Raw genomic sequence first — 141,929 nt, 5'->3', positions numbered from 1 at the left:
GATAGATAGATAGATAGATAGATAGATAGATAGATAGATAGATAGATGAATGAATAGATAGATAGATAAGGTAAAATTAAGGTAGGTAGGTAGGCAGGTAGGTAGGCAGGTAGGTAGGTAGGTAGGCAGGCAGGTAGGTAGGTAGGTAGGCAGGCAGGCAGGTGGAAAGATTGGGCAGGTAGGTGCTGGAGTAGGTGGAAGGCAGGTAGGCAGGTGGGCAGGCAGGTGGGTAGGTGCAGGCAGGCAGGTGGGTAGGTGAGTACTTGGAGGTGCAGGTAGGTAGGTAGGTAGGTAGGTAGGTGGTAGATAGATAGATAGATAGATAGATAGATAGATAGATAGATAGATAGATAAGATAGATAGATAGATGAATGGAGAAGTAGATAGATAGATAGATATTGTGATGAATGAATGAATGGAATGAATGAATATAGATAAGATAAGATAGATAGATAGATATGGATAGATGGATAGATATGGATGGATGGATAGATATGGATGGATATGGATGGATGGATGGATGGAGATGGATGGATGGATGGATGGATGGATGGATATGGATGGATGGATGGATGGATGGATATGGATGGATGGATGGATGGATGGATGGATGGATGGATGGATGGATAGATATGGATGGATGGATGGAGATGGATGGATGGAGATGGATGGATGGATGGATGGATGGATGGATGGATGGATGGATGGATGATAGCTAGAAGATTATGACGATTATGTGATGACGATGATCATATGGACGATGATAGCGGTATGATAGCGATAGCCTTGATGACTTGATGGCGATAGCTGACAGTATGATAGCGATGACGATGACGATGAAAGATGATGAATATGATGGATAGGCAGGACTAAGACGGCTTACGACGAATAGATATGGATCTGAATAGCGCAAAAGTGCATTATTCCTCATGTGCAGAAGGGGTCAAATGTCAGAACACTAAACAAACTACCATTCCCCTCAGCCCCAGAAGCACAGTAAGTTCTAAATATGTGGTAGCAGCTGCTACCAATCAGCTGCCTATATAACAATGAATGTTGCCAACTGGGCAACTGAACTCTGGCTCATTCCGCACATGCAGAATAATGCACTTTCAAACTGCTTTCAGTGCTCTTTGAAGCTGTGTGGAATAGCAAAATCCACTTGCAAACAGTTGTGAAAGTGGTTTGAAAACGCATGATTCTGTGTGTGCGGAAGGGGCCTCTGAGAACAGGATAAACCTGTTCTGAAACCTTATTGCAAGGATCACAATATCACCAATTCATTACCACAGTGCTACTTGTAAAACTGACTTTCTTTCTTGGGCTGAACACAAGCAAGACTTTAGGAATATGAGGTTTTTGAAAAGTGATTCCCAAAGGGCTCATTCAGTCATCCCAGTTCCAAATGTGGTTGGGGGGAGAAGGGGCTGAAGATAGCACATGTTTCTGGAAGAAGGTAGTTTGGAATAGTCATATTGCCTCCGTGCAGGTCAGCTGGATTGTACTGTGCGGAATAGCAAAATCCACTTGCAAACAATTGTGAAAGTGGATTGAAAGTGCATTATTCTGCATGTGTGGAAGGGGCCCTGGAATGAAGCTTAGGTATGTTGGGAGCACAGATAGGCTTTAAACTGTCCCACACAAGTGACAGTGCTGTCTTCTGGGACAAACTTGGGGAAAAAAAAACAGCTACCTTGATAGATGAGTTGAGTCTCTTTTCCCACTTCGCCTTAAGTTCCCTACTCGAGGAGAGTAGCGCGGGGTCCCTCGGCACTTCCCACTGAGAGGGGTGGCAACAGCGCAGCCGCCCCGACGCTGCTGCTGTTGCGCCCCTCAGCGCGAGGCATTCCTGGTGCTCTTTCAAAGGGCACCTTTTGATGATACCAGCGCCAGAGAGGCGGAGTCGTCGAGGATGCATGAAAGAGCGTCGCATCCAGCGATGCCGCGCGCTGGGAATTGCCCTTGGAAAAGGGTAAGTGGGGAAAGGGCCATTATCTTGGGTATAAAGTGCTATCAAGTCACAGCTGACTTGATCCAGTAGGGAGCCAAGACATTAACAGAGGTGGTTTGCCATTGCCTCACCCTGCACAACAACCCTGTTATTCCTCGGTGGTCTCCCAAACAAGTACTAACCAGGGTCAAACTTGCTTAGCTTCTGAGATCTGATCAGATCAGGCTAGCCCAGGCCGTCCAGAACAGGGCATTGCTACCTTTAATGTATTTCAAACAATCTGCCAACATATATGCACAAAACATTTTAATACCTCATTCATTGTTTGAGAACACTACTTGCAATTGTGGATATTGTGCATTCTAATTGCAGTTTGAGCAGATGTGTAAACCCCATTGATTTGAGTGGGTTGTATTGCCATAAAGTTATGGAATATCCATTATCCAGTCATATGACCTGTGGTTGACTGGAATATGCCCCAGTTTGACTTGTAATGGAAGTTGTCATGGAATACTTCCAACTGCTGATGAATTAAAAAGAAGACTCTGAAAAGTTTCACCTTGTGAGAAGGATCAGTTGCTTTATGTAACAGGCTTGCCATCCATACTGAGATCCAAAGAGAATCAGTGTTGTGTGCTGGTTAAGGCAGCAGACTAGAACTGGGGAATTCATGTTCAGACCCCTCACTTGTGCCACGGAAGCTTCCTGCGTAACTGTGGCTCATTCCGCACATGCAGAATAATGTACTTTCAAACTGCTTTCAGTGCTCTTTGAAGCTGTGCGGAATAGCAAAATCCATTTGCAAACAGTTGTGAAAGTGGTTTGAAAATGCATTATTTTGCATGTGCGGAAGGGGCCAATGGGTCAATAACACAGATTCAGCCCTGACCCTGGGTAGCGTTTGGATGGAAGATCTCCAAGGAATACCATGATCATAAATGTCAGATTTTACTGCACACAGAACTGGCCAACACGCTGATTGAAAGGGTAAAAGGTAAATGCTTATTAGGAACTACATTTAGGGTTAGGGAAAGATAGCATGCTGCTATCTTGCTAGCTAGGAAGAGTCTCTGCAACTAAGGTCCCTTCCACACACGCAAAATAATGCATTTTCAAACCACTTTCACAACTGTTTGCAAGTGGATTTTGCTATTCCGCACAGCTTCAAAGAGCACTGAAAGCAATTTGAAAGTGCATTATTCTGCAAGTGCGGAATGAACCTAACTGTTGAGAAGAAGCAGGATATTAGACTTGAGAGTATCAGTCTAAGGACAGACAAGAGGTGATACAAAAGGACAGAGAGGTCACTAGTTTTACAGCCCTCTCTAGCTGACCACTTGCCTGCCCCCTGCTGGGTTGTCTTCTACGTTCCTTTGCACATTAGGCATTCCAATTTGGAAGCAGGCATAGGGAAACCACCTCCAAAAGTCTTTGCCTTGAAAACTCTATGAGGTCACCATAAGTCAGATGTGACTTGTTGACAAAAAAAATGAGATCCAACCTGATAATGTCAAATTTGCACATGAATTCCAGGTCAACAGCAGGTTGCTGGTATCTCACTGTATTGCATTATGGAGTGGTGGCTTTAGTAAAAGATGTTTTTTTATGATGATAAAGATGTCCATCTCAAAAAGTCAAGATATCTCTAAATATTAAGGCCCCTTCCGCACATGCAAAATAATGCACTTTCAATCCACTTTCACAATTGGTTGCGAGTGGATTTTGCTATTCTGCACAGCGGCAAAGTGCATTGAAAGTGGATTGAGAGTGCATTGTTCTGCATGTGCGGAAGGGGCCTAAGATTTGGATCAAAAAGTTCCTTTATAGCATGTGAGAGATGGGGAGGGGGCAGATAAAGGCATTCGTTCTGATGTGGCAGGACCCAACTGGAAATTTTTTAAATCAGTCCATAATTTGGTATTTGACACAAGAAGTCTGGTGTTTCAATGCTCAGAAATTAATACACATAATTTTAATATATTCAAGCATATGAATGAAAGCCATTAAACCAGTTTTATGAACATCCCATACATTTACAATGTCCAGACCTTTTCTTTAAAAAGCAGCTTCCAGTTATAACACAGTTAATAGGGTCTTTTGGAAAACATTCCCGCCAACAAATTGTTTGGTCACTGACCACTTTTTAATTTTTGTATTTAAAAAAATGTCTCCCAGACATTATTAATTTTATTCACAGTCTGAAAAATTCACAAATGTCTTGGATTTTCACTGCATTCTCTTTTCATATGAACCTCCCCCTTTGCCAAAACTTCAGTCTTCTCTCCTTGAAAATATTGTGGCTCAACACCATCAGCCCCTCTAAAACATATATGGTCCAGCTGTCCTGGGTTTGTTTTTTTTACGAGGGAACCTATAATTATTGATGTGGTACAACACAGAACCCTAAATTGGAACCCAGACCTTGCCCAATCTATACAGCTCCTAGCACACACCCAACAGAACACATTATCAATATAAAACTGACAGTATGATCCACCTAACCTGTTATTGGTTTCATGTAGTGATAGTCGCAGTCAAGATTCCAAAATGCACAAAACACTGAATGTCACCAGCACTGAACAAGTTTGCCCAGAGGCATAGCAAGGGGGGGAAGCGCCTGGTGCACCAGTGCATTCTTCACTCCCGTCCCACCCCAGAACACCCCCACCACACCCCCGCCAGGCCCCGGAACACCCTCACCACACCCCACAGGGGCATGCACCCGGTGCTTTGCACACACTCCTGTCCCCCTGGAGCTACGCCTCTGTGTTAGTCCCATTTATTTCCAGAAAAAAACAAACAGTACCAGCCCAAATAGTCCAGGTCTCCTGAAATTGAAAGGATTTGGGAGCCAGGCAGAGTCAGCCGTGGTCAGTACATGGGTGGGATGAACCAGATAAACCTGTAGTCACTAGGTGGAGGAAGGCAACAGCAAACCATCTCTGCTCATCTCTTGACCATGGTTGGGTAGCCCTGAGTTGGTTGCGGCTCAACCCCACATTCTTCTTTGACACTTGAAAGGCCAACAAGGTAGTGGTAGGAGCAGTTTTCATTGACTTCATCAGACTTATGGGACAAAAGTCTCAATGGGAGGATAGATATAAAGTCTAAACACAGAGAGAAAAGGGAGATGCTTTTTTTTAAAGTACCCCAGCCTTTCCTAGTCAAAGTCTGGGCTCAGGGTGGCTAACACAGATTATTAAATGAACAATAAGCCAACATCAAACAAATGATGGCAATACTAAGCAATACAACACTAAAACAACAATTTCCACAATGATAGTGACTAATAGAACATTAATAGGGCATCAATAAGGACCCAGATATGAACATTCACTAAGAAAGGCCCCAAGGAAGGAAGGAAGGAAGGAAGGAAGGAAGGAAGGAAGGAAGGAAGGAAGGAAGGAAGGAAGGAAGGAAGGAAGGAAGGAAGGAAGGAAGGAAGGAAGGAAGGAAGGAAGGAAGGAAGGAAGGAAGGAAGGAAGGAAGGAAGGAAGGAAGGAAGGAAGGAAGGAAGGAAGGAAGGAAGGAAGGAAGGAAGGAAGGAAGGAAGGAAGCTGAGTCAGTGAAGGCCTCTTGGCCTTCTAGAAGAGGTTTGGAGTCTCCCAGCAGGGAGGCCAAATATCTGAGGGTCTGCTTGCTGCTCAGGATATTTGTGGCTGCACAGCCCTGCTGGAAAACCCAATGGTAAAATGAGTGATACCATTGAAGCCAGTGCGGGAAAGGAGCCATTCACATCTGGGTGTGTCAAGATTTGATTCAAAGAAGGGAATACCTTGCAGGTTGAAGGGAGCAGTATGGAAAACTGGTTTTTGCGGCATATCAGTCACAGTCCATGGAAATCCACATGCTGAGGCAGTTGGTTTTCGAAGAAGAAGAGGAGTTTGGATTTATATCCCCCCTTTCTCTCCTGTAAGGAGACTCAAAGGGGCTTACAATCTCCTCCCCATCCCCCAACAAACACCTGTGAGGTGGGTGGGGCTGAGAGAGCTTCAAAGAACTGTGGCTAGCCCAAGGTCACCCAGCTGGCATGTGTTGGAGTGCACAAGTAAATCTGGTTCACCAGCCAAGCCTCCACAGCTTAAGTGGCAGAGTGGGGAATCAAACCCTGTTCTCCAGATTAGAGCGCACACGCTCTTAACCACTACACCACGCTGGCTCACATTATTTCAATTTGGAGTGACTTTAGGGTGAAGAAGGGTTAAATAGGCAGCCCTATTGATGCCATCCACTGTTTACCAGGCTGGGGTGAATGACTGACTTTCTCCCCACCTGCAACCCTTGCAGAACAGATTTCCATGAAACAAACCATCCCAGCTCACCAGGACTTGCTTTTTAGCGTCCTTAACGGGGGGGGGGGGGGGGGTTTGGGGATGAAGCACTTTGAATTAGATGGGATCGGATCCCTTCTGATCCCAGGGTGGCTCATTTTAAGAGTGAGAAAGCAAATAACGACAACAATAAAGATGGCTGAAGTGGATGCAGCAAAGGCCCCTTTGGGCATGCTTATGGAAGCCGCTGCCTCCTGGCTTGATGAGATGCAGGACCAAACTGGGACAGGTTGGGAACTCAGACGTAGCCCCCGGCCTTCTGTGTCCAGCAATCTGTGGTTTAAACCGGACTTTCGTCCAAACAAACGGCTGTTGATGTTGAAAGCTCTGGGGAGCGCTGCAGGACACTCCGGAGGGTCTTCTGCCGGTATGTTGGGGCCGGATAAAGCCAGACAGGAGGCGACAGTTCGTGGCTGAAGTCCTCAAGTCAATTTCAAGTGGCTGTTTCCTCTTGGGTCTGGGTGTGTTGCCTGTCCTTCATTTGTAAGTTTCCGGGCAAAGCTGCGGGTGCGGGTGGGGGTGGGGGAGGGGGAAGGGGAGGACCTAAATTAAATCTCTATGTAATGATTATTCCTTAATAGGGAGATATTTTTCAGCAGTATCTGTTCTTATTAGTTTAACCACGAGCCGGACTCAGCAGATTCTAAACTTTGCTCGGAATTGTTAAATGTCGCATTTGCAGTGTATTTGCACTTTGTGCAACCCAGTGACTTTTATATATATATAAAAGGCTTTCACTGCAACTCTGATCACACCCGCCCCCCCCCCCCCAAAAAAAACCTTCTCGTGTTCCCCATCCCAAAAGCAACTCGGCAGTTTGAAACTAGAAATAGGTTTACATCGGTTGCGTCTGGGAGTCTGGGAGCAATTCAGACCAGCTTGTTTGACCAAACAAGCCTTCGACAATTCGCTGTTTGACAAAAGTTTCCAGCGCTCCGTTTCTCCAAACGACTCGGAAATAAGCCCCCTTTCTTCTCCGTGGGTCTTTATTTCAAGTTAATAAGTGTAAGGTTGCATCGGCGGACGGACTGGGAAGAAACTATGTAGCTAGCAAAGCGAACGAACTCTTTCTCCTTGGGAGAGAATCGGTGAACGCCTTACTTTGAAGTAAGTCCTCGTTTCTTTATTCAGTGTAAAGGAAAAGCCGATATTTTCATAAGTTCGTTGGATGGTAAACTCACATGATTTTTGCTAGCCGTGGATCGGGGCCCCAATATTTATTCAACCAACTTTTATTTCCCGTTAATTTCAAAGGGAGAGTTAAGCGCACGTTTCTCGTCCCCCCTCTGAAATTACAAAATGCTTAATTTGGGGCGGATCGTACCCAGGAATACTTCATCCGAAACCCCTCTACACGGTTTTAAATCCCCCTGAAATCTATTGCCTTCCAGTTTGACTTTCTCCTGTTAGAGGAGGATACGTTTGACGAGAGCCATTGATTTTAAACCAAGTCCACAGTGCAATCCTAAAGAGAGTGACTCCAGATTCATCCCATTCATTCCAAATGGGTTTAGACTGGAGTAACTTTGTATAAGATTTCACTGGTAGTTTACTAAACTGTCGCTGATGTTAAAAGCCCCCAGACTTTGGATTTCCGGTGGCTTCCACGGGTCTCTCTGGGCAACCAACTTCCGTGGGATGTGGGTTTTGCACCCATCGCTATTAAGGAGTCGGTTTCCTCAAATGCTATACACATATATATGCCCATAAACCAAGTTAGCCCAAATACTCCTGTGTGGACTTTTTTTTGGTTGCAAATAAAGTCACACCCAAATTTTAACCACATGTATAAATGTGTTTACTTCAGCAGAACTGGCCTCCAGGGAAGTAGGTGCGGATCGGTGCCTTTGGCTGCAATCCATCGTTTATTACTTTATGAAACTCAGGAAAAGAGGAGGGTCCAGATCCCAGATATTTGTGCCATTTCATTTTCAATGTAAGCATACCTATCGTGGATTCTTGAGAAAGAGAGAAAGAAAGAAAGAAAGAAAGAAAGAAAGAAAGAAAGAAAGAAAGAAAGAAAGAAAGAAAGAAAGAAAGAAAGAAAGAAAGATTTCTAAGTAAAACTGCCTAGCATGGTCCCATGCCTCTTATAGGAAAATGTCTTGCGGTTGGCTCTCTCTCTCCCTCTCTCTCCATTTATTTTAAAAATTTGAAAGCTACATTTCGTCCTCATTATCAATCTTCTGCCAATTCTCCCCGAAGACCCAACCACTCCAACCACAAACCTTTCTGCATCTTACAGTCAAAGCAACAATTTTGTCATTATTTTCTGTCTTCTTCTATCTCCTTTTTACCGCAAACGCTCACACACCAGGGGGGTTCCGAGCTTCCATTTCTTTACACAGAAATGTATTTTTCAAACTATTTTAATCTAGACAGTGCCCTGCAATAAAATAGAAAAAGAACTGGCTATCTTCTTAGCAGGCATCATCTAGCCAACGTTAAGCAGTTGATTCAATGTTTGAAATCGACGACTATCTGACATTTCTCCCATTTCATTAAACGAGACAGGCGCTTCGAGGCGTTTTTCCGAGCATACAAACAAACACACAAAATCACAGCGCAATCTTCAGCACATTTACTCAGGAGGGAAACTCCTCTGAGTTGCCTGGGATTGACTCTCAAGCAAGCCTAGATAAGAACTGCCGTCTAAAGGGTTAACATTTTGCATTGGTCCTGCTGCTGTAATTGCTGTACTCCTTTCCAAACTCCTGCACTTTAAAAAAGATATTTAAATGTTGAAAACGAACAGACTCTCATATATATGCATCCATTATCCTTTTGATCCAAAGTCACCCGGCCTTCTTCGAGAGGGGGCCGCTCCTTTCTCCAGCCCTTAGTCCAGCCCTCTAACCACTGCACGACAAGGCTACAACGCTGAAATCCTATTGCTTTCAGTGGGAACTTTAAAGGGCCGCTGGAATCTCTTTGGAGCTTAAATGTACCTTTTAGCTAGAATCTAGCTGCTAGATTAATTATCGTTCAGCAGCTAGAGCTTGCCTGAAAATGAGGATGAGGAGGATGAAGAGCAACAGCAACAACCCACAGTATAGGAGCCCTTTCCCCGGCCCCTTCCTATCCTCCAAAGAGTATTTTATCCTGCAATAGTCCTGGCCGAGTTCCATCCCGTTGTTGATCCTGGACTTGCCGTCGGGAATGTGGCACAGCAGCGCCAGCTTTACGTTCCTCCATAATTCAGAGCTCCATAAAAAGCAGGAAAAGAGACCCTGCCGAGCGATCAGAGCCAGCGAGACCCTCTGAAATGTTCAAGGGTGTCTCAGCCGATGTGGGCCGGAAAGGGGTCGGCCAGGGTCCCCTGAATGTTGGTGGGTGGGAGGGGGATTGTGGGGAAAGTCCGGTTTTATGGCCGCCTAAATGTAGAGCGAGGGGCTGACCAGAAGCCAACTTGGGGAGCAAGACTGTCCAGGCAAAGAAGACTACAAGGGAGAACTGGGTTTTGCGTCTCCCCAGCTCCCCCCTCTGCCCAGCCCCACACCCTCTCAGCCTGAGTGAGAAGGAAGGAAAATTCTGCCTGGCTGCAAAGACTAGTGGTTGCATCTTGGGGCCAAAAGGGAAACAGTGGGGTGAGTTTCCTTCAAGGGTCCTGCCAGGTCTCCTTTGGAGGTGAAGCCCCCTCGACTGGAGCAAAGCTAACTTCCAAGGCAGTAGGGCATGGTTGGGAACACTAGCCACACCAGCAAAGGAGCTTACAATCCACCTGGATACAACAAACCTGGCAAAGAGGAAAACAAATATTACTAGCAGTCTAAACACATCACTGTGACCCCTTCCGCACATGCAAAATAATGCACTTTCAATCCACTTTCAATGCATTTGTCAGCTGGATTTCACTGTGCAAAATAGCAAAATCCACTTGCAAACAATTATGAACGTGGATTGAAAGTGCGTTATTCTGCATGTGCGGAAGGGGCCACATGTCTTACTAATCCATTCAGCCATCTGATGTCCAAGGGTGGCAGGACAGACTCCTTTGAGATGGCCCCAAGGAAGGCAAGATGAAGACAGCAGCCCATTTCTTTTCCATTGTAACTGTGCTGAATGGACTTCTTGAGGGGTGGGGGGTATTGCTGTCCTTGGAAATTCCTCCCAGGAGCTGCAAGGCCATTGTATTCCCCAGGACTTGTAATGGGGTATAAACTTCAGGCATCACTTGGGGCAGTGGGGAGGGGGAGGGGAGTTTTGTTCCATCGATTTTAAATGGTAATGTTTTAAATTTTGATGTGGAGGCTGTTTTGAGACACAAGGAATGGTGGGATACACATATTTAACTAAATAAACAATCCAACCCCTATGTGCAGAAAGCTTTTCTTCCAAAAATCAGAGGAGGTCTTCTTCCGGAAAGTTCGTTCTCCTTTTTTTCTCATGGGGGACAATTGCGTCAGATGAGATCCAACCAGCAATGATCCTGTCAAAGGAACACGTTGACCATCTCCACGAGAGAAAAAAGGCCGTGGCAGGAATGCAATCATAGTTGAAAACACACACTGGAAGCATAGACAGATTCTGACGGTCTCTTAGTAATTTTGCATTGGCTACAAAATTAATTCCCAACCACTGCATGCAATCTCTTGCAACACAAACACAGAGGAGTCTTTTAGAACCTTAAGGCTACCGTCCTATGCCTTCGTACACGAGTGTAAGTCCCACCAAACCCCATGAAACCAGCAGTAATGTCCTGCTACAGGCCTTTATCAGATTGATGGACTGCGAACATGATGGACACACACATGGACACGCAAGCGCATGCTGGGCCCAGTTGTAATGTTTTCCCCTCGCTTAGATGCTTTCTACCAAAACTCGGGTGAGGACGGGTGAGGACACGTTCAATCCTTTGAGAAGCGGAAGGAAAGAAGCACAACAGAAATGTGACTTCCTGTCAAAGAAACTAGCCAAAGAAACTACCCATCTGCAGAGGGAGCTGGCTCAGGTTAAAGGCCACCATGTTGGGGGCGGGGGAGGGGGGATGTAAAGGGAATTTCAGAAAGAACAGCAAAAGAGATTTTTGAGTTTGCAACAAACAGCCTGCCTTTCATGCATTTTCATCTTCAGATGTTTGCTTCTTCCCTTCCCCCCTCATCAATAATTATCTTTCCAATAGCCACCAACTCTTCCTAGAAGTCTGTCAGGCAATTTAGCCACCAGTGAAGCTATCCAAGAAATTCAGTGCTACTCATTATAAAGGCTTTCTTGAGGTGGAACAGATTGCCTCAGTAGCTCTCCCTCCCTCCCTCTCAAAATGGAATTTCTTTTCCTGGCAGTCTCTATTTTTAAAACTGAGAGTATCCTTATGCATTTAACATTGATTTTAAAAACAAATGAAAAAGGAACTTGTTGGCCATCTCCGTAAGAAAAAAGAAGCCGCCCAAAGAAACTGAAAGTCAATCATAGTTGGAAACACAAAGAAGAAAATAAAAGAAAATCAACATTTTGGGAAAACCAACAGATATTGTTTCCAACATTTACTGAATAATAACCTGTTTAAATGCCGGTAAACAGACATATTAAAAGGAAAGGAAGTGACAGGGAATAAATGACATGGAAGGCAAAAAAATAAAAATAAAAGAATAGGATCACATAGTTTTCTCTTTTGCTCATAGTGAGGGGAAGAACATTTCTGATCCACGCATCAAAAAACCAAGGGCCCCTTCCGCACACACAAAATAATGCATTTTCAAACCACTTTCACAACTGTTTGCAAGTGGATTTTGCTATTCCGCACAGCTTCAAAGAGCACTGAAAGCAGTTTGAAAGTGCATTATTCTGCATGTGCGGAATGAGCCAAGCAGTCCCATCCTAAAGTAGAGTTACACTCTTCTAAGTCCATTGACTTAATGGATACATTATTCAAGAAAGGGGAGATGGAATGAATAGCCAGATACTGGACCACTGTGTAAGTCTGGGTGTCTAATGATTTCAAGCCCCTCTGAGCATGGGTAGAGAACAAAGCCAAATGTGTTCCTCATACTGCTGGATTTGCTAGTTGGAAACTTTGAGGCCTTCTGCCTTTCATGAGGAAAAAGCAATTCTTATTAGCCATGAAGAACACATTATTATTTGCATAGTGTTTTTGGTGCTTGGGTCATGTGTATTATCATGCTGCAAATCTTACAAGAGTCCCTAGAGTAACCCAGTATGACCATCAACACATTGGCTGACTTAAGAGGAAGAAGAGTTGGATTTTATACTTTGCTTTTTCTCTACTTTTAAGGAATCTCAAAGTAGCTTACAATCACTTTCCTCTCCCCACAACAGACACCTTGGCCCCTTCCGCACACACAAAATAATGTGTTTTCAAACCACTTTCCCAACTGTTTGCAAGTGGATTTTGCTATTCCGCACAGCTTCAAAGAGCACTGAAAGCAGTTTGAAAGTGCATTATTCTGCATGCGCGGAATGAGCCCTTGTGAGGTAGGTGCGGCTGTGAGAATTCTGAAAAGAACTATGACTAGCCCAAGGTTGCAGAACAGGGTTCATGTGTAGGGATGAAGAAATAAAGCAGGTTCACAAGGTTAGAGCTCATGTGGAGGAGTGGGGTATCAAATCTGGTTCTCAATATTAAAGTCTGTCACTGTTATCCGCTACTACACTATCCTGGCTGGAGAAGAAGTTACCAAAGGCTATTTACGAAATTCATGACACAAGAGAGATTAGAACTAGCAACCTCTTGATCTGATGATACTATCTAGTAATAGCCCTCCCTGCAAACTCAACAATTCTTCTTTCTTGAGAAGAATCAAAGGGGCAGGTGCAAAAAAGCCAAACAGACAAATTTATGAAAGAGCTACGCTTGCACAGTTTTGCTCTCCTGGCAAAGTACGAATGGATTAGTCAGTGTAGTATTTAAGACCCCGATCCAATCCACCCAAACTGCCCGTGACAGACTGAACAGGGCTGCTAAGGTCATTAAAATGCTCCCTGCCACCCCACCTGTAAAATTGGACTTAAACACAACCACCTATGTTAGAATGATACACCAGGATTTTTACAAAGTGTAGATTGTCTCCTTCTAAGTGTTTGGTGTGGAAAGGTCTTGTAGACTATTTCCAGCTATATGGGATGTGTCCCTCTCTTCACGGAATTCAACCAGTATACACTGAGAACATCCCTGCCAAGCCCAGGACTTCCATCCTAGAAGATAAATTTGTGGAAGGGCATCATAGAATCATAGAGTTGGAAGAGACTTCAAGGGCCATCAAGTCCTACCACCTGCAATGCAGGAACACACAGTCAAAGCACTCCTGACAGATGGCCATCCAGCCTCTCTTTAAAAACCTCCAAAGAAGGAGATTCCACCACACTCCCAGTTAGTGCAATGGCCTATCTCCAAACCAAGGAACAGAACTGAGCAACTACTTCTTCCAGTAACCTCTGTGGAAAGCTATCTACACAACCACAAAGATGCCATAAGCGAAACCGGAAGAGGCAGAGCACATGGTTTCAGATGAGCCCAGGGGGACTCAGCTCGTGAGTGAAAGTACACATACAAACCCTCTTTATGACTAGGCTGCTTTGGGATAAAATTCCTTTATTTCCCTGTTACAGCAATCCCTAGGAGGATAGCTCACACATGCAAGCAGATCATGAGATCTCTCTGTATTTGAGCTTTATGACAATTCAAGAGGAGGAAACACATTCCAAATGTGACAAAGAGGGGTTTTGGGGGGGGGGGAGGGAATAAAAAACCTTGCATATTTAGTGTGCAGAATTGTTCACTAGCCAGAGGCCACTTCCAGTAATACACAAAGCATCACTTTCAGTAGTATAAATACACACATGGGTACAAGGAACTGCTGGGCTGCAATTATTCACGTTTGACTCTTTCTGGTCAGGTCTGAAGAGAGACTAGGAGTAAGCTACCTTCTGCAGAAAATCATCGTCCCTCATTAGAAGTTTAGATACATTAATCTTGCTTTGAAGTGGTCTCTGGCTCACACAAGAGTCTGCCACAATAAATATGGTTGTTTTTAAAGGGCACTGAACCTTTGCACTGTGATTCCGACGGGTCTTCCTTTATAACTCACCTTTTGATGTAGTCCTAAAGGCTGATGAATCTTCATTCCTATTTTCATCTAACAAAAAGTGAGCTTTGACTCATCGTGAAAGCGTACGGCCTGAAAGTAACATCCTTGCTTTAAAACAGGTCAGTGGATGGGCTATTGTAGGGCAAAGAATACACATTTATGAACTTTCAAGAATATGCAGCCGTGGCGTGTGCATTAATGGTGTAGGAATGGTGCAGTACAAATACAAAAGATTGTCCCTGTTTTCACTGGAGAATTGGTGCATAAATACAGATAAATACAACGAACATTTGTGTAGGCACAGCTTCAAACAAAACTGCCACTAATAATTATAAATAATGTCATCACAGCTAGCTTCTATGTCCCGCTACAAATAGCTCATATTGTTTATTGTTTGTATTATAAAAATTAAAAAAAAATACACACACACCCTCCAAAGGAAACACAGTGCAAGACTAGATGGACCTTTCATTTAATGCAGCAAGAAAATCCTTGCGGTGCTCCTAAGTGTGGTGCATAAGCCGAGCTTCATCTGTGTTGCGTGACGTTGTGTAGATGCAACATCACATGGCAAGAAAAGAACAAGGGCGGAAAACATAAATGGGTCTAATAGTCTGGCAGGCCCTTGGCCTCCATAGGGGGAGTTTGATAATTCTACACATAATACATTGCTTACTCTTACTCAGATAAAATAAATAAATAGCCCTCCCCACTTCCTGACCCATAAATTCCACAAGTGGCATTTTTTTTCTAACTGAAAGAGAGGAAAAATAGAGAACAGGAGAGAAAATCACGAGGGAAATATTCGTTCTTCATTCTTTTTCCAACCTCTTTTTTCTTACCTATAAGTCAGCCAAGCTCCCTATCAGTTCCCATACGCCTTAACTACACAAAATTTTTGTCGCTACTGTGTATGTTTTTGTTATTGCACAAAATGTATCCAGGTGCGTGCTAAAAAAATACATCAGCTGTTAATCTGTTCATTTAGGGGGAAATTTGCAACCTCCTTGCAAATTATGTTCTTACGTAGGTTTTTATGCCATCTTGTTGGTGACTGGTTTTAATGTTTATATTTTTATACTGTTTTTACATGATTGTATTGTTTTATTATGTATATGGGTAAGCTGCCTCGAGCCCCTTAGGGAGATTGGCAGGGTAAAAATGCAAAATACAAACAAACAAAATCTGCGTAAAACCATGCTTAAGAAACAATGGCAATGGACTTCCACGATATATGACATCACTTCCAGGTAAAGGTGTCCATCCGCGTTCAAATAGCAAAATGTAGCCTTGTGGTTTCCTTTCATTTTGGAAATGAAGCTCCATTCTTAGCCACTGCCCTTCCCATAAGAAACCGCACCTTCACAGGCCTGATCTGGTCCACAAGTCAAGGGAACATATTTAGAATTAATTCAGTGCACAAATTCAGCCATGGAAACATGAGGCCTAGCCCCAATATAGTCAAGGGAGCCTGCATGTTCCATTGCATAACACTAACATTTGACAAATAGTGGGGTTTCAAATCCTTTTGGGAACATTTACCTGGCCACTTTGAATATAGGATGGTGCACAAGATAGGTATGGGCTGAGTTCTGTGGGGTGCTTCGAGCAATTTCTAAATGGTGGCATATGAATGCACCACAAAAATAAATATTTTTATTCAACATGATTGACCGCCCTTTTGTCGATTCACCCCTTTCGCCTGTAGATGCCTCTACTGCCCCTACTCCCCTCTGATTCTCTTTATATATACATAAAGATATATATAAAAAGAACCCGCTGCTTCTTTTAAAATGTTCTAACCTGAAGGAAGATTTTGATCTGGACTTGAAACATCTTTTATATCCTAAAGTCTGAGTGTGTGTATATATATATATATATACACCGTGTTTCTCCGAAAATAAGACAGTGTCTTATATTAATTTTTGCTCCCAAAGATGCGTTATGTCTTATTTTCAGGGGATGTCTTATTTTTCCACTCCTCAGCTGCATGTTCTGGTGTTCTGTTCGACGGGCATGCTTCCAAACAAAACCTTTGCTACGTCTTACTTTCGGGGGATGTTTTATATTTAGCACTTCAGCAAAACCTCTACTATGTCTTATTCTCAGGTGATATCTTATTTTCAGAGAAACAGGATACACACACATCCATCCATCCATCCATACACACATGCACAGACACAGACACAGACACAGACACAGACACAGACACAGACACAGACACAGACACAGACAGACAGACAGACAGACAGACAGACAGGAATCTCACCCATATATATGTATGGGTGAAGGAATCTGATAGATTTCTCCGGAAATGTACAACAATAGCTAACACCCCCACCCATCCCCCTTAGCCATTAGCTCTGGTAAGCAGTTAGGCAGATGCTAGGGAGAGATAACCCAAACAACCCGTCTCCTTTTATTTTAATCCGATTTACTGAAATCAGGAGCACTTTGATGGAGACCTAATGAGACAAATCCATGTGATCTGTGTACTAACCATTTGGACTGTTGACTTTCGAGGGTCTCGTGGGTCAGCTAAGTTCAAAGCGTCACTTGCTTTCATCCTGTTGCAGTCAAACTCTGCTTCTCCCGCTGCTTCTTTTTAAAATGCTCTAACCTGAAGGAAGATTTTGATCTGGACTTGAAACATCTTTTATATCCTAAAGCCTGGGTAGTCCTGGAAGTGACAGTCGGTAGATAACATTGGGCTTACTTCTGAGTAGATCTGCTTGAGCCCTTTTTGCCATCAAAAGTGTTTCAGGAATAAAATAACCAAGATTTTGATGCAAATTTGATGGAATGCATAATAAATCCAAAGGACAGCCCCCCCTCCCATTTTCTCTTTTGTTAAAGTCTGAATTTCTGCAATTGATAGTTTCCCAGAGCTTTGTTTTCATGCTGAAAAATGAAGATGGAAGCCTTCACATCCAACTTTTGAAAGATATTTGACAAAACATGTCAATAGCTGCTACAACAATCACAGCTGCTACTACTGATACATAATACTATCTTTTAGTCAATTTTATTCCAGTTTTTTAACTTGAACTTACATTAAGGTTTGGACAAACAGTCTTTGGAAACTGGTTACCTCAATTTTATTTTGTATCTGGTCTGGAAATGTATTATCTGGATTTTATGTTTTATATCTGATATTTTCTGGTCTTTGACCGAAATAAAATATTGATTGATTGAGTGATACATAATACTAGTTACAACTCTCATTGATATGCAGACTCAACAAGTTATTATATTTATTGCCATCAAGATTGACAATGAAAAATTAATGAGGATCCATGTCTTGTAGTGTAGGTGTGAGAGTGAATCAAATCCATAATAATCTGAATGTTTTTAATAAATAGAGCTTAGCAATTGACATGTAAAGTAGATTTCATCCTGACTGTCCAAACCCTGTTTCTTCTAGAGCACTCCAATTGGACTGTCCCCTAAACTCTATTTTGGGGGGCAAAACTAAGCTCTGGAAGAAGTAAAGAAAATACTTTGCTTCTAGCATGTGTTATGTCCAACTTGGATCCTCCCTTGAGGGATATGAATGGTCAGGAATGGGAAGAGGACAGTGATTTCTTTCAGTGAAGGGAGTAAGAGAGATACATAGGTACTGAGAGTTTCCCCACACCATTTGAAGACCCATGATTTAAGGCCTATTTCTATTTTTTCAGTGTCCCCTTGGCTTGTTTTCTGCCTGGGTTAATCTGCAATCCAATCCTTGGGGACAAACACTAGACAATTTGACTGATGGGAGAGACAGGCAGTTTGTATGAATTGAGAGATGAATATCACCCCTTTAGATGGATTTAGAAGAGGAATAAACCAATTCATGGAGGACCAGTCCATTGAATGGTTTTGTTAAGAGCAAGAAAACCTTCAAACGTCAATGTTCAACAGTAGCAAGCATCTTTGGGTTCTGTTTGTCGGCCTTGTGGGAGCATGTGGTTGGTCCCTCTGGGAAACAGAATACAAGACTAGATAGACTGTTGATCTAGTCTAGTCTAGTCTAGTCTAGTCTAGTCCAGCAGAGCTTGTCTCATGTCCTCATCATGGTGGGAAGGCAGAGGGGGAAAATGGCAAAGGAAGTAAAGACAGGAAGAAGGAAGAGGATTGCTGAAAAAGCAAAAGACAAATGTTTCAGTCAAGGAGTATCAGTTATACATACCTGTAACGCAGAAGTTGCAGTTGATTGAAAATAGGAATCTTCTATTAAGTTATATTGCCTATAGCATTGTGGGCATGAAAGACTTCTAGTTCTAAGGGAAATTCACCACTATAGTGAAAAGTGACATATCTATTTCAGGTTGGACTGAGAGTAAAATGATATGTCTATTTAAAAGAACAAGTCAGATTATTTAATTTTATATGTGTTTGAGAGTTGATTTCAGTATTCAGTACTGGGCCTTGTTTTTTCCATTTCAATATTTAATATAATGCAATTTTTGACAGTTAGCATGTAAGCCATTGCACATTTGGTGCCTCTGCATGAAATAGTAATTGGGATTTGATAGCATTTGAACAACTGATGAGATGCCCATGTCTGGTGATTGCCAAAACAATCAAGAGATGTCCACACATCTATAGCACCTGCTTTCAGGTGAAAGTTGATGACACTTAAAAATTATTTGAAATGACAGCCTCTCTTATTTGTGACAATGCAAATGTACATGTGTAACCCCCATGCTCAGAATGGGTTGACCCAGAAAGGGGTGGAGACTCAAAGCAGCAAGAGGCTGCAGAGCTCCTGTAGTTTGGAGGAGACAAGGCTACCAGACTCGGACCTTGATTTGTATAAGCCCTTAACACCTTGTTAAGGGTTTTTTGTGTTTGTAATGGGTGAGAGTTCTCCTGGAAACCTTCCTCATGTTGAATCCTGTTCACCAAGCCCTTGGAGTCTTCAGGAGCCAACCCACTTGCAAAGAAGAATTGGACTTGGCAGTATCAGTAGACTGTAAATATAAGGACTTGAAAATGCAACCTGAACAGGACCTTGAAGTGTGATGTTATATGTTATATGTTAAGAAAATAAACCATTTTGTTTTTTTAAAAATTTGTTGTTGCAAACTCGTTCCAAGTTCTGCCCCACAGAACCCACAGATAGAGGTTACACATGCAGGCAGTGGGCTGGTTGGTATAGGCCAGGAGTAGGGAACCTGCGGCTCTCCAGATGTTCAGGAACTACAATTCCCATCAGCCTCTGTCAGCATGGCCAATTGGCCATGCTGGTAGGGGCTGGTGGGAATTGTAGTTCCTGAGCATCTGGAGAGCCGCAGGTTCCCTACCCCTGGTATAGGCCCACCACAAATCAGGTCTCGTAGACACAGATCTATGAATACAGGTTAATCTGAAACCAGATGAGAAGAAAGTTGTTTATACCTTGCTTTTCTCTGCTGTGAGGAGCCTCAAAGCAGCTTGCCACCCCCACCCCAGGCACCAAGATCACCAAGCAGACTGCACATGGAGAAGTGGGGAACCTCATTTGGTTCTTCAGATTGGGGTGGGGCTGAGAGAGCTCTGAAGAACTGTGACTAGCCCAAGGTCACCCATCTGGCGTGTGTGGGAGTGCACAAGCTAATCTGGTTCACCAGATAAGCCTTCACAGCTCAGGTGGCAGAGCAGGGAATCAAACCCGGTTCCTCCAGATTAGAGTGCACCTGCTCTTAACCACTACACCGCACTTGCACATGTGCAAGGGAAAAATTCAGAAAACTCACAGAAAACTCACAGGTGTGGAAGTTCCATTGCGTGTGGAAGTACATCGCTGTGCATCTGCAGAGGTGATGAAGGCAATACAAAGAGTCCTTCTCATCATGTGGAACCCGCTATAGTCAGAGTAAACAATGGACCAGTTCTTTGACTTATATAAGGCAGTTGCATATTTGTAATTTGTAATGGCAGCACATCCATATTAAATGCACGCATAAATAAATAACACCCAACGTTACAGTTATTATACCTATGCAGAAAGAACCCCCTCCTTAGGGGAGCAAACATTTTGGAGCAAGAATTAACCTACTAGCTCAGGGACTGTTTAACTTTGGTTTCTGACAGCACTTTTCACTCAGTCTAATTGGTTCTGTCCACATGTCAACCATTCACTGTAGCAACAGCCTGGAGCACAGAAGATGCTGAACCAAACAGCTCTGGTTGTGAAGATCAGGCCTGTGGAAGCATCCCAAGGTCATCACCAAGGGACACATGTTGATTTGGAAACATCTAAACTGAGCTACTCGGATGAGCCAATTTCAGCTGCATGTGAGCAGCCTTCTGTAAAATGGTGTGTCTGACTGTCCATCACAAGATGTTGCCGGTGAGCCTGGACGAACTGTCAAAAGTGGACAGGAGTGAAGGATGTTCTTTTTCACACCCATCAGTGCCTCTGTCTATAAGGACAGTGTCCTAAGCAGCTGTCACTGCACAGATCCAGTGTGGCGTAGCAGACCAAGCTTTGGACTTTGACAAACTCATGTTCCACCATTAAGAGTGATGTTACCCACTTTAACCCATCACACAGAGTTTTTGTGATGGGAGGCCCCCTCTCATGTATGGTGCCTTGCTTTCCAAGTTCTCCTCAGTACCGGTAAATGTATATGGGGATGAACTGATTTCCCTTATTCTGTTCCTTAACCGAACACATGAAGCTGTCTTGTACCAAATTAGATTACTAACTTATCAGTGTTTGTGACTGCTCTGACTGGTGGTAGGACAGGTCTACCAGTGGCTACTAGCCATGGTAAATAAAGAGAACCTTCATGTTCAGAGGCAATAAACTTCTGAATATCAGTGTCAGGAGGCAACATCAAGGGAAGGCTTTAGCCTCTATGCCAATTGGCCATGCTGGCAGGGGCTGATGGGAATTGTAGTCCATAACATCTGGAGTGCCAAAGGTTCGCCACCACGGCTCTATGCCCTGTTGTTGGCCCTCAATAATAATTGGTTAGCCATGGTGGGAGATCAGATTCTGGACTAGATGGCAGCCTATTCACATTGACCCACAGAACTCAGAGCAGGTACCAAGCACGAAGCCATCTACACAATTCTGCCTTTCTCAGTTGCATACCTCCACCCTTGGTTGTGTTTCATTTCAGAGATAACTATGTCCAGTGTTTGATAACAGTAAATATATGTCACATTTCTCATCCATAATAGCTATGTGCCATTTTTTGCCATCAAGTTGCAAACAACTTACGGCGACCTTAAAGGTTTTTCAAGAGGCGTTCAGAGGTGGTTTGTCATTGTCTACCTCTGCATAGCAGACATGGACTTCTTGATGGGCTTCCAGCCAAGTACTAAGCAGAGCAGCCCCTGCTTAGCTTCCAAGTTCTGACAAGATTGGTCTAGTCTGGGCTATTCGCATCAGATCCACATGCATGCTTGAGATTTAACAGGGAACTAGTTTAATAATGTTGGAGCCCACTACCACAGAGTGACAAGCTGCAGTACTGCAGTCCAAGCTCTGCTCAAAACCTGAGTTTGATCCGAATTGAAGTCAGTTTCAGGCAGCCGGCTCAAGATTTCACTTACTGCAGGTCTGGTCAAACTAGAGGCTTCGTACTGCTTGCCAGCAGCCAGACCTGATGTTATACACCCCTATTCCCTTGTGTTTCTCTAAGTTCTAAATACACCCAGTAGATCAGTGATTCCCAACCAGGGTTCCATGGTACTCTGGGGTGCCGCGGCAATGCTACCAGCCCCCCTCACTTTTGTGGTGTCTTCCGCTGGCGCCAGCAAGGACATGGAGCTGACCCAGGGGGCAGGACACCGCCAAAGGTCAGCAGCCACTCACGCCCACCCTGTGCTTCCGCTTCAGGAGGGTGGGAGGGGTGGCAAGGGACACTAGAGGAGAGATAATGGGGAGTGGCAGGGGTACCATGAGATATGAAGAGTGAGGTCAAGGGTACCGTGACGTCGAAAACATTGGGAAACACTGCAGTAGACAGTAGCATCCACAGCTAAGTCCCAGTGTCGCTCTCGTCTAAGGTTCCTAGTCTAAGCTCTGGCTTTTCCAGCATTTGTTCTTCTGTACCAGTTTCCTTTGCTCAGCCGTTAATCTGCCAAATGCAATATAAGGCGATAACTGTATATTCTCTTAGAGAAATCCTAAGAACATCTATACAAGATTCCCACTATGAATTCTCAAGAAAGCACGCAAGAAAGAGCTCATAAAGTTTCATCTCGTTTGCAACGTTGGTGTCTGTTGTTTTCTTATTGGAACATACTCATTAGGAACACACTGAGAACCAACCACAATTGTTATGTTGGTAGTTCCGTACGAGGCCATTTGGAATTATTTAATCCCAGAACCTTGCAGGCTCTGGTTACAAGGCCTCCTTCTCAGATTGCCAGTTCCTCCAGTGAACCTGCCCTATTAGCTCCATTTGTCCGTAATAGTAACCAAATGTCTTCAAATACTCTGGCACAGTTCTTTCTTTTCTTTCTTTTTCTTTTTTAAGCACTTGCAATAAGCCTTTTACATGTTAACTTTTGGCCTCTCTAAGTAACCTCTTATTTAAAATCAGCTTAATTGACTTTACCAGACTTTGGCTATTTTTCATTTCTTCCTAGAGGGCTCATTACCAGAGATGGATGTGTATAAACGGCATCCCTTGTTCTCCCTCTGTTTGCTGGCTGGCTCGTACACCGCTAACGGCATGGGAGCCAACATGCGTACTTCTGAGTAGGCAGTCATTACTTTCTAGCATTAAGTTGCCCGCATTATAAAGTTAAAAAAACCAGAACTGGGCCTGCTATTATTTATGGGCTAACTAAGCACATAAATGACATCTGGAGTTGAAATGAATTTGTCTCCAAAACCTCTTCTCCAAATTCATGTCTGCAAATGCGGATAGCAGCAATTTTCTGAATGCTCTGGGAACGTGCAGCTATTTTGTTTTACACCAGTGTTTAACATCCAGTTATTTTAAAACTGCAGTCAATATTTAACAGTACTGAACATGAAACATGTCAGAGCATCCGGCAGCTCGCATGTAAGAAGGCATTAGTGAAGTTCCTACTAAAAAAAACTAAAATGGGATATATATTTTTAAGCATTTAGATAGTCACATTCTGTTGTCAATCTTGGTGCTTAAATCTGAATTTTGAAAACTTGCAGAATTATGATACCCCCAAATAAAAACAAATAAACTCTAATGACAGTATCATCTACAGGAAATGTTGATTGTCTGTAATCGATAAATGGGACACACCTAAGTAGATCTCCTGAGAAGTAAGTCCCATGTTATTCAGACAGGCTTACGCTCAAGAATGTATTCTTAGGAATGCTACTAGAAACTCTTTAGATACTGCATATGCTTCCAGCTTCTGTATTTCCTCATCCCTTTTATAAATCTAGAGTCACTATGGCCCCTTCCGCACTTGCAGAATAATGCACTTTCAATCCACTTTTAATTCACTTTGCAGCTGGGTTTTACTGTGCGGAATAGCGAAATCCACTTGCAAACATTTGTGAAAGTGGATTGAAAGTCACACATTCATCTCGTACACGTGCAGAAGGGGCCTATCTGAAGATTGCTTTTCAGCTGCTTGGAATCTTAAACTTCACTCCAAATGGCCTGGCAAGGGAGACTATTAAAATCCTCACACATCAAGATCACTTATTGAGATCCGACTGTGCTTTCCTTCTTTGAAGATCTCAGATAAAAGTCCTGTTCACATGTTATAGTGAATGCACATACAACCTGCATATGTGTGTACACCAATATGCAAGAAAGAGCCAATGTGTGCATACAAGTTACAAATGACTCCGGGGACAAGAACTTGGCTAACTTGGGCTTTAAATCACATGTTCAGCCATGATGCATTGAATGTAACATAAGAACTGCTCAACACATGTGTCAAGAATAATCAACTGTATGCTCTATATAGATTGTATTTATTATACCTTGTGAACAGCACTAGAGGGTTATTTATGACATTCTGTAGGACACTGCAGCGTGTGTGTGTGTGTGTGTGTGTCAAGCTGTCAAAGGCGGGGGGCGCAAGTGTGCACCAGGAGGGCACCCCGTGGAGGCGTTCTGGGGGGTATGGCGAGGAGCGTTCCAGGTCATTCTGGGGGTGTTCTGGGGCCGGGACAGGAAAGTTCTGGAGCTCTAGAGGGCATGGCCTTAAGCTGGCATGCACAGAGCGACTACCCCTGGCTTTGTCACTGACAACTTCACATTTTATGAAAACTCCCCTCACTGGCATCTCTTCCATAAAGTATTCAATTAGAAAGGTAGGTTTAATCTGGACATGAATCAGTATAACCAGAGAAAGGTGGAGGTAAGTGAAGAGGAGATCCACAGAAGTAATGGAAGGGTGGGAATTTGACAAGTTTATCCAAAAATCACTCACAAAACTGTAATGCTGAAAACTTAGTCTTGTGGGTCATAAGAATTATTGGTGCACAGTAAACACAGCTCTGGCACACTTTTGGGACATGTGCCAGAGGCATACCACCCAGGGGGACGTATGGGGACCAATGTCATTGGGCTGTGGCCATTTAGTCATGTGGAGGTGGAAAATCAAGGAAAACCACACACACACACACACACACACACACACACACACACACACACACCTCTCCCTCCCTCCTTCCCCACCGGGGTCACACACACACACTGGCTTCAAGCAAGACCTGGGTACAATTTGGCAAAATGTTGTTTTTGAGGTCATGAGTACTGGGGAGGAGTGAAAGCCACCTTACAGAGAGAGAGACTCTGATTTTGCACCGGTGTGCCCTTGTGTAATATACAACAAACCCCAAACATCAACAAGGATGACTTCATAGCATCATTCAAAGGGATTTCAAATGATTAGAAAAGAAGAAAAATTGGGTTTTATACACCGCCTTTCTCTACCTTTAAGGAGGCTCAACATGGTTTACAATCACCTTCCTATCCCTACAACAGACACTTTGTGAGATATGGGGCTGAGAAAGGTTAAAGAGAACTTTGGCTCATTCCGCACATGCAGAATAATGCACTTTCAAACTGCTTTCAATTGCTCTCTTTGAAGCTGTCTTGGAATATACTTGATCGCGCAAACAGTTGTGCCAAAGTGAATTGTGAAAATGCATTATTATTTTAGATGGCGAGGAAGGGGCCTTTGACTAGCCCAGGGGTCTGCAACCTGCGGCTCTCCAGGTGTTCATGGACTACAATTCCCATCAGCCCCTGCACCAGCGCCCGATAGCCGGTGTGGCAGGGGACTGATAAGAGGTAATCCCATGAATTCCAAGGCTGCCAGGTTCAGATTAACAACAATGATCATCAACGAGCTCATGTGGAACAGTGGGGAATCAAACCTGTTTCTCCAGATTGGAGTCAACCGTTCTTAACCATACTACACAACTCTGAATAAGAAATGAGAAATGCTGTGATAGTGGCAGCAATTCACAGTAGACATACTTTCCAAATTTAAACCATTTCCTGTGCAAGACATAACTCAAGAAACTCTAGGACTAGTACTTTTGGGAAAGTGGGCTGTCTGGGTTTCTCAATCAAACTGTGATTCCAAGGGTGCTTGACAAAAGGAGAAGCAATGGTGATTTAATCAGTCCGAAGCGTTGCCATGGCCACCCTTAGATAGAGACTTGCCACTGACATTTGGAGAAGGGAAAAGATGATTTTTGACATTTGGATTAAATTATGGTTTCATCAATGCCAAATTCTATTTCAAAAAAAAAAAATGATCTGGGAGCAATCTGAAATCTGATGGATGTGCAATTAACCTGTCACTCATTAACCCTTGCCTGGAACGCTTTCATTTTATCGCATTCTTGCACAAATAAGTATTGTGAGGGTTTTCTGATTTTTCCATCTTACAGAATTGTAAACTTTCCCCCCCAAAAAAACTTGTTTTTGTGAGATTGTTTGAATGATCACATGAAACCTTATTTTCTGTAACATCATCCAATCATGCAGTGCCAACCAAACCCTACAATATCAATAGAATAGCCTATTAAGAGATTCTGCAGCAGCAATGACAGTACGGTTGCATAAGGTTTAAAATGCACATAACAAAACATACCCAGAAGTACTGCAGGGATGCCGAAAGTAGGAAAATAATTCCGAAATTCAAGATTTGGTAGGAGAGAAGTGAGTACACAAGGTAGAAAATGGAAATTTGCTTTGTGACCACATCTGAATACATCCCTTAAAGCTGGTGACAGGAAACAGTCAATGAAGTTCTTCATGCAAGTCTTAGGCCCCTTCCGCACATGCAGAATAATGCCCTTTCAATCCACTTTTGATTCACTTTGCAGCCAGATTTTACTGTGCAAAATAGCAAAATCCACTCGCAAACAATTGTGAAAGTGGATTGAAAGTGCATTCTTCTGCATGTGCACACAACTTGTTTTCAACCTCTGTTAAGTCAGTCTTGGCTTGTTCCAGTCTATATGCTTTCTATGCTGATGTTAGAAAAGTAATGTAATTGACCCTCATAATATTAAAGATGGACCTATCTCTTGTATGTCATCTTTCCCCCCTCAAGGAGGTGATACCTAAGGAAGATAGAATTAAACCCATATTAGCTACTTTGGCATAATTTGACTGCCTTAATGAAAAGCCTCCAATTAGTTCAGCCTTAATCATTAAGTGAAAATGGAGCTTCTGGTGTTTTCAGGTTGCAACACTAACCAGTTACTTCACAATGAAAATTAGGAAGGTTTGCTTCCATATAAATGTGTATAGGATGTGGGTGTTGGGTGCCTATGCAAACATTTTATTACATGGTGGAAAATAAACCACAGATATTTTGCATCCAAGTGGCTTGCATATTGTGTGTTTTTAAAACCCAGACTATAAAACCTTTCTGGAGAAAATACATGTACATGGTTATGAAGAGAAAGGGATTAAATCTAACAATTTTACATGGTAAATAGTAATGTGGTTATCATAACTGAATTTCAGTCAGTATTCTTGATACTGGTTGTCACTTAAGACTAAAGGCTTTATTTGATCACTATTCAATTATGAGCATGACCCTGCCTTTTGACTTTTATAGGGCCATCATGGAAAGATATGTTTGACTTTTAGCTTTACGTAGGATTTTAATTGACTATTTCTACAGTGATTGGAGTTTAGATCAGAATATGGCATTCCATTGTCATCTTTACCCTTTAATGGAGATTGTGTCCTCAATGTGTGACTGTTCTCTGTGTGTGTTTATGTGTCCATCTGAAGGTGTCAAGTTGTTTCCATTTTCAAAGACCTTCAGACCATTAAAAAAAACTATTTCAGCCAAACCACTTTTTGTCTTTCCCACCTGCAGCAAAACTGGTTCCAGACTCAAACCATTCTGGTCCTACAGAGACCTCCATGGGAAAGATCTTGCCAAGTCAAACCTGTAGTATGTGCATCTCTCAAAGGCTAACAAAAAAGAAGCAACTGCCAAAGTGAGGTACAAGACAGCTTGTAGGAGGGTGGCAATAATGGAAAGAAAGAAAGAAAGAAAGAAAGAAAGAAAGAAAGAAAGAAAGAAAGAAAAAGAAAGAAAGAAAGAAAGAAAGAAAGAAAGAAAGAAAGAAAGAAAGAAAGAAAGAAAGAAAGAAAGAAAGAAAGATTAGTGCTTTCCTAGAGGTATTAAGGGGGACAGTGGAGGAAGAAACTCTGAGAGGCATCATACCACACAGTGGAACGTATAAAGAGATTTCCTCCTTTCTACATCTAAATTGTTCTTTTAGTGAAGGAAAAGACAGTGTCCCAAGAAACACAGAAAGAAAGAAATAACTATTTTAGTGAGGAAAAAGACAGTGTCCCAAGAAAGAAAGAAAGAAAGAAAGAAAGAAAGAAAGAAAGAAAGAAAGAAAGAAAGAAAGAAAGAAAGAAAGAAAGAAAGAAAGAAAGAAAGAAAGAAAGAAAGAAAATTTCTGGCAACACATTTTTATTGGCCTAGTGGACCTTTCCAGAACTCGATTAACAAGCAGCAGCTTGTCCCTACCGCCCAGCCCGAAACAATCCAGTAGAAGGTGTGACTTCAAACTTGGTGGTAGGGAATAAAGCGAAAGGGAGCTGGAATGCAGCAGGGCCTCGTGTGAAGTGATTGTTACCAGAAATACCTCGACATCTCCCTGCTGTCCCGGAGTCGCTGCGAGAGGTCCCGCCGAGCTCAGAGCTGAGGTGCCGACCGCGGGGCCAGAGTGACTCAGCGATACCTTATCTGGACCGCTCTGCGGGCTCCCCAGCAGCTACAACCGGAAACAGGGCCAGTGGCCAAAAGACGGCGAGGGAGACTGCCTTGGCTGTCGGGGGGAGCGTCGCGCTGTTTCTCCATGGTGCTTTACGCTGCTTTCTGGTCTCCGAGGTAATGCTGGCCCTCTTGGGGCTGGGGCGGTAGGGAATGGTTACCTGAGTCGCTGCTGGATAGGCGCAATCCCCAGGTTCCGTCGAGAAGGAAAGGGGAGGGCATTGATCGGAATGGCCGTTCGCAGAAGGCTGCGGACCGGAGAGCTTAGCCCGCCGCTGTTAGTTGCTTCCCATATTTGGTGCGCACGTCTAGGCTGCTGACTGCTGTTGTAGCCCTTGCGCAGGATGGAAGGGCTCTGGGGGAATCTATTTTTAACTCCACAGTGTTTCGTGGTCGATGGATGATGAGCTCGGTAAGGGTCGCTACGAGCGACAGTGTCGCAAACACGGCCACCCTAGGCACCAATGCAGAGGGTGCCCAGCCAGCAGAAGCTATAGCAGTGATGGCGAACCTATGGCACGGGTGCCAGAGGTGGCACTCGGAGCCCTTTCTGTGGGCACACACACAGAGTTCGTCATGTGGGGGGTGGAAAATCACCCCACACACACACACATCAAGGCTGGCCTGGGTCACTGAGCACGACGTGTGTGCACCGCAGTGAGCAGGGATGACTCGGCTGGCAGGCCTGGTGCCTGTGCTCCGGGTGGCTGCTGCCCGAGGTGTGGGGCGCAGAGGAGGCAGAGATCTAGAGAGGCACAGAGCGATGCACCCAGGACTTGCTGGAGGCAAGAGCATGCTGGCCCCTGTTCGAGTGGGTGGGGCGGAGGAAGAGAGAGCCAGCTGTTTTTTCTAAACTAAAACCTCAGTATTCAGGTTAAATTGCCGTGTTGGCACTTTGCGACAAATAACTGGGGTTTGGGTTGCAATTTGGGCACTCGGTCTTAAAAAGGTTCGCCATCACTGAGCTATAGGGTTCATACTGTCCCAGGTTTCCGACGGCCGGCTGTTCGGGACTGAAAGAAAGTAGTTGTCTTCCTTGCAATTAGAACATTATTAATAAAGGGTCCAGCTTGGGCTGATTAATGGATTCCGCACAGCCTATTTATAACGAGTGGCAATAGTTATAAATGAACTCGTTTTCCCTAAAGGAATCCACTAGTTTGTCTCGCGGCATTTGTAAGCTGATGATTCGGGAAACTATTCCCAGTGTAGACTTGGCTCTTATGGGTTTCCCGGGCCGCGTGGTCAGTCTCTAGAAGGGTTCGCCCGCATTATAAGAATGCCAGCCGCCTATGTGTCTCTGAAGATGCCAGCTGCATGTGCTGGGGGGGGGGGGCATATAAAGAGACTGGAAAACCCACATCAGCGCCTTTATTCTGGCCGCGAAAGCCTTCGGCAATACTTTGTGCTACAGTCATTCCTATAAGCCCGGAGAAGTGGGCGAGGTTGTTTTGCACAGCAGGTTTTAAGGGCTGAGTGTGTTGTCTGAGTCTCTATATATGTTTCGGTTCAGGGTGGCCTCGACGAGATTCTCTTCCCCGCCCGCAAAGGCCCCCTACTCTGGAGAAGTCGGTCGGACAATGTCCTTGTTGCCATCCGTACGAACATGGAGGGCAGCGCTATTGTTATACTGGAAGCCAGCGTGAGTGTGGTGGCGAGGAGCAGGTGGATTCTAATCTGGAGAACCGGGTTTGATTCCCCACTCCTCTACATAAGTGGTGGACTCTTATCTGGCAAACCACATTTGATTCCCAGCTTCTCCACAAGAAGCCGGCCGGGTGACCTTGGGCTAGTCACAGTTCTCTCGGAACTCTCTCAGCCCCACCGACCTCACCAGGTGTCTGTTGTGGGGAGCAGAAGGGAGAGGAGCATGTAAGCCACCTTGAGTCTCCTTACAGGAGAGAAAGGTGGGGTATAAATCCAAACTCTTCTACTACTACTATTGAGCAGTTTCTCACCATCAGTGCTGGAAGAGCCGGCCGCCTACATGATGTTCTGATAGGAAGGTGCCCTCTCGGATTGCCGTTCGGCACCTCTCTGGTCTTTCCCCAGAACTGATACGAGCATGATTTTAAAACGTCCCACCCTTTCTACAAGACGCTCCAGTTAGCAATTTCCGGGTCAGACAATAGATGGGTTTGCAATCTGTCTTCTGCTTCTAGCCGCGAAATCGTTCAGTGGTTGGCGCCACTAATGTTACCCGCACCCACATGTGTGGGTGTCCTTGCAGAGTCGGCCCTGTGTCAACGGCATTTTCATCCCACCCCTTCTACAAGACGCTCCAGTTTGCAATTTCTTCACAGGAACCCTGTGAGGTAGGCTGAGCTGGGAAATAGGGAGCCTAGGTGAGCTTAATTACGACGTGAATCCAGGTATCTTGCATTCGGCATTGTGATGATGGCGACAGCGCTCCGGCTCTTCTACCTGCCCGTTTGAAGCTGAAATGGTTTTTCTATCTGTCTCTGTGTTGTAGACAAAGGAGGCGGATTTACTTGCATGTTGGTACTGTTAAATGTTTTTGCTGCAAAGCAGACCCGAAGAGGACAGTCAAGTGTTGGGGTTCTGGAGAACTTTTATTCCTGTAGAGGCAAATCAGACCTGCTCCCAACGTTGCAAACTAGGAGATTATGGAGTTATTTACCTGTTCGTTGCTGTGAATGATTCAGGCAATCTGAATGGACCCACAATAGAGGGGCTTCCTCTTCATACCCCATAAGTCATCCAGTGTTTTTGGCAGGGGAGGGGGGACGGGGTCGAGGGCAAAGGTGATTGGGATTTTGTTACAGCACATTTTCCACACCCACTTGCGGAGGCAATGAAGTTAGATGATGGTGCACAGGGATATTCTGGGTGAGAGACCCAGTCTTATTTTCAACAATTAGTACAAATAAAATTGTCCCATGAAACTTGCAGAAATTTTGAAAGAATCAGAAAGACTTTGGTGGGAATTTTAGAATTACCAGGGTGAAGTGATGTGGGGTTCAGGTGTGGCATGCAATCCTGGTACTGTACCTGAGCTAATGAAGATAACAAGATTTTCTATCAAAATCTTATTGGCAGAAACTTGCAAAAAAATGGGGACCTACGTAAATCGCCCAAGTAGTAGTAACCAATAATAGCAGCATGACCTCAACAAAGAAATATCTGTAAAGACCAGTCCCTTTCAGAAATTGGGTAGATACTTCAGTTTTACTATTAGTAGTAAGGGTAGTGGTTAAGTGGTACTTGTTGCAAACACTACTGTATATGGAAATAAGTATCACCCTCCTAAGCAGGCAGTAGATCATTCCTGGGATATGAAGAAGGTGGTGGTGGTAGTAGTAGTAATAGTAGTAAGTAAGTAAATAAATACATATAGTAGTAATTGTCATCACTGTTTAATATCCTCTACAATATTAACCAGGAACAATAACAACAAAAAAGCTGCCCCTAGGAACTTACAGTGTAGGAAACAACTCAGGAGGGTAAGGCAGGTGAATGAGACAGAAGGGAGATGGGTGTGTGTAAATCCAGTTACAAGTGACTGAATGAATGACATTGTTTCAAAAAGCATAATTGCAGGTTGCATTTTATTCAACAGATGCACTACTAGCTAGTGTCTGCAACCTTGTTAAACAACAAAAAAGTTAGCTTTCCTATTGACTTCAGTAGGAAGAGGACTGCACCCCATGCAGGTGGAGGGTGTTTTAACTATCAGTTTTCAAGTAAATATTTCAAAAGGTATTTTCAACGTGTATGTGGATTGTTCTTCTTGTGTGTAAAAATAGCCCCAAATATTCTGACTTCTCATCTCCCAATTGATACAAGGCAGGCAGAGGTCAGAAGATGGGAAACTGGAATCCAGAAGTGCCTCTTGTTAGTTTTGAATAAGTACTGCTCAGCATTTGATTAGAGATTTTTTAATTAAGTTCTGTTTTTATGATCACAGTGGAAGCTATCGTTGTTTCTACTGTGGCCATGAAAGTTCATGCTGAAATAAATGTTGCCTTTAAAGTGCCAGAGGATTTTTGTTTTATTTCGACTCTGACCTGTAACCTATTGACTCTGGAGTCTACAACATTCTCCAAACAGGAGCATACAAAGGTCTCAAATACCTTGCCCTGAAATATATTTTCCTTCCATTCCCCCCTCCTCTTCTGGAAAAGAAGCTTATACGTTATATTGTTGAAGGCTTTCACGTTATATTGTCGAAGGCTTTCACGGCTGGAATCACTGGGGTGCTGTGTGGTTTCTGGGCTGTATGACTGTGTTCTAGCAGCATTCTCTCCTGACGTTTCACCTGCATCTGTGGCTGGCATCTTCAGAGGATCTGATAGTTGGTTTCCTTTCCAACTATCAGATCCTCTGAAGATGCCAACTCCTAATGCTGAAACAAAACGTCAGTGAAAGAATCACTGCTAGAACAAGGCTTCAATACGGAAACCAACCAGGCCCCAACTTTCTTTCTCCCCATTGTTTTTTGTATCATTTATGGTCAATCCCCTTCATCTTCACAACTCACTGAGGCAGGAAAAACCACTCTCTGACCTGGCTTGTCAGATTTTCGCTCCTTTTTCCCTTCAGAGACTGAGCTGCTTCAGATGATAGTGTATGATGATATAAAACACCCCGCCCTGTAACTCTCCCAGAAGGTGAAGGAAGCCTGTTAGTTTTTCTTTCTGGCAAACCCCTTCTCATAGGCACACTAAATAATATTGAGACAGATTTGAAACAAAACAGAATAAAAGTTTATTTAACAAAGGGAATGGGAAAGGATAGAAAGAAAAGATAAATATATATACAAGAGTTTTATTTCAAAATCAGTCCTTGGTTTTGGGCACTGCCACGGATTTATTAATGCTTATTCTGTTTCAATTTCAAACGCTTAGATGTTCTTTAGATATTGCTTAGCTGGTACAGTTTCTTAGATGGTACTGGCTAATGGATATCACAGGGCTCTAACAGGCTTGGTACTTATTCCAAAGCATCTTCCCTCAGACACCCAACATTTAATCATAAATCTCTCTCTCTTGAGGAAAACAAAGCAAAACCCAATACTCCAGACTAACTGATCCCCAGGAATTCTTCTTCCCACTCTGGAAGATCTATTCCTATATGGTTATCTATGACCCTCTTGTAGACAGATTCTCCACCTTCAATTTGGACTTCTCAGTAACCCTGCACCAGTTCTTGGGTATAATATTGCTTTCAGTTCAGCACAGTCTGTCACAGTATAACCAGTCAGGTTTTCCACACACATTGACTGAAATACTCCTCAGAGATCTTATGTCAAGCACAGTCAAGACAGATAGCTCTTAACTCACGGGAATCCAGATCCAAAAGCCCCTTAAATTCTTCTCAGAGAGATGTCCTCCTCTGTGTGTGTGTCATCAAGTTGTTACACCAATCAGAGTGCAGGTGCCTTGTCCAATCACTTTGCTTCCCTGTTCCGAAGGCCTTTATGCCTCACTCTGACAGGAAACAGCAATGGCTACTGATGGGCACCTTTAAACCATCTTTTCTTGTGCAATCTGTCATAGTATCCAACATGTTTCCCATAGGACATTTATTGCTTTGGGAAAACTGATTTGTTTCTCCTCAGCTGTGAAAGCTAATGAGTAACTTGAGGCCGTTTCCTGTCTCTCAGTCTAAGCATTTTATTTTACGTAGATGCTAAGAGGCCATTCTCTGTCTTCCTATCTACCTGATGATAAACCTCATTTAACACAGTGGAACTTACTTCTGAGAAACCAGGGATGGGATTGCCCTGGTTTGGTTTGATTAATCTAGAGGATTAAATGAAAAGTTGTCCTACCTTCTACATTATCTTCACAGCCACCTTAGGGAGTAGCTAAGGCTCAGAGAAGATGGCTGGCCCAATATCACCTTGGCAGCTCATGACTGAGAGGGAATGTGAATCTGGGTGTCCCTAATCCAACATCTAAACCACACAAGGCCTCTTCCTCATCTATTGTAGTGTCAAAAAGCAGTGGTGTAGTGGTTAAGAGCAGGCACACTCTAATCTGGAGAACAAGGTTTGATTCCCCCGCTCTGCCACTTGAGCTGCAGAGACTTATCTAGTGAACTTGATTAGCTTGTGCACTCCAACTCATGCCAGCTGTGTGACCATGGGCTAGTCACAGTTTCTCAGAGCTCTCTCAGCCCCACTCACCTCACATGGTGTTTGTTATGAGGGAGGAAGGGGAAAGAGATTGTAAGCCCCTTTGAGTCCCCTTACAGGAGAGAAAGGAGGATATAAATCCAAACTCTTCTTCTTTTATCATTCTTCTATGATAGGTAAGTGAGAATCAGCTCTAGAACTCCGCTCCCTCCCCCCGCCCCTGCCCCCGTCAACAATTATCTTGGTGGATTTTAAAATGGCCATCACTCCACCAGCTCATCCAAAAGGAAGTTTTAAAGTCTGAAGTGCAAGAACCACATCTTAGACTGGGGACCCTCTTTGGGTGGAAATGAAGCATGTAAATGTTTTAAATAAATAAATACCAATAGCACAGGAATGCAGGAAATGTATCACAATGTAATGCCCTAAATGAAAAAAAAATCTCTACATAAATAGCGGGAAACCATGGTGGTATTTTTTTTAGAGAAAATTCTGAATGCAGAGTAAAACAAGGACAGTGTGCTTTGATTTTTGAAGTTATAGTTTTCTGTGCATAGATGCTGGAAAAAATATGCAAAACATTGACAAAGCAACAGTTTAACTAAATAATTTTTAACAAGCAACTCCAACTGCTTTTCACAGTTTTAGATCAGTCTGTAGGGACAGAAAATCAGAGAAAGGGACAGTTGTGTGCTGGAGGAGGGAAGGGAGAATTCAGTAGCGACTCCAAAGAGCCAGGCATAAAATCAAGTACCCCAGTATACCCTCAGCCAGTGTAGCCTCGGTCCTCTGAAAGATAAGTCTATAGAATATAGGGGTGTGTAGAAGGATCGGTGTCACCAGTAACGGATCCTGATTTTCTTCTCTTCTGTTTTGTGGGGAATCACTTCGAATGAGGGTGACCTGACTTCCGTGGGGTTTATATTCTGGGACAATATTTTGGATGGAGGCCTAAAAATGATAACAATGTTTTGCAACCATATTTTGACCCATATTCTTAGATCCCCCACATAAGGGTGCAGCAACAAGGGTGACTCTTGGCCGTCCACTGCATCTTGTGGGAAGAACAGAACCAGTTTTCTTACCTTTACCTTTCACTTCCAAGGGGCTTGCGCCACAGAGTTTGCTGCTTGCCACTGCGCTTTGCTGCAATGCTTTGGAATAAGTCCTCTTGAACTCATTAGGGGTACCTAGCAAACCACATCTGAGAATATAATAAATTGAGGAGGAAGTTCCTTTCCTTCACCTTGTATTCTCCCCTCCCCGCTAAAAAAAAAACCCTCCTCGTAACAGGTATTCCAGACAAAGCTAATCACATTTGAGGAGCTAATCCTATGTTCGCTTAACTAGAAGTCCCCTTAAATTCAATGGTAGTTCCATTAAATTCAATGGGCCTCCGTTCGACCAAATACAATCTGCTGGCAGTACATTTCCTCTAGAGCAGAGAATAATTAAGGACCGAGCTACCTTTCTGCCTCCTTAAAATCAGTGCATCCGAGTAATGTTTAACTTTGGCTGGATGCTGCTCCCCCGCCCCTTTTTCTGGAAAGCCATTTTGTAATTTATTGTTTTAAATATTTATTTATGGCTTTATTTGCTTCTTGCCGGCCTCCATCTAGTTTGCGGTTTGACAGAAACTGGGAAACATCTGAGCGACATGTTGGAGGGAAGCAATAAAGTTCTCTGGTCCGGACGCGGCGACTTTAAGCACCTTCACTCCCAAGTCAGTCTCAGGGCGCGCAAAGAAGTCCCGCTTAGTCGCACGTAAATATGCATCAGATCATAGCGCTAAATTATGTGCGGCACGATGCGCTTTCAGTTTACGCGGAAGTAAATCCGCGATGTGACGCAACTCAGTCGAGAGTTATTGGAAAGGGATCGAAGGGGTGTGTATGTGTGAATAAAAACAAGGATTCTGGTTTTATAATTTAATCAGTATTGGGGGGCACATTTGCACTGCCTGAATTGTGTAAATTCTGGTGCACACAGGTAGCCACAGACAAGAAAACGCGACAAAGATCCTTCAAAGATGAAATTTCACTGAAGGAAAAAATCAGAGTGGCTGAGATTTGGATTCCCTTCTCTAAACGCGCCCCACAAACACTCTGTGCGGCACAATCGTTAAAAAGGAGAAAGATCCTCTTAAAACTGAGCGCAGTTAAGAGAGTTCGCAAGAACAAGTGAGGAAGGGGGCGGAGGGTAAACTTTCAGCCAGAGACCTTCTAGCTTTGGGCCCAATCCACCTAGAAGTCAACCAAATGCAAGCTGTATTGAACTGAATGTTAGCCGAGCCGAAAGTATGGGGCGCAATCCTTTATCCTAACGGGGGTTGCGCGAGAGAAGGTGCAGGCAAATCGGGATCCCAGTACTTAAGATGTGCTCTGGATACTATGATGATATTTTCATTTTCTCAGGGAAGTGCAAAAACACCTCGCTCAGCTTACGCCCTGGCAACTAGATCGGATGTCATTTCAGCTCTAGGATCCTTAACACGTTTACTTTGGAGTAAGTTCCGCTGAATTCAACAGAACTTACTTGGAGTAAGCCTGCACAGGAGGAGCCAGAGGCGCGGTCTGGGTTTTCACCCCCGTGCAAACCGATCCCGGTCACGTTTATGGCGAGAAAAGATCCAGTTATTCAATGGGATTCACTCTCGAGAAAGCTCATAGAACTGAACCTGAGAAAGCAGGCTGTAGGCTGAATCCAAACCTCGAGAGGCGGGGAGTAAATGGAAGCTTGTGTAGCTCTGCTGCCAGCCCGAGGCTTATTTACTTTTGAGTAAACTCTGTTGAGTACAGTAGTACTCACCTGGGAAGGACCGCTGTTCTAAATTCTACCAAGCTCCTGGACAAAGGATTTAGGAGGCAATTGAATATTGAAAACAGAAAAGGGTTCACTCAAACACAGGTCAGATACAAAGTTTTAATCACACCACACACACTTGGATTATGTTCTGACGACCCTCCCGCTACAGTGTATTTTCCGTGTCTTTAGGTTTATGTGTGAAGCACAGGTATCTTTGGGCTGGCCGGTGTCTAACCTATCTCACTGTATCAAACTAAAGAGGGGTGAACTTTGAAAGCCGCCTTCAGGCTCCTCAGAAGAAGTCGGGTGTAAGTCAGGTTTACTCAGAAGTAAGTCCCGCAAACCCTGCCCCCCTATTCGCTCCCTTTTAAAAATTAATTTCACCACAAATTTCAGGGGACTTCCACAGCCACCAGTCGCAATTTCCAGACCTCTTCTGTCTAAAATGTGAGCAATCGATTACCTCTTGTCAAATATTCTATAGGCACACATTTGTGCCATCAAGTCACAGCTGATTTAGGACGACCCCTTGGGATTTCCAAGGCAAGAGTGGTTCGGAGGTGTTTGCCTTTTGCCTGCCTCTACATGGGCTGAGAGAGTTCTAAGAGAACTGTCACTTGCCCAAGGTCACCCATCAGGATTCATGTGGAGGAGTGGGGAATCGAACTCAGAGCCTTCAGATTAAAGTCAGCCGCTCTTAACTGCTATACCACACCAGCCCTTTCTTAGGAAAGTTGATGTTGATTTTCCGGCTGATTCTCTTCATCCCCACACAGATGCAAGTCAGGGCCACTATTATTACTTCATCACCATCGTATTAACCATAGAGTTGATGATGTTGCTGGATTTTGCAGCTGGATTTCAGCTGATGGACGCCGGAGAAACGGGTTCCAATTTCCCATCGAAAGTGAAGTTCTCTGAGTCTTAGCGCAGTCACTCTTCTCTAGGCCAAGCCCACCTCAAAAGGTTGCTGTGAAGATAAAACAAAGGAAGGGGGAATTAGGTGAGCAACTTTGAGCTCCCTGGAAGAAGGACGGGATAAACAATATTTAACAATTGGTTCAGGTGGGTTTTCCAGGCTGTGTGGCCATCGTCTGGTGGATCTTGTTCCTAACATTTCGCCTGCATCTGTGGCTGGCATCTTCAGAGGTGTATCACAGAGAAAAGTCTGTAGAAGAAAGGATAAAGAGCCTAGCAGGTGTACTTTCTTGACGTGGAGTGTTTTCTGGGTCTGTTGGAACACTTCCTCCCCGTAGAGGTATTGTTGCAGGCGAAACGTTAGGAACAAGATCCACCAGACCACGGCCACACAGCCCAGAAAACCCACCAGAACCAGTTGAACCTGGCCGTGAAAGCCTTCGACAATACTTAACAATATTCTTGGGAGGAAACCTCACCTGCTTGGATTCAGCCACGTCTCTCCCCATTATGCCCGCTGCCCAATCCTCCTCCTTAGTACACTTAGTACACTAAGTAGTACTTATTACTAGTACACTAGTAATCTGGAGAACAGGGCTATCTCCTTCTGGGCTGGGAAGCAGAACCAGGCAGCCCTACTTAGTATTTGAGTGGGAGGCCGCCAAGGGATGCCAGGGTCCTCATTCAGAGTCAGGAAAGGGCAAACCACCTCTGATAGTCAATTGCCTCATAAGCGGGCGTCATAAGTGGGCAGCGACTAGACTGCACTTTACACACAGCACACCACTCCTCCCACGCGGCCTCTTCTGTTCATACAAGTCGCCGGATCCCCAGGATGGACTTTCGGGTGTCCAGTGGGAATACCCTATTTTCCCGAATATAAGACATCCCCTGAAAATAAGACGTAGTAGAGGTTTTGCTGAAGTGCGAAATATAAGGCATCCCCCGAAAGTAAGACGTAGCAAAGTTTTTGTTTGGAAGCATGCCTGACAAACAGAACACAGAAAAATAAGACATCCCCTGAAAATAAGACATAGCGCATCTTTGGGAGCAAAAATTAATATAAGACAATGTCTTATTTTCGGGGAAACACGGTACTTATATCTCCCTTTTCCATCACTGAAACAGTCGATTGGATTCATTCCTCAGAGGCCCATCAGGGGCAGCGGCTCAGGGGGAGGCCATCTGCTTGGCATACAGAAGGTCCCAGCCAGGTTCGATCCTGGGCAGATCCAGTTCACAGGGCCAGGCAGTGGGTGATGAGAAGGACGTTGGCCTGACATCTTTCAGAGCCCTGCCAGTCCGAGTAGACAGTACTGATTGTGGTGAACCAAGGGTCTGATTTAGCAGAAGGCAGTTTCATGTTTCCATGTGCTGGTAGCAGACAATTCTAGTCACATCAGCCTGGTGCAGTGGTGAAGAGCAGGTGCACACTAATCTGGAGAACAGGGTTTGATTCCCCCGCTCTGCCACTTGAGCTGTGGAGGCTTATCTAGTGAACTTGATTAGCTTGTGCGCTCCCAACACAGGCCAGCTGGGTGACCTTGGGCTAGTCACAGTTCTTCGGCGCTCTCTCAGCCCCACCTACCTCACAGGGTATTTGTTGTGAGGAGGGAAGGGAAAGGAGATTTGAGTCTCCTTACAGGAGAGAAAGGGGGATATAAATCCAAACTCCTGCTCCTGCCCTTCTTCTTCGACCATGTTAGCTCTAAGAGAATACTGCAAAGGAACGAGGCCCAGGAGAAAATAAATTGTTCCTGGATCAGAAACTGTTTGGCCCAAGCAACTGGAATGGAGGCCTTTTGCAACATGAAAAGGAGGGGATTAGTTTCCAACCCCCTCGCTTTAGTGCTTCACCAGGAGGACTTTAACCCGTGTAAGATTTTCCAGTTAGAAGGGAACAGTTGTAGCAGGAATGACTTGATTATTTATGTCCAAATCCCCCACAGCCCCAGTGCATCTTTGGGGGGAGTGTATCCCCTCCCCCCGAATTCCCCATAACCTTTTCCTTGACCTTGAATTCTTGTGCCAAAATAAAACGGATAGAAAACCTTCTCTTTTGTACCCAGATTGAAAGCAGAACTTGTTCTATGAACTCGGTTTGGAAAAGAAAATAATGTCGCCTGTGGGGATTGTTGTATGATTTTTATTAAGCCATAAATACTTGAATGCCCGCATACATGACCAGAACTTTGGGATTACGTGTGTGTAGGGAAATTTGGCTGGTGGTTGATTTTTTTTGAAGTGGGCGGGGAGGGGGCTCAAACTCGGCCGTCCTCTGCAGGCTGTTACTGCAACCTGATCCGGGCAAGTTGCAGCGGCCGGGTTAAGTTCTCATCAAAGGGCGCAACAGAGTACAGTTAAGCCCTCTAGGAAACTAGACCAGGGGTCTGCAACCTGCGGCTCTCCAGATGTTCAGCTGATGGGATTTGTAGTCCATGAACATCTGGAGAGCCACAGGGTGCAGACCCCTGAACTAGACGGATCTGGGCAAGAATGCATGTGAGGTCTCTTTGCTTATTTTGTTTGTTTAGATCCCACTTTTCTCCCTTAATGGGGACTCAAAGAGGCTTATACTATTTTCCTCTCCACCATTTTCTTCTCACAACAGCCCTGTGAGGTAGATTAGGCTGAGGGCATGTGACGGGCCCAAAGTCATCCAGTGAGCTTTTATGGCACCAGTAGGGATTCAAACTCAGGTCTTCCATGTACCAGTCCAACAGCCTTACTCTTAGGTCCCTTCCACACGTGCTGAATAATGCACTTTCAACCCACTTTCAGTGCACTTTGCAGCTGGATTTTACTGTGCGGAATAGCAAAATCCACTTGCAAACAATGGTGAAAGTGGGTTGAAAGTGCATTATTCTGCATGTGCGGAAGTAGCCTTAGCCACTACACCTCACTGGCTCTTAAATAAAGATCAGATAATTTACTAAATGGATTCTGAATCCGGATAGCTAAATATGAGGGGGCGGGGGACCCTGTCGTGTAACTGTCACAATCACAGCACCTGGGGAAAATAAAGGTTAAGCTGCAAAAAGTTGTGAATGACTCCCTAACAGCGCTAAACCCACTTCTTTTTCTCCGTCATGCCAACCTTCTGGTCTACAATTGCGACAGTTATAATCCCTGCAGTTAGAAAACTTCCCTGCAGGGAATAGGCTGGGCTGGAGTCTCCCTAATGCGCTAGCTGTTTCCCTGCGGGGAGATTTTCCAAAGCGAAGAGGTGTTCGAAAACGGCTTCTGCCACCTGCAGTCTAAAGCCTCCATACGGTTGAGCAAAGCGGGGTATAAATCCAAACTCTTCTCTTCTTCTAGAACCCAACATGGAGGGCCAGCGGTTCAATTATGTTCCCCCCCTCCAAATAAAAATAAAATAGTGCATCAAGCCCCCAGTTGGGGGTCATGTTGCTCTTTTCACCCTTTGCCCTTCCTTATCTGCTGGGTTTGGAAGACGGAAAGTTAAAATCTAATTTCTTTCGAACGGTCAGATTCAGAAGAGAGCAAAACAGCAGCAGATAAACCTATCCTACGGTCCCAGTTCGGAGACAAGGGCGATAAACTCTCTTGAAACGGCCCTGACTTTACTTGCTACCCTTGGGAGTCAATATTCCTGGTCCTCAAACCCATTCGGTCCCATTCTTTTGTATCGGAATGTGCCTCCCCACGTCGTAATTTTCTTCTTTAACCCCCCACCCCACCCCACCCCACCCCATCAATGGCCTTTCTTCTATTTTCCCCTCTTCCCCTTGCCTTGGCTGGACTTCTCTAACTGTTTCCTTTGGACTGATTTCAACCGCGACGTGGTTGTTTTGTTTGGTTACTGAAATCTCTTGTTAAACTCTTTCTTCGCAATCCGCGCTGAAAACGTCTCCGTGTGTTTGACGCCCACAAAGGAGCGGCGGTCTCCGCAGACCTCTCGGAGCGGAGCCTCGCTTGCTCCTGCCGGCTGCCGATCACCAGCACTTAGCTAATGTTTTCGTTTCGACCGATTTCGCGGCGGATTAATTGCTCCCTTCTACTCGGCCCCTTAGCAGCTAGCCCTTTATCTGAAATTTACAAGAGGACAAGAGACCCCCACCCACTCCAGTGACATGTCTGCGAGCGCCAGGGGGTCTGCAACCTGCGGCTCTCCAAATGTTCATGGACTACAAATCCCATCAGCCCCTGCCAGCATGGCCAATTGGGAATGTATTTCACTGTAGTTGACTCTTGCCCTATATTATATACCCAGGGGCAGGGGCTGATGGGAATTGTAGTCCATTAACATCTGGAGAGCTGCAGGTTGCAGACCCCTGGCCCAGAAGATCTCTACAATCCACCCAGAACCTCCCTGGGAGCTACACAAACCAGGCACCCTTGAGTATATTAAGAGCTGGAATAAATAGATTCTTGGTGTTGTGGGTTTTCTGGGCTGTATGGCCATGTTCTAGTTGCATTTTCTCCTGACGTTTTGCCTGCATCTGTGGCTGGCATCTTCAGAGGATCTGAAGATTCTTGGTTGTTTCTGCATTTTTAAAGAGAAGCCCCTCCGGGAGAGGGGTTGCCCAAGCTCGAACCCGACCTGAAAATGGGGTCCCCAGATGGTCTCAACACAGCCTCCTCCGAGCCTGCACTGAATTTAGAACTAGCCGAGTTGCAGCTGGGAGACAGAAGCATTTGGAGCAGGCAGCCTGCCAAAGGGAGAAAGGGGGAAATGGCATCCTTTCTTCTAGTGTGCTGTTTCACCAAGAATAAAGTCCGACTGCAACTTCGGGGTTCAAGCGGTGGCCAAGCTGCACCTGTGGACTCACTCCGGCCCTTTCCGCACATGCAGAATAATGCACTTTCAGTGCACTTTGCAGCTGGATTTTACTGTGCGAACAGCAAAATCCACTTTGAAACAATTGTGAAAGTGGATTGAAAGTGCATTATTCTGCATGTGTGGAAGTGGCCTCCATTGCATTGTGCTTAAAATTTCAAGGGATGTAGGCAATATCTGATCAGGTGTGCAGCCTAGCAAATGTGTTGGTGGAATGAGAACTCCTCTCCTCTCTGGCTGTAGGGTGTGGAATAGAACAATATAGTCCCCTTTCCAATATAGATCTTAATATAGACAATATAGATCTTGGAATTTGAGCAGGGCTGGTCATTGGATGGGAGACCACCAAGGAAAGCTTTGTAGAGGCAAGCAAGGACAAACCTCCTCTGCCTAATCCCTGGCTTTGAACCCTTTGACTGGATGTGTGATTTTTGCGGTGAGGATATCTGGATGGGCCTGGGAGAGAGTCAACCACAGGCTATGAATTACTGAAAAGCACAAGGCTTTGGCTTCTACGCTTATGACTGGGAGCCTCTGAAATATTTGACTGGCCACTGGGAGAAAAATGATGTGAGACCAGAACAGGAGTTTCCAAGCCTGTTGAGTTTGGAGACATTTTCAGAATTTTAAGGAAAGAAGAAGAGTTGAATTTATATCCCCCCTTTCTCTCCTGTAGGAGACTCAAAGGGTCTTACAAATTCCTTTCCCTTCTCCCCTCACAACAAACACCCTATGAGGTAGGTGGGGCTGAGAGAGCTCTGTAGAGCTGTGACTATCCCAAAGTCACCCAGCTGGCTTGTGTTGGAGTGTACAGGCTAATCTGAATTCCCCAGATAAGCCTCCACAGCTCAAGCAGCAGAGTGGGGAATCAAACCTGGTTCCTCCACATTAGAGTACACCTGCTCTTAACCACTACGCCACTGCTGGAAGAGGGCACTACTACAAAATGACCATTGTAGACTCTGGGGCCAGTCATGGACAATTAGGATGTTCCTATGATGGAGATAGCACTTTCTGAAAGGGCACTTATTGGTGGATTGTGACAGACCTTAGAAAAATGGCCTATAAAACCTCATTCTGTATAATCCTCCTTCAAAGCTAGTAGCATGCAGAGGCAGAAATACCTGCTTATGAAGTGTTCATTCCTCATAGCGCCTGTTTGTGTAATATCCTGGGAGTGGAGCAGCTGACAGAAATGTAGAACTCTTGGCATCAGAGGGTTCAGGTGTGCTCAGAGTCTGCATAGACCTGATCAGTTATTGTCCCTGATGTGCTGTTTTCGATATGGGGTTGGGGGGGGGGGGTTGAAGGAGAGGCATTTTGTAGCAATCTGCAGTAAAGATATTTGACTATCTTAATGTTCTGACGTTGATCAGAGCCACAGAACTGCAAATCGACATCCCCCCTGCTGTAAACTACCATTTCACACCTGAACTAAGCATTAGCTTGTTCTATGGCAGAACTAATGGTGTGCACTCCTCAAACACAAATGCAATATGCTCAGAGACACAAGAGGCCCATGGCTGCAATTAACCACAGATGATCTTGGCACATGGCTGGAAGGCCTTTGGTCCATCCATGCACCTTTGATCCCCCTTCAGAAATCAGATCCCTCAAGCACGGCTTCCTTTGTACTTGGGAACAAAAGCAAAAAAAAGAGCAAAAATAAATATATGCCCATCTCTCTCCCCTTTGATTGTAAAGTGTGTGCCAGCTGTTACTGGGCACATGAAAAATCGGCACTTTACTGAACACACAAAAACCCTCACCTAAATTCCCACTAGCAGTTGTGTGATTTGAAAGGAGCCGTGCCACAATATGACATGTGTCAGTTTCTTGGCTTCAACTCCAATGGTTTTTGCCTTGTCTTTTCTCTACCCATCTTCTACACTTGTGGAGGGAGGGGGATTGCTGGGGGCTGTGTTGTAAATGGCAGGGCATCAAAGCGAGATGTTTATTTTCTTATAATCTCAACTGGCCGGTTTCCTTGACGGCTGCTTCTATCTGATGACCTCCTTCCCACAAAATTATGGGTTGATTAGACAGGAGAATGGCTTGAGGTTTTACCAGTGTCAAGGACAAGTGAGATATTTAGTCATTTTAGATAGTGACATCCCAAGGCCGTTCTGCCCAGGGGAACATATGGGTCAAATGTTCCTGGGCTGTGACCATTTAGTCACATGGGGGGGGGGGAGAAATGCCCTTCCTCCATTGCTGTGTTCTTTTTTGCTGTGTTCAGAGTTGTGAGTTGGGGCATGTTCTTATAGAAAAGGTGGTATATAAATCCCTCTAATAAATAGTTTCTTTAACTTTGCTTATAACTCACTCTTGTCTCCAATAGGGTCTCAAAGTGGCTGAAGTATTCCTCTTTCTCCTTTAAAACCAATAGAATAATTGACTAGTAAACATGCATGGGGTTGGTCCCACCTTTCTTTGTCATTCTGAGATCCCAGTGTCAGCCCCACCCCCCACAGACATGCTCTATATTCTTCTATCCCCCAACCAGGCAGAGAAGGAAACCACCGGGAGGTGTGATTTTAAACCAAACAGATCGCTGTTCTAGTTGGGCTTCATTAGAAGCCCATTACATGCCTGAGCATTTGCAGGGGCAACAGGGTGGGGGGGAAGGGTGCACCGCCCGGTAGGAAGGGTCAGGTTAACCTTTCCACCATCTCTTTGAATCTCTTTGATTCATGTCTGCTTGGCAGGGGCAGGTCAGAAAATCGATCAATCCCCCCTTCTCCCAGAAGGAACAAAATGGGGGAAGAGGAAGCTAGAGGAGGCTGGAACAGAGTTAGAGGTGGTTGGGGTCAGCCTCTGCTAGCCCCTTCGAATGCTCTACAGGAAGTCCTGGCCATTGCCAAAGAGTGAAATGGTTTCTCTGTTGAAATGACCCAGCGCTAGGTTGATTTTTTTTTCTCCCCTAAGCCAAAGAGTTTTCCATATGAGAAAAGTCTCAGTCGTTTAGATCTTCTCAGGTTGATTTTTATTTTTTAAATCTCCAGGGAGCAAAGATCATGAAGAAGAAGAGCTTGGATTTATAACCTCCTTTTCTCTCCTGTAAGGAGACTTAAAGGGACTTAGAAACTCCTTTCCCTTCCTCGCCCCTTAATAGATCTCTTGTGAGATCGGTGGGACTGAGAGAGTTCTGAGAGAACTGTGACTAACCCAAGGTCACCCAGCAGGAATGTAGGAGCGGGGAAACAACTCTGGTCCACCAGATAAGATTCTAATGTTCAAGTGGAGGAGTGGGAAGTCAAACCCGGTTCTCCAGATTAGAGTCCACCTGCTGTTAACCACTACACCACGCTGGGTCTCATGTTAGGTTTTTAAAAAGCATTAATCATGTGAAGAAAGGAGATAGAACTTATCAAATTACTTTAGACAAGCCTTCTTCTCCCCCTCCCCCCCATTTGCAACACTAATTTGCAGCAGAGAAGGGCAGTGAGGTGTAGTAATTACAATTAAGACCCAAAAGGCCCAAGTTGGTTTATTGATTGTTTTATTTATACCCCACTTTCCTCCTCAATGGGGACTCAAGGCAGACTTCATTCTCCTCTCCTGCATTTTATCCTCAAAACAACAGTTATGTTAGGCTGAAAGTGTCTGATGGGCCCCAGGCCTTCCAAGCTATCATGTTGGAATGGGAGCTCAGACCTGGTTCTCTCAAATCTGATTCTGACACTGTAACCACTATGCCACCCTGGTTCTGACCAAGTTTAAATGCACACTTTGCTATGAAACTCAACCGGCAGCTTTGGACAGCTCATTTTTACCTACATCGCAGGCTTGTTGTGATGATGAATTGGAACAAAAGGACCACGTAAGTCACCAGGAAGAGGAGTAGTAGTTTGAATTTATATTTCCCCTTTCTCTCAAAGGGACTTACAATCTCCTTTCCCTGCCTTCCCCCCCCCACCCCCACAAACACCCTGTGAGGTGAGTGGAGCTGAGAGAGCTCTGAAGGAGGGTGATTAGCCCAAGGTCACCCAGCTGGCATGTGTTCACCAGATAAGCTTCCACAGCCCAAGTGGCAGAGTGGGGAATCATACCCAGTTCTCCAGATTAGAGTGCACCTGCTCTTAACCACTGCACCACACCGGAACCCCTTGGGAAGGGGCAGGAAAAAAATTCTAATGAATAATTATAAGGTTGCTAGTGTATATTGTATTAAAAACACGTTGAATATTCCATGATTGTGGTATGGGGGAAAGTTAGTTCAAATTAGTTCTAGTTCAAATGTTACTTTTGACTGCTCTTTTCAGGACAGTAACATTCAATTAAAACAAATCCTATTACTACAGTGTACTTCTAATCCAATCTGGATCCTTATTCTACAAGCCTGGAATCTCCTTCTTGAAGGGTTTTCAGGAGATTGCAGTTTTTCATGACTGTCAGACACAGACATCTTGAACCAATAGGTATACACATGGATCACTAGAAGCTAAATTCTGATTGCATGCACATTTTAATGTATGTCATAGGAATTAACTGTGCCCTGTCTATCAGTTCCAGCTTTTGGGATGCATTTAGTACAGAAACAATGCTTTCAAGACAACAGGATCAACAGCTGTAAGTTAATAGCTGTGTTTGGCTCTGGAACAGAAGATAACAAAGAGTCTTTCGAGAAGTTCCAATTTCCCAATCCATCATTTTGGTAGGAAAGAATATGGAGAAAGAGAAGTCTGTGCAGAGTTCAGTCTGCTTGAGTTATGCAGGGAATTTGGAGATGCTCCTGATTTTGGTTCATAAGGACACAAAGAGAGCCACGCTGTATCAGACTAAAGGACCATCTAGTCTGGTGTTTCGTTCACCCAGAGACCAACCTCTGAGAAGCCCACAAGCCAAGAGGATGGTCAAGCAATGCAGTAGTAGTTCAAACCAAGGAATCTGGGCTGTGGCTGAGGGCATGTATGTGTGCAGAAGTCTGGTCTACAAGAGCAATGGAATGGTGTAGGACTACACCACCTCAGACACAGGGTAGAGAACACATTTCTAAATTCTCTGCAGTATAAGACAAAATACATGTATAAACTTGTCCAGAAAAAGCTGTGGGACCAAAAGCAATCTCCCCAATTTAAATATTTTTACATTAAGATAAAGATTTTATTTTTATATTGAGGACTATTAACAGTGTACTCCCCCTCGCCACTCCACATCACTTTCTCTGGCTTCTACTATGGATTCTGAAATCTGGGGCTAGTCAGTTCTTGGATGGGAGAACTTTAAATATTATTTATTGGACTTAATAGGCCACCTGGGAGGTGGCTTGCACATGATTTAAATACAATAAACATCTAAAAACATTAAGAACCTTTTGTACTCCACCTTGAACTCCGTGGTGGAAAAGAAGCTGAATTAGAATAGAAACAGGGGAAGAAGTAATCTGGGATGAATTTCTCAGCAAATTGTGAAGTGGACCCCTTCCGCACACGCAGAATAATGCACGTTAAATCTACTTTCACTATTGTTTGAAAGTGGATTTTGCTATTCTGCACAGTAAAATCCAGCTTCAAAGTGCATTGAAAATGCATTATTCTGCATGTGCAGAAGGGGCCATGTTTCACAACTGAAAGCAATTAAGGACATTATATTTGCTTTTCAGGTTCTATCTGATGCATTTTAAAAAACCCACCATTCCTCCAAGCAGCTCAGAGCAGTACTCTTGTCTCTCTCCTCTTCCATTTTGCTCCAACAAAAAGTCTGCGAAGTAGGTTAGAACAAGAGAGGATTACTGGCCCATTGTGACCTTAAAGAGTTCAGTTAAGTTAGGGTTATAATGTAGGCCAGAACAGAGGCATATCTTTCTAAGCCCCTTTAAGGTAATGGACTGAGAAGGGTGTAACTCTGCTAAGGATAACACTATTAATCACTGAGACTTAGTAGTTCTCTAACAGCTGGCTAGAGGGACAGTATGTGTAGTGGTTAAAAGCAGAAAAACATTAATCTGGAGAATGAGAGTTGGTTCCCTACTCCTTCAAGTGAAACCTGCTAGTTGACCTTAGGCTAGTTACAGTTCTCTCAGAACTCTCTCAGCCCACACAGAGGAAGGCAATGGCAAACCACCCCCAAAAGTCTCTTGCCTTGAAAACCCTAGGCATAAGTCCACTGTGACTTCACCACACTTCCACCATGAACAACAGATGGCCAATGGTTGACTAATATCCGAATGCTCAGTCTGCCATGGAAGTTAGTTGGATGCCCTTGGACAAACTCTAAGCCTGGGTCCCCAACGTCGTGCCATGTTGTGATAAAAGACTATGTCCCCGTAATCTAGGCCAAAATGAAACAATATTACATCTCTTACTTTATTAATCAAGATTTTGTGAAGCAAGGATTAAATATTTATCTCTTTGGTTATTAGTTTACCAAGATTTGACGGATATGCAAAAAATTGCTTTCCTGCTGAATAGCGATAACTTCAGTTGGGAAGTAGTAGCTAATTTATTTATAGAAGTGATAAAGGTTAATCAGTGACTAATGTTATATTTGTTGTTATTATTGGTAAAAGTGCTCACTTCTGTTATTTTATTGTAATTTTTTCTCTTATTTTTTGACATTTGATATAGTATGAAACTTTCTTTTTTTTCTAATGCCACTAAAGGCTTACGGACTGACTGATGTATTTCCTCAAACATAAAAGAGAAGCTCTGAGTAAATTTACAGCTTACCTTGCATTAATCAAAAACAGATTCCAAAGGCATCCAGGACCCTATGCTCAGACGATGTGGGAGAATATTTCACAAATGAAATGAAATGAAATCATTGTTGACTGAATATGAAATTGAACAATTAACTATTCCCTAGGCTGAAAGAAAAAAAATAGATCCCTTAGTGCACAGGTGTCAAACTCGTGGTTCTCCAGATGTTCATGAACTGCAATTCCCGTCAGCCCTTGCCAGTATAGCCAATGCTCATATTGGAAGGAACTTATGGGAATTGTAATTCACGAACATCTGGAGGGCCACGAGTTTGACACTCCTGCAAGTGAAATGGCCAGATGCATGTTGTTTGAGGCCAAACTGCCAGATAAATATTGGGCAGAGGCCATTCATGCAGCAACTTACTTACAAAACAGACTGTCAACTAAAAAAGCTTAAAAGACTCATTTGGAGCTTTGGTTTGGGCAGAAGCCCAGGGTGAGCCATGTGAGAGTTTTTGGATCAAAAATATATATACTTACATTCCTAAGGAAAAGTGTTCAAAGATGGTTCTCATAACTGAATAAGGTATTTTCATAGAATATGCTTAGGGGTGCAGAGGATACATAATCCTTAATCGTAAGACTGGTGAATTAAAGATTTGTGATGTAATTTACAAAGATGAAAAGGAGAAAGCAGATTCTAGTGGTTTCACCTCAGCAGAGCAAAATCAAATGCAGCAGACAGACACAGTCTATCTGAATGTCATGGACAGCACACTTGAAGCACCTCAGAATAACAGCACCATGGATAGCGCACAAGGGACATCTGCAGAGCCTACTCAACCAGAACAGGTTGCAGGTCTCAGGTATTCCAGCAGAACAAACATGGGTATACCACCTTTGAGATATGCTTGTCTTGCGAAGGCATCAATTGTTTCAGAGCCCTCCACATGGGCGAACATTGTGAAGATGCCTTCCAGAAAAGCAGAGAGATGGAGGAAAGCCACAGAAGAAGAGACAGAATAATTAACTCAAAATAAACATGGACACTTCCAGAACAACCACCTGGAAAGAAGGCAGAATGATACAAGTCTTCAAGAATAAGCATCATGCAGAAGGAGAAGTGGAAAGATACAGTGCAAGACTGCTTGCAAAAAAATTCTCCACAAGGTGCAGAAAAACTCTAGAACTGTCTAGAAACTCTAGAAATTCACTTGTCTTCTTCTGTTGGCATTCTCCTCCAGCCAGTGAAGAATTTTTGTTTTTCTGGCACCCCGCCCTGGTTTAAATTATTGTTTTATGCATGTGTATTCTATTTGAATGTATGTATATTTTAACCAGGTTTTAATTATTTGAATTGTGTGATTGTTTATTTGTTTTAGTTTTTACATACGTTTTCAATCTGTTAACCTAAGGAGGGCTACCGAGGTTGTGGATCTTCAGCCAAGTCACTAAAACTGAGTTCTACAGGAAGCTGTAGTTGGCATTTGGAAATAAGAGAGTAGGAAGAATGGCCAGAGACTGAGATGGGCAAAGGACCAATTAGGGAGTCTTGATAACAGCCAGGAGAGGGAGAGGGAAACCCAGATAAGTCCTGCTTTATCAGCACATAAAAATACCACTTTCACTTGCCTGTGGCGCGCTGGCTTGCAGCTGCAGGCAAAGAGTAACACATTGGCTGGCCTGCTGCAAAAAAGGCAGAAAAGTGCTGGTAGAGAGTTAAGGAATTATTTATATTGGTATGTCATTCTTCAGTATAGGATCAGTATAGGATCATCACCCTTATTTATCTCCACAACAACCCTGTGAGGTAGGCTACATTGAGTGATAACAGTTGTCTCAAGAACAGCCAATGATCAGGAGGGCGAAAGTGAAAGGGTTGTGGGAATAATCTTCTTTAATCTTCAGCCAAAGTCCTTGTTTATTCTGTTGCTAGAGACCAACATAGTTACAGGCATGGAAGACTCAGCCTAACATAAGCCCCTTCCGCACACGCAAAATAATGCATTTTCAAACCACTTTCGCAACTGTTTGCAAGTGGATTTTGCTATTCCGCACAGCTTCAAAGAGCACTGAAAGCAGTTTGAAAGTGCATTATTCTGCATGCGTGGAATGAGCCATACTTACGTTGCAGGGTTGCTGAGAGGACAAAAATGGGGGGGGGGGAAGAGCCATGTATACAACCTGAACTCCTTGGATAAAGGACCTGGAGTAAACAAAACTCCAGCATGCTTACTCAGAAGTAAGTCACATTAATGTCAATTATTGTTGTACTGCTGTCTATGCTAATAAAGGCTTGCTTCACATTAATGTCAAGAGGCTAGCTAGCATTATCTCTGAATAAAGTCTGGGACAATTATAGAACCAGATTAACAGCCAAAGTATTCTTCCCTGGAATATAGTCATAAAATGACTCCAAAGTTAGCAAATCTCAATAAATGTTTTATGTTCTCCTCTCTGTGTGTGTTTGTGTATAACACATCAAATTAATACATGAAACAGAAAAGTCTAAATGGTTAGTCAATTAAACTAGCCTAGGCGAATTTTAAAATAGCCCTCATACAAAAACCAGACAATTCAGCTTTACTAGTCACTTTCTCTCTCATTGTTCATGGTTATCCTTTTGCCTTTCCGCCGCCCTTTTAAAGAAGTCAGATTCCAGATTTTAAAAAAGAAAAGCAAAACTTTTACCTGGGATGAAGAGGGAAGAAGGTGAACATGTATCTCCCCCCACCCCTCAGCCAGGTAACTTTCTCTGAAGTTAGCTTCCAGCAAGCAGAGGTGTTTCCCCTCCCTGCCTCCATCAGGCTGGGACGCTGCAGCTGAAAAACAGTTTGAAAAGAAAAGTAGCATGTGGGTCTCGCGCGCGCGCGCGTGTGTGTGTGTGTGTGTGTGTGTGTGTGTGTGTGTGTGTGAGAGAGAGAGAGAGAGAGAGAGAGAGAGAGAGAGAGAGAGAGAGAGAGAGAGAGAGAGAGATTCCCTTTCCCGATCTCAGTCCTGAATATATGAGGGGCTTAATGCATACATTAATGCATCTTATTATTTCGGATAGTAGTATAGAGGACTCCCGGACAGTAATAGCGAACTCAACGTGGACTTCAAAGGAGAAAAGAAATGCCCCCTTCCCACCCCGCCCCCACCCGTACTGGAAGCCTCCCCTGGACCAGTGCAGATTTCGACAAAACAAATGGTCGTGCGAAACCAAGGCCCCTTCCGCACATGCAAAATAATGCGTTTTCAAACCACTTTCACAACTGTTTGCAAGTGGATCTTGCTATTCCGCACAGCTTCAAAGAGCACTGGAAGCAGTTTGAAAGTGCATTATTCTGCATGTGCGGAATGAGCCCAAGAGCCCAGTAAAGAGAACGCCTTAAATTTGTCTTCCAGTTGGATTTGTTTTAAAGCGCAGCAAGACGTCTGCATTTTTTGGCGTTTCGCTTCAAATGCCTGGCAGAAAGATCCCTGAGCCACTGAAAAGTCCTGTGTCGACGCTGACATGCGGCGCCTTGCCTCTTCTGCAGTCCTACTAAAAATCCCGCTAATACGTGAATTGCTTTTCCTCCGGGTCTGGCTTCCAGAGGGCGCGTTTAAAAGGTCTGTGTCCGTTGAGTGATGCGGAAACGCTCCCCTCTGCTTTAGGCCTTTGCAACAATGGTGCGTTCTATTCCATCTGGGTTCTGTTGCCCGAAGAAAAGGGAAGCCGGCAGCTATTTTAATGTATTTGTTTGGTTGCAAGTTTATTAGAAACATGTGTAGTCTGCCTTTCCAGCTGGGTCGCTCCAGGCGGTTGAAAAGGAGTTCAAAAGTAAGATTGTTACAAGTGATGTCTTCCTTGCGGTTCTAACACTCTCCCACTGACACTTTGGGCACGCCGGATTCCACCTCTTGCTGGAAAAGAATACGGATTCATGCTCCTTAAGCCCCCTTCCGCACATGCAAAATAATGCACTTTCAATCCACTTTCACAATTGTTTGCGAGTGGATTTTGCTATTCCACAGTAAAATCCAACTGCAAAGTGCATTGAAAGTGGATTGAAAGTATGTGCGGAGGGGGACTAGGTGCTCGTGGACTCGAACTCTCATACCCTGGAAACCTTGCTGGTCTTTAAGGTGCTAGAATCTGGATGTCAGACAGTCACTGAACCCGGGCACCTTTCCTTTTCACCAACCGGACCCAAATCTCTCTCGGTGGGGGTAGGGTTTCCCAGCATCCTCTTTGCACGCAGGCCAGCCAGACCCGCCTGGTTTCTTTTGCAGCTTTCCTGGAAGGACTTTAAAAAATTCTTTTCCAAATATAGCCACCGCAGCCAGCGACCTCCCCCGCCTGGCCCTCCCCTCCCCTCCCCTCCCCTCCTTCCTCCTATATAAACAAGCGAGGTTGGCGACGTGCAATTATAAAGCTAATAGTCACCCTAACCATCGTCACTGGGATCAAGGGGGGACAAGGCCGGGCCAAATTATAGGCTTAAGTATTGCTCCGTGCCTGTCAAATTTATGACCTCTGGGCGCTCTTTCCATCTTTCCCTTCCCCGGCACACGCACACACACACACACACACACACACGGGCGGCTTTATTCGGCACTCGGGTAAAGCAGTCCCCAGCTGTTGATAGGTATGTAGGACTAATTTAGAACCAGACTCTCGTTTTCCCCAGGCAAGATTCTGGCCGGCTCCTCGGAGAAACGTCCCAGAATAGGCTCAGCCAGGAGCAGGCAGCCGGCAGCGACGCGGGCGGTGGGGGTTGAAGTTTGGGGTCTTCCCCCTTCCTTCTGGGGGGCTGCAATCTGGTTGTTCCCCTTTTGACGAGAGGGGGAAGGGAGGCTTCTAGGAAGGCTCCCGGCCTGTCTATTAAAACTCTTGTTTCTTAAAAACGAGCTATGGTTTTGGGGAGTCGTTAAGGAAACGGGAGCGATTTACATTTTCCAGATTTGGCTGGCGGATCAGGGAAGGGAAGGGAAGGAGGTCTGGGGAGCTTGGAGGAGGAGGAGGAGGAGGAAGACTTTCGCTGGACCGAAAGTCCAGGAGGGCGGGCCACCCGGGATCCTGCTCCATTTGAGAAATAACACAACACAATCCTTCTTTTGTGACTCCAGAGGGTGCATTTATTATATTTTTATGCTACCTGTCCTCCAAGAAGCTCCCAGAAACTGAGCGCATAATTATGTTCTCCGTTTTTTCTTCACCACGACATTGTGTGGATTGAGATCAATCCAAGGAGGTCAAGAAAACTTCATGGCTAAAGGGGGGGAGGGGAAGGCATCATTTGAACCCAGGTCTCTCCAGCCTATTCTGAAACATTTATGGGATGTTGGTTCTGTGTTGGCTTTGCAAGTTTCTACCTAGCTCAGAGGCCCCTTCGGTGCATGCAGAACAATTGTTTGCAAGTGGACTTTGCTGTTCTGCACAGTACAATCCACCTCCAAAGTGCATTGAAAGTGGATTGAAAGTGCATTATTCTACATGTGAGGAAGATGAAAGAATGCAAGGGCTCAGCATCCATACGATCTGACTCCTGAAATTTCGGCCTGAGTTTCCTTCCCAGCATTGGAAAGGAGAGTTGCTTTAAATTCTGAAGTAAACAAATACTAAAATGCCGCCCCCTCTCCCCCTCTCCAGTTGAAGGGTTTAGGAAGGAACTGGCTACCCTCCGAGGTTCAAAACTCTGCAAGTGACTTTGAAGGAAGTATTTGTGCCTGCCTTTGACTCTCTGCCTTAAAAAAAGGACAATAACACCGATCTATTGTACTGGCTTGAGGGAAGAACATCCTAGGATTACTGTCCTCTGCACCATTAATTCAATCTCGAAAAGTGCACTGAAAATTGCCTTTTGAGTCATCCTTGAACCAACTGGGTTCAATGAGCAAGCTAAGTTATCATTGGCTCATTCCGCACATGCAGAATAATGCACTTTCAAACTGCTTTCAGTGCTCTTTGAAGCTGTGCGGAATGGCAAAGTCCACTTGCAAACAGTTGTGAAAGTGGTTTGGAAACGCATTATTTTGCGTGTGCGGAAGGGGCCATTGTTTTTTAATGGTGAAGTTGTCTCAGTCTTTGTCGTGGAGGGATTGCTGAGATACTGGGGGAGCTATGCAGGAAGCAGGAGAGAGTTTCTGCAGATGGATTTAACTGCGTTCATTGGCCCCTTCCGCACACGCAGAATCATGCGTTTTCAAACCACTTTCACAACTGTTTGCAAGTGGATTTTGCTATTCCGCACAGCTTCAAAGAGCATTGAAAGCAGTTTGAAATTGCATTATTCTGCATGTACAGAAAGAGCCATGGAAAGTGGTTTGAAAGAGTATTATTTAGCATGTGTGAAAGGGCCCCTTTCCCCATTCAGTTTTGGTCCCCTCCAAGCCTCTATACCACTGCCAATATAGGGACAAATATTGCAGAAGATCGCCCTGGCTGCGATGTACCCCATTCCAACCCTGTGGCTGTGTATGTGCCAATCCAAAATGCTGGGCAAATCCTTCCAAGAAGCTTTCAGACTAACAACAACATCAACAGCAATAATAGCGACAATAACCAGGACAATTAATATTATTTTTAAAAAACACCCAATTAATCAATATAGTCATTGCATTCAAGGCGCTGGGATCACTTGAGTTCTCGGCTCTTTCAAAACATAGTGGGATTAAATGAATAGTTGAATGCGAGCGCATGCACACACACAAAGAAAGCTGTTTACATATTGGTCGTTTTTAGACTGTCTGTTCAATATTGACTTAGAACAGACTGTCCAGCCCACCTTTAAACTCCACATCTTCCTACCACAAAAAGACTGGCCCAAAGCCAAGGTCTTTCTTGGTTTTCTTACAATTATTGCGGGAAGGTTTTGTGAGTAAACAAGAATTGCACCCAGGACTGGAAGGAAAACTGGTATCTTTGAGACTGATCTTATGGAAATAAGCTAGAGGGAATCGCCCTGGCAAAACCTTGCGGAACAAGATGGAAGCAGGTTTAAAGGCTCTTGCTCGCTAAAACTGACCACAGCGAGCAACATAATTTCCCATTGGGTCAACCTGTTCCACTTAGATCCCTTCCCCACATGCAGAATAATGCACTTTCAATGCACTTTGCAGCTGTGCGGAATAGTAAAATCCACTTGCAAACAATTGTGAAAGTGGATTGAAAGTGCATTATTCTGCATGTGCAGGAGTAGCCTCAGAAGCAACCTGGCCATCTGTAGAAAAGAGATTCCACCAAAACTTCTGCGCAGGGCAGGGTATAAACAAACAAACATCAGGAGAAACTTCCAGAAGGTAGTGGAATACACTGCCTTGGAGTATGGTGGAGTCTCCTTCTTCGGAGACTTTTAGATACAGACAGGCTGGCCATCTGTCAGGAGTGCTTGACTGTGTCTTTCTACATGGCAGGGGGTTGGACTGGATGGCCCTTGGGGTCTCTTCCAACTTTTTGATTTTATGGCATTGGTGCAATGGAGTGTATTTAATTATTCCATCAGATGCATTCAGGGAAATGAAAGAGGTAGGAAAAGTGGACTCTAATTCAAGGAAATCCATGTTGTCAGTCTTTAAAACGTTGTTAGTGCTCAAAGTGCCACAAGACTCCTGTTGTGGGCACAATGGATGATGGTGAAATTATTTTAATTTCACGTGTTATTGTTTGGCATCTTTCTCTCTCTCTCTCTGGCCCCTTCCGCACATGCAGAATAATGCACTTTCAATCCACTTTCACAATTGTTTGCAAGTGGATTTTGCTATTCCGCACAGCTTCAAAGTGCATTGAAAGGGAATTATTCTGTGTGTACAGAAGGGGCCTAACCCTTGTCACCCTGCCCCTTCGGGATCTGCTTTCGTTTTGCTTCCCACCGAAAGGCTTAGGGACATTTATTTATTTACTTACTTATGTTATTTATAGTCTGCCTTTCTCACTGGGACTCATGGTGGGTTACACATAAAACAAGACAACTGACCAATGGGGCATTCAATAAACAATGCAATAGGACTGGGGTTGTAGAAGTCTAAAAAACAGCACTGAAGCAAAGCACTGAAGCAAAGCAAATGATGCAAAATTCCATAGCAGGATCTTAGGCTGATTCCGCACAGACCAAAAACAGTGGTGTGAAAGTGGCGTGAAAACAGTATAAACCCTTTTACACTGTTTTAAACCCTTTTACACCATTTTCACACCGTTTTCACACTGCTGTTTTTGGCCCACTCAGAATTAGCCTTCGTTTCAATGTTATACACCATTATATACCATAGACCCCACAATCCTTAATTTTCCACGTAACTCTGTGAAACATTAGTACTGTCCAGCACTATTGCTTGCCCAGAAAAGCCCAGTTGCATCATTCAGTTTTAAATAAATGTGTCCTGAAGCCTCCGGAAAAGGTGTCTGGAATATATTTCAGGTGGGGGCAAATATCTCTGTCTCTTCTGACTTCCCTTTCTTTCACCAGTGAGAAACCCGGACATTAGGTTCCAACCTGGATTCCCAACAATTTATCTGGAAGCAAAACCCACCTATCTGAATGGGTCTTTTATTCTTCATGCAAGTTAGATCAATACCCGAAGTTGAGATTGTTGACTTCAGGCGAGTATTTGGAACTTTGTTGTTAGGAAGCCTTATGAAAGCAGCTGATTGGTGCTAAATTAAGCAGCTGGTGCGCCGGCCTAGAAGTAGCCCTGGGCCGGCCCTAAATGCAATACACCCCGGGAGCTTCTTGGGGATGCAGTCTGATGAACCTTTGCTTGAAAATCTAGCTCAGGCAATTCGGTGGGACTTATTCCGGAGCAAGCAATTGTAGGATGGGCTCCCTAAAAGAGGCGTTCCCTAAAAGAGGAGTAAATATATTCGGAGTGTGTTCGCAGTATCAGGGGCCAATCGGAGAAGGATTTTGCTGTTTCACACAGTAAAATGAAAATCTATCTGTAAAGTGGTTTGCAAATGGATTGCAAGAGCGTTATTCTGCATGTGTGAGGTCACAAAGGGTACCTGAGGTCACAAAGATCCAACAAATGGCCTTGTTTAATGGAAAACCATCCTATTGATTGCAACGAAATATCTGTTCCGAATTAGTGACTGCTTTTGTTGTTGATGATGATGTTTTCTTTCACACAAGCCCGGAAGCAAATGCCGCAGAGTCCATGGGACACTGCTAATTGGGGGAGGAAAAGGATCAAGAGAAGGTGAGCGGAGCTTCCTCTCCGGTTGATAAGTTTGGAAGCGGGGGGCTTGGTCTTTCCCCTTAACTCGCCCAACAGCACGTTTGGGGTGGGAAGCTTCCAGAATCGGTTCCAGAATCCAGGCGCTTCCATTGAACCAGGGAACCCAGACGATGGGGTCGGAGGGAAGGGAAAAGGGGAAAAAAATTGGAGCCGAAATAAATCCGCAATTCTGCACGGGCTTCAAAGTCCTTTGATGTCAACGGGGGGGGGGCTTTATGGGGCGGATCGTCCGCAGATGCCCCCTCCCCTCCATGCTTATTGCCTTATTAAAGTCGTAAGAAGATCAAGGGGAGTTTTGGGTTACCTAGTGGGTCGACTTTTCCAGTTTTGCAATTTCTTGGGGGCACGGTTGACCCCCTTTCCCCCCCCCTCCAATTTCAAGCCCTGCAATGCACGCCTCGAGCTCTGAAATATATGCCTGCCTAGCTAAAGTTATGACCGTCGCAGGATGGGGAAAGAGGGCGGGAGGGAAATGGCGATTTCCCTTTTAAGCTAGGTCTGGCTGCTCGTGATTAAATTTTTCCTGATGTGTACTGGACTTATGGACAACTGATTAAGAACACGCCACCCGGCGCCAAAGAGGCCCTCCAATGAGGGTCCAGGGCCTTTAATCCTCCAAGTGGTGGAGGGGCAGAGAAAAAGGCACGGGCCCTCCCTCTCCACTGGCTCCTATCATAGGATTGGGAGCTCTGCCCCCTCCCCCCCAATTTACCCTGCATTTTCTGCTCAAGTCGTAAACTTTATGTGATTTACAGTGGTTCCATAAACCTGCTTAAATTAACATGTGTTTCGCCCTGTTCCAACGAACCACGGGCGCACACCACTGGAGATCCCAAAACAATTCTATTCATTTCCAGGTATGCTTTGAATCCTAAGAAATAATAACTATTATCTTGAGAACTAGTTTCTTGGCCAGCACAGGCTTGTTAGCGATCTTGTAGTCGCCGAGGAGGGTCTTGTATGGCTTTGGAGTTTGTGATTAACCCCCCTTTTCCCGATAACGCGGATTCCTCCTTTGGAGCGGGTGGATAAAACGCCACCAGATACAAATACGAGTCAGACGCTGGAACGCCTCCGTCCCACCCCACCCCCATTCAGGATTTTGAACCGGGGGAGGGATTTCCGAGCGAAACCCCAAGTTTCACAGTAATATTTAAAGACCTGTTCATAGGATATATTAGACTGATAAAATTACGAAAAGTCTGTTCCCTTTAAGAGTGTTTCTGTTAGGTTTTTTTTAAAGTCCCCTAATAACTTCAGCCCATTATACCTCGAAATAATAACGCACAATAACATCGCAATGATCACATTGTCATTGCCTCCTAGTAAAAATTCATAATAGTAACAACAATCATTAAGGTACGCCAAAAGAATGTAATGTAATCTGGAAGGGGGAAAAAATCGGGGGCCCCGCCGCCGCCCCCATTCGAAATGGCTCCACCCCTTTCGCCCCTGCCCCCTCGTTTGCACAGATATAGTTTTACATGAAGAAAAGGTTCTACGAGTTATGATGGGATTCTCGTTACATATTAAAAGTAAACGCAAATAAAAATTGGCTTGAGTCCATTTTCTAAAGCCACATTTAGAAACTGGGCTTTACTGTGCAGAATAGCAAAATCCACTTTCAAACTATTGTGAAAGTGGACTGAATGTGCATTATTCTGCATATGCGGAAGGGGTTCAAAACTGGGTTTCCCTCGTTTTAAGTAGTCTTTGGGCCAGATAAACAGTATATGCTAGGCAAGCACCAAGTTGTTACTGATCCATAGAGTGGCATCAAACCACCACTAGGCAGAGTATGTTTGCCATCACCTTCTCCAGTCGTCTACACTTTACCCCCAGAAAGCTGGGGTACTTTTACCCTGACCTCCGAAGCATGGGAGGTGGGAGACAACTTTGAGCAGAAACCAACTTCGGTCTGGAATCGAACTCCGGTGTGGGCAGAGTTTTGGCTGCAGTACTGCAGTTTACCACCACGGGTCTAGATGGCGCTCTTCTTTTTGTCCCCCTCCAGACTTGTAGAGCAAAGCTGAAGTTGAGGCTGGATTTTCTCGTTCGTAAATAAGTGGGTTAAACTTTTGTTGTGGGGAGATCCTGCCTTCTCATTTATTCCGGCTCCTTGAACAAAACTGGAGATGAAACGAGGGGGACGGGTGACCATACACAAGCCAACACTTGACTGCGACTTGGCTGATTTATCTTATCTGTAGCCTTCCCAACTGTCTCGCTTTTAACCGATGAATGTGTTCCTCCTGGGCCAATACAAATAAATATCATCGTGTGCATGATATAAGGCAGTGGATATGCTGGAGATACTTAAGGGAGACCGCAAGTTTCCCACCCTCCCATCTAGCCTCAATAAAAGAGACATCATTTATGGTTCGGAAACTTCGTCTTCGCAGGAACAGCCAGGCTGAAAAATGGTCTGTGTGTGGTTTGCCAGAAAGCTCTTCCTCTTATCCCAGAGCCAGGTTTTGACAATCCACATTCTCAAGTCTGCATATGTTCCTGCTCCTCGGGAATTCCGTGTTTTGTTTTGTTTTGCTTTTGTAGGATATGTTCAGATTTACCAGTTCATAATTTTATCTGGTGTATAGACAAGAGATGTCTTTCAATCATTAACTGGGGGATTTTACTGGAGCCTTTATGAGGAAGAAAGTTCTTCCGCGTTCATAGAAAGAGGGTAGAAAAGACACTGCCTTGAGATGGAGCTTTCTCAGTGGTGGCCCCGACAGTGGTCTCCCCCTCCCCACGGTGTACGTCAAGCCTCTTCTTTATGGCCCCTTCCGCACACGCAAAATAATGCGTTTTCAAACCACTTTCACAACTGTTTGCAAGTGGATTTTGCCATTCCGCACAGCTTCAAAGAGCACTGAAAGCAGTTTGAAAGTGCATTATTCTGCATGTGTGGAATGAGCCTATATGTTTTCAGTAGATTAATAAAGACGCACCTCTTTTCCCTGGCCTTTGGGTGAAGAGTTGTCTTTCCCCATCCTACTTTTTAAAGTAATGTTATAAAAAGTAATGTTATGAATTTTAAAACAGGTCTTATTGTAACAGGTTTTATTATTTATATGTTGCAACAGTCTTGATTGTGTTGGATTTTATGCTTTATTAGTCCTATTTTGTAACGCGCGCTGAGACCTTCGGGCATAGGGCGGAATAAAAACACACACATACATAGAGTTGTTATTTATTGTGAGAGTGGGAAAGTATATACATACAACTGAACAATAAAATAGGTCTCCAAGCGCGATTATATCCACGTTTTCTTGGGAGTACTGTTGACTCCAATGGGGCTGTGGCTCTCGAGTGGGTATGTATAGGATTGAAGTTTCAATTTGGGAAGCTTCAATCGTTCTGGAAAGAATCTCTTTGGGAAAACCTGCCGCATAAGCGCCGCTGAAATCAGGCCTTACGCATTTAAGGTAAACTCGCCACAAGCCTGTTAATCAGGCTTTAAACCTGAAGCTGGAAGGTGTTATTGTTAAAGTTAGTGAGCTATCTAGTAATTGTGGAGTAGTTGTTATTTGTTGTTCTGCAGAGGCTTTCAGAACGGAAGCTGGAAAAAGCACGGTGTAGATTTCACCGAGGAATGGATGCTGGGCAGTAGGAACTTACCAGGAGTTTGGTTATTAACAATGGAAGTGAAATGATCGCTAAATGACCTCGAGTTATTACTGCTTAAATTGTGCCCCCACCCCACCCCCGAAACAATCCACATTGCCTGAAAATGGCCAGATTCGAGGGAAAGCATTATTTTAGGCAGACACGGGCTTTTGCCATCGCTCTCCATTTGGCGTCTGGTACCTGAATGTGTGCAAACTGACTCGTTTCAATCTGAAGCGAGGAGAGGAGGGTTCTAGGTGAGAGCTGGGACGGCCAAACCTGGCTTGCCTATTCCCCCTTGCTGGTACATTCCTCCCATGGTGAACCTATAGACTATGGATGGGATAGGATGAAGGAAAGTAATTCTGCAAGACCTAAAGGAGCCTTCAATGGAGGAGAGAGATTGGGCAGAGCGACAGAGGCAGCCGAGAGAAAGCAGCGAGTAGGCATTCTGTACGTTTAACATGTTTAAATGTTGCCCCAAGAAAGAAGGGTATAGGTGATGGCAATGGATGCCCTGTTTCATATCATATGTACACATTTTCATAAAGTCTGTGCAGGGGGCTGGCTGGGCAGCTGTCGTTATCCGTTCGTGTGGATTCTCCCAGCCTGCAAATTTTCTCTTGCTTCTAATAGCCCTGGCTTGGATGGCTGTTGTATTGGAAACGCTTCTACTACACCAGAGAGGCCAGGACCTTAAGAAAGAAAAAGGAAAATTCCGCTCTCTGGATGAAAGCCCAGCCGCAACTTTGAACTGAAGGCGTTTAAAAACGCGGCTCAGGACCTTTGTCTGGGGGTCGCCGGTGTGTATTCGCCTGCGCGCATGACCAAGTTCGGGACGTTGCTTAGTGACTTTACACTGACGCCCCTGGTGGCAGAGCTTCACTTGAGACGCATTCCCAAACTCGCCACCCCTTGCTTGGCGTTTGTCAAACAAAGTCAAAACAGAAAGCCCCGAGGTCTTTCCGAGTTAAAAGGCGACCCAAGGAGAAGCCAGAAGAAAGGCAACCGAGCGAGGATCAGCAGATGCGGACCCCAACCTGGGCTCCTGGTCATCCCATCTCCTTCGGCTAATTTTCAGCAGCGCCCAAACTAGGGCGAAACCCATTCCAGACTGTGAAGAGGACGGAGAAAGGCGGACCACGTGCGGGGTCTTTCTGGTATTGAAGGATTGCTCCTTTTGAGGGGTGGGTTGGCCCCTACCCAGAGCCCTGCAAGGCCATTACAAGCCAGATCGCTTTCATGAAAGGCAGAGGGGCGAGAGGATCTTTCGCCCCTTCTCCTGGGTCTGGGGAGAGGGCCCTTATCTTGGTGGCGTTTGCCCTTTTAGGGGGCAACCGGGCGTTGATTGACACGATGTTTGGCATTTGGAGATTAGGGCGGCTATTCTGGCATCAATAGCGGCGCTCTCCTCCATTAAGGCATCGATTAAGGGAGGTGTGTGAAGCAGAAAAGGCGACGGGAAAGCAAACTCCCCTTTTTATTGCTCCTTTCAATGCATGCAAACAGGGGTCTGAAACCCGCAGCTCTCCAGATGTTCATGGACTACAAATCCCATCAGCCCCTGCCAGCATGGCCAATTGGATTTGTAGTCCATGAACATCTGGAGAGCCACAGGTTGCAGACCCCTTCTAGTTCCTATTCCAATTCCAGCCCAGTTCCTATTCCAATTTTAGAATGATCGGTTCAAGCATGGATTTAATTATTTAATTTATTCCCTGCTTTTCTCTGCCAATGGAGACAGGGAGTGGCTTACATCGTTTTCCTCTCTTCCGTTTTATCATGGCAGCAACTTGGGCATTTTCGCACATGCAGACTAATGCACTTTCAATCCACTTTCAACGCACTTTGCAGCTGGATTTTTCTGTGCGAAATAGCACAATCCACTTGCAAACAATTGTGACAGTGCATTCAAAGTGCATTATTCTGCATGTGCGGAAGTGCCCTATGAGGTGGGTTAGGCTGGGCCTGTAACTGGGACAAAATCACCCAGCAAGCTTCCGCAGCAAAGTGGGGAGACAGTCTGGGTCTCCCAGATCCTAGCCAAGCAGTCTTACCCGTGGGGCATGAGCCTCTAAATGAGAATTGCCGGCATATTTCCCCCCTCCTTTTGGCAGTGACAGAATTATAAGGCTTTCAGACCTCCTTATTGGGCTGATTCCGCATGGGCCAAAAACAGCAGTGTGAAAACAGTGTGAAAATGGTGTAAAAGGGTTTATACTGTTTTCACACCATTTTCACACCATTTTTTTTGGCCCATGCAGAATCAGCTCAACTTGGTCAAAAGGGGCGATTTTTATTGTAATAAATTCCAAATTTTGCATTATTCACATTCCACATGGGTTTCCTCTTCTTGGACCTAGAGCAAATCTAGAACAGTATAATTGCCAATATAATAAAATGCTTACTGAATTTAATACTTCTCTCCCCGAGTAGGTAAAAGCACTGAATCTTTCTTGGAACTCACCTGTACACTCCCATCCCCCATGTACATCCCAAACCCAGAATCAGGGCAGTAAATCCCACGGAGACTCACTCTCAAAGAAGTGGGTCTAGGATTGTGGGCAGCCTCCTTAAAAATTCACATTGGTTTCTCGCTCCTGGATTTGTACCACAGTCGGTAGTCAAGGTCAGGAGATGCTCCTACATCTTTCCTGCGCAGCTCTAAAGTCCTGTTGTATTTGTATAATACTGAGGCTTTTACTGTAGCCCAAAGAGTCCTTCAAACTGAGGCGTTTGTTCATTCAGTGATCGCCCCCCATTTGAATGGTCAGTGATGCCCTCAACTGTCCACATACACCACAGAGAGGGGGGGGGGATTAACATGGAAGCTAGCATGTTTGGAAAGGAGACCTGAAGTGCCTGCTCCTAGGAACTTCTCCATAAGGGGCTGTTCACACATGCACAGCAAAGTCAGAGGGGGGTGGGGGGAGTGGCTGTCTTCTGATGGCCCCATTGTAGCAGAACTTGTCAGAGACCAAGTTGCTTTAATGAGCACTGAACAGACTGGGGACTGGGTTACAGTTCAGAATACCGTTGATGGACAAGGGCCTGAGCTCTCTCTGCGGACGGGGACCCATCTCAAAGAAGGCAGAAGAGATCCCAGGGCATCTGGCAAAGGAGCTCCCAGCCCCACTGCTCAGCTGCCGCCCTCTGGGGTAGAGGTCCAAAAAGCCCTGCTCTGACTGAGAAGGCAAGGCCTCTTTCTGCGAAGGACATTCTAACTCTTTCTAAAGGCGCCCCTGTGGCTGTTTGCGTTTCAATTTCTTGCGGCCTTGAGAGGGAGGGAAAGATTAATGGACTGCAGAAAGGGGGGGTCGACACACAGAGATAATATTACGGGGTTTTCTATCTGAAGAAAGTAAAAAGCACCTGAAGAGCCATTTCTTTAAAATTGTGTCCACCTGTGACTCTCGAAGGTGAAGGCCAGAGAATCCAACCGGCTCCACAATTTCATTCCGCTGATGCTCCCTGGGAACTCACTTTGGGGCAGAGACAGAACAGTAGTGTGGGGGGAATCCTCCCTCCCACCCCCTCAAAAAATACCAGTCCCATTCGCACTTGCAGAGTCCTGGGCGCCTGCAAAGAAGAAGCACGACATTAAAAGTAAATTTGGGTGGGGGCGGGGGAAAAATTCAAAACCGTTAGTTCATTTTGCGCCCAGAGCCATTTTAGCTACACTCCCTCCCCCCCCGCCCACTTTTGATCTGTGACTGAAAGCAGTTCGACAACGGAATTTTTTTTTCCCAGTTAACACTGATAGGATCCTATTGCGGCTCCCACTGAAGTCAATAGAACTACTCACCACAACTCGTTGCTTTTAATACAGAATGTACCTAAATAGTGTGGACTTCGGAAATAATATCAGCAAGATTGGTAATGTTTAATCCATAGGATGTGAGTTTAGGATCCGTCAGGCCTGACTGTGGATCGAGGTCATAGTCTATTGGCTGAGCTGTCAATTGTTTAAATAGACTATCAGGTATTCCATAAAGAAACGATAATCAACATCGCAAAATATGTTTAAAAATTAGACCTGTCCTCGATTCTCTAATCTGAGATGGAATCAGCCTCACAGCAAAGGGCGTTCAATGGTGGGGTCTGAAAGTTTCACTGTACTCGGGAAACTTGCCTTGGCTGTTAAGGAAAAGAGATTTTCTCCAAAATCCCAGCATAGGTTATGGAGAGATGTTGAAATGAAGGTTATTCTCGCTAACTTTTGCATGTATTAACAAAGGGAGTGGGGAGAAGTTTCCTGCTTAAATTCTCCCGAAGAAACCAGGGAGTCCAGGGCGGCTTTGGTTAGAACTTCCCCTTGAAGAGGGTACCGGGCAAAGTTGCAACTGCTAGCCTGGGCAAAGATGGACTTCCTCCCTCACGCCAGACATCCGCTGACCCCTTTCTCCTGGTCATTCAAAAATTATTTTAAAAACACAAGTATTTGGCATGGTTTTCATTCCCTTCGCTTGGTTACTTTACTCAGCTTCTAGCGCTTCCAAGAGGAGGCGTAACCAGCAGTCCGATCCTATGCAGAATTGCTCCAGTTTAAGCCCATTGGAATGAATGGGCTTCAATTGGCTGTACTCTCTTTAGGATTGCATAGCAAACTTCTTTAGGCGTTCTAAGCTGGCCTGTTCAGCTAAGCTTTGCTGGGATGAGGGCGCTTTGAGGATCGCGCTGCACGTCTTTTCCCTGTGATCCACGTTTGACAATAACGATACATTTGCACACCGCTTTTTGGCTAAGGAACGTAAACCGGTTACATTAAAAAAGGAATGAATGAGAGAGAAAAAATGGGGGGTGGGGACCAAAGACTCAATAGGAGGTCAGGCATACTACTTTTTTGTTTGTTTTTTTAAAATAGAGGCGTAATAGTCCTCACACACACATTCAGAGACCTTACAGTAAATACTTGACTGACTGAAATCAATTCGATTTACTTCCCTTTAGATGTCGATTAGGATACGGAGGCATCGTTTTGCATGTAGCGATTGACATCCAGTTTATATGTAACCACATGTAGACGTCCGTCCGTCCCATTCCAAAGCATGGTTATTCCGAAGTAAGCCCTGCTGGATTCAAAGTCCACTGGATTTCAACACTACAGCGCTCCTCCTAAATAATATATTATTTTTGCGACAGATGGAGCTGCTCCGGAAAGAAATGTTTAAGCTGCAACTTGTCTCTCTCCCTGTTGAAGGAGAATTAATGTATTTGTGACCCGATCCCGTGCAAGTTAATTCACAAGTAATCCCCAGTTATCTCCCGTGCGATTTACTTCTCAGTAAGTATTTTCAGGATTGCAACTGGGCAACTCATAATTTTACTCACAAGGAGTCCGATTTATTGAACAGCGTGCAGAGGATAGCAGGGTAACACACTCTTCGGCCAACAGGAAGAACTGAGGCCCCTTCCGCACATGCAGAATAAGGCACATTCAATCCACTTTCACAATTGTTGGCAAGTGGAATTTTGCTATTCCGCACAGTAAAATCCAGTTTCAAAGCGCATGAAAAGTGGATTAAAAGTGTATTGTTCTGTATGTGTGCAGGAAGGAGCCTGAGTGACACGGTGTCTCCTAATTCTACAGAGGGCTCAAGGGGGGCGGGGTGGTGTTGGTGGAATCTAGCGTGGTTAAACTTCTTGCAAAAGGACGAACCTATCTCCAAAGGCTAAAGAAATAGCCTTTACTTTACTCAGAAGCTGAGTAAAGTAACCAAGAGAAGGGAATGAAAACCATGGTAGATACTTATGTTTTTAAAAGAATTTTTGAATGACCAGGAGAAAGGGGTCAGGGGATGTCTGGCGTAAGGGAGGAAGTCCATCTTTGCCCAGGCTAGTAGTTGCAACTTTGCCCGGTACCCTCTTTAAAGGGAAAGTTCTAACCAAAGTCGCCCTGGACTCCCTGGTTTCTTCGGGAGAATTTAAGCAGGACACTTCTCCCCACTCTCTCTGCTAATACATGCGAAATTTAATAATAACCTTCTTCAGCCCCCGGAGGTTACTTCTGCCCCTCTCCTCATTTTCTTCCTTTTCTTTTCCCCTCGCTATCTTTCCTCTGTCCAGGAGCGCGGAGAAACCTTCGTAGCGTCCTAAAAAAAGAAATGAGAATTGGCCAAAACTGAGGAGTTATTAAAAAATAAAGCAAAACAAAATAAAGTTGCTCTAGGCCGCCGTTTTCCCGCGGCCAACTTCTTCTGAATAGCAGCAGTCTGCAGCTTTGTCCTTGGAAAGACAGTCTTGCCTTTACACCGCCTGGCTGAGACGTTCCTGTTTATTTTAATAGAATTTGTTTGGCCTTGAGGGTCACCCCCCAACCTTCACATTAAAAAAAGAAAGAAAGAAAGAAAAGGGAAGGTCTCCTTTCCCACTCGGCAAACCAGCAAGCCGTGGTGGAAGCCCACAGAAATATTGGTGAATGGAAGCGCTGGGGTCTCGGAGGACTTCCCAGGGACGGTATTTGCCTCCGCAGCCGACGCCAGGTCCGACGGCTGCAGAATTCGCCGGTGCAACCGCCGCTCTCCTGCTGCAATCCAACCGACTTCTCCGTTAGGCCTTCATTCAGATCCTGGGCCCGTTTGTGCCGCCCTCGGGAGCAACTTACCGGGGAACGGAGCCGAAGGGCTTGCCGAAGCCGCCCGAATGTCATTCGACCTGCAAAGGTGTCCTGAGATTGGAACAGAGCCCGAAATGCGGGATCTGCGGTAAAACGGGGGAGAGGATACTATAGGGGTGTGGGTGGGCGCGGTGTAGTGCAAAGTGTTCCTTACCTCCTTTCGAGATCCTAAAGCATCTTCTTCCGTCCCTGGAGGTGACTTTGGGCCTCATTCTCCTCCTTTCCTTTCCCCCTCGCCATCTTTCCTCCGTCCGGGAGCGCGGAGAAACCTCCGTGGCGTCCTAGAAAAAGAAACGAGACTTGCACCGCCCCGCGCAACCGAGCTCGCGGCCTTTTGTTTCAAAAGCTGCAATCGTGCGCAGGGAAAGAGCCCCGTCCGCTTGCAAAGAATGACTCGGGTTTGGGGAAGATCTCCCAGGCAGCTGGCGCGGGACAGGGGGTGTGAATTGAGGTCTCCCGAGCGGGGGATCCGCGCAAGCGGTCAGAAGGTCCCCGGTTTCCACACGGCGACATTCATAGCCCGCGCAGTGGGGACCCTATGGTCCTCCTGCGCTACTGGAACCCGCAGTTTGCCCCGCAAGTCTGCTCGCCGATTCCAAAGGGACCTGGTCGTCCAGCAATTCGTGGCGCATCCCTTTGCCCAGGGCAGGGCTGCGTTTCTCTCCCTCCCTCTCCCCTTTCCAGTAGAGCTGCATTCTTTCCCTTTGCACCCAGCCCCCCTCCCAAAAAAAAGAGGTGTGGGGGGGAGGAAGGACTGACGGATGGCGCTTTAAAGAAGAAGAAGGCGAATTAACCTTCCATTACAGCTGCGCTCAAGCATGACAAAAGAGGTCGGTTGCGTGTGCGGTGACGTCTCCGTGTCCTATAGGTGCAGGCGCTGGTGAGATAGCAGCGAGAGCTTCAGACCCGCTTGATTTTATTGGATTATGGCTGGTCATAAACAGTAATATTTAATTTGCCCGAGACCACAAATCGCTCGCTAGCCGGGAGCCTGTCTCGCCTTGACAGATACTGTCCAGCCCCCGGGCCGGAGGTTCGCGCCCCCTGGACTTGACGTCTTGGATCTCCCTCGACCTGGAGAAGGGGGATCTCTTCCCAGCCTCTTCCGCTCTTCTCCCGAGTCCCCCTCGCGAAGCCCATTTGGCTTGCCAAAGGTGAGAGAAACCATTAGGCAGATCCGGCTTGTTGGAGGAATGGGGGGGCGGGGTGGGTGCTTGTTTCGCTAGAATAGGGGCGATGTCGTGCAAAAGGAACGGGCTCGGTGCAAATGAAGTGGGGCCCTTTCCAGCCCCCTGGAATGAAGTATGGGGTTACTTCTGCCACCCCCAGCAGAGTTAGGCCGTGCCACTGACTTCAGCGAACTTCGACAGGTGTCGCACTGCTTGCCGCTGGACTTGGATGGGGCCCAGACTTTGCAAAGGACCTCGTGTTGAAGAAAGGCCCCGTCTAAGTCTCCGGCTGCGCAGAAACTGTCTTTATGCACAGGAAAGCAGCTTACATTTTAAAGGGGGTTATTTGTACAGTACTTGTTGCCTGTTGATGGATGCTGTGTATTAGTCTGTGTGATCTGAGAAAAATGAATGTGTGGGTGAGAAAGAGATTGAGAGACAGACCTGCACACATAGGCGTGCAGATTCTACGTTGCAAATGCAAGTTTCGTTCGCTCTGCCTCTCTCTCTCTCTCTCTCTCTCTCTCTTTCTCTTTTCATGCCAAATACAGTTTGCAGAGTTTGCAAGAGTTAAGGAGGCCGGAAGACGCTTGTTATTTTTTTTTTCCAAAATAAAAATTTGTTTTTAAAATGCAGAATACTTTTGGACTCTGGAAAAGCGCTATGAAAACAACGCATTTCGGTCACAAATCTCTGCAAAATTTCCTCAAGGGGATTTAGCTGGGAGCTTTCCAATGAAGAGAGAAAGAAATGCACTCTTTTGTTTAGCAAATCTGCTTTCCTTGCGTCTGTACAGAATCATTTATTCATTTCAAAAGTCGAGGGTGGGAAATGTAATCTGGTTGATTTCTCTGGAACGCCCTCTAATTCAGACCAGCGAAATCCATGCCGTTTGCCTTTGACTAACTTTATTTAGAAAGCTCACCCTGTGAAGCGTTAAATGCACACACCTTGGCTTAAAGTGAATGCTTCTTTTGGAAAAGAGCACGTCGCTCAGATGTGCACGGAAGTTTAGCAGAAGTTTAACTCGTATTATGTGTGTTAGAGCGGCGCCCAGTAACCACCAAGAACGCAGGTTGGTTCCGACTGCTTGAGCGGGATGTAGGTGTAAGAGCAGAAGGAGCTACACAGAGGTAAAGCGACAAATCCACGACAGGGATGCAGCTACAGACAGATAGCAGAGATGACAGAGAGAACAGAGAGATCAGAGACGGGCAGGAAACTAAATAGACGGAGACTCCCAGACAATACTAGACACCACGTATTTTTGTGTATAGATAGATACGGACAACTTGAATAACAAACGCGTCACATTATATCCACTGCTTGTGCGTGAGTCCTTGCAAAATATGGGTGCCTGAGTTAATATCACTTGTATTTGGCGTCTGCAACGTCTGTAATTCAGGAAGGATATCAAAGGCGTGTCTGTCTCTGTTTTACGTGCATGTGCATGTATTATCCGCATTAACTATATTTGCCTAAAAGCGCGTAACCAAATACAGTACAGTGCAGTAACCTTTATTAGGCATCAAAAGGAAACAACACTGAATAAAAATAGACAAGAACCGGAAGGAATGTCGAGAATTACAAACATAATATATCCAGAAAGGGAAGCCCAGAGGATTATTTCAGAGAATCCATCAAGAAATTGGCCCCCGTTTTCAATAACCTGGGATCCTGAGTGTTCAGGAGAGAATTCAGTTTGAAGTTAAGAGGGCAAGGGCCTGCCAAAATTGGATCCTTAAGGGGGAAAAAATGGGTCTAAATTCCATAAATTTTGGGCAGACAAACAAAATACGCTCAAGCGACTCTTCGGAAGTGAGACAGTGCATACTTCAGAAGTTAGACACATGACATAGACGCTGCCCCAACTTCTCCCACGGGGGATGCCGCAGCCTCTTTGCTGTTGCCCTTGAAGTCTACACGACTCGGAGGAAACGTTGTAGTCGGTCGGAGAAGTGCAGAGCCTGCGGGGGAATTCGAGCCGGCCAGATTCCCCCCCCCCCCTTCCCGGTTCATCTCCAACTTGAAAAGCGATCCGGACGGATCGTGGCTTGCAGAGCAGTTGGACTGGCCTGCGGTGGGGTGGAGGGAGGAGAGCAAAAGGCTCGGGCTTTCTGTACCAGCCCAGGCTTTTTAAATGACGAGTGAAAAGAAGAACTCCGGTCTCCTGGCCCACCACCAACCTGGCTCTCTTCAGGCTGCAGGACGCGACAGAAGGGCTGTTTATCCTCCTTTGACCTATTCAACTTTGCCCTCAAAATAATACTTTTTGGGGAGGGGAAGAAGAAAGGAACAGAGACGCGAAAGGCAGATAAAACACACACTCACATCCTCCGGGCCTCTCTGACGGGTTGCTTATTTTAAGTGTGGCCGAGCCCTGGAGCCTTGGCACAGAGTTTCCCCTTACGGATTCCTTCTGCTTCGGGAAGGGTGGCTGGGGTGAGCAGGGACGGAGGAAAGTTTCCCTTTGTCTGCTTTTCTGCTAAAATGCAAGTGTCCCCCCCCCCCCGAGCCCCTTTTTTTTTGCAGGAAAGTAACTCCTTGCAAAATGAGGATTGTCAGGAGAGAGTTCCTGCGCTCTGCCTTCGCTCTCTTTTTCTATATTTATCTTCTCCCTCCGCCCTTCTCTACTCGCTCTGGGCCAGGCAAAGAAACACGCCACAGAATCACGTCCTGACGGTTTCCCCGCACAGCCCGGTCTATTTTCCCTGATCCGGGGGTAGAGGAGGTCGGGGCCCCGGTGTATGGTTTGCGTTAGAGCCTCTCTCTGTCTTTGTGCGCGCGCGCGTTTTCCTTCTTAAGAAGCGGGGGGGGGGGGGGCGAGTTGATTCCGAGAGCGAATTTTTTGGGGGGGAAAAAGGTGGATTGCGGAGAAATGGAGGGGGGGGTGGAGAAGGAGCAGGGAGAGACGGAGGGAATAGGGGGGGGAGCGAATTTTGACGTCTCTTTGTGCCTTGTTTGGCTGCAAGAAAAATACGCTGGGAAAGGAGGGGAAGGAGAGAGAGGGAAGGAGGGAGAGGGAGGGAGGGAGGGAGGGAGCGAGTGGAGAGCCAGCCTCCCCGGGCAGAGAGAGGAGCCCCTGGTTGGCCAGGCAGGGCCGCGCTTGCAAGCCACGCTCAGCAGCCTCTGCCTGCGCGCAGTCGACTGGAGGCTGGCGCTGCGGCCCTCTCCGGCCGCTCTCTCCCGCTCCACCCGAGCAAAGGCTAACCTGTTCCGGCAGCAGCTCCGCCACCGCCGCCCCCCCTTCCTCTATTCCTCCCTTCCTCCAGTTTTCTCTTTGTGCACCTCGAATTTGGCAGGAGGGCGGGGCGCAGAGGCTCCTCCGTGTCTTTCGGGCCAAGGGGACACTGTCGGGCCGCCAGGAGGGGCACCTCGGAGGGAAGAGCCAGGAAGAGGCGGCGGGGGAGCGCGGAGGTCTCGGGACCGGGGTTTTTCCCCTCTTTGAAAACGCTCTTTTGACAACGGGAATGCTGCTGGTTTAAGGGAGATTTCTGCGAGACCGGGAGATGGAGGAGCTGCGGCGGGGGGGCCTGTGAAAGGCACCGGAGAAGATGCGGTGATCGCTCGGAGCCGCGCGGGAGAAGAAGGTAACGGGTTCTCGGGAGCCTCGGCAATCCGGAGCGAGCGTTTAGCCGGAGCGTAGCCTGCAAGTAGATCTGGGTGTGCGAGTAAGACAGAGAGAGACAGAGAGAGGCGGAGATGAGCAGAAAAATCCCAGGCCCCTGCAATACGCTTGACCTCCGAGAGCCTGAGGGGTTGTGAACCTGGGAGGGGGGGCGCTCCCCAGAGGCGTTGAGCCAGGCTGCTGGAAGGGGCGCCCCGGCCTGCTTGCGTGCGAGCGAGCGAGCGGGCTCGGGCAAAGCGTTGAGCCGGCGCCACCGCTCGACCCCCCTGCCTTCCCCGCAGCGCCCGCCCGGCTCCCCGCGCGGCTCATCCGGCTGCTGCCGCGGCCTGGTTCTGTCAAGCCTGATTTTCTCTCCGGAGCTCTCGGAGGCCGGCCGAGCGAGCATTCTTGGCGGCGCGGGGCCCACCTCCCCGCTCGCAGGCAGCCTTCCGTTTAATTATGTGGCCAGCGGGAGACGGGCGGCCCAGGCAGCGCGCCGGAGACAGGAGCTGCTGCTCCGAGCCAGAGCGAGAGAAAGAGCGCGCTTCGCTTCTCGCCTTTGTTGCGTGCGTTCACACGGCGCGCCGGATTGTTAAGCTCGCCCCTTTCCTGTCCCGGGAAAAGCTGGAGGGGAAATCAAGAGAGGGTTCCTCTGCCCTAGGAGGGGACCTCGCAGGTGGGGTCGGGGTGGGTGCTGGTTTGGTGGCCCCCTCCCAACCGCGGGGGTGCAACCCGGGCTTCTCGAAGATTAGGTCCGCAGCCACGCTCCATCGGCTTCCAGGCCTTACCTACACGTCGCTCTGGCCTTCTTGTCGTCTAGTGCTCTGAGCTCCACGAACCGTCAGTTGGTGGTATATTTTTTATCAGCTAGAAATTCTTTTATTGCTCAACAAGTTCCTGGATAACGCGCCTGACAATGTTACCTTAATACTTTTAATAGGCTACTTGGTTTTTCAGTTGTGTTTTATAACTGTGGTGTGCTAAATGCCCAATAAAGGTGATGGTTATGAGGCTCTGACACTCTCCAGTATTTCCGAGAGGAAGGGGAAAACACCCTTCAGCTCCCCCCAATTAAGAATCTCTAACCAAGCTTTTGAAATCTGATTTATTTTCCAAGGGCGAGAAAAACATCCCGCTGGGGTTGATTTTTGCAGCCGAGCTCTAACTATGTTCGTTCAAAAGCAGATCCTCTTGATTTCGGTGAGATTTATCCCTGCCAACCGCCTCCTCAAATAAACTTGCATCGGTTTTCAGTCTGTTGCCGGATGGTTTCTTTATCCGAGGCGGACTGAAATATTATTTTCACCTGTGTCCACTTCCCCTCTTGTTTCTAGCTTGAGTTGTCCTTTCATATTAGCTATTTCATATTAGCTACTTGCTGCTAAGAGGCCCGAGGTCTGAGATTTACCAAAAAAAAATTGTTGAGAGGTTTTTTAATTATTCTTTTTGCAGATAAATTATTCTTTTTATAGAGAAAGCTGAATTATTTAAATTTTCAGTAAATGTAATATTTTAGCATTTTTAAACATTTGTTTTTCACTGTATCTGATCCGCTTAATTTTTCTGAGGTGCTAGCCTCTCTTCCTTTGATTCATTAAAAATGCTGAGGATTTCTACACCCCATCTCAAATTATTGGAAAGTATAATTGACATTTTTCCCCTCTAAGTGCATGTCAATTGCAACCTGGTCAATAGTCAGATGCTATTGAACCCTGCTTAATCAATTTCCATTCAGTTCATACCCTGTTGCTGTCAGTGGGACCCTTCTCGGCTAAGGCGACCATATATTTTCAATGAAAAATATTCTCCAAATTAAAATGTCTTACAGCCAGACTCTAACCGTGATGAATTTGGAAAGCAAGTCCCACTGATAGAAGGAAAGGGGCTTCAAATAAACACGGCCCTCAAAAACGTAAACGACACAAATTGTTGGAATTAAAAGCACAAAAGACGGGTTTCAGACATCTTTACACCTTCAAATAAATACATTTGGGTTGAGGCAGTCAGAAACTGCTTTCTTGTGTTTTTCCTTGCTGGATTGTTAAGGCCTTTTAAAGACCCATCCTTATGTCAAAGTTGACCTTTAACCTGCTGACCTTGATTTAATATAACACAACAAAGATCTCTCCACCTTAAAATTCAGATTCGTAACTCGTGTCCCTAAAGGTAATCTTTGAGGGTGGCTGGCTGCGAATTTCATCGTCTCTGTGCTCTTCCAGATAAATGGATGCTTGCTTTGTCCAGCGGTGAAAGGGGGAACTTTTTTTATATAATCAAGATCACATCTGCCCATTATAACAAAGAAAGGGGCCCTCGGAATGGAAAATCTTATAAGGCAACCTCAGTTTTCGAGAAGGCCCAGGGAGCCTTCAACCAAAGGCCAAGGAGAATTCATTTCGGATCGGTTATGAAAATAAAATAAGGTTTCCAGAAGGAAAATAGCACCTTATATCTTCATAGGGACTTTTCCAGATGATTTTGACAAGCTTCTGAGAGTGGGAGCTAAAACTCTGTGCCTAGTAACAACTAATCTTGCTTCTCTCCCCCCCCCCCCCCATTCATTTGCAGCGTATCTGTGTGCAGATATTGGTTGCTTGTGTACACAAACCGCAGGAATCTTGTCAATTCTCTCTTTAATTGTGTGCGCTGCCCCATTTGCTTTGTGTGTGTGTGTGGACGTGTGCGTTTGCCTCCCTGAGCCCTGTATGTAAACATTCTGGCTGATGCATGGGTCTGTATTTGTTGACCTAAGCACACGCTTTGTGTTTCATATATGAGGGGGAAGGGAAAATCGAGAAACAGGGAGAAGAGACAAGAGGGCGAGAGACAGAGAGGCCATCCTGGCCTAACAAATGATAAACCCAGTCCAGGCTGTCTCTGAAAATCCCAGCTACAATTAGTGGGGTTGGAGCAACCCTGTAGCCCGATCCTAAAGTAAATACAAAATTCAGTCGGATTTACTTCCTGATAACTGTTGCCAGGACCGCGGTCCTCGAAGGTTTCCAATTCAGGAAGGAAGCAACAGAAATAATATTCATATTATCTTCATCATGTCATATTGTCTCCATAATCTATCCAGCGGATTTATCGTGGTGATTATCGCGGGGGAAGAAGCAGGTGCGACTTGGGGGAAAGGCGCAATCCTAAACAGTAATTTCCTTCCATGCAGGTTGACCTCAATGAATGTGGAAGGGTGTTACTGCATTTGTGTGTGTGTGTGTGTGTGTGTGTGTGTGTGTGTGTGTGTGTGTGTGTGTGAGAGAGAGAGAGAGAGAGAGAGAGAGAGAGAGAGACTGGGTGCGCAAAGTGCCCTCAAGTCACTTCTGACTCATGGCGTGTATATATAGGGAGGGGGGGTCGTCGCTATTCCTGGCTTTCTAGCAAAAACGGGGCATACTATCGGTGCGGGGCTTTTTCCAATTGGTCTGCGCGTTTCTGCGCATCCGTAGGAAGCAAGGAGATGAATGCAAGGCCAAGCACCCCTCTTCGTGGCCTTCGTGCCGGAATGGCCTTCATCCGCTCATGCTCGCTCCAAGAGTCCACGGGTGGGTTTCCTGGAGCTCTCTTGGCCCCCTTCGGCTTCCTGCTGGCGCCAAGGAGGTTCTCCCCGTGTGGACGGTCCCCGGGCCAGAGTGGCGCGGGATCTCCTCCGCCTCCCTTCGTGCAGTGGTGACTGTCTTCCTCCTCCTCTCTTTCCTCTTGTGCCGTGCAGGCAGCGGGGGGCTCAGCAGCCTGGAAGATGGCGGATGCCGAGGAAGGCTTCGGGCTGCCCAACACGCCAGTAGAATCCGAGACGAAGGAGCTGGCCAGCGAAGGCAAGCCGGACAGCCAACTGGGGGCCAGCAGCAAGCAGCCCGCCTCGCCCCAGGCCGCCTTCACCCAACAGGTAAGCTGATTGTGCTTTTGGGGCGGCGGGGGGGGGGGGAAGGGTAACGAAAGGCGATGTCTTTTTGCGGAGCGGGGCGGAAATCCAACAGGTTTTGATTCCTCCTCCACCTTATAACATGGATTGGTCATGGCAGTAGGGACGTAATAATCGTAATGGAGTCGACCTAGACTGACTGGACTACCGGTCAACCACACAGACCGGGGTAGCCTACAGGGATTCGAACTGGCCTCGGATTCGCCCTGGAAATGGAGTCATTCCTCGCAAAGAATAGAAGTTATCAAGGCAGGCCCTGCTGCAGATCCAGCTGCAAAACAGCTGGACGATCCTTGCGTTTTAATCCCCAGAAGGAAGGGGTGCCCTTCCGGTTTTCTCCCTCGAGAAACCACTCGGGCCTAGGGAGCAGAAGCCAGCCACGGGGGTCGGCGGTGGGGGGTGGTGGAGGGATGGGATCTCCACAACTTGTGGAAGGCCCCTCGGAGCCCAGTTATGTTCTCCAGTCAGCCCATCCCCACTTAAACCGCCATTCTCGGATCTACGGTTGCCACCACTAGACCACAAGCAAAATCCCCACCGCTACCTCCTTTAACTGTCATGACTCTCACGTTAGGACAACACAAATTTCAACGGAGGAAAGTATCTAGATTAAACCCATGGGAGGATAAGACCATCAGACAGAGGTGCAGGTTATTAGACCGGGCAGGTGTGTTTGTGTACGTGCAAAGGGTACTGAGAAGAAGAGCCCCCCCCCCACAGACACATATGAGCCTGGTGTGCACACAATGCACAAAACAGTCCCGCAGAGCCCGTGAAGTTTTCTGGCCAGATCCCTTCTGATGATCTCACATCTGGTTGTTGTGGGTTTTCCGGGCTGCGTGGCCGTGGTCTGGTAGATCTTGTTCCTAATGTTGCACACACTTCTCTCTGTGATACACCTCCGAAGATGCCGGCCACAGATGCAGGCGAAACGTTTGGAACCAGATCTACCAGACCACGGTCACACAGCCTGGAAAACCCACAACAACCAGTTGAATCCCGCTGTGAAAGCCTTCAACAATACAAGGATCTCACATCTGTGGCTCTGTTTCTCAAAACCGAGCTCCTCCCCTGTTCCTTGGCCCAAACCTAAAAATAAAACATTTTCCAGGCGTCGCTGGGGACAGAGTTTGCCTCCTTGGATCCTTTGGGTCTGTTACAATTGTTGCCGCTCTAGGTTGGAGAAGGGTGTCCAAGAACCCAGGAAATGGGGTCAGGGTGATTTGAAAGGTTGTCCTGGATTGGAGGCGAGGAGAGGTTTCCTCTGCAACTCTAATGACATGGTCCTTCCTTTCCATGCATAAAACATGTTTTTTTTTAAAGTTTTTAATAGTTTACAGAGCTGGGGAGAAGTTATGTGACTGCCCCCTTCCCCCTTCCCCAGCACAGCCCCCTTTGCACCCCAGATCTACAGGAATGACTTCAAAACAGACAATTAAAACAAACAGAAAAACAAAATTAAAAAAGTTAAATAGTTTTGGGGAGCTCATCCAGATCAGAACGCGGCAGAGGGAAGGAGAGCACGAATCCGAAAAGCTCCTTCGGTGCCCTCCGCCCAACGCTTTGGGGAAACCTCGCAGCCAAAACACAAACTGTCCTGCAGTTAGATCCAGCTGGCGGTGCCTGCAGCATCCTGTTGGCTCTTGAGTAAGCTTACTCCAGAGGAGGTTCTGCCCTGCGGCCTTCTGCTAAGTTCACAGGCTCATACTGGAAGTTTCTTTCATAGCAGTCCCGCAATTCTCCGCTATTAAAAGGGCAGGCTCTGTTGTCTTGTATTGTGGAAGGCTTTCCCAGCCGGAATCACTAGAGTGTTGTGGGTTTTCCGGGTTGTATGGCTGTGTTTCAGTAGCATTTTTTCCTGACGTTTCGCCTACATCTGTGGCTGGCGTCTTCAGAGGATCTGATGGTAGTGAAGCAAGTGGAGTATATGTACCTGTGGAATGTCCAGGGTGGGAGAACGAACCGTTTGCATTGGTTAACAAGTGTTAAGGGTGCAATTTGCAAGTATAATTTGCATCTTTTGTCTTGCTTTGTTTGCTGGTTTTGAACGTGAGTCAACTTACTCTTGTTGGGCAGGGCAGAGTCCGTGTTGTCTCCTGAGAACAAATGCTTGGTGGAATCGGTTTATTGGTGGAATCGGTTTATTCCTTGACTACAAACTAACCTGATGGAGAACAAGGGGGGGGGGAGTTGGATGGGGGGGGGAGCAGTGGCTCCCCCAGAGTTTGTTTTGGTTCAGAGAGGACCCACCAGACATTAAAAGTAGAAGGGAAAGCTGGCGGCAGCTTTGCAGGTGAGCTTTCAGTAGTAGCAGTGGTAGTAATTCAGTAGTAGCAGTGGTAGTAATTCAGCGCTTACCCGGGCTTTTTTGATCATCTGCCAATATATTTAAACGCCATCGATTAAACAGCCCGGACCGCAATACTGGGCTAGACCCAAGGGCGCTTACTTCAGAGTAGACACGACCGTAATACTAAATGGCGTGAGCAGCTCCGAAGCCCGACTGGTTACAGTTCCGACGCAAGCGCCCGGCTTCTTGCGTGTCTGGCTTTTACAGATCTTCGCTCTCACGTGCCTCCGCGGCTGTCTGTTGTGCACGTCGGCTGGAAACAACAGCGACACAAATCATCAGCCCCAGAGGAAAGCAGAAAGGAGTAAACTGAAAATCTTGGCGAAACAAAGAAGACCTTGTGCCTTCGGATAGGGAATCTCAGCAACCAGGAGTGACAACAGCCAGACTCTAGTCCAGGAGCACCAAGACCCCTTCCGCACATGCAGAATAATGCACTTTCAATCCACTTTGCAGCAAAATCCACTTGCAAACAACTGCAAAAGTGGATTGAAAGTGCATTATTCTGCATGTGCGGAAGGGGCTTAAATTAGAGACCAAACAAGTTCACGATATGAGCTTTCCAGAGTCAAAATATCTCACCGGAAGTTTGATTCTGGGAAGTTTATATCCCGAAAATCTTGGCCTCTAAGGAGTTCCTAGACTCCTTAGTTGTTCTGGTTGTTCCGACTGCAGACCAGCAGGGCTTCCCTCGGAGACAGTCTTTAGGGAAGGGGGAAGACATATGATCTCTGTCTCCTTCTCTCTTCCCCGGACTAGACACGATGCCAACATTGTCTCTCTATTCGGCTTCCAATTGCGGGTTTCCCCCTTCCCGTCCCTTTGCCAGGTTTTCCCCTCTCCCTCTTGGCCCACTCCTTGTGCCTGCCCGGTACAGCTGGCCGATCCCATTATAGCCCCTTCTATTTTGATGCTTTTGGCCCAGAGCCTATCAGACCGCCTCCTATCAGGCAGTTACAAGCGGCTCCCACGACCGCTGGCGCTGGGCAGATCTCCGGCCCAGTCCAGCGGGGCTTCTTTGAACATGAGCCCGGCGGCTGCCTATCTCTCTCTCCCCGCACCTCCCACCCAGCCCCCTCTACTCTCTAAAGTCCATTCTTTGCTATTGGGGAGATAAATATGTTCATGAAGCGCTGTTTGCGCCTTGGCTGTAGTGCCAAAGGGAATATTTGGAGTAAGGAAAGGACAGAGGATTTGCAAACAAATATCCTTCTGCACAGGCAGAATCATGCACTTTAAATCCACTTTCAAAAGCTTTTGCGAAGCGGGATTGCACTGGGCGGAGATAGCAAGATCCGCTTGCTAAACAAAAAGTGTGAAAGATGAAGATTGAAAGTGCGTTAAACTTCTGCACGGAAAATTGTGGAAGATTTTAGGCCAAGGATAATTCGTTGCTTTATGTCTGTCCTCGGGAGGCTGCCACAGCGACTGTGTGGCGCGGTTTTCTGGAAGAAGAGTTTGGATTTTTACCCCACCTTTCCATAAGGAGTCTCAAAGAGGCTTACAAACTCCTTCCGTTCCTCTTCCCCCCAATCGGGCGATGTGGCCAAGAAGTCGGGACGGGTTGACGGGAGTTCTGCTGATTGGTGTAAGGTCGCCCGAACGGAAGACTTCGCATGTGTAGGAGCGGGAAACAAAACCAGTTCGCCAATTTGGAGGAGTGGGGAATCTAACCCCGCCGCTCTTAACCACTACAGCACACATAAACAAACCAGAGTTTGCTTTTAGTGCCCAGTTCACAGCGAGCATCAGCCAGTTTCGACTTCTTTGTGAGTGCACCTATATGACACAGGTCTTTTAATTGTGCGTCCATGGGTTGTGAGTACACGTGTGATGCTCCTACGGAGGGATTCTCCGGTGCTTGAATATTGGATCTCAGGATTAAAAAAAAACCTTCAGGTGTGTAAATAAAACTAAAACCCATGGAAAAGCTCTATTAAATCTGAATGGGACCGAATTTCACTGAACTACGATTCTCCTCACAGGCAGGCTCATATTCTCTTTGTTGACAGCCCTTAGTAAAGTATATTAGGCGGATGGGATATTGAGCTGGGAATTCTTGCTCGGGGTCTCCTCTTCTTAGTCCCACACTCAAAACACGCCCTCAGCTTGGCTTTCCGCTTAACCTTCTTCCATCCTTTTAACAGCCTTCTGATAGTGGTTTCTCCATTAGGGGTGGGCGCAGGACGGGCCCCCTGGTTTCCTGTATGGTTTGATATTTTTTGGGGGTCTGATTATAGGATTATTTCGGTCTCTTTCTCTCTCCTTTTCCAGGGCATGGAGGGAATCAAGGTGTTTTTGCACGAACGGGAATTGTGGCTGAAATTTCACGACGTGGGGACAGAAATGATCATCACCAAAGCGGGAAGGTAGGGGCTGAGCTCCGGAAAGTTCTTTGTCTGCTTATGGATGTTGACAGCCGCTCGTCCCAGGGCTGGGGGTCGGAGAGGGAAACGTTATCGGCAGAAGCTAACAATAGCTGACAGTTTCCCACGACGAAGGGAATGGGCACGATCCACTGAAGGACTTCTCTCTGGGTATTCCGTGAGGGATGGGGTCTCGAACGAGAAGCAGACCCACAATCCAATCCAATGTGGAAAATGCTTATTTTGGAGGGGGAAAGGACAAGGGGTGTTTCAAGAAACCGGAGTAACCGCCATGGAAGGTTAGGTGAATGTCATTGTGGGCGGGACGAGACGCCTTCCTTTGCGGGTAACAGAATAATGCACTTTCGAATCCGCATTTCGTGGCATTGTTTGCAAGTGGATTTTGCTGTTCCGCACAGTAAAATCCAGCTGCAAAATGCGCTGAAAGTGGATTGAAAGTGCATCATTCCGCATGTGCGAAAGGGGCGGGAAGGAAACCCTTTGGACTCGAGAAGATTTGCTTCTGAATGTAAGTCCGTAAGAGTTCCGGAGAGCTCTTCTGTCTTTTGAGGATTCCTAGCTTGTGAGATCGGGAGTCTGATAACGAATAAAAATGATGACACATGAAACAGAGAGAAAGAGAGGGGCCCCTTCCGCACATGCAGAATAATGCACTTTCAATCCACTTTCAAGGCACTTTGAAGTTGGATTTTACTGTGCGGAATAGCAAAATCCATTTGCAAACAATTGTGAAAGTGGATTGAAAGTGCATTATTCTGCATGTGTGGAAGGGGCCAGAGAAGGAGAGGCCCTGGAGCCCAGCTGCACGAGACTCCTATTGGAGAAAAAGTTTGACTTTAACCAATCGTAATTATTAGTATCTCTGTGGAGACGTCATCGTGGGGTTCACTTATATTTTAGGATAGCCCTGTAAGGTCGGCTAATGTTATTATCCCCTACATCGCAGATGAGAGGAGGATAGATTTAAGGCGAGTTCATAAGACTGATGAAATTTTAACCAAGGACCTCCTAAATAACAGCACCTTTCACACGTGCTGGAGAGTGGCTGTCGAATGACAGTGCGGTAGAATGGGTGGCACCATTTCAATTCACAGGGGCTGGATTCTATCTTGGAAGGCTACTTCTCATAACAAAACTCTCTGCAACGAGAAATCCAGAACAAGAAAGATAAAGATTCTGCCTCTGGGTCTTTGCTTGTTGTGCTGTTTTTAAACGTAGGGGAACTTTTGAAAGTGTGATTCCCCCATGTCTGAAGTGGTGGCGTCCAGATGCTGTGGGTTCCTTGCCTAATTCTTAAGGTCCCAATCCAACCTAAACTAAACCCCTTTAACCCACATTTTCCCTGAAATCCATGGAGTCTAGGTTACACTGGTATGTTAAACGCATGCGATTCTGGTTCTGGAACTTACTTTCAAGTAGGCAATGCATACTACTGGACGGGCGCAGGAGGCAATTTGTTCCTTCCTTTCTTTTGTTCCTTCCTTCCTTTTTTGTTTCTTCCTTCCTTTTGTTCCTTCCTTCCTTTGGGTAGGATAGCATCCATTCCTTTCTTTCCATTTCTTCCCCAACCTCGTGAACTGGATAACAATACTGGAGGATAATGTCCTCAGGAAAATTAATATCCATTGCACTTTCCCCATATGTATTTTTTTAAAAAAAAATATTGATGTTATTACTTGAATTGTAGAGGTTTGTGGAGTCCTATTTGTTGAGCAAGTGGATAATATTATTTGCTCAGGGCTCTGACAGTGTTGTGGCTTTTGGGATGGCCCTTGAAGATTTCCCCTAAGAGGTGCTTTAAAAACTGGAGGCAAAGACTGAATTATAAACAGTTCAAATAAAATAAAGTAACTGGAGATGACCAGTCAGGAAACTTCTTATTGTTTCACATATTGTGCTCTCCAATGTTTCAGATAGCCCGAAATAATGGAGCATCTACTGGGCGGAGCATCTACTGGGCATGCAAAAAATCCCTAGTTTCAGTCCTTGAGGTTTCTAGTTACAAAAGGATGAATGTTGAAAGGTTCTCGGCCTTCTTTGACACGGAGCTGCTGCGGCAATGCAACGAGCGGTAGTAGTCTGAACATAAATAATAGTGTTCACAATCTTGGTTGCAAGACCAGTTCTTGCTCCTGGGGAGTTAGTAGATATGGGTAAAATAGAAAGTACAGTACTCTGTTTCACAAAAAGGTGTTAGTTTAGTCAGCTGAGAAAAGTGTATGTTTCCAGATTAGAATACAGTTCCAAATGAATATGAGAATTATAATTCATTTTTATGCATGCACACAGTCTTTGTCTAAATCATTATTTTGTGCTTTATTGAACATGGTACTTTGATACAAAAGCATTTGTGCCAAAATGTATTTGTATTTTCCAACTTTGGCACCAGGACGGGGCAGAGTATTCTGCAACAATGAAGGTCCAGCATGCTTTGTTCCCTGGTGGAGGAATATACAATTCACTGACATCTTTATGTGAAACAGAGTTTAGCACAGCCGAGGTTTCCTCAAATGGCTTAGCCAGGTCTGTTAAGATCAGGATTGTCTGTTCGGCAGTTCACATATCCAGTGTCTGCTCCTTTTGTAACTAGAGACTGGGGCTGGATGCCAAGCAGATGCTCCACCAGGGAGCACACATTATTCCAGAGACATCTGGACTGTCACAATTATTAATATTCTGATGTTGTTATTATTCTCATTGTTGGCAGTGGATTCAAATTTCAGCAGGGTAGCTGCCTTAGAGTGCAGCTCTATGCAGAGTTACTACTGTCTAAACTAACTGATCTGTCGGCCTCGGAACACAGCAATACAGTCAGATCAATTACATTATCGCATATAATTGTATTACTTCGACATCCTTCCTTATGTACTCTTACTCTGGAATAAGGTCCATTGGCATCAAGGCGATATTCACAAGTAGGGTTACGAAGGGACCTAGAGGTGCTCCTTTAACCAAAACGTAATGTGTGTAAAGAGGCAGTTGAAGCTTTTCCCTGTATGGAGAAATATAGTATCAGGTAGCAAATGATATCCCTATAAGACTTTATTAAAGAGACAGGACATTTTTTTTCCCAGTCAGTAGCCAACAGTATTTGCAAGTGAACATTTAGAGGATTGTAGTTATGAAACCAGATGTTTACCCAGGAGTGTGTTCCATTGAAATCAGCCCTGCTCTCTCTAGAGGTGGTTTTGATGAATGGTAACCTACTGACTAAAAGGCCCTAGTTATTATACAGTAGATCAGGTTTTTCTGCAACTCCTTTGTCAGAACTGTGTAAAGCTGAGTTGGTTTAGCCTTTGTTTTATGGAATATGCGTCCTAGGAGTTTTGAGTTACTTGAGTTCAACTGGAAGGTTTGTCTGTTGGCAGCCCTGCAAGCAAATCCCATGATGGGAGTGACAGATATAATGGGGTGGCCATAGGCTCAGGCAAAAGACCCTGCAGAGTTTTGGATTTCTGGAGCACTTTTGAACTCCTCCTATATTGTTGGCTTGCTTGCTTGCTTCAAAACTCTTCTCCCCCTCCCCTCCCACCGCCCCTTCCTGCAGCGAAGAAGACCTCAAAGCGATTTGCAGCAAAGTTGTGGGTAGTGGAATTCTTGCTCTTTAAACTGGCTGTACAAGATAGGGAGAAAGATGTGTGGTGCAACCTTAAGGCCCCTTTTGCACATGCGGAATAATGCACTTTCAATCCACTTTCACAATTGTTTGCAAGTGAGTGGATTTTGCTATTCTGCACAGTAAAATCCAGCAGCAAAGTGCATTGAAAGTGGTTTGAAAGTGCATTCTGCATGTGCGGAAGGGGCCTTAGAATGTCAGACTACCCCAATAAAGGCTCCTCAAGTCAGACTTCTTCTTCCACCCCAGTCTATCTTGTGGGAGTTTTTTTTTTGGGGGGGGGGAGGAGGAGAGGAAGGGACAACCACTTGTCACATTCTGCAACTCCTTGCAGGCACAGATCTCTAGGCCATCCAATGTAGTTTATGCATTCTGGCTGGCAAGGCAGTGGGCGCATGTGTAAACATTCATTCATATTGTGTAAATGTGTACAGAATTGAAGCCTGGGGGAGGGGGGGGGCTGCTTTTGTTCTCCTGCCTGATTTTTTTGTTTGGAGGCATCCTGGAACCTGGCTTGGAAGAAGGAAAGGAAGAACAAGGGTGGGGGTGGGGAGTGGGAAGTCAATTGGCCTCCGGCAGCAGGCTACCCTCTTCCCAGATGACTGGTATAGCAAATCCCGATTAGAATTATCCCTTCCATTTGGCATCCTCTAGTTCTGGTACAGACAGGCTGGCTAATATATATATTAAGTGGTGGGGGTGGGGAATCAATTGGGCCCAGTCTGTAATATGACATAACCAGGATAGCACTTATAAATTGAGTTAAGATCCCTCCAAAATTGCATTCTTCGTAGCCTCGTCCATTTTAATGAAAGAATCGACCCGGTGCGCCATTTCTACCTGCTGCAATCATTAAGATTGCACCATCCTCTGCTTCGGGCTGCTTTCTTTTCTACGGATTTCCGGGGTTCGGGCACTTTCTTGTGGTTCTAGACTTCTGATCTCTTAACTCATTAGTTACTGACTATCCCATTTTTTTAAAAAACTGTATCGATTCTCTACGTGTCAACCCCCCCCACCCGTCCTTGAGAGAAAGGCGGACTTGAAATAATGTAAATGAATTTTATGGGAGAAAAAGGAGAGAAAAGTTAAGTTTGGAAGAGAGAGAAAAGGTGGGTTTAAAGGACACATTTATAACTCTGCTGGCAAGCACTGCCTGCAATGGGCATAATAATTGTGCTGTCCAAGGCTTTCACGGCAGGAATCACTAGGATTTGTGGGGGTTACGGGTTGTATGTCCCTGTTCCAGTAGTATTTTCTCCTGACGTTCGTGAGATTCGAACCAGGGACTTCCCAACGTATACTTTGGTCTTTAAGTTCTCTCTCTCTTTCTCTCTCTCTCTCTCTCTCTCTCTCTCTCTCTCTCTCTCTCTCTCTCACACACACACACACACACACACACACACACACACACACACACACACACACACACACACACACACACACACACACACACACACACACACACACAGCTCCCCAGACTGGCATTTAAAATAAAATAACAAATCCCACCTGCCTATAGTCCCTGGAATGCCTGAATCCATCACTGTTTAAGATGTTTGTGTTTATCGCGCAGGTGGTGGGCGTGGCTACGGTTCTAGCGTGCCTGGTTTACAAACGGATAGCCTTGGGCGGGTCAGTGGGCTGTGCCATCTGGGTCTGTGGGCCACTGATTACAGGGTCAAATCATGTTTGCTCTTTGTCTATGCAAAGAGAAAAGAAGCACGAAAGGGAGACAGGCTCTATCATCTTTGACATAACCAGGGCTCATTCCGCACACGCAGAATAATGCACTTTCAAGCTGCTTTCAGGGCTCTTTGAAGCTGTGCGGAATGGCAAAAACAGTTGTGAAAGCAGCTTGAAAGTGCATTATTTTGCGTGTGCGGAATGAGCCCAGGATAGCACTCGAAGGCTTTCACGGCCGGAATCACTGGGGTGCTGTGTGGTTTCCGGGGTGTATGGGCGTGTTCCAGCAGCATTCTCTCCTGACGTTTTGCCTGCATTTGCGGCTGGCATCGTCAGAGAATTCAAAACATCAGGAGAAAATGCCACTAGTACTCGCCCATACAGCCCAGAAACCACACAACACCCCTCTATCTCTTTGCTAGTTTTCTACTGGCAGGGAGGGTTTTTAAAAATTTCTATTTGCAGGGAGGGTTTTTTTAAAAAAGAAAATCAACATATATTGCTGTTTCTAAACATATAAAACACACCAATTTTCCTCCCGTGAACCTATCTTCTTCCCTAGTCCCGAAAAGAAGAGGGGTATAAATGAAAGGGTGGGGGAGAAATAAAACAGAATCAAAAGAGGGGGGACCTTATCCAAACAGATAAATTTTTTTTTTAAAATCAGGTTTCCTAAAGCTCCGAACAATTCAGCCCCATTATATTTCATGCCTGCATTCCGTTTCTTTCTCTCTCTCTCTCTCTCTCTCTCTCTCATGGCAAAGATCCTCTGGGTTAAAATCCTGCTGCAAAGTGCATTGGAAGTGGAGTGACAGTGCACTATTCCGCATGTGCGGAAGGGGCCTCATTCTGAATGGCTGAAAAATCACCGTTGGGGGGTGGGGCAGATGGTAACAGAGGAAATGAATGAGGCTGCAGTCCTGTGCACATTTGACAAGGACTGAGGCCTGGCCCGCTGAGCGAAATAGCTCTTACTTCTGAGTAAGCATGCAAAAGAGCGGCCTCTTCCAACGTAGCTGCATAGGTGGAGCAGAAACTCTAGCAATATGTAAGGGAGATGTCCGGGAGCGCCTGGTCGAACAATAGGGATGTTGCAAATTCTATGGGCTGTGAGTGACTGCAGCTCGTTCATGTTGGGATAAGAGCTCCTGGTAGTTGGAGATTATCTCTTTATCGTAGTTAGCAGAGCGGCACGGGTGGCTAGAACACAGCAGAAGCCTTACCTCGTGTGCGTGCGTGTGCGTGATGAGTCCCAATGTGCGGCAAGCTTACACAAAAGAAAGTCGGAGTCAGTTATAGTTTCTTATCTAATAAAAGGAGTATTTATTAGTGAACTCCATTCTGGATAGAAAGGTAGGTAGATAGCGAGGAGCATCCATCCTCTCTCTAGGCATGGCAGGAAGAAGTGGGTGAGAAGGGGTCGAGGAAGAAGCCGGAAGGAAGGAAGTCCCTGAGAGTATCAGTCTAACATCAAAGGGATAGAACCAGCATGATAGAGTAAAGGTGTCAAATCCCTAGGTCCCTATCTAGCCATTAGCTCTCTAGTAAAAACCCCCTCTGTAGGTTGAGGCAGGAAACAGCGTAACAAAGTCCTTCACTTCCAACAGTTCAAAGGCCGCGGCTTTCTCTTTTCAAGACCAACGGGACTCTTTTGTCACTCTCTTCTTGCTGTCTTATTTGCTTGTTTGCAGGCGTATGTTTCCCAGTTACAAAGTGAAAGTCACAGGACTCAACCCCAAAACCAAGTACATCCTGTTGATGGACATTGTTCCCTCCGATGACCACAGATACAAATTTGCAGACAACAAATGGTAAGTAAGGCTATCGGGAGGAGGCTTGGAGGGGATTTTGGTAAAAGGTATCAGGGCTGCAAACAAAGACACAGTCCAGACTAAATTAAAGCATCCTGGGTTTTTATGGAAAAGAAATAATATGCGATCCTGTGCCCGTTTACCTGGTGGTAAACCTTCCTCAATCCAGTGGAATTTGAGTTGGCTTTTTTTTTGACGCGATTTGTCTGGCATTTCGTTAGGTAATGCGATTCGCAGACCCAACGCAATCGGAATCTAAAGGGTTAAAACTGGGTGGAGATAGGCAAATTAATCCGTTTTCAAAGCGGTGCGGGGTTCTCCTTCGTCTTGGACTAGAAAGGCAGTCATTTTGAACAAAGACCGTGGCCATTTGGAATGACCAATTATACAGCACCCAATGGATAATAAAATCTCTCCTAGCCTTATACTTTTCCATAGTTTGTAGTCCAAATTCTCAGAAATGATCTACAAAACTGGATGAATTAGGTGCTGGAATTCAGTATTTGAACTGCCTCCCGGAGGGGGCGGGCACGCTGCATACAGTAAAAAGGAACTTTATATTTGACCTTCCTCCTTGTTAAATTCAGAGAGTGGGAAGTCATGAGAAATCTGAACTTTCTTTTTCCACAGCCCCTAATGGTACAGTCCAGAATTCTATCAGTTTTCTCCATGTGTTGAATGGCTGTAGCGGTCCTCTTAGTGGACACCTGAAAAATAAAGCGGTTGTTCTGAAAGGGCAAGAGTAGAATGTACTAGGTCAGGTTTTATACGGGTGATGCCATTTAAAAAAATCCATTACATGAATTCTCTCTCTCTTTAAACAAAATACAGATACATGCCAGCTCCCTTCCTGCTGTGATAAAACTTTTTTTAAAATTAACCATGACTACCCAAAATGAGATTCTCATTTGCAATGGTACAGTCTGTTCCACCATGTCAGGACTGTACCACCTCGTTCTGCTGCACTGTACACTAATCATCAGAGGTACAAAGTCAGGGAAAAACTTTTTTCAGATTACTTTACATGATGTACAGAGATATTGGGGTGAATGTAGGGTATGTGAATAAGAAATGGATGGAACTGGTGGTGTGAAGCTCTTGGTAGGTCTGTTTTCAAATTGTATCTATAAAAATGTTTGTTTTCCTTTTGGTTAGGTCAGTTACTGGGAAAGCGGAACCAGCCATGCCTGGAAGATTATACGTCCATCCAGACTCACCAGCCACCGGTGCCCACTGGATGAGGCAGCTGGTTTCCTTCCAAAAACTCAAACTCACCAACAATCACCTTGATCCATTCGGGCATGTAAGTAGCAGTTACAGTCCAAGCTATAATACCCACTACTGTGACACTAAGCCTGCTGTATTATTTATTAGCTTTGGAGTTTATAATATTACAAAAGTAATATATGCAATTATTGATTTTATGCTTCATAAAAATAACAGAAGAGACAGACAGATGAGAAGGATTTTGCAGGGTTCCATTCTCTACTTCCTGAAAAAAAATTTTTTTTCAATTTTCATATACTCCCAGAATCCACCCCTTATCCTCAAACCTCCATTTCCGGCTCAGAAAAAAAGGGCACTCATGCAAGATGTGATTCTTGAACAGCAAGATCACTGCTTTCTGTATATGCTCAGAGACATATTTCTTTCTGTATTCTTATTCTACAGTGCATTTCATTACTGTTCTTATTCTCAATGAAGTCAGGTTTCTGAGGCTGTTGATTCCTAAGTCACGTCAAACCTTGCATAACTTAAAAAAAAAATCTTGCCGTAGAATTAAACAGATTGGGGGCCTGCTGAACCTATAAACTGGGCTGGGGCATTGGTGGCATGTTTCTTTTCACCAAGAGGGTGATTTAATTTAACTCAAGGCAGACAGATGATTTTTTTTTTAAAGATAGGGGACGGGAGATTCTGAAGGGACTTTTTGAGGCAAACGTCACTGATCTGAAATGGAAAGGTGCAGTGTTTGATGTTTCTTGGTGGCAGCTACATCATATCAATAGTTGGTGCTAATTGCTCTGCTTTTTAGGCAAATACATGGAGGAAAAGCCCAGAGATGAAATGGAAGACAGCAGGACCTTGTAAAACTTGATCTGCTAAATGATCTAGTAACCTACATTAAATTGGAGCCCAGAATATGTTAAGTTTTGAAGTAATCTGAAAGCCTGCTTGGATACTCTCGTCCATGTCTGCCTCAAAAGTGCTTCAGTTATCACGGATATAATTTTAGCCATGGCTCATTCCGCACATGCAGAATAAGGCACTTTCAAACTGCTTTCAGTGCTCTTTGAAGCTGTGCGGAATAGCAAAATCCACTTGCAAACAGTTGTGAAAGTGGTTTGGAAACGCATTATTTTGCGTGTGCGGAAGGGGCCCATGTTTTTGAAATCAGGACACAGTTCCCTCTGGGAAGACTTTTTGTTTATACAGCAAAATGCTACTCGGAGCCTGTTATCATAGAAGCTAAGTTCTGGGGCACTCCAAATGGAAAACCAGGCCAAATGGCATGTCTTAGTCCCTAAAGGGTGGTGAACGTGTGATTCAGGACAGTCCATAGCTTATTCTGGGTACAAATACCCCAGTTTCGTAATCTGCCTTTCTCCTGAAGATCACTGCATTTCTCCTGCAGCAGCTAGCAAAAAACCCTATGCTTTAGGTGAGGAACAGCCTAGGACTTCTCATAAGGCAAAGTCTCATGGATGTGGGAGTGCATGGTGCTATTTTGAGTGCAGAGGCTTTTGAAGTATCCTCAGAATTTGCAGCTGGACTTGCAAGGAAGAATGAGAAAGTATAAACAAAGATCTGGGCCTGGAAACCAGCTTCAGCCTCCTCCAGTTGGAAATAGCTTGAATTTCTCAGGAGCATCTGATTGGCTATTGTGAGAAACAGGCGGCTATTGCCTGTCTCTGAAAAAGATGTTAGTAGGGTTGTATATTCCTCCACCACAGAAGTCAACATGTTGGACCTCCTTTGTTGTAGAATGCCTGAGTCCTGGTGCCTATCTAGCCCTGTTCCCCACATCCATTTGAGAATAAAAATTCAATGAACTATAAATGCTCTTGCATCCAAGTACATGTTCAATAATGCACAAAATAATGGTTTTGACAAAGGCAGCAAGTAAAAATGAATGATAATTCTTATATTCCTTTGGGACTACTCTCTAATGCGGAAGCATACGGTGTTCTCTACCTCAGTACCTCAGTTGGCCTTAGGATATATAGACCAACACTTTGTAGTGAACAAATCAAAGAATGACTCTATACTCTGAGCCAGGGGTCCCCAATATGGTGCCTGTGGGTATCATGGTCCCTACTTTTTTTCCTTTTTCTGGCACCCATCAAGTATTTTTAAGAAGTGGGAAGGGTCAAGTTTTGCTCAGCAGAGCTTCTTGGAGATTTGACTGTGCACATTTTTTAAAATGTTGATTTGGCAGCTGCTGCGCCCACCACACAAGGGGTCATTCCGCACATGCAGAATAAGGCACTTTCAAACTGCTTTCAGTGCTCTTTGAAGCTGTGTGGAATAGCAAAATCCACTTGCAAACAGTTGTGAAAGTGGTTTGAAAACGCATTATTTTGCGTGTGCGGAATGGGCCAAGGATTCACACTGTATTACTGAAATGAAGCTGTGGCAATCATATTTTGCGGCTGGCTTCTCCTGCAGAATTGCAAATGCACCTGCAGGTTCAAAAAGGTCAGGGATCTAAGCAATTGAAAGCCAGCCTTTGGTTACTTGGGGCTGTGGGGGGTGGGGATGGAAGAGTATTTCCAGACCGACTTATCTGAAAACTTCAAATTCACAAAAGATAGGGGAAGGGGGTAAAGTAACAAGAGGAAAGGCCTGAGGTCCACTGGGCATGATTTACCTTTTAGAAAATAAATTCAAGAGAATCTAAGGCCCCTTCTGCACATGAAGAATAATGCACTTTCAATCCACTTCCACAATGGTTTGAAAGTGGATTTTGCTATTTCGCACAGCTGCAAAGTACACTGAAAGTGGATACATTCAGCTGTGACCCCTAATCTGGAGAACCATATTTGATTCCTCACCTCCACCTGAGTGGCCCAGGCTTATCTGGTGGACCAGATGTGTTTCCACACTACTACATTCTTGCTGGGTGACATTGGGCTAGTCACAGTTCTCTCAGAACTCTCTCAGCCCGACGTGTCTAACAAGGTGTCTGTTGTGGGGAGAGGAAGGAAAAGGAGTTTGTAAGCCACCTTGAGTCTCCATACAGGAGAGAAAGGTGGGGTATAAATCCAAACTTCTCCACCTCCTCCTCCTCCTCCTCCTCCTCCTCCTCCAGCAGTGGTGTAGTGGTTGAGAGCAGGTGCACTCTTATCTGGAGAACCAGGTGTGATTCCCCGCTCTGCCACTTGAGTCATGGAGATTTATCTGGTGAACTAGATTAGCCTGTGTACTCCAACACATGCCAGCTGGGTGACCTTGGGCTAGTCACAGTCCTTTGGAGCTCTCTCAGCCCCACCCACCTCACAGGATTTTTGTTGTGGGGGAGGGAAAGGAGATTGTAAGCCCTTTTGAGTCTCCTTACAGAACAGAAAGGGGGGATATACCCTCCTCCTCCTCCTCCTCCTCCTCCTCCTCTTCTTCTTCTTCCTCTTCCTCCTCCTCCTCCTCCTCCTCCTCCTCCTCCTCCATCATTGAGGACAGGGACACTAGGAAGGCTGAGTCCGGCTCTGCTTGGCCGTCTCTGCCTCTCGAGCTGGCCAAAGGGGCGCACGGGTCGCCTCCCCCTTCGAGACGCTGTAATGAAATTAAGCATCATTAGATCGTTCCCCGGGGATGTCTGCGGCCCCGCGGGATGTCAGAGCAATTTGGCTAAACCTTGGGGATGAGAGTGGCTTGCAAGCCGAGCAGGCTTCCCGGGGTCCCCCTGGCGCAGGCCCACGGGGCGGCTGTGCGTCTCCTTGTCGCCAGGTTGGACGGCTGGCATTGTCAGCGGAGGGGGCGCTTCCCCTGCCCCCGGGAGGATTAAGCTCCAGGGCGCGCCGGAGGTCTGCCAGAAGCCTTGGGGCCGTCTCCATCCCGCCAGGGCTGGGGGGTTCGGGCCGCCCTTCGGGCACCCGCCCCTGGCATCTCTTTCACAGGACAATAGGGAGGTTGGGGGCGAAGGGGGGTCGAGGAGGGGTCAGGCGACCCAGACCAGCCGTCCCTTCCAACGCCTTGTCTCCATCCAGAGTTCCGTTTGTGCAGTGGGAGCAGGTGAAAGGAGCCCGAGGCTTAGAAGTTAGTCACATCCTCATCTAGAGTGACTTCTATTAGCGCTAATAATATCTCATGACAGTCCTGTGGTTTTCACTTTGGTGAGCCGCCCTGAGCGAAATGGATTCAATGCATCTGCAAGGCCCTTTCCGCACAGGCAGAATAACGCACTTTCCATCCACTTTCATAACTGTTTGCAAGTGAATTTTGTTATCCTGCACAGTAAAATCCAGCTACAAAGTGCATCGAAAGTGGATTGAAAAGTGCATTATTCTGCATGTGCGGAAGGGGCCTTAGAAACCATCTGTTAACATGTTGCCTTCTTCCAGAAGGTCAGGATCAAGCAGGTGTGTCAGGAAAGTTGGGAGTGGAATGGATTGTCCAAGGCGTTCTTCCTGGGATGTAGATGCCACCTTTACCCCCACACAGCTGGCGAGAGCACAATTTGCCCCCTTGCTTCCTAAATGCTAGGCTCCTTCTGGGAGGGAGGACTACTGTTTTATTTTCTGGTTGTTCTGTTCATGCACACTGATGGTGCATAATCCTGCGCTATCAGTACTCGTTGACTGTGAATAATTTAAACGAGTGAAGCGTGTATTGTTTTAAAAGCTCTCAGAGGAGGGGATCTGAAGGCATCCGACACTGCAGCCTTGCTTCAGCCAGCAGATCTTGGTTTTATCCAAGTCTGGATGGGAGAGTAGAGCACGTGGGAGCTTCGGATGCATTCCATCAATAATGATGGGTGATAGAATCATAGAGTTGGAAGAGACCCCCAAAGGCCATCAAGTCCAACCCCCTTCCATGCAGGATCACACAATCACACAATCAAAGCACTCCCGACGTATGCTCATCCAGCCTTTCTTTAAAAGGCTCCACCACACTCTCAGATAGTTCATTCCACTGTTGAACAGCCCTGACTGTCAGGAAGTTTTTCCTGATGTTTAGGTGGAATCTCTTCCCCTTCACCTTGAACCCATTACTCCTGGTCCTGGTCTCCGGAGCAGCAGAAAACAAGCTTGCTCCCTCACCAGCATGACATCCCTTCAAATATCTAAACATGGCTGTCATGTCACCTCTTCACCTTCTCTTCACCAAACTAAACATACCCAGCTCCCTAAGTCTCTCCTCGTAGGGCATAGGTGTCAAACTCGCGGCCCTCCAGATGTTCTGGACTACAGTTCCCATCATCTCCTGCCAGCATCATGCTGGCATGGGGATGATGGGAACTGTAGTCCAGAACATCTGGAGGCCCCCGAGTTTAAGTTCGACACCTGTGTTGTAGTAGGGCATGGATTCCAGACCTTTTACCACACACCCCTCGCATTGACAACATGGGGTCCTAACTGAGCTTAGTTGTTCTGGAGACAAGTTGGGCAGCCTTACTGAAGAAAGGATAAAAGCGCTGTACCATTTCGAACCACCTTTCGAAGTCCCATCCAAGGGACGATCCCTTTGCTCACGTACCCAGACCAAAGGCAAAGCTATGAGATACCGGCAGACACAAGACCACTGTAGGAGTGCACTCCTGAAATATCCCCAGGCAAAAACGAACAAACCAACCAGGCAAGAAACCCTGTAAGATCAGGAAGAAAGGTTCTCTACACGTGCCTCCTTCGTGTTGCTGAAATAAGGGGGCGTTGAAATAAGCCGACACACAGTAGTGTTCAGTTAAGTAGGATCGAGTTCAGTGCGGCTTAACCCCAAGTAAGCCAGAAGCTGCCTTGAGAATAAACCCCTACTGAATTAAATGGGAATTTCAGCTACTTTAAAGGGGGGGAAAAAACCCACCGCCAGACCGCCCTACCCTTCCTGAATAGAGGTGGGGAGGTAGAGATAAGGTCGTCTTGCTTAGGATCCTTTCTTTGGAGAGAGAACCTCGTTGGAGGAAATAAGATTCCTTCCGAGCAGACCGCTTAGTTAGCCCTGCTTCCGCAGGCCTCGCCTCTGTTCCCAACAGCCCTGTGAGGTAGACTAGGCTGAGCGTAATTGGTCCCAAGTCACTCTGGGCTTTCTGAGATCTGCAGCCGGATCTGTCTTGGCGAGGCATGGTCCCATTATAGGGTCTCCCCTACATACAGTTCTTGGCATCACTTCCGCGCGCGCGCGCGCGTGTGTGTGTGTGAGAGAGAGAGAGACACCCCCGGGGTCGCCTTGGTCGCCGCCGCCGGCTTCCCGTCTCAGTCTGACGCCGCCTGCCCGTCGCCTTCTCTTCCAGATCATCCTCAACTCGATGCACAAATACCAGCCGCGGCTCCATATCGTCAAGGCGGACGAGAACAACGGCTTCGGCTCCAAAAACACGGCCTTCTGCACCCACGTCTTTCCGGAGACGGCTTTTATCGCCGTGACCTCTTACCAGAATCACAAGGTAAAAGAAAACGGGACCGGGAGAGGGAGAGGGAGAGAGTCGCGGAGGGGACCCCGTTGGCTCTGTGGCTTGAGGGGATGCTGAGACGGTCATTGTCTCCCTTCTCGGGGAAGAGGATCAAGCGGGGAGGGTGGGATGAGAAGACAAGGATCAGTGCACTGTGCAGCTCTGTGCTTCAGGGCGACCCTAAACAAAGTTACTCCAGTCTGACCTCTCCATTGCCCAGAATGTGAATCATAGAGTTGGAGGAGACCCCAGGGGCCATCCAGTTCAACCTCCTGCATTGCAGGAACACACAAAGCACTCCAGCCTCTGTTTAAAAACCTTCAAAGGAGGAGACTCCACCACTCTCCGAGGCAGTGCATTCCGCTGTCAGCCTTGACAGTCAGAAAGTTGTTCCTAATCTCTTTTCCTTCACCTTGAACCCATTACTTTGCATCCTAGTCTCTGAGGCAGCAGAAAACAAGCTTGCTCCCTCTTGAACATAACATCCCTTCAAATATTTAAACATAGCTATTATGATCTATCTATCTATCTATCTATCTATCTATCTATCTATCTGTCTGTCTGTCTGTCTGTCTGTCTGTCTGTCTGTCTGTCTGTCTGTCTGTCTGTCTGTCTGTCTGTCTGTCTGTCTGTCTGTCTGTCTGTCTGTCTGTCTGTCTGTCTGTCTGTCTGTCTGTCTGTTTATTTATTTATTACATTTATATACCGTCCTCCCCCAAAGGGCTCAGGGCGGTGAACATGAATATACAAATAGAGCACAAAATAAAATCAATAAATCTTAGGTCATTAAATAAATCATAGTAAATGGCTCTATAGTCTTTGAATCATTAAAACCCCATTAAAAGCAGCGTATTAATATCAAATAAATAAATAATACAATAAGAGGCGACCTACTAACCAATCCCTTAAAAGAGGGGAGGGACGGCAGGATCCACAGATGTTAACAGACTAAACATCCCCAGCTCCCTAAGCCTCTCTTCTTAGGGCATAGATTCCAGATCTTTTACCATCTATGTTGCCCTCCACTGGACAAGTTCCAGCGTGTCCATATCCTTCTTAAATTGCAGTGCCCAGAACTGAACACAGTACTCAAGGTGAGGCCTGACCAATGCAGAGTAAAGTGGTACAATCACTTCCCTCCATTCTAGACATTATACTTTTATTGATGCATTCCAGAATTGCATTGGTTGTGTTCTCTAGGGCAGTCCTAAACACAATTACTGCAGTCTAACGGTACCCCACTGATTCCAATGGACTTAGACTGGAGTAACTCTGTCCAGGATTTCCCTGAATGTGTTTCTCTAGTCCTGCTTAAACATAATTGGCCGCTCATTCTCCTTACAACAACCCTCTAAGGCTGTTTTTCCAGAACATTAGTCAGCAAGATCTGTCCTAGTTCAACAAAAAAAAGTGTCATGTGACACCTTAAAGATCTTTAGAAGCTTTTATTCTAGCCAAGCTTGCTTGGGCTAGCACTTGCTTTGTCAGGAAATCCACATAAGTGTACAGGCGGTGATCTGAATCCTTTCCCTAGTCCAGGCCTGCTTCACAGGGCTGTTGTGAGGACAAATGGAGTGAGGCGGAACCATGCATTGCCCTTTGAAGCCATTGGAGTTTCCTAATATAAAGCAAGTTATAGTTGGCTGCTGTACAGCGAAGCAGATAAAGTTGGGTTGGTTTGTTGCTAGTGCTTGGATGGGAAATCTCATTGGACTTCTGTGTGAGTTCCATCATGGAAGAAAAGCGGTCTATAATGCAAGAATCTGTGTCTATATTGTGGATTGAATAAATTATGCTACATTTTTAATTATGTATTAACGATGTTATAGATGGATTGTGAATATTAAGTATTAATGATGTATATCGTATAATGATTGTGTGTAAGCTGTCTTAAGCCCGGCCTTTGGCAGGGGTAAGGCAGGACACAAATCTAACTAAAGTAAAGAAATGTGTACTATGATGCCCCTTAGAGGGCTACAGGAGAGCAGTTTGATTGAGAAACAGTGATTTGGGTTTCGGGTAGGGCTATGGAGAACCCCACAAACACCTTGAAGCTTCAGGGTGAACCTAAGGCAGGAGTGTCCGACTCTGGCCCTCCCCAGCTTTCTCTTAGTCAACCTACCTCTCTTCGCCTCTCTTTCTTAACCTAGCCTACCTCCCAAGAATGTTGTGAGGACAAGAAAGAGGAAGACGTCTTCTTTCAGAAATGCTATTTGCCTCCCCTTCCCCCTTCCTTGTTTCCAGCGCGTGACACAAACCTCATGGGTCAGCGGTGGAACCTGGGAATTTGGGGATGGCGTTGGTGGCAAGGGATTCTTGGCAGGGTAGCTCTGGAGTTTATTAGTATTTCAGAACACATGCTGGTTTTTTGCCAGGATGTGGTTTTACTGGGCAGGCTAGTAAAATAATGGAGGCTTGCCAATTCTAGTGCAGAACTGAATACAGTTCTAGTAGTTGGCTCCTCCAGCACAGCAGCTCCATTGGAAAAGATTTGATGTTATTAGCATACCGACAAAATATCTGTGCTGAGATGCTTAGATGGGTTTTCAAAGGGTTTAAACTAACTCATACAGGATACATCTGTCAATGGTGATTAGCTATGATGAGTGAATGGAGCCTCCATGTCCAGAGGCATTGTACCTCTGAGGGCAGGAGCTGATGGTGGCTTTGGCCTCCATACCTTACTTGTAGGACTTCTATTGACATTTGATGGACCACCATGAGAAACAGCATATTGGACTAGACCAGGGGGGTGTCCAACTCTGGCACATCACATGTTCATGGACTACAATTCCTATCAACCCCTGCTGGCATGGTCTGATGGGAATTGTAGTCCATTAACATCTGAAGCGCCAGAGCTGGACACCTCTGGACTAGACTAACCCATTGGCCTGATCCAGCCGAGCTCTTTTTAATGTATTTCTTTACTTGGGCAAATGAGGGCTTGCTAGAGTGGGGACATAAGAACATAAGAACTAGCCTGCTGGATCAGACCAGAGTCCACCTAGTCCAGCACTCTGCTATTCGCAGTGGCCCACCAGGTGCCTTTGGGAGTTCACGTGCAGGATGTGAAAGCAATGGCCTGCTGCTGCTGCTGCTCCAGAGCACTTGGTCTGCTAAGGCATTTGCAATCTGAGATCAAGGAGGATATAAGAAGCCAAGGTTGCCAATATTTTTTTCCTCAGAGGGCTTCTGTGCCTTTAATAATGACATGACAAGCAGAAATCCCACTGGTAAAGTGAACCCCAGTTCTGCATTTTCCTTCTGAAAGAGGCTTCTGTTTGGAATTTGAGCTTTTAAAAGTACAGGAACCCCTTCAGAAAAAAAGTTGGCTGCCTGCAGGTGCTCAGATATACGTATTAAACCCAGCAGCAGGCGCAGGAGAGGCTGGCCATTTCCCCTGATGCCTCGGCAGTCTGAAAGAGACTTATGAAATCCCTTCCTCCAGTCAGACTTGAGCTCCCAACCTGATTTCTATGAGGCTTTGACTGGGCTTGTCAGCAGCTCAGTGGATTCTGAAGAATACTGAGGTGTTGGCGCAGGTCACGTGGACGTTCCGTTTCCTTGCCAGTTATCTAATAAGGCTTCTTGCAATTTGCTGGCATCTCCTATGGGATCTCCCTGTATTCAGAAAAAACTTCTCTCTTTTTTGCTGCAAACTAATGTCTCCCACTCCTCCAGTTCCAGTATCCTGCTTTTTTCCTTTCAGTCAAGTAACAGGCGACAGCATGGGGGTTTCAGGGCAAGGGACGGTCAGAAGTGGCTTGCTATTGCCTGCCTCCGCATCATGACCCTGGTATTCCTTGGAGGCCTCTCATCCAAATACTTGCCCTGTTTAGCTTCTGAGATCTGACGAGATCGGGCTAGACTGAGGCCCCTTCCGCACATGCAGAAGAATGGACTTTCAATCCACTTTCACAATTGTTTTGCAAGTGCATTTTGATATTCCGCATAGTAAAATCCAGCTGCAAAGTGCATTGAAAGTGGATTGAAAGTGCACTATTCTGCATGTGTGAATGGGGCCTGAGGTTCTTCAGGTCAGGGCATTGACCTGCATGGGCCCAGGAAATAAGGCCTGGAAGATAAATTAGATTTCAGCAATCATTATCCTTGATTTTGACACTCTTGCTCCCGGGGCTGGGAGGCTCTGAGGGATCCACCCCAAACTATTCTGCAGTTTTAAAAAAAAAGTAAGTTCAAGTTGGACAAAGACCAATATTTACACTAGATATGCCAGAATAGTTTGTAAACAGACAATATCAGAGAGGAAAGCTGAACTACAGTCTTCTGTGGGTAGGACGAGCCAATGGTTTGTAGTCAGAATAGATGAAACCCCGACTGTCCTTTATCCCCTTTTGGTTTCTCTTTTCAGATCACTCAGCTCAAGATTGAAAACAACCCCTTTGCAAAAGGCTTTAGAGGCAGCGATGACATGGAGCTGCACAGAATGTCGAGAATGCAAAGGTAAACTCTTCAGACTCTAAAGACCAAAATAGGTGATTGCCTTTCAGATATGTTTTCCTCTTATGAATCAGGATGTGTCTGAATGGACACTAACTTGTTCAGTTGAGCCGCTGCTGTGTACAGTCATTTGTTGCTCTCTGGCGTTATGTTCTATGAAAAGTGCTTCTGCTTTTTTGCAGCTGAAGCAAAAGGAGCACAGCACTGACTGGCTACTGCTTGTGCTGTCACCAAATCATTTATCCTTTCCCGCTTTCAAAGCATTATATGGTATCGTAGTCCGTTAACATGTGAAGGGCCAGAGTTGGACACTCCAAACAATTGTGAAAGTGGATTGGAAGTGCATTATTCTGCATGTGCAGAAGGAGCCCCAGTCTCTCCCCACCACACACAATGAAATATCTTTTCCTAGATGGTACGTGCCACAAGTTTTGTATTGTCTGAAAACAGCATGCTTCCCCCCCCACCCTTTTCTTAGTTTTACCTGTACTTCAGTTCAAGTGATCATGCACATACCTAATCTCCAAACTACAGAGATCACTCCCCTGGGTATCGACGGTAGCTTTGGAAGGCAGACTCTATGGCTCTACATCCTGGCTGAACTTCTGCCCTCCCTGGGCACTGCTTGGCTTCCAAAATCTGACACAATCAGGCTATAGTCCTATGCCATCCCACACAGCATCATAGAGTTAGAAGAGACCACAGGGGCCATCACCTCCAACCCCCTCCCATGCAGGAATACACAATCAAAGCACAGATGGACATCCAGCCAATGTTCAAAAACCTCCAAAGGAGGACACTCCTCCTCATTCGAAGGCAGCATATCCCACGGTCGGGCTCAGTCACTACTGATTAGTGGCAACTCATGTACCCTACTAATCATCAATCTGTATCCCCCCCCCGCCCCGCCCCGCCCCGCCGCCTTGAGGACCAATGGAATGACCAGCTCTGGTCATGTTTCCATAATTACTTTGCTACCATCCTCCCGGGGTCTGCAACCTGCGGCTCTCCAGATGTTCATGGACTACAATTCCCATCAGCCCCTGCCATCATGGCCAATTGGCCATGGCAGCAGGGGTTTATGGGAACTGTAGTCCATGAACATCTGGAGAGCCTCAGGTTGCAGACCCCTGCTCCAGAAACATCAGCCAGATGTGCTGTTTCTGGCCGGTGATCTCAGTGCCAGTATAGGTAAAGATGAGAAGCTATCCCACTGTCAAACAGCCCTTGCTGTCAGAAAGTTCTTACTAATGTTTAGGTGGAATCTCCTTTCCTGTACTTTGAATCCCTTGAGTCCTTTAGATGTCAAATCTGGCAGGGGATGATGGGAACTGTAGTCCATAACTTCTGGAGGGCCGTGAGTTTGTCACCTCTTGGCAACACTTCTTGAGGCTCTCAGGCCAAGAGGTCTTTCCCATCCTCTGCCTACAAGAGATTGTTTATCAGAAGGGGTCAAGGATCTGAGGATGGCAGGGTCTGAATGTGGAATATTTAACAAGCGAAGCAGGTCCTTAATTTTTTGCTAGATCTGTTAGTCCACCAGGCACAGCTTCTGCCCACTGTCTCTGGAAGCAGATCTCCAAAGTCGCAGGCTCGAAAAGCTTTCCTCAGCATCTGGGACTGGAGGTTGCAGTCACTGAAACTGGGGCCTTCTGCATGCAAACCGCAGGCTCGGCTGCTGAGCCATGACCCCTTCTCCAACTTGTGATGGGCCAGCCCTGATGTAAATGTAACAATAGATTTGGGAGTGCACCGCGCCTGGCGAAGAGACTGCATCTTCTTACAGACAGCGCAAAGCATATGTTTCTAATGAGTGTGCATCTTTTTCCATACATCCATCTATTGATAATCTCCGGGTATTTCTCTTGCCTGAAAAGGGATGTTTTGCCTGATAACAGCGGTTTTTCAGGCTTTTCCTGAAAGCCCTGAGATTCCCCCCGCCCTCCTCTCATACTCCCACTAACCATTTGAAATCAGCCAATGACAGTGTGCCCTCAGATTCTCTTGTTCACTACCCTACTGGCATTTACTTTCCTTCATTTGAATTTCTTCCCCAGCCAAAGGCCGGGTTCATATTTCTCCATAACTAGGTATGCTTATTTGACAACAGAACTTCTAAATTTAATAGCCAGTTGCTCTGCAGACTGTCGCTGTTTTTCTGTCTAGTATTTATTTACTTCATTTATGCAACACCTTTCTGCCTAGTCGGGAACAAAAGGGGTTTGCGTTGTTCTCCCTGCTTTAATTTTCCTTCACAGTAATTCTGCGAGGTAGGTTAGGCCAGTCATGGGTGACTGACCCCAGGTCACCCAGCAAGCTCCCATTGCAGAGGTGGGATTTGAATGTGGGTCCCTCAGATCCTAGGCTGATACACAAGCTTGGGGTTTGCACAGAACAACGGCAAGGAACAATTTCCCCTTCTTCAAGGATTCCATACACAGTGGTTTGAGTAGGCTAACTCAAGCAGTGGCGTAGTGGTTAAGAGCAGGTGTACTGTAATCTGGAGGAACTGGGTTTGATTCCCCCGCTCTGCTGCTTGAGCTGTGGAGGCTTATCTGGGGAATTCAGATTAGCCTTTGCACTCCGACACACGCCAGCTGGGTGACCTTGGGCTGGTCACAGTTCTTTGGAGCTCTCTCAGCCCCACCCACCTCACAGGGTGTTTGTTGTGATGGGGGAAAGGAAAGGAGTTTGTAAGCCCCTTTGAGTCTCCTTACAGGAGAGAAAGGGGGGATACAAATCCAACTCTTCTTCTTCTTACATTCCCATTCCAAATTTGCATTTATTTGATGCAATGCCATGCAAAGCCTTTATTGGCATACAATTTTGCATTTAGTTGTCACATCCTCTGAACATTCTGTGCCTCTCAGAGCATGCTCAGATTTTTCCTTTTGCTTAATTTATAATTTACGAAGTTATATGTATTTTCTTCGTATCTGGGGAGCTTTAATGGCATGTGGAAGACCTTAACTTGTCTGTGGGTGGTTTGGTTTAGCTGTTTTTGCAGAGTTGTCCGCATTTGGTTTTAAAAGGAGTGATTCCACCCTAGTTGGTATTAGAAAGTTTGCCGACTTGCTCCCTTTGCCTATTCCTGATGCCTATCTTAAGATCCTCTAAAGATATCGGAGGATTTACAAGCAGCTCATTGTGAAATGATGTAGCCAATCACCCTGCTGACTTTGGACCATTTTTAAAATATAGTTGGACAACCTTAACATGTGGAACTAGTTAGCATTATGACCAATACATCTTGAACAGGTATCTATATTTTCGTCTATTGTGGGTTACAGCTTCAGTCTTCTGCATGTTCACTCAGAAATAAATTACTCCTCACCCAAGGGGATTTGCTGCCTAATCAGTGGGTTTAGGATTATGGCCTTAAGAAACATTTATCTGCCTGGTTCTATCCATACTTACTCCCATACAAGTAAACACAATGGTGCAGCCTTAACTCAATGTAAGAACATAGTTCAAGTAATTGATTAGACCTGCATTTGAATAAAGTAATAGTTTTGCAGGAAAAAAATCATTATTTTTCATGCTCAGGTGATGCCCCATAGGGGCCATTCTAGAGGAGGCATTGTCTCATGTATGACAAAGGAATGCATCTTCCAAGCTTCCATCTGCTTTTTAAAATTCATTGTTCTCATGCTTTAAAAAAGAATCTGCTGTCATCTTAATAGGGAACACATTGGCTGATCGAAATATTTTTTTTTTAGATTTTTAAAATCTGTGAATAGATTTAGTATGGCAGTGCTAATAAAGAAGTAGAGTATGGATTTATATCACCCCTTTCTCTCCTGAAGGAGACTCAAAGGGGCTTACAATCTCCCCTCCCTCTCTCTCCCCTCCCCACAACAAACACCCTGTGAGGTGGGTGGGGCTGGGCTGAGAGAGCTCCGAAGAACTGTGACTAGCCCAGGGGTCTGCAACCTGTGGCTCTGGAGCCGCATGCGGCTCTTTCAGCCTTATACTGCGGCTCCACATGGCCTGAAGATTGGAGGGTAGTGTGGGCGTGTCCCTCCAGTCCTCCAGAGCAGTGCTGGAAGGAAAGGTGAGTGGAGGGGCCAAACCAGAGGTGGCTCTGTGTGTGAGGGGCACCCCCCTCCACTCACCTCTCCTTCCAGCACTGCTCCGGAAGGCTGGAGGGACACGCCCACTCTGCCCTCTGACCCCTGGAGGTTGTAGGGTAGCATAGGCATGTCCCTCCAGAGCAGCCGCCATCCCTCCACTGCCCCATGGACTAGTCAGCTGCCTGCTCCATCGGGCAGAGGGGGTTTCCCTGCCTGGCTCCTCCGCCTCCCAGGGCTGGAAGGAAAGGTGGGTGGAGGGGCCAAACCAGAGTGGAGCAGCCTCTCCGGCTTGGTAGATCTTCGGGGCCACGGAAAATGGGTCCAAATGGCTCTTTGGATGGTTAAGAAAATGGCTCTTTGGGTGGTAAAAGTTGCCGACCCCTGGACTAGCCCAAGGTCACCCAGCTGGTATGTGTTGGAGTGCACAAGCTAATCTGGTTCACCAGATAAGCCTCCACAGCTCAAGTGGCGAAGTGGGGAATCAAACCTGGTTCTCCAGATTAGAGTGCACCTGCTCTTAACCACTACACCACGCTGGCTCTCCAAAGAATGGCCTCAGCCTGATTGTGAAATGTGGCTGTGCTTGTGGGATTGAAGTAAATGCTCGGCATTGCATTAATATGCTGCCTTCTCTTTTGCATGTGTTTCCAGCAAAGAGTATCCAGTGGTTCCCAGGAGCACGGTCAGACAGAAAGTAGCCTCCAGCCACAGCCCTTTCAGTGGGGAGACCCGTGCTCTGTCTGCCTCTTCTAACATCGGCTCGCAGTTCCAGTGTGCAACGTTCCCGTGCACTTCCCAGTGACCTGCTACCTTGCCAACTCCTACACACCTCTGTGATCCTGCGACCATAGCTTCGGAGATTTACCACTGCACCAAGAGAAAAGGTCAGGTGTTTTTTTCTAGTTCACCTCTGTTCCAGCACGTTTTGGGGGATAGAGAGCATTTCCTCACATTTCAGGGTTTGCATCACGGTCGATGTCCTTAGATAGAGCTTGAAGAGTTTGGATTTATACCCCACCTTTCTCTTTTGTAAGGAGACTCAAAGGGGCTTACAAGCTCCTTTCTCTTCCTCTCCCCACAACAGGCACCTTGTGAGGTGGGTGGGGCAAAGAGAGCTCCAAAGAACTGTGACTAGCCCAGGAAAAATCCAGTTGGAATTTATCACTGTAGTACAGCTAGAGTGTAATATCCAGTGATGTGTAGATGCAGGCTGCTGTTTTTAGACACCAGTGGGTCCTCTGCCAATTTCTTCCTGTCCACTGTTGCTAAAGGCATAGATTGAGTTCTGGTTCTCTTGTTGGCTAGCAACCATTTCTCATCTAAAGATGTTCTTGACCTTAAATGACCTGTATCCTGATCCTCGACAGCTTTGAATCAATGCACGCTGATTTTTTAAAAATAATCCATGCCCCATCTGTACAGATTAAGGTGAAACGGAGAACTTGCATTTCTCAAAAGTTACCAGTGTAATAGGCTGGCATACACCCAATCAGAACTGAAGGTAGTCGACAAGATAGATCAGTGGGGGCAAACCTTTGGCACTCCAGATGTTATGGACTACAATTCCCATCAGCCCCTGCCAGCATGGCCAATTGGGAATTGTAGTCCATAACATCTGGAGTGCCAAAGGTTCGCCACAACGGAGATAGATTATTGCTTATGCATGTGTGTCCTCTCAACCCATGTATGTGTGACCTTTTTGTGAGGCAAATGTGGTTTATGCATTGTGTATTTCATAAGGAGGGATTCAGTTTTTAAAAATTGCATCTTAACTGTTGGGATAAGTGCTCCTGGTAGTTGGAGATTATCTCTTTATCGTAGTTAGCAGAGCGGCACGGGTGGCTAGAACACAGCAGAAGCCCTTACCTCGTGTGCGTGCGTGTGCGTGATGGATCCCAATGTGCGGCAAGCTTACACAAAAGAAAGTCGGAGTCAGTTATAGTTTCTAGTCTAATAAAAAGAGTATTTATTAGTGAACTCCATTCTGGATAGAAAGGTAGGTAGATAGAGTCACTATGCTATCTTAATCTAGCTGGATGGAGATGGATGCGAGGAGCATCCATCCTCTCTCTAGGCATGGTAGGAAGAAGTGGGTGAGAAGGGGTCGAGTAAGAAGCTGGAAGGAAGGAAGTCCCTGAGAGTATCAGTCTAACATCAAAGGGACAGAACCAGCATGATAGAGTAAAGGTGTCAAATCCCTAGGTCCCTATCTAGCCACTAGCTCTCTAGTAAAAACCCCTCTGTAGGTTGAGGCAGGAAACAGCGTAACAAAGTCCTTCACTTCCAACATTGGGCCACTCCCCACTTACCTCGTCTGAGTGCAACCCCACAGCGACCCCTCGTAGAAAAGCCTCCGTGGCTTTTGACAACGGAGACATTTGTTCCCCACTCATTTTCCATTCAGGAAATAGTGTGGGGTTCCACATCAAGAGTCAAAGAGGCAATCAAGCGTTCTGATTGGCTGGCACATGTGTGCATCATTTACACGTGGGAGTTGCAGCCAGCCGAAGGCGGGGCTCCATTTTGATTGGCTGACCCGAAAAGTTCGTTTGGATAAGCTGAATGCATTGTTTTAAGACGTCTGCACATGCTGACGTCACTACCTGTTGCAAATTGCTTGGGCAGAAAAATGAAAGTAAATATCGGTTTCGGTTTACACCGCCGACAACCCTGTGCTCAGCAGCACTTTGCCAAGCTGCAAAACAGTGGAGCTCGAGCAAAAAAGAGCAAAAAAGAGCAATGTTGGCACGTCTTGTTGTGCACACGTCTCAATTTCCAAGCACTTTCTGACGGGAATACCCTCCCTAAACAAAATGACGGTTCCTGTTTCCTGATTGGCCGGAAGCTGCGCGTCAGAGCGAATCAGCCACGCGTAAACAGCCGAGGTTCCCCACCCCCCTGCGGCACCTGCGGGGTTTTTGAAAATGTTGCTCTTTTCAGAGGAGCTAATTTGCCGCGCAACAAGGAGGTGGGAGAGCGGCAAATTAAGGGCAGCTGCGCAGTGGGCGCTGGTGACGTGGGGAACGTCCATCCTCCTCGTGTCTTTTAAAGAGGTGACCCCGCGGCTTATGGTGAGTGGGGAGTGGCCCATTAACAGCCTTGCTTGGGCAACTGGTGTAGCAAAAGAGAATCATATGCACCTTCAAGAGAGCCAGCGTGGTGTAGTGGTTAAGAGCAGGTGGATTCTAATCTGCAGAACCGGGTTTGATTTCCCACTGAGTGACAGAGGCTTATCTGGTGAACCAGATGTGTTTCCACTCTCCTACATTCCTACTGGGTGACCTTGGGCTAATCTCAGTTCTCTCAGAACTTTCTCAGCCCCACCAACCTTAGAAGGTGCCTGTTGCCGTGAGAGGAAGGGAAAGGAGCTTGTAAGCCACCTTGAATCTCCTTACAGAAAAGAAAAGTGGGGTATAAATCCAAACTCCTCCTCCTCCTTCTTCTGATTTCAGTCAATTTGAGGATACGTTTTTGTCAGAGGTATTTGAAACAATCATTTCTGGCTGATGCTACAATTCATTTCTTTATCCCTTTAATGCATCATAGGTTCTTAATTTTAAAAAGCACATATCTAAAAGAGAGAGAGAGAGAGAATAACATTCCCAACTGGAGTGCAACCCTGACCCTTTCCCCACTTACCGATTGTTGTACTCTACTCGCGCTGAATGACGCGGGGTCTAGCGGCACTCCCCTCGACAGGGGCGGTGACAACGCAGCCACCCGACTCTGCCGCTCTCGCGCCCCCTCAGCGCAGGTCATTTCTGGCACTGTTTGGAACAGCGCCTTTTGAATGACCCCGCACGGAGCGTGTGGCAGTGGGGAAGCCTGGGTGGTTACCCCGGGTTTCCATTTTCCCGCCGCCTGTTGACATGGACCCTCCCGTCCAATCAGGGCATGGCGGGGCATTTGAGATGCGGTGGGAATTTCTTAAAATTTTCAACTGGACGAATCCTCGACTATTTGTGGACACAAGATGTTGACAAGATGTGTCCACAAATAGTCGTGGATTCGTCCAGTTGAAAATTTTTAAAAAATCCCCCCGCATCGCGAACTCCCCGCCATGCCCTGATTGGACAGGAGGGTCCACATCATCAGGCGGCGGGAAAATCGCAAATGCAGCAGCCAATAAGGACACCCCCTGAAAGGATTGTGGGGAGTCCTGCCTGGCTGCTGCGTGGCTGCCGGCGCTCATTTAGGAAGGGGCGGAAGCTGCGGTGGGGAACATGACCCCGCGCTGAAAAGGTCCCACAGCAGACGAAACCAGTAAGTCTCCACGTTATTTTTAGAGTGGGGAATCGCCCCCTGTTCCATCATATCTCGTGATGTTTTAAAAAGTTCAATTTCCAATTCTTGCCATCGTTCCCTTATGCCTGTTCCTTAGTTTCCTTCTGACAGATTAGGTTCCATGTGAATGCGTATTGAATAATTTTGCCTTTCACTGAATCAGACCTGAAAATTATTCTACGGAGTCTGATAGAGAAGGGTCTTTCCAAATGCTTGTGACCTGATCTCCTTTTAGATGGCATTGATAGAGAATTAACTTGAGATCTTTGGCCTCCCATGCTTGGGCTGTACCACTGAGCTATGGCCCCTCCTTAGCCCAAATTCAGTACAGTGTACAATAAAGTGCTAAAAGCAGGAATGAATAATCGATGTGAAATGCCACAAATCTCGTTTAGTATAAACTAGAGATGCCAACTCTGGATGGGGAAAATCCTGGATTTTTAGGGGCTGTGCTTGGGGAAGGCAGGAATTCAATGAGTATGTGATGTCACTCTAGGAATTCTCTTTAGGTCTATGGTATGTCTTATTGTCCACTCTCCAAATCATTCTGCAAGGGAACTGAGCTCTGTGGTTTGAAGATCAGTTGTAATTTTGGAGGAATTCCAAGCTGGTTACCCTGGTATAAACTGTTTAACAATCAAGCTAGTTTGGAACCTACCAGTTTTTTAGCTAGTGAAAGAAAGGTCCTTGTCTGACCACTTTTGCTGGAAATCATGGGATCCGTGTGGATGAAAGCCTCAGTTAATAGGGCAGTAAGGTAATATTAAGCAAACAATAACAAAAATAGTAGGATCCATCAAACAGTTAATTGAAGTCACTTTGGTGCCATCCTCTGATCTCTGTTTGAATTACCCATCTTTTGCTTATATCTCAGAACTAACCATGGTTTATAAACGACGGTTTACTGTGACATCTGAATATTGTCCTAATTTGGTAAGTGGGCTTGTAATAACAGAGGAGGTGGCCCTTCAGTGTATGTGAAGGCCATTATAGGTAAGAGCCAGCAACTTGAAATGAGCCCACAGGCAAACTGGAAACTAATTAAACTATTTCAAAAGGTATTGTTGAAGGCTTTCATGGCCGGATTCAACTGGTTGTGGTGGGTTTTCCGGGCTGCGTGGCTGTGGTCTGGAGGATCTTGTTCTTAATGTTTCGCCTGCATCTGTGGCTGGCATCTTCAGAGCTTTATCACAGGGAACTCTGTTTCACACTGTGTCTAGTGAGAAGGGAAAGTTTAGTGGGGTATATTGTCCATGTTCCAGGGTGGAGAGCCAATCAGTAAGTGTTTGGGTGGAACACCTCTGAAGATGCCAGCCACAGATGCAGGCGAAACGGTAGGAACAAGATCTACCAGACCATGGCCACACAGCCCGGAAAGCCCACAACAACCACCTACAGTAAGTAGTTTGAACAGTACAACACATAGAACAGCAACTTCATTAGATCCTGTGTATGTAAAGTGCCCTTAAGTCACACCTAACTTAATTGGTGTGTGCCAAACAGTGCTTGCTGGTCAACATCGACAGGACTATGTCTCAAACCAAGTGAAACTTCTGTGTTGCCTTCAAGGGAGGCTCTCTGTTTAGCCCCACTGGGGCCAACAATTTCAGTTCAAATGCATTACAGAAATCAGCCAAGATGGAATACAGAGAGTTGAGTGCATAGCTGTATGCAGGCTGAATCCACATCCAGGAAGATAGCCGGTGCCTGGGATAAAGATAGCTTATCAGGTTAGGAGGCCACTAAAAAGGATTCAGGATTAATTCCAATACTTAATTGTCTAGTGCAAGGTTAGTCAGGGGGCAGAGGGTTTGTGTGTGAGGTTACTGTTGTTCTTAGCATTGTGTGGGATTTGCCCAAACAGCAGAAGAGCTGGGAATAAGGTCAGACTTTTTTTTTGGATTTTGGAAGTTTCCAGTGACAGTTCTGAAACTTCATTCCAATAGGCAATCACCATGGAGTGCATTTCTCTTGATAATTAATTCAAGGCTATAAGTTGTCAAACGTTACTTGCCAAGTTGGATACTGTTATGCCTTGGGAGCCTATATGACCTCTTAACTTCTGCAAAAACGAAAAGGTTGATACACTGCCGGCTCATTAGACAAACTCCAAAAACAGCAACAGCCCAATAACATCTTTTATGAAGATCTACTGAAAGGTCACAAATGAATTGACCAACTTTATCCAAGTTGGGAGGAGGAGAGAGAGAAAAAAGTTGTTTTGTAACATGGTAGAAAACCCTACAGTAAGCAGTGTATTGTCGAAGGCTTTCACGGCCAGACTCGACTGGTTGTTGTGGGCTTTCCGGGCTGTGTGGCTGTGGTCTGGTAGATCTTGTTCCTAACATTTTGCCTGCATCTGTGGCTGGCATCTTCAGAGGCGTATCACAGAGAGAAGTGTATTACACACTGTGTCTAGTTACACACATTTTTCATCTTTCTGGAGTACTGGTGAACTTGCAGGAGCTTTTGTTTTAGGAGAGCACAGCCTTCACATATTCCTCTCCCTTGCAGCATTCTTGCCCTGGAATGAGACAGTGCCACCCTCCAAAGCAGCCATTGTCTCCAAGAGAACTGATCTCTGTAAGCTAGAGCTATAAACTCTCTGGCCCCTTCCACACTTGCAGAATAATGCACTTTTAATCCACTTTTAATCCACTTTTAATTCACCTTGTAGCTGGGTTTTACTGTGCGGAATAGCGAAATCCACTTGCAAACAATTGTGAAAGTGGATTGAAAGTGCATTATTCTGCATGTGCGGAAGGGGCCTCTGTAAGCTGTGATTCCTAAAGGCTGGGAATCCTGTCTGCATGAGACAGACCAGAACCACTTAGGAGGAGGTAAAGAGTTGGTTTAACATCTCTCCTATACTGTTAATCTTTTTTAGGGATAATTACAGTGCTAGGGTGGGAGTTTAGTGAAATCATATGAGGCAGCAGAGAATTAAATCCCCCCCTCTTCCCCTCTCCCACAGTACCCTCTGAGCAGGGTGCTTGCATGGTGAATATTAATATTTTTAAAGCACCTGTTCTTGTGCTCTGAGGCACCAGGTTAAACTAACAACCCTCCTCTGTCCTCCATATAACGGTCCAGCTCTCTCTGGATTAACCTCCGGTCAATTCCCTCCCCCAATATTTCAAGGCATGCCTTAGCAAGAACAGGCTGGACCCAACTTTGATTGCTGGTGTAATCTGCCCGCAGAGAGGCAATCCATCATCTGTCTCCAGTGTTGCAGAGTGATAAAGAATCAACAAAGATTTCCTTCCAGTTTTGGGATTCCCACTAAGTGGGTGGCTCCCCTTGGCTCCTTTCCTTTCCTTTCCTCTCCCCTCACCCACATTATCTAATTTCCTTGCATTGTCACAGGCAAGGGGACTATATCTCTCACAGCGCATCTCCCCCTTCCACAGTCCCTTGGTGCATGCTTGGCCCTGTGAGGTGGCTAGGGGGGCCCTCGTCCCCTCCCCTTTTACTGTCTCCTCACTATCTGCCCGGTGGCGGGAGCTTTACCAGCCGCAAAAGGCTCTTTTATCAAAACTGCCACACACTTTAATCCCAGAGAAGCCGTATCTTGTCAGATACCTTCTGGCATGTTCCACAAATCTTGAATGGTACATCTCTGGGGCGTAAATGGGCCTTTCCTAGTCCAGCTTTTCTACATCCATTCAGGAAATCAAAATTAGTTGGCCATGTTTTAACAAAACAGAGAGAGGGGTGGGGGTGGGGGCTATCAAATGAGCCATGAAGTCAGCACGGAGCAGCCATGCTGTTGTTTATAGCAAGCAATTGCTGGCTGGGGACAAGATACAGTTTGGTGTCAGAGCTCATAGTCTGCATGTCCAAATTCCCCAGTTTAATCTCCAGATTATTTCATGAAAAGGACATTCTTTCCAACTTGTACTGTTTTCAGGGGACAGATTTCCTTTCCTAGTATCTGGCCTTGGTAAATAATTTTCCTCTGTGTCCTTAACAAGGCAAAAACTTTCATAAAGTAGTTGTCATTCTTTAGATTGTGGCTCACTCACCCTGGAGGGTATCCAGACATTTGTTTTGAGTTTGAATACATTTTTCTAAGGCCTTGAAGGCCACGTGCAGCGGAAGGGAAGGCTAAAAGAAATCAGTCAAAAATAAAGCCCTGTTGTGTTATCACTGGGAATGCTGCTTAAAACCTGTTCTATAGATCACAGAATAGAATGGCTCAGAAATGAGATATATCCTGGAAGGAGCGTGATTGCAAAGTACATTGTGCCTTCATCGCTTCTCTGATCAATGGTTGTGGTTAGTCGCTGAGGTCCTGCAAATAGTGAATCTGTATCCTCTTCTGACGGGTCCAGTTAGCTTTCAACACTTCTGCTCCTTCTCCCAATTTCTGCATTTAAAAGATGGTTATCTTTTTAGACTGTTATCTTTGATAATCTGTTATGATAGGTATACTTAACATTGCATCAGGTAGCCAATATTCCTTTACCATCTTGTTCCAGTGTATAGATCTCTGTGTGCAGCAGAATATAGCAGTAGGGTAGGTGAGTACCTTCAGAATACAAGTAGAGGAGGAATTTAAATATATATATTTAAATTCTGCTCTGTAATATATTTCCTGCAGTGTATCACAGCAAAAGGCTCTACTCTAGTAGCCAGTGTGGTGTAGTGGTTAAAAGCAGGTGCACTCTAGTTTGGAGAACCGGGTTTGATTCCCCGCTCTGCCACTTGAGCTGTGGAGGCTTATTGGGTGAACCAGATTAGCTTGTGCACTACAACACATGCCAATTGGGTGACCTTGGGATAGTCACAGTTCTTCAGAGCTCTCTCAACCCCACCCATCTCAAAAGGTGTTTGTTGTGAGGGGAGAAGGGAAAGGAGATTGTAAGGCCCTTTGAATCTCCTTACAGGAGAGAGGGTGAATCATCCTAGCAACGAGGATGATTGGGGGACTGGAGCACCTTCCTTATGAGGAGAGGCTGCAGCGTTTGGGACTCTTTAGTTTGGAGAGGAGACGTGTGAGGGGGGATATGATTGAAGTCTATAAAATTATGCATGGGATAGAAAATGTTGACAGAGAGAAATTTTTCTCTCTTTCTCACAATACTAGAACCAGGGGGCATACATTGAAAATGCTGGGGGGAAGAATTAGGACTAATAAAAGGAAACACTTCTTCACGCAATGTGTGATTGGTGTTTGGAATATGCTGCCACAGGAGGTGGTGATGGCCACAAACCTGGATAGCTGTAAAAGGGGCTTGGACAGATTTATGGAGAAGTCGATCTATGGCTACCAATCTTGATCCTTCTTGATCTGAGGTTGCAAATGCCTTAGCAGACCAGGTGCTTGGGAGCAGCAGCAGCAGAAGGCCATTGCTTTCACATCGTGCATGTGAACTCCCAAAGGCACCTGGTGGGCCACTGCGAGTAGCAGAGTGCTAGACTAGATGGACTCTGGTCTGATCCAGCAGGCTCTTTCTTATGTTCTTATGTAAAGGTGGGGTATAAATCCAAACTCTCCCTCCCCCTCCCCCTCCTCCTCCCCCTCCCCCTCCTCCTCCTCCTCCCCCTCCTCCTCCTCCCCCTCCTCCTCCTCCTCCTCCTCCTCCTCCTCTTCTTCCTCTTCCTCTTTTTTCTCTTCCTCTTCCTCACAGAAGACAGGGGGCTTTTAAACATAATGACCACCCCCATTGTAATTCAACACAGTGATGACTATTGCAGTTCAGTCTTTCCACCCAAGACTCCATCCTCTCATTCTTCTCCTGCATGTACCAATCCAAACACTGGGCATCCAGTGTCCTGTACCAGTGGGATTCTCTTTGTCTTAGGCTGCATTCACGTCTCTCTTTTTTTCTCTGTTTCATCTACATGCTTTTCCTTTGCGCTACAGACCCAGCCTGTCCTATATTGTGTAATTATTCATTCCGTGACAGTATCTATTATCATCATTGTTACAAGCCCTAAGCTAGATGGGAGCATTTCTGATTCTACTCATGAGAGAAAGCTTAGAGTGGAGAAAGCGTTGAGGAAGAAGACCGGTTGCTGAAATCCCCAGCTGCTGCTGCTTCTACCCTCTGCCCCTTCTAGCAACGGGCCACTCCTGTGCTGAGATCTCCTTAGGGTGCCATTTAGAGAGGGCGAGGGAGATCTCCCGCCCACACCCCCATTTAAGACCATGGGCCGTTGCTAGTTCTGTCATTTGATCAAAGAAAAATTCTTTGGTTGATTCCAGGAGTTTTACTGGATTAAATCTGCAAACTACTACAACAATAGCTCAGAAGAGAAAAGCCTCCCTTTTTATTTTGTTTTCAGTTTGATGCAGGGAGGCCTCAAAGGACTTGCACCAATGGAAGGGGAATAAAATGGTGCTTTCAATTGCATTTCTACATTGCCGGCAACTGCGGTTTAGTTCAAACCAGGATTCTTCAATGGTGCTGTCTGGGAGAAATGATGGGGAAGGGAGCCCAGAAGCAATCCTGTGTTGTTCACATCCTGGCTTAATGCAAGCTTGGTTGTGCCAAGGTTATGGCCTTAGGAAATAATCCTTTCAAACGTTAGAAGCACTTCATGCAAGAGCAGTACAGCGTGAGAGCCAGCATGGTGTACTGGTTAAGAGTAGGTGCATTCTAATCTGGAGTTTGATTCCCTGCTCTGTCACTTGAGCTGTGGAGGCTTATCTGGTGAACCAGATTAGCTTGTGCACTACAACACATGCCAGCTGGGTGACATTGGGCTAGACACAGTTTTTTGGAGCGCTCTCAGCCCCACCCACCTCACAGGGTGTTTGTTGGGGGTGGGGTGGGGTGGGGGGTGGGAAAGGAGATTGTAAGCCCCTTTGAGTCTCCTTACAGGGGAGAAATGGGGAATATAAATCCAAACTCTTCTTCTCTTCTCTTCTCTTCTCTTCTCTTCTCTTCTCTTCTCTTCTCTTCTCTTCTCTTCTCTTCTCTTCTCTTCTCTTCTCTTCTCTTCTCTTCTCTTCTCTTCTCTTCTCTTCTCTTCTCTTCTCTTCTCTTCTCTTCTCTTCTCTTCTCCTTCCTGTGCCGCAGAAAGGGGAAGAGCTGATGTTGAGAGCCTTCATGGGGCTCCAGAATCACTGACTTTCTCTGGGGCCTGTCCTGAAGCTCAATGCTGCAAAGCAAGCGTGTGTGCATGGCAGATGCTGAGCGCTGCCTGAGACCCAGAGGGGGAGGGTGCACATGGCCCCCACCAACTCTTTCTCTTCCTTCCCCCTCTGTTGGGGCCCAAGGCAACTGCCCCCAATGCCTTGTGGCTAAAACCACTAGGATATGGAGTTCTTGGAAGACCTAAGCAGATGCCAAACATGATTATATCAGAGATGAGAGGTTAATTCACAATGGAGATAAACCTCTGCTGAGTTTGGATATTCTATTCAAATTGGAGAAGCACAAACTCAAGGAGCAAAATAGGCCTGATTTTCTGTACAGGCTTGTGCAGTGGTGATATTTGACATGAGATTTGACATGGCTGTAAAATCTGTGCGAGGAGCCTGTTGGGGGCACAAGATATGGGGGAAAGCAGCATGCCCCACTTACTTACTTACTTACTTACTTACTTACTTACTTACTTACTTACTTACTTACTTACTTACTTACTTACTTACTTACTTACTTACTTACTTACTTACTTACTTACTTACTTACTTACTTACACAAACACATACACACATGTATATATATAAGCAGTCAGACCAGTATAAGACATCCAATAAAAAATTCAGGTGGGGTAAGAGGACAGAATATGAATTTGAAAACATTGCAGGAGAAGCAGCAGTAGCAGCAGCTGCCCATGCTGGATAGATGGCAATCCAAGAAAGGGCAATCCAGCAGCAGCAGCAGCAGCAGCAGGAGGAGGAGGAGGAGGCGGAGGAGGAGGAGGAGGAGGAGGAGGAGGAGGAGGAGCTGGTGCTGGTGCTGGTGCTGGTGCTGGTGGTGGTGGTGATGATGATGATGATGATGATGATGGATAGATGGCAATCCAGGCAATAGTCTTACATTTCATGCCACCAAAACTGTGGCATTCCCTCCCCAGGGAGACTACTCTGTCCCACTTGATCATCATCACCCATCAGTGGGTGAAGGCTTCCCTGTTTTGCTTGGTGTTCCATCACTTACATACTTTCTGTTTGTATGTTAATTGTTTGTCTAATTGTTTTTATAATGGGTAGTTTTAAAAACGGTTTTAACAGTTGTTTGCCACCTCAGGGACCCCATGTTGGTTGGAAAGGTGGCATAAAAATGTTTGAAATAAACAGACTTGTGAACGAGCCATTATGAATAAATCACCCAGGACAGGACATTTATACTGCTCTGTCACATGCTTTTACATGGGTTATGTCTCGGTGACTCAGCCTAACTATCAGTAGGATGTTGATCGCAACGAGTTCCCTCCTAGGGACTCAGTTCCCGAGTCTGTGTGGAAGGGAGGTTTGTATTAGGACCAAAGGGCATGGGGGAAGAGATTAATCCCCCCCATGCCATTTCCCCAAATTGTTCACTGTCTGCTTTCCATCCTCAGATGAAGAATGTTCTACCACAGAGCATCCCTACAAGAAGCCCTACATGGAAACGGCCCCTGCTGAAGACGATTCTTTCTACCGTTCCAGCTACTCTCAACAGCAGGGGCTCAGCGCCAGCTCATACAGGACTGAGTCAGCTCACCGCCAGGCCTGCATGTATGCCAGTTCTGCCCAACCCACAGAGGCCGTGCCCAGTCTGGAAGACATCAGCTGCAGCACGTGGCCTGCCGTGCCCTCCTACAGCAGCTGCACAGTGACTGCCATGCAGCCGATGGATAGACTCCCTTACCAACATTTCTCCGCCCATTTTACCTCTGGCCCGTTGATGCCCCGCCTTACCACTGTCGCTAACCATACCTCGCCGCAAATTGGGGACACTCACGCCATGTTTCAGCACCAAACCTCTGTCCCTCACCAGCCTATTGCCCGGCAGTGTGGACCTCAGGCAAGCATTCAGTCGTCTTCCAGCAGCCTCCAACCGCCAGAGTTCCTCTATCCCCATGGGGTGCCCCGGACCCTTTCCCCGCATCAGTACCATTCTGTGCATGGAGTGGGCATGGTGCCAGAGTGGAGCGAGAACAGCTAACAAGGTCCACCTGCAAGAGCTGCTGGGAAATTTTGCGGCAGAACTGTCAGTGGTTTCGCGAGACTGGTTTTAGCCGAATGTTCGTATCCAAGCATTCGGGAGATGGACAGTGCCCTATCCGGCCAGACCATGGTATTGTATCTCCTCCTCTTTTATTCCTAAAGGCCATCCACAAACTGACCACCGTATTTCCCCCCAACAGACCCTATGCCCGGACACAGCCGCCACACAGAGTTTGCATTGCTTCTGCACCTGTGCTTGCCCCGTATATTTCTTTTATTTTGTTTTCAGGTGACTCACAGGAATTTTTTTTTGCTACCTTTTGACACACAGAGGAATGCTTGAGCAAAACAGCTAGAATATGTCCTTCCTCCTTCCTCCCTCCCTCCCCCCCTCCCTCCCTCCCTCCCTCCCTCCCTCCCTCCCTCCCTCCCTCCCTCCCTTCCTTCCTTCCTTCCTTCCTTCCTTCCTTCCTTCCTTCCTTCCTTCCTTCCTTCCTTCCTTCCTTCCTTCCTTCCTTCCTTCCTTCCTTCCTTCCTTCCTTCCTTCCTTCCTTCCTTCCTTCCTTTCTTTCTTTGGTGTTGATATTGACATGTTTATGTAATAAATGATAATATATATAGATATCTATTCTTTCAAGTCACTCGGAAAACCTGTCCCTTTCAACAGTGACTTAAAAAAATGAGTGGGCTTGGAGAGTATGAGGGGTTCCTTTGAAAAGGTCCTGCTGGTGACCCATGATCAGATTCCCTGACATGTAAGAAGGAGCCACGCGGGCAGGGGGGGGGAGGGTACTTTTACGGATCAGGCAACAGGGCTGAACAAAGGAGGGCGGAATTCTTTTGCTCCTGCGCTGTTGCCCCAATTGGTCTTTTCTGGGTTGCTTTAAGGCCCAAGAGGAACAAAAGGCAGATCATTCTGTTGTCCTTCCCTGGCTCCTGCCAGGGCTTAATGCACCTGGGCTACTGTGCAGGGAGAGAAAGCGCACACATACCCCTCCATAGCACTGTGACACCAGTCGCCTCACTGAGCTTTTAACAGCTGAGAATTTTGGGAATCTGATTATGAGTCCTCAGCAACATACCCTCATAAAAGGGGTAGTAGGGAGAAACAAGCATTTCACAGGTAAGACCATTTCATCTACCTCTGGCATCTGCTTTCTAGACTGACTCTTCTCCCCTGTTCCATACCTGTTTCACAATCTGCCAACTGCTGGGCAGTCCCAGAACAAAAAGAGTTCATGTCAAATGAGCCGCAACTTATTGTCTCCTTCCTTTTTTTAAATAGCAAGACAGGTCTGTTCCGCACAGCACAAAAAAGGACATCTGTCGGATGTCTTAAAAAAAGGTGACTGCTTCTTTTCACTCCGCACGCCTGTAGTTCTTTTGCTCCTGTGCTGTAAGGAAAAAAAACTAAGGCGGTCTGTTGAGGGCAGGTCTACTCAATGCTTCTCAATAGAAGGTAAAGCAGTCCTTCAAGCAGCTAAGATTCTCTTACGCACGTCTGCATAGCTATGAAAGATAGCTCCTCGAAAATTAAACAAAAAAGACAAACTATATATTGCTGGAATCAGCAGAATGAGCTGAGTACTTTTCGGGCTGAAAAGGCACGTGGAGCATCCTTCAGCAAATGAAGGCAGGGAGAAGAAGAGAAGAAGAAGAAGAGTTTGGATTTATATCCCCCCTTTCTCTCCTGTAGGAGGCTCAAAGGGGCTTACAATCTCCTTGCCCTTCCCCCTCAAAACAAACACCCTGTGAGGTGGGTGGGGATGAGAGAGCTCCGAAAAGCTGTGACTAGCCCAAGGTCACCCAGCCGGCGTGTGTGGGAGTGTACAGGCTAATCTGAATTCCCCAGATAAGCCTCCACAGCTCAAGCGGCAGAGCTGGGAATCAAACCTGGTTCCTCCAGATCAGAGTGCACCTGCTCTTAACCACTGCTCTTAGCCACTACGCCACTGCTGCTCCTTTCGCCAGCACACAAAATGTCAGGCACAAGCAGAGGGTTAAACTGACCAGAGTGCGAAACGGTCAGGCAGGAAAAACAAGATGCCTCCTGAGCTCTGCATTCCACACAGCCAGGCCGGAGGCATCTTGCAGTTGCCTTAAGGAAAAAAGAAGCACTTCGAAGCGTTTTCAAAAAAAAAAGATGCCTTGAGCTTACATAAGGCGTCATGAGGACATCTTGGGAAAAAGGCTGTGTGGAATTCTTTCCCAAGACTCCTTTTTAAAAGTCCTCAGGGTGTCGTCTTTGTGCTGTACTGAACAGACCACAGACTTGCATTTTTAGCGGCTCCCATACCCATATTGCAAATTTAAATATTAACCTTGTTTAGAGCCAAGAATGGGCATTACACTTAACACACAGCTGCTGCTGAAAACAGCATCTGTGCATCTGGCTTTTCCTCTATGTGATATCTTTTAGAACTTACCAGGCTCTGAGATCATGACACTCTCCATTTCCTTTCCCGAACTGTACATCCTGCTGTTTGCCTCCACTTGTGGGGCAGGGAAACATGGAAAGCTGTGATATCAAGATATAGGGAAGTTCTATCAGGGGTTTGCTGGCAAGGGCTGATGGGAATTGTAGTCCATGAACATCTGGAGAGCAGCAGGTTGCAGACCCCTGTACTAGAGGTAGTTGGGGACAGCCACAGACACGTAGCTGCCACTTTGGGTTAAATCCAGTGACAAAGGTAGGGGAAACTGCACCCAGGACATGAACTGCCCATGCAACCTCTTCAGTCCCCGTCCTACCCCGCCCCTGAAACACCCCACCTCCGACTCGCCCCCAGTCCCACCCCCGACATGTGATTGCAATGGCGGTGCCTGGGGCAAGCTGCCCCAGATGTCCCCATTGCAGCTCCACCTCTGGTTAAATCTATGCATTTATTGCATCTAGTCTGGCCCCTTAAAGACCTCCGATTCATGCCATATTCTAGGACATGTTTCAGCATGGCAAATGTACCAATGATGAAACAGGAGGGGGCAAATCGCCCTTCAACCCGTTAAAACTAGGGGGGAAAGCCAAAAGAGTTGAGGAAAATGGGTTGATGAAAATGGGTATGTGTAAAGCTCTCTAAAAGCAATGATACATAATTTTTAATAAACCAACAGCAATTTCATGAAGTCAGTAAAACTGGTTTTTCAGAGATTTGCTTATATCCATTTTTTTCATCTTCTTTTGACTCCCCCACCCCCACTGCCCCCAATGACAAAAAATGACTTTTAGCCTTGTTCTGTCCTTAGAGTTCTTTCCGGACTTCTCCACACTGCTGTATATTAGTTTTGTAACATTTTAACTGTCATGACTTCCATCCTGGGGAAATTATAACTTGGTGCTGAGAATCTTTTTTCCAAGATGTCTACTCCTCCCATGAAAGAACTACAATTCCCCAGGTACGAATGTAAAGAGGGAATGACTCTTTAACACGTTCAGATCTGTAGTCTAGATCCAACTCTACATCTTTTCACCATTTCCCATTCTTAAAACTGATATACATGAGGAAAGTAGCCGTTGAATTGTTCCTTGGAGGGAGCCATTTTGTCTGGAACGGGCTGCCATGTTGTTAATCCTCCATGGGAATTTGCAGAGAAATGGCGATGGGAGCAGATAAACAGCTCGCAGATCTGAATCAGAGGAACATTTTGAAGTAGCCTCTATTGAGGCTGTGCCAAATTTGCCAGGTTTGCTTTTGGGAATGAATGTACCCATTCTGGAGAAGTTGGATTTTCCCCCTCAAGGAATGATGGAGTCATTTTCTGCATTCTTGCCATCCCTTTCCAGTAATGCAATTTATTGCACATAATTGCTTTGATACCTTTTCCATTCCCTGCACCTGGAAAGTTGCTTGCACAGGGCATGTTCTTAGATCAGTGATGGCGAACCTTTTTTGACACCGAGTGCCCAAACTGCAACCCAAAACCCACTTATTTATCGCAAAGTGCCAACACGGCAATTTAACCTGAATACTGAGGTTTTAGTTAAGAAAAAATGGTTGGCTCTGAGGCGTGCGTTACTCGGGAGTAAGCTTGGTGGTAGTTGTTGGCTTTGCTTTGAAGCAACCATGTAATTCTTCAAACGGGTGAATCACGACCCTAGGAGGGTTTACTCAGAAGCAACCACATTGCCAGCAACCGAGCTTATTCCCAGGTAAAGGACCGTGCTTTAGTTCTTTGCATGAAAATCAGTGGGGTTTAACAGCGTTTAACAGGGTTACCTACACTGCTTCCCCAAAACTAGGTCTTCGGTTTAATGCTAATAATCGAGCCCAGGCCAGTCTAGATGTGTTGGGGGGGGGGGGGACTCTGTTTGCACGTGCCCACAGAGAGGGCTCTGAGTGCCACCTCTGGCACCCGTGCCATAGGTTCGCCATCACTGTCTTCGATTGTACAAATAGTTTTTTCCCCCTACACTGCCCCAGTGCCATTACTTCTCTGAACCTGTGCTTTTCCTGCCATCCTTATGCAGTACATGGACAATCCTCCCAGGATGAAGGCACATCTGGTGAATTGACATCATTGGATTTCAATAAATAACATGGGCTGATGTAACCAGTCAGCTACTTCAGGATTTTGGGAGGCAAAAGAGAGCAGTGAGGGCAAAACTATTTTGACCAAGAGTACCAAAAAAGCCATCAAAATCTAAGGAATTTGGCAGAAACAGAGAAAAAAAATAATGGGAAAGAAACAGCAGTTTGGAGTCAGTCCTAGACTTTATTTCTCCACCTGTTTGACTATATTGTCTTTTAGCATCTTTTAAAAACAATGACGTTCGGTCTGCTTGAGCCCAAGAATGATGCCAAGATTTGATTCCCCTGAGCCCTTACGAACAACAAGAAAAATATCTGAAAAAAATATTTAAAAAGGACAATCAGCAGGCGCCTGTGAGTTTAATAAGAGCAAAGAAGTCTATTTTGTCAAATGACCATATGTTCTTTGTCATCTTCTGTACCAAAGGGGGAAAATTTGGAAAAAAATTAAAGAACGTTATTTTAATGCATTCAATGAGACATTAAACAATTTTTTAAAAGAAGAAGACTGTGTCCAGGTGAAAAAAAACCCCTTCAATTTGCAGGGTGCTTCAGATGTAATATTTTACTGGTACTATTTATTGAAAAACAGGTGTTCTAATGAGTAATAACAGGTAGTAGAATCAGCAAAGCAGCTGGTTGAAAACTTTTTTTTATTTTATGGATACTCAGATTGTAAGTTTGGTTTCTTTTTTGCCTTTTTTTTCAAACTGTACTTTAAAAAACAAACAAATACAAATGACCCTAATGAAGAAAACAGGGTATATGTGTATGTATGTCAGAGAGAACGAATGTGTGTGAGAGTCAGTATGTCAGGATGCAAATATGTCAAATGTATGTTGCTACAGGGAAAAAAAACCCTCTACCTATCTAATCGTTCCATATTCTTGTGTGGCAATTTATGTCTAATAAATACCATGTGCTATGAAGTACAAGGTATCTGGACACCATTTTTGGTTTTCATTTATTTTCTTGAACAAAATCACAGACTGCATCTCGAAACTTGGTCATGAATCCGCATGTGCATCACGCTACCACTTTTCTAAAAGATTCCCAGTGCCATAAAGTAATAACACCAGTGGTGGGATTCAACTGGTTCGCACCACATCGGCAGAACCGGTTGTTAAAATGGTGCTTGTAAACAACCAGTTGCTACATTATTTTGAATCCCACCACTGAATAACACCACTATTAAAATATACAATGGTGTAGAATGTATACCCAAACTTTGATAGCCCAACATAGTGCAGTCTTATCAAATCTTTGGCTCATTCCGCACATGCAGAATAATGCACTTTCAAACTGCTTTCAGTGTTCTTTGAAGCTGTGTGGGATAGCAAAATCCACTTGCAAACAGTTGTGAAAGTGGTTTGAAAACGCATTATTTTGCGTGTGCGGAAGGGGCCTCAGAACCTAAGCAGGGTTGAACCTGCTTACTTCTTTGATAAGAGACCACCAAGGAAGTCCAGGTTGCAGAGGCAGGCAATGGCAAACCACCTCTGAATGGCTCTTGCCTTGAAAACCCCACATGGTTGCCGTAAGTCAGCTGTGACTTGCTGGTTAAAAACCAAAATGCTGTACACTACTTTACAGTGCAATATTTTGTAAAATATTTGACACACTTCGCTGTATAATCCTTACAACCATCTTAGGTAGGGCATTGTTATCCTCATGTTGCAGATGAAAGCTCAAGGGAGTTTGCCTGAGGCTATTTAGTGAGTTTGTGGCAGAGATCACTGGGCAGTCTCTTGGCTGCTATGCTTTGTCACCACCCAGAGTGTTTATGCATGAGTAAATATGCATTTCTACTCAGGAGTGAGCCCATGCCATTACTGCAGTTAGTGTGCACACAACTGAAGCCTTCCAGTTATTGTATATTTAGAAGTAGCCCTGATCATTCAAACTCAGATCATTCAGCCTGGGAAGCTAAATAGAGTTAGCTTTGGCTAATATTTGGATGGGAGACCACCAAGGAATTGCAGAGGAAGGCAATAGCAAACCACTCGTGTGAGCTAGTGTGCTGCAGGGGTTAAGAGCTATGGAATCTAATCTGGAGAACTGGGATTGATTCCCCACTCCTCCACGTGAGTGGCAGACTCTTATCTGATGAACTGGATTTGTTTCCCCACTCCTACACATGCAGCCTGCTGAGTGACCTTCTCTCAGAACTCTCAGCCCCACCTACTTCACAAGGTGTCTGCTGTGGGAAGGGGAAAGGAAGGAATTTGTAAGCTGTTTGAGACTCCTACGGTTGAGAAAACTGGGGTGTAAATCCAATTATTGTTGTCGTTGTTGTTTGATATCACAATTTCCAGTTCTTTAGCTGGTTGTTGGCCTTTCATCACAATTCATAAGAACATAAGAACAAGCCAGCTGGATCAGACCAGAGTCCATCTAGTCCAGCTCTCTGCTACTCGCAGTGGCCCACCAGGTGCCTTTGGGAGCTCACATGCAGGATATGAAAGCAATGGCCTTCTGCAGCTGTTGCTCCCGGGCACCTGGGCTGTTAAGGCATTTGCAATCTCAGATCAAAGAGGATCAAGATTGGTAGCCATAAATTGACTTCTCCTCCATAAATCTGTCCAAGCCCCTTTTTAAGCTATTCAGGTTAGTGGCCATCACAACCTCCTGTGGCAGCAAATTCCAAACACCAATCACACGTTGCGTGAAGAAGTGTTTCCTTTCTGGCCTCACATAGCGGCCTAGGAAATTGTAATATATCTTTTTCAGAAATTGGCTGTGAAATTGGCAGTATCACTAGGTAGGCGTAAGGTGTAGGGCATTGTCGTCGTCATCACCCTTCTTTGAAAACCCTACAGACTGCCATGCATCCACTACAACTTGATGACCTTTTACACACAAAAAATTTAATTGATTCTTGCTACCAAATTTATGCAAAGGATCTCTGCCTTGCTGCCCAATTAGGGCGTATAGACTGGACCCTGTACTCCATATTCAGCCTGAACAGTGCAGAATAAAGTCGTAATAAGCGATCTGGACATGGGAGCCAAACTAGATGTGATGGCGCCCTCCTGTTGGAGCTGTGAATGCCACCATCATTTCAAAGCCTAATGAGACAATTTAAAAGGGCGTGATCCTAGTTGGGCCCCCGGCACAGTGTGATGAGGTCTTCTTCCCCCTCCTCCCGGGCACTTTCAAGAGCGGAAACAGCTGCCTTCCAGCTGCAAAGCAGGTTGGACCCACAGTCAGGTCTACTTTGGTCCTGTGCTGTTCACGTAGCCCAAAATTGCATTAGCTTTTTAAAAACTACTTCTGACTTTAGCTGGGAGGCTGAACCTGGTTCCAATGCTCTAGTAATATAGGAATCAGCTTTGTGGCTGTGAAGTGAATGAGGCGGCTGGTATCATGAGAAGCAGAAAGGGCGAGTCTTCATGTTCACACTCCAGCATGGTCTGCCTACAGGAACGGCAACCGTTCACGTCTTCTGCGAAAGGCAAAACAGAATTGAATGGCTTGTCAAGGGCCATACAATGGAGAGCTACTTGACCTTGTTTCCAGGAGGGAAATGACCCTTCCTGACCTTGGATCTGCAAGGTCCCTTCCCAATTTGATTTCTTTGGGTTTATGTCTCCCCCCATTAGCCTCAAGAGGGGAACAAATCTTTCATTAATTTCAACTGGAGCAGAAGTGCATTGGTTGGACTCGGGGATTAATTTGTACTGTGCCTCAGCTTGGACTGGAAAAAGTTTTGATTTCCATACACTGCAGCATATGAAGAAATCACATGTCTCTTAAGCATGCACACAACATAATCTATCACTCTTATACTTTCTTTTTTTGAAATGCAGGCATGCTTTTCTGCCCCAAAAAAGCATTCAAGGCAACTCTAAAAACATTAAATGCAAGCACCACACACAGTGACATTAAAGGAACAATGGAAGTGGCATAAGTTACAAGCCACAATAAAGCTACAAGAAACAAACCACATGCTCAAATGTAGGCATCAAAGGGTTTAGTAACAATGAGGACAGTTGGTTCTGGTGGGTTTTCCGGGCTGTGTGGCCGTGGTCTGGTGGATCTTGTTCCTAACGTTTCGCCTGCATCTGTGGCTGGCATCTTCAGAGGTGTATCACAGAGGGAAGTCTGTTACACACTGTAAGGGAAGTTTGTTATAAACTTCCCTCTGTGATACACTTCTGAAGGTGCCAGTCACAGATGCAGGGCGAAACGTTAGGAACAAGATCCACCAGACCACGGCCACACAGCCCGGAAAACCTACCAGAACCAGTTGAATCCAGCCGTGAAAGCCTTCGACAATGCAATGAGGACAGTCTTCGCCTGGGACCGGAAACACAGAAGAAGAGTTTGAATCTATACCTTGCCTTTCTCTCCTGTAAGGAGACTAAAAGGAGCATACAAACTCCTCCCTTCCTCTTCCCACAACATACACCTGTTAAGGTAGGTGGGGCTGAGAAAGTTCAGAAAGAGCTATGGCTAGCCCAAGGTCACCTAGCAGGCTTCATGTGGAGGAATGGGGAAACAAATCCAGTTCACCAGATAAGGGTCCCCCACTCATGTGGAAGAGTGAGTAATCAAACCTGGTTCTCTAGATTAGAGTCCACCTGCTCTTAACCACTACACCATGCTGGCTCTCACCAGTGAAAGTGCCCCAAGAACACCCCTTGGGATGCAACCTAAGACTGTTAAAAACAGGATGTTTTGAAGGACCTTAATTCACAGTGTTGCCATACGTTGGAAATGATATGATTGCACATAATGCACGCACAGAGATCAAATCAACCCCATCTGCATGTTGCCCAGGACAGCTGTCCCCTTAACTCCCTATATATGGCCCTGTGGCTGGTTCCAGCCCTTCTGCCCCAAGGAAGATTATCAGCCCACTGGGAGAAGTCACAGTGGCCATAATGTTCAGCCTGCCCCTGCATGCATACAACCATTATGTATGCCTGCAGCATTTAATGTAGCCAAAGACATATTGTTAGGATCCTGCTTCATTCAGTCAAGCAAGAGTTAACCGCTGAAGTCACATGCCTAGAATCACAGGAGCTTCTGGAAAGATCTTGCCTTTCTTCTTCCAGCAAAAGAGAAGAAACAGACACGCAGGCACAGATCGACTGCACGGACACCCGGACTGAGCACTTGAATAGATAGAGTTTGCTGTTCCTAGATCTAGATTAAATTCATTTGTTATCTAGCAAAGTTCTACAAAACAGCTCACTCGCCTCTCTGCCCTTTTATCTGCTCTGCTAATTCATTGCAATACAACACATATGGATGCCATATTAGGCAGCCAATATGTATTCAAATATGTATTTGGGGCAAATGTTGAACAAATTCTAATGAGAAGAGCAGATGGCCAAAGGAACCAAAATGGGAAACAAGCTGAACTGAAACCTTCAATGGGATTCAGAAAACATACTTTAAAAAATACACATTTATAAAAGAGCATATAACAAAATAGGAATCTATATTTAAAAAATCCTCTAAGATGATAATTTAAAAACTGAATAAAATGTTTCAGAAGTTACATTAAGAACACCTTGCAGTTACAATACGGAGGAACCTGGCAGTCAACTCTAAGACGTCTCTTGTGCCATTGTCCAGAAGGAAGAGGGTTTTCTGTTGGTCTGTGAGAATGCTGTTGCCAGTCAACTAAGGTGCCAGAAACTTTCCCCTAGCTGCATTATATAAAAGAAGAAGAAGAGTTGGATTTATATCCCCCCTTTCTCTCCTATAGGAGACTCAAAGGGGCTTACAAACGCCTTTCCCTTCCCCCCTCACAACAGACACCCTGTGAGGTAGGTGGGGCTGAGAGAGCTCAGAAGAACTGTGACTAGCCCAAGATAACCCAGCTGGCATGTGTTGGAGTGCACAGACTACCTCTGAATTCCCCAGATAAGCCTCCACAGCTCAGATGGCAGAGCTGGGAATCAAACCCGGTTCCTCCAGATCAGAGTACACCTGCTCTTAACCACTACGCCACTGCTGCAATGGTGTAGGATATGATGAACTGCCTCTTTACAATTCTTGTACCAATGGCGGTTGTGAGGCCGCCCCTCGATTTCTAACCCTAACATGCCGTTAAATGGCTTTAACTAAGCATGAAATGCAAAGCAGCATAAAAATATTTTTTTGGTGATATGATTTAACCAATCTAAAGTGTCTACCTGAATCACAGCATTGCAAAAATGCTATAAAGCTGCCTGAAAGTACACTGCTGAAAAATGTATACTACAAGATATGGTGAATAGAGACAAGTTAGGGGTATGGGTCAGGATGCAAGACTTTTTAATGGGAAGACACATTTCCCCAGCAGACTTGAACCCCAACACTTCACAGGGGCAAGGGGTCTCCACAAGCATGTAAGCTACAACCAGAGGCATACCTAGGGAAAATGTAGCCTGGTACAAAATCTCAAAAAGGATATCGAAGAGATAGAAAAAGTGCAGAGAAGGGCAACGAGGATGATTGAAGGATTGGAGCACCTTCCTTATGAGGAGAGGCTGGATAGCTTTAAAACCTGGATAGCTTTAAAAAGGGCTTGGACAGATTTATGGAGGAGAAGTCGATCTCTGGCTACCAATCTTGATCCTCCTTGATCTCAGATTGCAAATGCCTTAGCAGACCAGGTGCTCAGGAGCAGCAGCAGCAACAGAAGGCCATTGCTTTCACATCCTGCATGTGAGCTCCCAAAGGCACCTGGTGGGCCACTGTGAGTAGCAGAGTGCTGGACTAGATGGATTCTGGTCTGATCCAGCAGGCTAGTTCTTATGTTCTTATGAGTTTTCTGCCCCCTCCCCCAGTATGGGCGTCTACCCTCCCCCACTATGACCAAACAACTTTTTTTGCATCAATGAAGTCAGTGTATGGACCCAGGGGGAAGAAGGAGGGTTATGGGGGGGGGGGGCAATTTTATGCCCCCCATGTGACTAAATGGCCACAGCCTGGGGACATTTGACCCCATACGTCCCCCTGGGCAGTATGCCCCTGGATACAACACAGCCTTATATCACATATGTGCCACTTCTAGTGCAATCTAAGAACACTTTCCTAGGAGTAAGGCCCATTGAATAAAACGGGACATACTTTTGAGTAGATCTGCTTAGGATGGCTCCCTTTCATTGGCATGCACCAAGTGATTGTAAACAACCAGTTGTCAAATTATTTGAATCCTACCACTGCATGCACCCTTTCCATCCCTACCCCAGAAGAGCCAAGGTTTGATGGAACTGTGATTTCATGAAAGAGGCGAAAGGAGTCTGCTATTTACTTATTTGAAATATTTGGTACTGCTTAATCGTACACTCAGGGGAGTTTGCAAGGAAATGTAAATGCGCACATACAAAAATACAAACAAGCAAAGCACCACGTCACCAATAAAATGCCCCAACAAGGACTTTTATTTCTTCATTATTCCACCATAATTGGTGCACCATCCGCTCTCCTGGCTATATTGCATTCCCCAAAATCACTTCAAATGATTGCAAATACTAAATATAATTTCTCCTCCTCAAATATGAATGAGGAAGTCTCTGACCAGTACCTGCCCTAGGCCTTTCAGACCAGAGGTATAGACAGTAATGTGTAATAGCTATGAAGTTGTATTATAGAGAGGAGGAAAGCCCCTTTCCAGGCCGGTGCAGTTTCTATGTACATAGAGGAAGTCCCCTGCTTGAGAATAAATCCATTTTTCCTCTTTACGGTATTAAGGCTGCAGAAATTCCTTGGAAAATAATTTGTCAAGACCCCGAGTGATCAAAGAAATGTATAAAAAGCCCCCTTTTTGTTTTAGGGCAGAAAAAACCCTGGAGAAACCCCCTCCGAGCTCAGAATGAATTGGCAATTCATTTACCCAACTGTCAGGCGGAGTAGCTCAATCCCTACCGTGTCTCTAGCTGGAGCTGTGGCCAGAAGGAAACAATTGTCCGGCCACCGTGTGTCCATGCTTAGGGTATGTTAATGATTAGAGAATCCCAGCCTGTGGGACGCAGAAAGATATGACTTAGATTTGCAAAAACCCCATAAATCTCCCTTCTTTTACTCAAAATGTGTGTTTTATAGCTTTTTTTCCCAGGCCAACTGAATAGGTACGTAGCATATCTTGATATGTTTGGCCTTTTGCGGCCCAAACTGGGCTTTACCTCTTTGTGCAAAAGCCAGAGAGAACGGCTCTAATATGACTATTATCAATCAGAGCTCTTTCCTTGGATCGCTTTGGAATCAGCTTGATATTTATGGGCTTTCTTGGCAAGTGTTCAGAAAACACTTTGACCGTTCCTGAGCATTCCTTCCTAGCTAATAATGAGGGCCCCTATGTGCTGATGGCGATGCACGCACACACCTTTTTTATTTATGCATCTATTTTAAAATAAATGCCGCCACTCCAGAGACCTGATCAAGGTAGCTCCAAAGGAGCAGTGTGTATTAATTTAATTTATACCTTGCTTTTCGTCCGAAGAGCTCAAGGATATGGACAGAGGGATCCCAGATGGTCCCCTGTTCTGGCACTGATCAGAATCCAACCACCTCAGTTTCAGCAAGATTGCTGCATTGTACACTGGTGTCAGACCATATCCTGGGACTGTTATTGTAGTTTCCCAGTAGTCAACTGTAAATTCAACCATCCCACATCCAAACAACAATGCTTGGGAAAAGGTGAAGGTTTAGAGCTAGCAGGAAGATACGCAAGAATCCAAGCAACCTGAACAGAGAGAGGGCACTCAACAAACAAAAATGTATTTGGTTGGCATGGGCCAGTCATATAGTCAGGATACAAAGAGATATATTTGTTGTTTGTTTCTTTTAATTTCTGCGCACAGCCATTTTCACCCCATGTCTTTCCTCTGAGCAGACTGAATAGCCAAGACTAGCCTTGAGCTTTTCAGGGCTGAGAAACTAAATATGGTCGGCAGAGGCGTAAATCTTGGGAAAATGTAGCCCAGTGGAAAGTCTGCGTTTTCCACTTCTCCCCACACCCTATATGGGTGGTCGCTCTCCCCTGCCATAACCGAACAACAAGTTAGTGTATGGACCTGGGGGGGGAGGAGGGGTGTGTGGGGTGATTTTCTGGGTGTGGGGGGCCAGAGCAGGTGCCATTTCCCCCCTATACCTCTGGAGGAGAGGAACCTTAGCAGGGTAAAATTTATTTATTTTATTTATTTATAATTAGTTTTATATACCGCCCCTCCCCCGAAGGGCTCTGGGCGGTGAACAACACAATAAAACAATAGTTACAATAAAAACCCCATTAAAACAACAATCAATAATATTATATTGGCATCCAATCATAAAAACAGAACTTCATAGATCCACCCTGGAAAATAAAACAGAGAAGCGGAAAACCCAGAATGTAAAGAAAAGGAGGGGAAAAGGGGAGGGGGCATCAGCGGCCGGCCCCTCCAAACGCCCGGTGGAACAATTCGGTCTTACAGGCCCTGCGGAACTCTCCAAGATCCCGCAGGGCCCGGATAGCAGAGCCCACCTTTCCAAGCAGCCATTTTTTCTAGGGGAACTGATCTTTGTTTGATCCTCTTTGATCTGAGATTGCAAATGCCTTAGTAGTCCAGGTACTCAAGAGCAAAAGCCGCAGAAGGCCATTGCTCTCACATCCTGCATGTGAGCTCCCAAAGGAACCTGGTGGGCCACTGTGAGCAGCAGAGAGCTGGACTAGATGGACTCTGGTCTGATCCAGCTGGCTTGTTCTTTTGTTCTTATGTTTGTAGAAGATCATCTGCTAATAGCAAGAAATCTCCAGGCCCCAGGTGGATGTTGGAAACCTTATCCCATTCAGAAATGGGATTTGATCTTCCTTCCCACTTTGCAGGACAATTCAGGCCAACGTAGGGTTGTTGACAGGCCTGCAGAAAAATGTCCCCCTTTAACAAAAGCTTGATTTTTCTCCAGGTTCCCTCTGGAATTTGATGACTCCATGTGTCATACAAAGCGTGGGGGGAAATAGCAGCCAGAAAATAAAATGTGCACAAGTATAAAGAAAAATGTTTTGTGCAAACAAGGCATTTTTCAACACTGGTAAACACATGGCAACCCTCGACAAACATCACACCCATTTAATTGTGTCTCGTTTCCAACGTTCTGTTGCAAAGGACTACAACGACCACAATGCACTGGGCATCTCCAAAACAAACATTTTCACTTTGGCTAATGCTAAGCAATCAAATCAAATTCTAATCTCAGGTGACGTTTCCTGAAGACAGCTGGGATTTCTACCACCGAGAACAGCAAGGAAGAGGCCGTTGTTGCCGTGTTACAATAACGTTTCAAGAACATCAGATAATTATGAACTAATCAAAAACTCCAGCCTACAAGAAAGGCCTCTATGGGTTTCTGGGAGGAACACCTGGAAAAGATTGATCAAGAACCGGCTGGCGAAGGGATGTGATTTATGAGGAGTAAACCTTACTTAAGTAGGAGTTCTGTGGAAATATTGCTGCTCTGGTTCTTGAGGGGGGAAAGCCCACAGTTCTTCTTGAGTTACTAGATTGTCAAGAAGATCATTTGATACAGTTCCACGTTTTTTTTAAAAAAAAATTGCTTCAGGTTGCAATCTGCGAGGAGAAAACCATATTACCTTCAACGCGTCTTCGATCAGCAAGCTGCTTAGCAAAGGGGCCACTAGGTCCCAGGACAAAGCCATTTTGCAGAGAATTCAGTCCCACTGACATCGAACTGCGGCTGATTTCTGCATCCTGTGTTTTGTGCTGAGGAATCAGATGCACTGTGGGGTGAGCGGAGCCCCCAAAGCCTTCTCCCTCCCCTCCCCCCGCCCAACCATGCTGGGGATCTCTTTGGGACAAAGTTAACTGTTTGAAGTCTCTCAGAATAAAGTTGTTAGGTTCTCTCTCTCTCTCTCTCTCTCTCTCTCTCTCAAAAAAGCATAACATTTTATCTAATAGGGAAAATAAGTTTTAAAAGAAGGAAGTGCATTATTCTGCATGTGTAGAAGGGGCCTGATAGGTATTTTCAGATACTGGGGTTACAGTAGCCACTTGCCAGCTTACGATGAACAACTTTATACAACATTCCCTGTTCCCCATCCTAACTCAACAGAGCCTCAGGGGAATTGGGGGAGAAACAGGCCCCTTCCGCACATGCAGAATAACGCACTTTCAATCCACTTTCACAATTGTTTGCAAGTGGATTTTGCTATTCCGCGCAGTATAATCCAGCTGCAAAATGCATTGAAAGTGGATTGAAACTGCATTATTCTACATGTGCGGAAGGGGTCACAGTGTTCATTGATTCCAGAATGTCACTTCCACTTTTGGAACAAAAAGTAAAATCACAGTACTCGGGGTGGGGGAGTGTGTGTGTGTGTGTGTGCATAAAGTATCATTAAGTCATAGCTGACTTAAGGCAACCCCAGGAAGTGGCTTTTAAGGCAAGCGATTAAGCAGAGGTAGTCTGTCATTGTCTTCCTTGGAGGTCTTCCTTCCAAATACTAACCCTGCTTAGCTTTCGAGATCTGACAAGATTTGGCTTTGTCGTGCTGCCTTCCTTCCCCACAGTATTCTAGGAATTGTCAAATCTATGGTCTGTCATAGATATCTGGTGAAATTCCTAGAGTGTCACAGAGGAATATCTTACTTCTGTGTGTTTTTTGTCAGAAGTGAGTTTGTTATGCTTGCAAAACTGGTTCCTCCGGAGGAAAGCAGCTGGGAGGGCTGTCCTGAAGCAAGAGAATCCCTACCACCACATTGAGGTTGGTAACCCTAATATCAGCTCAACCATTGCCTTGGGTAGTGATGCAAAAGGAAGCAACTGATGAACTAACAATGATCCTCACTCATGCTAAGAACCTGAGTCAAGTGACTCCTGCAACTGCTGGGATTTGGCTCTGTTTGTTTTGGGTTGCCACTGGCCCTCCAGGAACTTTCCCAGTAAGTTAAATGACCAGGTCACCTCTGACATACTATGACTTCTGACTCCTGTTGCTGGATACATTCAAACTGCTACACCGTGTCCTTCCAGCCTTGCTTCAAACAGAAGGTGGTGTGAAGTGGCTACTAGTAGTCACCAGCCATCAGTTCTCATTTAAGTGAGTGCTTCTTTGCATCAGTGACCACCAGAAACATTTCTAAGGGAAATGTAGCCCAGGGCAAAATCTGAGGCCCTTTCTGCACCGGCAGGAATCTTGCCGGTGGAGGGGGGGGGCTCGTTTGCATGGGAGCGTGCGAGCGGCCCCCTCAGAGGCTGGCGCAGGAGATGCAGCTTCCCCATCCCCCCCACACTCACCTCGTCGTCCTGCGTCGCCTTGCTGGACTACTAAGACCCGCCCATGTTGCCCTCTGACCTCCAGGGGTCAGAGGACAGCGAGGGAGGGTCTCAGCAGTCCGGTAGAGCAATGCAGGATGACGAGGTGAGGGGGGGTGCGGGGAAAACAGCGTGTTCCCAGCGGTGTTGTTCGCACCGCGCCAGCGGGAACACGCTGTTTTTAAAAAACCTCCCTCCAGGAGGGAGGCGGCTTTAGCCACCGCTCTAGTATGCGGAGGGAAGCCTGAACACAGCAGCGCCGGGCTTTCTGTAGAACGGCGCTTTAGGGACGGCATTTACTTGCTGCCAACCTTCCATGTCAGATTTCGGCAATGCGGAAACGGCCTGAGTTTTCCGCCCCCACCCCCAGAGTATAAGTGGCCAATCAACCATAACCAAACAACTTTTTTGCACCAGGTCTTGAAGCCAGTGTATGGACCCGGGAGGAAAGAGGAGGGGTGTGGAGCAATTTTCCGCTCCCCCCCATGACTAAATGGTCGCAGCCTGGAGAAATTTGACCCCATATGTCCCCTGGGCGGTACACCTCTGGTGACCACTAAATAAATGTTTTTCACTACCAGAGAAAAGGTCATCTCACTTTGCACATCCATAGCAGCATTTAGGGAATCTGATTTTATATAGCCTGAATTTTCTTTCCATTCACTGATAGGGAAAAAAAATTAAATGTGATATTCAAGAGAGGCAGGTAGCTATGTTGGTCCATAGCAAAATCCAAAAACAAAAGCCGTGTTTCTTAATCCCAACTGAAATAACACAACAAAGTGTGCATGCATTCATGTTCTCCAAACTTCAGCAGGAAAGATGCTGAGGTTATGATAAGGCAACGGAAAAGCGATCTTCACGGCTGCTTCAAGTCAGATTATTAGGTCGAAAACAGTAAGAACGAAAGGAAAAGAGGATGTTCAATAAATCATCAACATATTTTATCCCCTCTGATCCATACCTGCCTTTGGTCAAAATATATACATATATGAAAAAGAAAAGAAGAAGAAAGACCTGAGGATATTGGATCTCGTTTCTGCTGGGGACTGGAGGCGAACTGAAAAAAAAGGGGGGGATATAGTTACCGCCTCTCTGCACGAGCCAGGAGTTAAACCACATTAAAATAATAGTTGCATTCACTTGTGGTTGCAAGAAGGATATTCTGTCCAAAAGAGGAGGCATCCAGGATAATTCCAGGTTCAAAAAGTAAGGTAACAGAAGTTTTCCATATTAAAAAGTGATTGAATGCAACCAAGCAAGATAAATGACTCACCCCGGCTTTGGAACGGGAGCGGGAGGGGAGGTTGTAAAGCCAGACGGACACGGCCTAACCATTTGAAAAGGGAGAGCTCTCCGAGAGCCATAATGGGATGGAGCCTGCCAAGGAGATCATTGGGCCTATATTATTAGATTATAATTTCCCCCTCCTATGCCGAGAGAGCAGCAGACATTTTTATTTACCACGAGAAGAGAAACTGGGTGGCAGGCGAGGGTTGCAGGAGACACAGCTAATGAAATGCTTTTTTTTAAAGGGAAAAAACCCTTTTTTTCATCAATGATTTCCACAGCTGGATTCTGTGGAAATCAGACATCTTCTCTGATTTTCTGACACAGCCTGCATGACCAGTGGTAACTGTAAATACATCTTTGTCGGAATCAAGCATGATGGCCGTATGTGGCATTTTCACAGATGAAAAAGGTTTGTGTCAGTGACCAAATCTGGTCTGAGAAATTTTGGGAGATTTGGGAGTGGTGCCTGTGAAGGGGGAAATTTGAGAAAGACTTTTACCTGGAATCTCTGGTATACCATAGAGTCTGCCCTCGGAAGCTGCCATTTTCTCCAGGGGAACTGACAACTGGCAATGAGTTGTAATTCTGAGAGAACTCCAGGATTCCCCGGAGGTTGGCAACTCTACTGACCAGTTTAGGGAATTTCTCTGTGGTTCCAAAGTGGAAGAAAATATGTATTGTCGAAGGCTTTCACGGCCAGAATCACTTTGGTGCTGTGTGGTTTCCGGGCTGTATGGCCGTGTTCTAGCAGCATTCTCTCCTGACGTTTCGCCTGCATCTGTGGCTGGCATCTTCAGAGGATCTGATGTTGGGAAAGCAAGTGGAGTATATGTCTGTTGGAGTGTCCAGGGTGGGTGTTTGTCTTGTCTGGAGAAACCTTGTCTGGAGAAACAGACAAGGTTTCTCCACCCACCCTGGACACTCCAACAGACATATACTCCACTTGCTTTCCCAACATCAGATCCTCTGAAGATGCCAGCCACAGATGCAGGCGAAACGTCAGGAGAGAATGCTGCTAGAACACGGCCATACAGCCCAGAAACCACACAGCACCCAAATGGAAGAAAATAGCTGGGAGGACTTTCCACAATTGGTACAATAAGCTGGTTGGAATGGAATGCTGGGTTTTATTCCATGAGTGTATTGGAAATCTTACACTTTAAAGCAATCAACTATTCGGAGTGACAAATAGGATTGGACAGAAAAACCCTGACAAACCACTCTACGGGGGAAGTAGGTAGCCATTTTTGCCTTCCTGTTCTGCTTTCCAGTCAAAACTTGACTCCCCACTTTTAAAAACAAATCTTGAATGATTACTTGTTCAGGCATGATGGGAGGATGCTTGGCTATTTGCTTTTAGCTTCAAGTTGTTTCTTTCCCTCTGATGGACTCAGAAATGACCATGGGGGATCTCAGCTGTAACTGGATCCAGGCAAGATCAAAATATTCCAGGTTGTTGCCTCTTCTTGCAGTGCTTCTTTGGCAATTGGAAGGAAGGGAGATCTCACCTAGATAAACTGTGATTCAGCTTGAGCAGAATCTTAGGCTCATTCCGCACATGCAGAATAATGCACTTTCAAACTGCTTTCAGTGCTCTTTGAAGCTGTGCGAAATAGCAAAATCCACTTGAAAACAGTTGTGAAAGTGGTTTGAAATGCATTATTTTGCATGTGCAGAAGGGTTAGAGCTAGCATCAGATGTTTTCCTTCCTTCCTTCCTTCCTTCCTTCCTTCCTTCCTTCCTTCCTTCCTTCCTTCCTTCCTTCCTTCCTTCCTTCCTTCCTTCCTTCCTTCCTTCCTTTGCCCCCATTCACATTTCTGAATACTGTTGTACCTGTTCCATTTCTGACATGTACTGTTCACCCAAAATTGCACTGCATCATGGGTTTGTTGTACCTGATCCATTTCTGACATGTACTGTTCACCCGAAATTGCACTGCATCATGGGTTTGTTGTACCTGATCCATTTCTGACATGTACTGTTCACCTGAAATTGCACTGCATCATGGGCTTTTAGTACCCAATAGGTTAGATTGTAATAATAATGAGAAGAAGAGTTTGGATTTATATCCCCCCTTTCTCTCCTGGAGGAGACTCAAAGGGGCTTACAATCTCCTTTCCCTTCCCCCCTCACAACAAACACCCTGTGAGGTAGGTGGGGCTGAGAGAGCTCCGAGAAGCTGTGACTAGCCCAAGGTCACCCAGATGGTGTGTGTGGGAGTGTACAGGCTAATCTAAATTCCCCAGATAAGCCTCCACAGCTCAGGCGGCAGAGCTGGGAATCAAACCCGTTTCCTCCAGATTAGATACACGAGCTCTTAACCTCCTACTCCACTGCTGCTCCTATGCCACTGTTAAATTAGCTACAGTAATTTTGAACTCACTCCACATCAGCTCCACCACAGCCCTATTTCTCAGCATGGTTGTATGGAGAAGGGAAAAGTCATATACCTCATCTTGGTGGAAGAAAGACAAGATAGCATTACAATAGCTAGGAAAGATTGGCATAGCTGGGGAAGGCTCTCTTTAGCACTTGGCCCTGTAATCTGGAGAACTGGGTTTGATTTGACATTCCCCCACATGAGCAGCAGACTCTAATCTGGAAAACCAGATTAGATTCCCCACTCCTCCACATGAAGCCTTCTTGGTGACTTTGGGCCAGTCTCAGTTTTCTCAGAATTCTCTCAAAGCCACCTACTTCACCTGTTGTGGGGAGGGGAAGGGAAAGCAACAATTGCAACCTGCTTTGAGACTCCTTAAAGATACAGTGGGATACAAAAACCAATTCTTCTTCTTTGGCACCCCAGATGGTTGCTTAGTTGGCCTCTGTGTTTGTGCGTTTGCTTTTTTCCTGAGCGCCTTGCCTCAAGGATGTGTTTGCTTTCCTGCAGCAAAGGGAAATCAAAAGCCCCTGATATTTTGAGCTTTTCATTTCAACCGCTGTGGAAACGATCCGGCCTTCTCATGCCAGCTCCTGTTTCCAAGTCTTCCAAGTCTGGTCCAGGGCTCTTGTCTTGAATTACAGAGATGGCAGGAAGGGTTTCATCTCCTGTACAGTTAGCGGTCTCCTTGCTTGTCTCTAGAGAGAGACATGAAGGAGCACGGCCTCCACAAGTCATCTTTGCAGAGGCGGCGCAGCCATTCCGCAAATCCTTCTTTGATGGGTTCAAATATTATTTTGGAGAGAGAGAGGGAGACCGAGAGCGAGAAAATAACCCAGCTAAGCCTGCGAACTGCCTTGAAGTGGACTGAAATGGAAAGAAAATCCTCCCGCAGAGAACGCTTTGGACTTGCTCTCCCCTTTCAGATCCAAAAAAATGACTTTGAAAGCTTCAGTTGCTTCCCTTTGCAGTCGCCTAGGCTTAGAGAAGAAGGAAAAGACATAGAGAGAGATGAAAAGAAGGATTTGAAAATGTGTTTGCAACACCATCTGCTCATTCAGAGGGAAAGGGGGAAAGACTGTTTGGAAAACACATAAAACGTTCTCTCAGAGAGGTCGGAAAATCTTGGCGCTTGCTGAAGTAAACACGGTCAGAATCTTTGGTTTGTGAACATCTCCAACCTCATGAATGAGAAGGGAGAAAACCGGGAGGTATCATAACAGACAGAAATGAAGCTGGGTGACCAAGAATGTTGAATTTGGATCTCTTAAACCTCCCTCATTGTCGTTGGTTTGTTTGTTTTCTCAGCTTTCTGGTCAGAATATAGCCATTGCTGGACAGGTATGACCTTTCCAGAGCTATCTCTGCAGCCAGCTACCTCCCAGTCTCCTTCTTAACGGCGTTCTCATAAAATAGGCCTGGAAAAGTATAGAAATTAGAAAATATAAATACAAAATAAAATCAAGAAACAACAACAAGGCAAGCATTCAGGGCCTGTTCTAGATACTCTCTCCCCCAGACAGCACTCCCCCAAAACGGGAAATTAGGTCCTCACAAAATGGCTGCCTAAAATAGCCCATTCTGACTCATGGGGGACGAATGCCAGCCTTGGATTCTGGCCTCCCATGGCACCGTGCCACCTTTGGTGGGGGAAGCCCCAACAGCGACAATATTGGGGAGGGGGGGAAGGAGGCAGCCAAAATTGCTTGATGAACAGGATTCACTCCCATGAGACAGAGTTGCCGATTCTTGGTGATGGAAATATTGGAGGGGTTTTTTTGAGGGGGGGTGGAATCTGGGGAATTATAGTCATACAGTCCACCCTCCTAACATGCCATTTTCTCTGGAGGAACTGACCTCTGCTGCCTGGAGTTCAATTATGATTCTAGGCAGAGGCATAGCTCCAAGGGGATGGGGGACGTGACGGACTGGGCTTGCACCCCATGTGGGTGTGGCGAAGGCATTCCGGGGGCATGGCAAGGTCGTTCCGGGGCAGGATGGGGGAGGCAGAGGATGCACCAGTGCACCGGGCGCTTTCCCCCCTTGCTACGCCTCTGATTCCAGGAGATCTCCAGTCCCCACCTAAAGACTGGCAACCAAGGGTTGTCAGGTATGAATGGGAAATTACCTGGAAATTATGGGGTGGAGCCTGAGGAGGGCAGGGTTTGGGGTAGAACTCCAATGGGT

At 45.8% G+C, this 141,929-nt stretch overlaps 1 protein-coding gene and 1 long non-coding RNA gene across 2 annotated transcripts; one reads left to right on the top strand and one right to left on the bottom strand.

The window, feature by feature from the left end:
- Positions 1 to 28,539: 28,539 nt before the first annotated feature.
- Positions 28,540 to 119,728, top strand: TBX5 (T-box transcription factor 5). The gene is given in 9 exon segments (XM_048514923.1): positions 28,540 to 28,643; positions 77,705 to 77,878; positions 82,539 to 82,633; positions 89,645 to 89,764; positions 90,920 to 91,067; positions 97,209 to 97,361; positions 101,740 to 101,831; positions 106,553 to 106,785; positions 118,703 to 119,728. Coding segments are annotated over 8 exon segments (1,575 nt in total). The 5' UTR covers positions 28,540 to 28,643; positions 77,705 to 77,731; the 3' UTR covers positions 119,290 to 119,728.
- On the bottom strand, positions 64,558 to 69,864 carry LOC125443055. Its single transcript, XR_007246068.1, has 3 exons — positions 69,371 to 69,864; positions 68,583 to 68,692; positions 64,558 to 67,791 (listed from the first exon to the last, which is right to left on the bottom strand). It is a non-coding gene; the product is annotated as an uncharacterized LOC125443055 (long non-coding RNA).
- Positions 119,729 to 141,929: the final 22,201 nt, after the last annotated feature.

The sequence above is a fragment of the Sphaerodactylus townsendi genome, linkage group LG13, assembly GCF_021028975.2.
Source record: "Sphaerodactylus townsendi isolate TG3544 linkage group LG13, MPM_Stown_v2.3, whole genome shotgun sequence".
In the NCBI taxonomy this organism is placed as follows: Eukaryota; Metazoa; Chordata; class Lepidosauria; order Squamata; family Sphaerodactylidae; genus Sphaerodactylus; species Sphaerodactylus townsendi.
The sequence above is the reverse complement of the archived record's forward strand: the minus strand, read 5'-3'. Positions and strand labels throughout refer to the sequence as shown.